Source organism: Gavia stellata, chromosome 23, assembly GCF_030936135.1.
Source record: "Gavia stellata isolate bGavSte3 chromosome 23, bGavSte3.hap2, whole genome shotgun sequence".
NCBI lineage: Eukaryota > Metazoa > Chordata > Aves > Gaviiformes > Gaviidae > Gavia > Gavia stellata.
In genome coordinates, this window is record NC_082616.1 from 11,023,680 (window position 1) to 11,167,858 (window position 144,179).

General features: G+C 39.7%; 3 protein-coding genes across 7 annotated transcripts in view; all 3 read left to right on the forward strand.

Moving 5' to 3' along the window:
- The first annotated feature begins 24,238 nt into the window (after positions 1–24,238).
- EFEMP1 (EGF containing fibulin extracellular matrix protein 1) lies at positions 24,239–73,094 on the forward strand. Of its 2 annotated transcripts, XM_059828538.1 has the most exons (12): positions 24,246–24,268; positions 24,631–24,720; positions 24,850–24,937; positions 27,891–27,939; positions 28,118–28,378; positions 60,185–60,307; positions 63,923–64,042; positions 66,370–66,489; positions 67,911–68,030; positions 69,465–69,588; positions 69,711–69,906; positions 71,879–73,094. In XM_059828538.1, exons 3-12 carry the CDS (start codon positions 24,857–24,859, stop codon positions 72,035–72,037), a joined length of 1,353 nt encoding a protein of 450 aa, XP_059684521.1. In that variant the 5' UTR covers positions 24,246–24,268; positions 24,631–24,720; positions 24,850–24,856; the 3' UTR covers positions 72,038–73,094. The 2 variants fall into 2 exon arrangements, with proteins under 2 accessions (XP_059684522.1, XP_059684521.1); XM_059828539.1 differs by lacking the exon at positions 24,631–24,720 and having other exon boundaries at positions 24,239–24,268.
- A 24,505-nt stretch (positions 73,095–97,599) lies between these two features.
- Positions 97,600–118,202, forward strand: PNPT1 (polyribonucleotide nucleotidyltransferase 1). Its single transcript, XM_059828511.1, has 29 exons — positions 97,600–97,784; positions 98,504–98,564; positions 98,879–98,953; positions 99,806–99,911; positions 100,895–100,944; positions 101,390–101,453; positions 101,540–101,587; positions 102,342–102,455; positions 102,714–102,900; positions 103,390–103,441; positions 103,767–103,824; positions 103,980–104,076; positions 104,173–104,275; positions 105,523–105,593; positions 107,090–107,126; positions 107,888–107,954; positions 108,055–108,144; positions 109,021–109,074; positions 109,180–109,286; positions 109,968–110,039; positions 110,137–110,200; positions 111,837–111,920; positions 112,400–112,483; positions 114,486–114,592; positions 114,676–114,731; positions 115,302–115,380; positions 115,810–115,857; positions 116,221–116,379; positions 117,163–118,202. The coding sequence occupies exons 1-28, from the start codon at positions 97,600–97,602 to the stop codon at positions 116,374–116,376; spliced, it is 2,376 nt and encodes a 791-aa protein (XP_059684494.1). The 3' UTR covers positions 116,377–116,379; positions 117,163–118,202.
- Positions 118,203–122,565: 4,363 nt separating this feature from the next.
- The window catches only part of PPP4R3B (protein phosphatase 4 regulatory subunit 3B), a 23,169-nt gene continuing 1,555 nt past the window's right edge, over positions 122,566–144,179 (forward strand). Inside the window, exons 1-14 of one of the 4 annotated variants that reach the window (XM_059828482.1) lie at positions 122,566–122,714; positions 123,850–123,905; positions 129,963–130,061; positions 131,664–132,284; positions 135,748–135,825; positions 136,627–136,743; positions 137,892–138,008; positions 138,371–138,502; positions 138,938–139,040; positions 140,134–140,175; positions 140,851–141,009; positions 141,722–141,891; positions 143,048–143,187; positions 143,653–143,837. In XM_059828482.1, the coding sequence (XP_059684465.1) occupies positions 122,573–122,714; positions 123,850–123,905; positions 129,963–130,061; positions 131,664–132,284; positions 135,748–135,825; positions 136,627–136,743; positions 137,892–138,008; positions 138,371–138,502; positions 138,938–139,040; positions 140,134–140,175; positions 140,851–141,009; positions 141,722–141,891; positions 143,048–143,187; positions 143,653–143,837 (2,161 nt within the window). In that variant the 5' untranslated portion in view covers positions 122,566–122,572. The remainder of the gene's footprint in view (positions 122,715–123,849; positions 123,906–129,962; positions 130,062–131,663; positions 132,285–135,747; positions 135,826–136,626; positions 136,744–137,891; positions 138,009–138,370; positions 138,503–138,937; positions 139,041–140,133; positions 140,176–140,850; positions 141,010–141,721; positions 141,892–143,047; positions 143,188–143,652; positions 143,838–144,179) is intronic. The other 3 variants (XM_059828483.1, XM_059828485.1, XM_059828484.1) reach the window with 3 other exon arrangements.

Consider the following 144,179-nt stretch of genomic DNA (forward strand, 5'->3'; position numbering starts at 1 on the left):
ATGTGTGAGAAATAGGATAGCAATATTAAGTCTGTAGTTCTCATTGCCAAAATGCTGCATACAGAAAGCCCATACACGCTGGCATAAAGTTATAGTTTCTCATTAATTTCACAACTCAAACACTTACTGAATTTGCAGACTCGCCCTGCTGCAAGCCTACATCATTTCCTGCATTTTTAAGAAGCAGAACACTTGCTGACTAACTTGTGTTAAACTATTCAACCAACAATTTTGAATAAAGCAAAACTTGTATAAGGTGTATAATGCTCTCTAGCAGTGCTACCTAGAGTGATTCTTGATAATATTTATTCTTAGTCATTCTTAGATAAAAGAGAGCTATAAATTTCCTAAAATACTGAGTGGTGCAATTAAGCAGTTTTCTTTTCTTCTTAGTACACTGGCCTTGTTAAGCCTCAACATTTGAAGTTTAAAATTAAAAAAAAAAAAAAGACATTAAATGGGTACACTGCAACTGAAAAAAATAGGATGTAACCAAAACCACTGCAGAGTTTTTGATGTCGCAGATACTGCATCAGGAACTGATTGGATAATAATCAGTCACCATCAGTTCCTAATGCATTGCCTTCAGCATCTAAACAAGCATCTATGAGCTTCTAACATGAATAGCTGCAATATTGTAATGTTTACATATTTGCTAAATGTCCACCCACCAAAAACTTGACAGATCTCTCTCAAAAACATAGTATTACCTTCAGAGGGAAATCTAAAGGTATTAGTGCTGCTCAGTGGGACACCTCACTCCCTCCTAGATTAAGGCAGTGCAATTAGAACTGGATTGGGAGAAAAAATTGGCGGAAAAGAGGTGCCTTGCCTGAGGTGGTTACCTCAACAATGTATTTCTCATTTTAAAAGATTTGCAAGACATACCTAAAATATAAAGATAGTGATAATGACAATAGTCACTTATATTGTACCTTATCTCAAAGTATTGCAAAATTATTTACAATCTGTTTTCTATTATTACAATATATGCACAAAAATATGCATATGTACATATCTATGAGACCAAATGAAAAAGTAGAGCGAGAGGAATCTTTTCTTCGTTGATGAAACAGAAGCCATGCTGAACTGGAAGACAGCAAAGGACAGTATATAGCATTAATGCACAACAATTCACTCGGGAACTGAATGAAGCATATCCAATTTTAATAGCGTATGACATCTGGGTAAGTAGAAGGCCACTTATAAAATATTAATTTGACAGATCTTTGTGGATCTTTGGGTTCTTGCACCTCCAAAAGTTATTTCAGCCTTGATTTAGACCTCACCTGAAGAACACAGCCCTCACCAACACAATTTCTATTAATAGCACAATTTCTCAACTGAGCGTTGGCTCAGAGCAAAGCATCTGGACCCTCCAGTACATCCGTGGATACGTTGGAGGTCTCATATCTCTATTCTGAGCATATCGCATCCCACATGAATTTGTGATCACCAATCTACAGCAGAAATCTGGATAAACTGAAGCAGGAAGATGTACACCAGGATATCAAAACTATCAGTGAACTTACTTGGATTAATTGCTCAGAAAGATAACCTGGCAAATCTTATCTGCACTCTGACAGAAAGAACATCACCTCCACAGTTCTCTGAGGGGAAAGTGGATGGCTAAGAACTTAATTATGATATAACAGAGTCAACTGACATTGTTTTATTCATTATTCTTATTCAAACCTGAAGCTCAAAAACTTTAAATACAACCTCTTGGCTGTCTCCTCATGAGTTTTACTCATTTCTTCTACATAGAGATTAGTCTGGCCACAAACTTTGAATAAGAACAGGGATCTGGAACTCATCTCCATCCCACAAATTGTAGGCATTTTTTTAACCAAAGGTGTGTTTAATTATGTTACGCTGGTAGGAAGCAAAATCTATATTCAAATCCTCAGTCCAGAATCCATGTATTCAGAGATGAGACGTGCTGGCACAGGTCCACAGGTTAAATCCTTAGAGGGAACCATTCCACTGAGAAAGAAATTTGCATAGCACAAAAGCAGTCGAAAGGCGCTGCTATACATGCAGAGACACGGAGCGCCTTCTAAAAGGCAGGAAACATGGCTTGTGGCAAGAGTAATTTTAGGAGTGAGACAAGAAGCCTGAGTAAGCAGATGTTCTCTGCAAGGTCAGAAAGGTAAGTGCCAGTTTCACAACGCTGCAGTTTATGCAGTGACACAGAACTTATTCCAGCCCCTCTGGGGAATCAACACTACCTGTGCTGGTTTATCTGTGATCAGATTAAAGTGCGACCTACAACCTCCTCCCGTCACGCAGATCCCAGATTCCTGCACATGGAGATCCACGCTGTCTCCAGCTGGCACTAAGGTCCTGAGGCAACAGTCTGAAGGAAACCAAAGTAGTTTCTTAGCCCTTGCTTTTCCGTTCCTGGGAAAATATTTCAAGCCTACCAAGACGTAGAAACACTAGTCTTTCACTGATTTTTTCCCTATTGGCGATCTTTTTTTAAACACTTGTATTCAGGGGGAAATACACCAAACATTTTTATTTATTACTTTATTTATATTGACCTTTTCTAGTGCCAAAAACATATCCAGCACACCACGCATGAGTGAACGGCATAGTTCCACAGGTCAAACATGCACAAAAAGTGAGGAGTAACTGCTGCAGAAAGGAGCTAGCAATAAAAGGATAAAATAATTAATAGTAATAATTAATAGTTATATATGTATTAAATATTTAGGAGAGGAGAGGATAGAGGAGAGAGTAAATGGGTCCCATTCATTATGCTTATTGATTCCACACGCTCATACCTATTTCTGCAGGAGATACACTAACCCAGGCAGCTGGCAATGTGTGGACAAGGGAGCAGAAGTGATCCTATACCACACATATATGGAGAATTACATGACAGATACTGGTCTAGGTGGTGTGGCAATTTTAGCCAGCTTCCCCCACGTCCACACACCAAAGATCACAGATTTATTAAAGTAAAAAAGAATCAAGCTCTCTACAGTTAGCACTGGCTGGTGCCACTCACACTCTGACCTCATCACATGCAGTTACAATCCTCTCTTCCCAAAGCCCAAGTCTCCCATTTAGACAGAGCCCATGCCAACCCTAACCAATAAGCGTGCATCCTTCTCAGAAATTACTACAGCCATAAAGCATACAGCTAGTTCTCTTAGTTCTATAGGAGCCATTTTACTTTCCTTTGGTCTATCTTTAACAAAACTTTTTTTTAAATGAGCACTAACCTTAAGTTTTGCTAAATGTGAATGCACTCCATGAACTTAACAACTTTGTGGCCATATAGCCACGAAGGAGGGAATGAGGGAGAGAGAGAGAGAGAGAAAGAGAGAGAGAGAGCTCTTACAACAAAAGCTGCAAAACTTATTACTACTTTTAGGTTTTATTTTCATTTACTAGACTTCAAGGTGACTATATCCCTTGACAGTAGTTCTGAAGTGCTCTGCAACCCAGTGCTTTTCAGCCTGTTAGATATATCAAGTTACCTGTGCAGTGCAACATGCAGTTATTCATACCCCTAGACTTCCCAGTACTGGGGAGTGGGACTGGCAGATCTGCGCCTCTGCTTTGGACCCAGTTAACCACCAAGGAATTAGCATGGTATTATAGGTATCATCAGATCCCCATCAGCCTAAACAGATATGCTGTAAGAGAGCAAATGGGTGGGAAGACTGAAGGGAGCTGATGTCATTGAGCTCACACTGTAATCTAATTCTAGATTGTTTAGGCCTCGCATCTCTCATCCTCTTCTTCTCTTCCTGTTTCTAGGAAAGAAAATAGCCTCCACCCTGCTAATGATCCCTCAGGGGACACAGCGTCAAGAGGCAACGCTTGCTGCAGCGGAGAAAAGCCACGGCTGCTGTTGCAGCACACAGCATCAGGCTAAGAGCAGCCTACAGATATCAACTAATCTAAGTGGGTGAGGAAGGAAGCCTCCCCCCATGGGAACTCAGCTGATTTAGGGAGGGAGGGGAACAGCTTTTCAGTGAAAACAAACCACTGAGCTTCTCAGAACCCCAATAATGTCTATGCATTCTCCAGAGAGGATTTGTAGAAAGACAGGAACACGCACACTCAAACAGAAAGATGCATAGTTGGAAACATCATTTGAACACGACATTTCACAGTGAAAACATAGGGCAGAGGGCTTCAGAAGGTCTCGCTCTGCATCCCCACCAGCAGGCAGCAATGGGTCCCTCTCGCTTTGCTTTTTCTTAACTGCTTTTCCTCCCTCCTCCCCGCTGAATGCTTATGCCAGCTTCTGCGCTCCCTCACTGAAGCCACTGGAAACAGGTAAGGAGGCAAAAAGGGACCATTTACTCTTCTTCCGTGATTTTTTTTTTTTCTCCTCTTTCACACTTCTGTCCCAGTTCAGCTACTGTCTAATCAGCCTGCAGTGACAGCCACAAAAAAATGGCATTAACTGTATTTCTCCTCACTTACCTTTTTTCTCACTGCCAAGAGAGTATCCAGTAATGCTTGCCCCGGGAAACCTTTGTCATCTCAGAGGGAAAGCTACCTTTCCATTACTTGCTCCCACTCCCTGATTCAGCCTCTGCCAGAGGACAGTGTGCAAATATGATGCTTCACCAGGTTCGTTAACCACAGAGCACCACATTCATTTATGACAGGTATGACCTGGGAGAAAAATGAAGAGGGAAGAAGGAGGAAGCATTTGATAAGCCAGTAATTAAATACTAACGTATCGAATCTCCCACTCTGCTCTCGCTGCTTTTGAAAGCAATAAAATCCAGACTGGTACTTCCTAGGAATCTCTATACATACAAAAAATTATCTGAGGCAGGTGTTCCCTACAATAAAAATTATCGTAATGGTGTCAGATGAAAGATCCATCTAATTCGCCTGGCAGTAACTAAAACAAGGTGCAAGAACAAGGTAAACACAGTGGTACTTTCCCAAATGCTCTTCCAGGCTCGAACAATTTGTGGCTCATGAATTCCCCGAGACATACGTTTCCATGCATTTAGTATCCCTAACAAATATATTTTTCATGAACCTGTCCTGTATCCCCTTGAACCCACGTAAGCTGCAGCATCCATAATACCTAAGGCAAGGAGTTCCACAGTACAGTTCTACTACACATAGTAATGAAGAATCACTTCTTTTTGTACCTCTGCTCAGTAGAGGTTCCTTCAAGCTTTACCTTGTTTGAAAATCTGGCAGTTGAATATGCATATGAAAAACAGTGGTTGTTCCTAAAAAATTGTGTAAATGTTACCACACTATTCCACAATTCCTGCTGGAAAGGGGAGAAAGAACAAAGAAACAAAAAAACTTCTGCCCAAGCATTCTGGCAAGTAGAAAAATGTTTCAAATGACAGGCCCCCCTCTCTCCTGACTGCATACTTGGAGATGTTTAGATGCCGTATTTATTCCATCAGGCTCACGAAATAAGTTACACCCAAGAAATGTGCTCCAGAGATGCCCATTTCAGACAGTAGGGTAATGAGTAACTAGCACGGAGGTCTATGGTCTCCCCAGTTTTGGTTAACCCACCTCCCACTTGGACCGTATCTCAGCATAGGCAGGGAAGGCGCACAAAGCTGTCCACCCTTTTGGATGACTCTACAGTCCTGATGGAGCAACAGCCTGGGGCACACGCTGCAGTTAGCCACCCACACACATAGGTTAATGCACTTTTTGATGATTCATAAACCCAGATCTAACAACAGAATCAAGCTTTTTGTTCATTATTTTGGAATGAAACATCAGCTAACATTTTTTACAGATGACTGTCAAGGCAAAATCATGGACTGAAGAGTCCTGCTTATCTACAATGATTTGCAGCTACACCCTTTAAGGCAAAGCCATGTCTATTAAAAGAAATAAAGAAAATCCCAGAATCACAATCTTGGAACATTCAGCTGTGTACTGTACTCCGCGCAGTCCATTATGTCTAGATTTTGCAGGGATCCTCTGTACAGCAAATGCTATTACTGTGCCACATAATCCCTACTCACTGTGGACTAGTTAAGGATGGATTTGTATAGTCTTAACTGCAAATTCTTCTGCTTTTGGGTGTTCTTGCTGAGTCTTTAATAACATAGCTTTGAAGTTTAATTACTCTCTTAACAGTTGCAACCATTATACTTGAGATATATACAAGATGAGTAACAAGCTTGTAAAGTAGGAGTTAACTTTAATCAAAGAGGGAAAACATGAGGCAAGTTTTATTCATCAATAGCTTTGAGAAAATTAACATCAGTGTCATGCACATCAAGTCCAATTTTCAAATCACTGGAGATCTGCCCTCTCGCTCCTTTCCAGCAAATTCTATTCAATCACTAATTATGAGAGGAAGAGTTGCCAATCAAAGCGGCCGGGGGCGGGGGGGCAAGAAGATTCACAAGTGCCAGTTAACTTTACTACTAATATAATGGAAAAAACATGTGCAGAGCAGCCACCCAGAAGATGACTGCCCACAACATTTTGAAGAAAGAGTTACATCAGGAAAGAAGATGGCTGCAGAAGATTACGTTGGCACACGGTTCAACTAATCTAATGCACAGAGCTAGAATGAGAGAGACTACGGACCCAGAAAAACTGCTCTGACATAAAGATATATTGCCACATTCACTCTTTTAGAGAAAGGGAAAAGATTAACAACCTATGTCAGCTAACAGAGGACAGATCTTTATAAGGGAAGCATTTCCAGAATATTTTATATGATCAATCATTTTCTTTGACCTCCCTACAATACTGCGATACCCTCAGAGCTACACTGCTCCTATTTGCAAACAGAACACAAAGTAAGACACTGGAAACACAGATCCAATTAGCAATCTCCTTTTCTATCTTTACTGTTGTTTGCCTGATGACATGGATACAGTTTTAGGCAATAATGCACATAGAAAAATGTGTGTATGTGGAAGTTCGTAACTCCAATAGCCCCTTTGCACAGTTGGCAAGGTGAAACATAAACACATTGTGGCATATGCTTCATGTAGTCAGCAATAAATACAAAACTATACGTTTAGACTCCAGTCCTGCAACTGTGTTTTCTCAGGCACCCACCTATATTCAGAAAGCATCATTTGCATACTAAGCACATATTAGCAAACAGGACCACAGGATTTATTTTCTCTACAATATTTAGTAAGATAAAGGAAATAAATTTTTATAACTTAGGACACGAATTTTTCTTAGGCACAGTAGGTGCTGACAGATGGAGAGAGACACACATCACAGCTTTTTTTTGTGTTAAGTAGCGGGTTCAGGAATGTTATTCCATGTCACAGAAGGGATGGTTACTGGCTCAAAAGCCTTGGCCTCTGGAAGGTTTTTTCCCAGATATAAATAATATTCTGTTTTGATCGATTTTTCTTACTCCGTCTATGAACTTCTTTTTTTCTCCTGCCATTTTCCAATCTATTCTGGCAGCCATATTATCTCTATCTATGTAACATATTCTGCTGGTTCACATCAATTTATATTATATATGAACAGTTATGTATATAACTACACACATAAAAAACAATGTTGAAAGAATGTTAAAATTGCAAAGTCCAGACTCCAAATGTCATGAAGTGGCAAGATTCAAGTTGCACATTTTTACACACTTAGGAAAAAAGTTGTTTCTACCTCTTAACAGTATCTACAGACTATGAAGGGAAAAGATGTCAAGATTATGTTGGAACCTTTGATCCAAACTGTCATTGTAATACAATGCACGCTGCCCGTAAGAGAAGTTCAGCATCTTTGTATTTCTTTTGCTAGCAATTCTTCAAATGTCAGCTATGATAAGAAAACTGGAGTATTACTTCTTCCTAAATGCAATACACAATTGATAAGGAACTTCTAAATTCTGTGAGACAAAACATTGGGGTAACACATGTTTTTATCCAATTTACCCTAACTTTATAAAACTAAAAATCCCCCTCTTTGCCATCTAAATACAGTATGTCTGGTCTCTCACCAAAGGAGAACTTTCTGACAAAAGCTACAAACTTTTGTCATCTAAGTCTTTCTGTAGAAAACTCACAGAATTCATATTCTCATTCATTGATAACTTGACTTTTATGTTTCCAATCTTCCTCCACTTCAAGACATTGTAGAGAGGTTTCCAAACTTGCCAGTTGAGAGGCAGAATTTATTACCTCCACGAATCATTAATTTTGGGCTCCAATAAAAGTACAAGGTCATTTAATGATGTGATAAATTATATCCCATCCCTGAAGTTTGAGGATCATGAGAGTAGCAGCTCCTCTGCTAAATCAACAGGAGGGACAGTCTCAAAAACATTCTGCCCAGAGACCACCCGGTTTACAAGCTCTGCTGAGAAACCATCAGCACTGCAAATTCTCCAAGTTCTGCTTATGCACTGTGCTGGCTGAGACTGTAACCACCAAAAACTCCAGCTGTTTGTGCCAAAGTCCTTTACGTAGATACACAATTGGAACTTGTAAATTACATGTAGAAACAGCTAAGGCTCATGAAACTCCAAAACATTTCTAGTTTGACCAGTGTGGCCAGCAGGGTTGTAATTTCTGTGAAACCAGTATCTGGGGTTCTTGGAATTTACCAGCCCTTCTGGCAAAGCAGTCACATCTTGTAACTTCCATGCGGGCAGGAATGAGGTTCAAGGCACTTACAAGCTCCCCAGGGCAGCTGGAGGAACTTGCAAATTCAGTTAGACAGATACCTAGTGTTTGTGGAAGTTTGCCAAGCCTTTTCAGAAAACAAATCACAGCTCATGACGCTTACAGTTTTTTCACTGTTGGAACTAACAGTAAGGTCCGCTGCAGAGGTTGTGCTCCCCACTGAACGCCTGAACGAGAACATGTCTTTGCTGGGAATCTAAGTTATATTCTTGGCTGTGTATCTCCAGGACAATATGAACTTCCCTAGAGATTCAACGGCTGCATCTTCTATCATATGCCTGAAGGATACTGTAAATGTTGTTCTCATGCAAATTAACCTCCACAGGTAGTCTGGTGAAGATATAATCTGTATCAAGTATCTCACACAAAATAAAACAGGCACCAGAGGAGCCAATAACTACTTCAGGTTCCAGCCTCAGAGTAGTTCTGGAAGGCTTGATGAAAGGTGAAGACGTTCCTAAGCACAAAGCAGTTGTTTGCTCCTCTGGTGGCTGTTCTCTTGTTTGAGACATCCCAAACAATCTTCTTAACTACCATCAATGAGAAGCTCTGAACTGCAGTAACAGAGGGGGAACACTGATCCCTGGGGAGGCAAGTGGGTATGGGAGATGGGACAGATGGGAAAAGCATGGAAAACAACACCTACTCCTAGACATGTTGCGTGGTGAGATGGGGAACAAAATATCCCACATGAAGGGACAGATGTAACAAAATATTATCAAATTATTATTTCACCATTGCTTCAAATGAAGCATACATACTAGCTTCCACTGTCATGTGCTTGAGCCTAAACTTCTAAGCACAGAAGTCTGATAAGTTTTAAAGGAGTAGGCTGTTATTATAAGAATATTACATGTACATCAGTATAGTGCATATGAGTTAAGGGATATTCTACTCTCTGACCATTACCACAGAGTCTAACTGGACTTAGTTATCCCTGGAAGTTTCCATACCATGTCTGCCTCCAAGTGCCTATGAAATCACGAAGCAGCTTCTGTGGAGCATCTGCATCTCTCCACATCAAAAATCGGTGTTAGAAATTACAATCAGCTTCTTCATTCAGTCAGATTCAGGACAGGCCAAAGAATACTCTGATCAATGGAACTGAGCAAAATGTCCATTCATACATTAAAAGCAAGAGAATAGCCCTTGGAGAGGAACAGTCACAGAGATTAGCCAACATCAGCCCACCAAGGAGGAGAAGATTTTGCCTCATTTGCAGCAATTTAGAGAAGGCCAGGAGTTTCTGGAGAGAGGTCTTTGACTGTGGCCTCCAGCACCACCCTCTGACTTTTCAGTTATGCAGCTACATCAGACCTACATTAAAAGGGACTCCTCTGAGCTCTGAATCCCAGAGATAACCTGGAGCATCATTATCTTTAGTAATTCTGGTTCACAACATGTGGGAAGGGGTAGCCCCATTGAGCTACCTATTCTTTCAGCTTTCTCCAAACCTGTTTTGCGTAGCTTAGGACAGGGAAACCTCTACAGAACCCATGGAGACAAATATAGCAGATGCTACCAGCAAGGCCCTTACACAGCCGCATGTGCTCTGTGTGTGTGTGTATGCATGTATGCATGTGCTTTTCAGCACATTTCATAGGTCTGTCCATACTTCCAGGACTTCTACACCCAGAGAAATTGATTTTTGCCTTCTAAGAAGCCTTGCATTCATCAAGAGGAGAACAAAAGAGGCTGTAGGAAACATGGAGGGAGATGTACCCGATAAGCGTGGATAAAGGAAAACCTGATTCATCAACACTCCTTCGACTCTGCTTATTACACTGACTTCCCTGAGCAGAAGTCTTCCCTCTCGTTTTAATCTTTTGAAGACTCTGCACAGGCAGTAAGCATTGATTAAAACTGTTTGTGATCAATATTATCTTCACGTCTCCTTTTATTCACACTGATATTAATACACACAAAGAAAACTTCTCAACAAGAGCCTTTCATAGCCTTCTCCTCTGTGCCTCGCTCTTGCCCTGCACAAGTATCCACTGTCATCTCAAAAAATACACTGGAGTAATGCAGCCACTCCCAAATTCCCTTGTGGTGTACGCTTTGTGAATCTGAAACAGTCTGTTATTCCCAGAACCTGAACCTTAAGAAAAATCATTGCATTTAGGATTCCTTGTCTTGCCAGGTTCAGATTTTCTCCTGAATTCATCTTACCCAACTTTCTGTTCAACAAAACTGAAACAGAAACCACATTTTGCACCGAAGATGAAGATACAGCAGCAGCTTCAGAAAATACCATACCAGGACAGAAAAGTTTAACTCTCACTAACCAGTCTAGCTCTTCCTACCGTCACATGGAAAGACATCTTTGTAGTCAGTACAGAAACTCGCATGCTTTTCCAAATTACTGTATCATAGAGGGTTAGTTAATTGCTTTGACAAGGCAACAAATGAAGCCTCACAAAGGACATAATGTTTGTCTGTAACAGCTTGCTGCATCACTTATATAACGTACTCTGATTCTTTTCTCTTTCATGCAATTTTAAAGAAGTAAATTGACTTAAGGGGGGCAGGGGGTAGTTATTACCACAGTTTAAAGGAGAGGAAAATTAGTTTAATTGCATATATTATGTTAGAATATGCTGGCACTCTCCGTAAAGACATTATCTTCCTTTTTAAGGTGAGTCTGTTCAGAGGATTTGTAGTTTTGGCTCATTTCATCCATGAAGGTTCCTTTCTTCATGACCCAGAGCAGAAGACTATGCAAACTAGAAGTGAAGAGGATTAAGATGGCATTCAAGAAAGAGTTCTTTCATCTAGCAGAGAATAACCTTGGACAAAGCCATCAATTTCAACAGTTCCAGACTAGGACAAGTTCAGCTACGAAGCTACACCCCAGTTTCACAGATGATGTCTCTTCCCAAAATGAGCTGAAGCAAATGTCCAAATTCAAACTTCTTTAATACACTGAGAATTTTTGGAAAAAGCTCTGGATATAAAGTCTGTGGGGCTCTTCTGTACATCATATGGTATGAGAATTGTGAAAGACAGCCTCCCCAGCGGGCACTACGCCTGTGCTCTATGTCTAATATTCCATCTTCTCCACTGCTGGTCTGACACTTGAACTGTAACTATAGAACCCCTTCAAAAATATCTGCAGATTTTTGTTTGCCTTCCAGTAAACGTTCCGCTCCTCACGCCGGGGGAGCGCGGAGGCAAACACACCTCCCGCTGCCGCGGGGCCGCTAGAGGGCAGCGCTACGGGGCCACGTCTTTCTCATTGGCTCGCCGAGGACTCAATTCCATGGCATTCCCACGCAATGGATCCCCAACACACAACTTCGGCTCACGACTCTTACAAAAGCCATCTTTGTTTTAAAGCAAAACACAGTGGTTACCATGTAATTCGCCAGTTTATCGTGCCTTTATCTTTCAGAGGTGTGCAGTATCCCTGTGTGCAGATTTCAGAAGGAACTATGCTGAGTTGACTTTTTAATGGAGAGCACCACTGAGGAAACATCTCTTTATTTTGCCAGGGTGCTGTTTGTTTCCATGGCGCATTCCCAATCTCATAGGCTTATGGTATTTTCTGCTGCTTGTAACTCCATATGCTTTAAACAGCAACAATAGCAATTTATTGAAAACCATGTTTTTAAAGGTCAGCATTCTTTTAATGTGCACGTTTACGTAAAACCACAAATCTATGTTAAGCGTTTTTCACCAGAAAAGAACTGGCTGGTTCAAATTTCCTCTTCTTTTTTTCTTTTTTTCCCCCCCCCTGCTATCAGCTCCCCTATCATCTGCATAAATGTCCACCAATGTTAGACCATGCCCTCAAATCAACATCTGCATTTAGATTTGCTTGTTTGTACGTTCTCCCCTTTAAGGCTCACTCATCAGCCAACAAATGATTGCTGTCAATCAGATCACAGGAGCTCTGCCACGTGGGGAGCGCAGTCCCCCATACCTCATACTCAGCTGTGTTCCTTATACGAGCTTCGGGGGATGTCAGGCTCCACAGTAACTTCGCATGTTGCTTGAAGCGAAGTCCGATTTCCATGGGGCTCTAGCCGCCGATCTGCATGGGCATAAATCAAAAGCATCCTTCAAATAAGCCCCACAGAGTTTTTGCCATCCCATGCTTTTCTTTTTAAATGACTAAACAGACAATGCATCATGTTACCACATCTCCCATTCCCTTTAACTGAGAAGTTCCCCTAATTTTGGGCCCTTAGTTCTCAGAAAACTCAGCCAGGAGCTGCAAGGATTACTGGGGCTTCAAAGCCAGCTGCCAGTATTATGGCACCGTAACCAAGGGAAGCGTGGATTGAATTTCTAGCCTCATTCAGGGACTTAGTCCCTCTTCTGACCCCATCCACAGCACACCTCACACTGTTGCATGGCACTTGGTGCAAGGGAAAAGGGAAATTTTTCTGGGACTACCATATTAAATTACTATGAGAACACCTCACTAATAATAATAATAATAATGTTGTACAAGTTCCTTTTCCTGTTAGAAGCCCTACAAGTAAAGCCATACAACTGAATACTTGTACTGGCTATCTTCCAACCACGAATGGAAAAACACACTGACACGAAAGTGTATTTTAAAAGACACCAGAGGGGTCACTTCCAGATTAGGCCAGATTGAATTTTCCTCACATTTTGTGAAACTCTTCAGGAGATTTGTTGTGGCATTCCACAGTTCTCCAGGCAAAAAAGCAAAACATACTGTATAGAGCTTGCAGATGCAAGAGCTGAAAACTTCTTTTTAGAAAATACCAACCTACAATAACAAATCTTTTTGCTATTCACAAGAGAATCATTGAGTATTGCAAAACTTGATAATTACTGATTCATGACAGATTTAGGAAAAACATCAGCTTAAGTAATCAGGTCAGGGCACTGCTGTTGACCACAGCGTTGGCAACAGAAACAGTTTCTTTCTTCATATCTTTCATCAAAGTTTAACATTTCACAGTATTTAGCTTTTAGCACTTCATTGGTCCAGACCAGTAAACAACTGATAGTTTGAGAACTAGAAGTTAAATTGTGAGCAAACATCTCTATTTAGTGTTATCTTGTAATTCACTTACACCGTTCATGTACTTTTAAATTCAAGTTAGTAAAACTACTGAGGATCCCTAATAGTTGTAAAAAAATTATTACTGCTGTTAATAAATTCACAAGATGATTAATCCCATACATGGCCTGTCACAAAAGGTATGCTGTGTCAGATATTGCCAACTGGGAATAAAGATTTCATTCAGATCTCAAGGTGGACAAAAAACAAACCTACTTTTTTGTGAAGGAAATGTATGTGATCTTCATTTCCTCCTGGAAAATTAAGGCGGAAAAGTCACGAGCTTTTCTCTAATAAAGATTACTGCAAACAAATCCATTCCCCTTTCTTCCATGCCTCCATGATATTCTGTGCCTGACACTGGGAAATCATTCCGAAAAGGCAGCAGCGCAGTGAAAGGAGGTCTTCTGACTCCAAATGAAGTATTGTAGTAGCTCCCATTTCCCTTCCTCAGATGCACACTTAAAAAAACCCAACCCCCTAAAACTGAGAAACTGGTAATCCACCCCAAGTAAATATTTGTTCTGCTGTAGAGAAGATACTATCCTTACCACTTCACCTAACTATGCTAAACGTGACTTACACAACAAAGTGTGTTCTCGCAATTTAAACCCAGCCCACAGGGGCCAGCTTTTAAACATCACAACTTGTTACACTTCAGGCCTGCATCACAGATACATTTCCTGCATTACAGAAGGCTTTTTCTAAATAATGACAGCCACGTTGGAGATGAAAACGGAAGTTAATTGGATGAAGTGTGTCAAGAATCTGGAGTAATTCCACCCAAAGCAATGCCTTCTGCCACAGCCATAAGCTGTGATTTTCTACACAGAAGTATTTTTTATACACGTTTGTTCTAAAATGAATGTTATGTGTCAGTTAACTTTGAATCATTATTAGCTCTAAAGGAATGTTGTAAAACCACTCAACCTTCTACCTTCAGAGAAACAAAATTATATATCCTCTTACAAAATTTCCTGCTAATTAAAGAAGAAAGGAAAATCGTTGGTGGAAGGCAGGAAGCTATAGGAAGAATAGCTGGTAACACTGTTTTATGGTCGTCTTAGAATTGTCATTAGAAAGTCTTCACCCATTCATAGGATTATTTTATATTTTTTCAAGAAAACTTCTCATATTCATATAGTTCTACTCATAAAATTTAGGTGCTGTCATCACAAAACCACCACTAAAACAGACAGAATTAAATGTTATCTTTGCAGACTTTTTCACTGAACAGACTGTATTAAGCACAAAGAACTCCCCTCTTTGTAAGACATGCCCCTGTAGATGAGATTGGGACACAGTGGCAGAGGAATCTTGAGTACTTGGATGATGACTGTCAGCGTTCAGAGTACATTGCCTGTTAGTCTGAACACCACCCCCCCAGAGTTTTCACTGATCTTGTGATATACATGCAAGTTAACACACACACACACACACTCACACACGCCAGTTACGTTCTATTTCCACACAGGGTGAGAGCAGATTCTGGATTAATGCTAAGTGCAGTAATTATTTCAGTTTACTGAAAACAGTCTTAAGCAATGACTCCACTGAAGGACATCGCGGTCCAGTAGTCACGTTTTTCTCTCTTTTTGCTTTTGGCTAATCTTCTTTTGAATCAGCATAACAAAGGGGCCTAAAGAAAAGCATGGGAAAAACAAGGAAAGGTCCTTCTTAATAACTGCAGTGCCACAGTCTTAATGCCACAGTCACCTCCATTATTTTTGTGCCCTCCCCTTTAAAGCAGCAAGGAATTTACCAGCTAACAGCAACTACAAGACCTGTCCCCAAAAGCCATTAGGCACAGTTACTCACAAAACTGTAACAGGCTCCTAACCCACTGCAGTTGGACCACACGAGTTTTAATGCATCTCCAGTGCAAGGGAGAGAAAGAATCTGACCCTTGGTCCTAAAGCAACGCGTGCCAAAAAAGCTATTTTACAATCACACAATCAAAAAATCTACTTCAACAGGCTTAATGCATTCATCTTCAGGATGACCTGTTTCCTAGTGTCCACAGCTTACTTAGAGATCCCAGTCAGGAGCTCCAGTAACATTCAGAGATTTGTATATTAAATGCCTTCCTGACAGATTTAGAAATTCCAGGTACTTAATAACGGAGACAGATAATTAATAACTCGGCCACAATTTGCTGACAAGATTTGAGATTTGAGAAAAGCACAGGCAAGCTCAATCAATTATGCTTTTCCTGCTCTACTGTTTTCTCGCAGAGGTTGAATTTATACAGTAAAAGTCTGTTCTCTCGTAGAGATACACATTTGAAAAATGAATGATGAACAAGAGCATAAATGACCAAAGCCTAAAATTCTGACACATTTTAATGATTGCCTCTAGCAGTGAAAATTTCTGCAACCACAGTTCACTGTTTAAAATGCTGTCAAACATTACAGTGAGAAAAGCACATTTTTTCAAGAGTAAGGGAGCTGGAAAGCAAAAACCTTTCCTACATAAAATGGGATAAAAGGTAATAAATAAAGAGTCTGGAAGTAAGTACTGAGTAGGATCCAGGTAAATACATTCCCCTCCTCGGCACTGATGCAAGTGATTTTTTCCACATGCCCCCTTCTCTTTTTGTTACTATTTTACAAATGCATGGAAAGACACCATGACAGACTGGTGCTCCAGCTGTAACTTGGTCTGCGCACAGAGTCCAGTGCTTTTCTTAAAGCATGTACCTCTCCTTTATCGTAGGTACACCGAATTCATGTTCCACAAACCACTTTAACCAGCTTTAAGGAGCCTTCTGCAGGACATGGAAGCACAGCGTACCCAACGCTCCCTGGCTAACACAGTTGTGAGAAGAACTAATCCACATGCGGGAACCTCTCTGAGTGTGCTCCGCAGAGTCACCTGACAGCCCTGGGAGCTACCAGGCCGCCTCGGAGGCAGGGGGCAATACCTCAGGCGTTGTTCTCCAGCCTCCAAAGACGGACACTTTAATATCTTAATCTCCAGAACTGTATTTACGACCTGCAGCTGTGGTGCCAAAGAGGCCCACAGCCCCTTACACACTGAGGCTATTGTTGGCAAAACAGAGCTCTGAGGTTTCTTGAGTGACATAAGCAAGTTAACTGAACTACACTGGGCTGCTCTGGATGGGGGTGGAGAGGGGTATTTGTTTTTCTTTGTATCAATCAGTTTATTTTGGGCCTTTATCACTTTTGGTATTAGCAGTCTTCTAAATTTCAATAGCCCTTAAAGCATGGTAAGGCGTGAATGAGCAGGAATTAATTTCTCAGGGCTTCGGGCTTGCTGGGAACGAGCGCCTGAACTGATTAATAAAAAAAGAATTCCCATGTTACACATAATTTAAAATGAGTATATATTGTAAATTATGTGTTAGTTTATTACACAGACAAAATGTTTGGTATTTTTCTGCAGCCACTTAAAAGGGATACCCTCAATGACCTAAAGCAGTGGTGCTCCCTCTGTCTCACCCCCAGAACTGAGTTTTTTCCTGATGTGCTTAAACTCCTACAGAGCATATTTTGAGAGCACATAGGGATATGGACTTTTCTGTGCCAGCTTTCAGCTCTATCATCTTCCATCCTTTTCCAGAATTCTGATGCCTTTCAACTGCATGTATCTGCAAAGAGGGGTGAGAGGATAACCCCTTTAATCTCACAAAAAGGAAAATCCCCACTGTTATTTTTCTTCTGCTTTCTGTATGACAGCATACAGACTAGCACTAAGTAAGTTTAATATTCTAGGGAATTAAAATGCTCTGATATATATCCTTTAGTATTAACGTGTAGATATTCACCAGAAAAGTTGTGTCTCCAGACAATAATTAACAGGTTAACTGGGCGGGTTGTTTGCCAAGTTCACCCCCACAGAATATAAATAAGAAATGCTGCTGCTTTTCCAATATTAATAACTTTTTCTCAAAAGGGAAAGAAAAGGGAAAAGGGAAAAGGGAAAAGGGAAAAGGGAAAAGGGAAAAGGGAAAAGGGAAAAGGGAAGGAAACTCAGAGAGTTCAGCAGATGCTTATGAAATGAACTTACTGTTTAACATATCTACTGATCCTGATGTTTATGAATTCTAAAAGCAGAACAGTCATTAGGAAGAGCTCTGCCCCACAAATCTGTTCTTCTAAGGTCCTCTTCCACTGGAGCATTTCTGAGATGTCTCATTTTTGTTGTGCTGAAAGATCACAACACTGTCACGCTCCATCCTAGGTCCGTGAGGTTCTGCAGAAAGCATTAGGTTAAGGTTTTCAAATAATGATGTCTGCCTTGAAGGTGTTCAGCACTTTCTGAAAATCAGGAATTCTCTATGTCTTCTTGACTGAGGACGAAAAAGGTTGAATTATTCCAAATAATTCAAAAAAATCTGGAGCTAAATACATTACTGGAAAACTGCACAAATTAAAAATAGGGCATATTAACAGCTTGAATAGCCTGCTGAAGTTGATCTGCCAATTAGAAATCCATGCTAGTCATACATACGTATTCTATTCCAACCAGCTCACATTTACCTTTCTCAGAAATGAAAAAGACTATAGGACAAAAAGAGCCACCTACTGCTCAGAGGAAGGGGAAATGGATTTCCTACATGGAGGGAAGATAAAGAAAGGACACGGTTTTTACTCATCCACACTCATTTTTCTCTCTGAAACATGAACGTTGTAGTAGATGAAGTTCTGCCTGATTCTATTTTCAGTTGAGTCAATGGCAAGGTGCCCACGCCAGGCCCTGTCACTGCTGGCTGAAGTCAACCTCACAGATAAGCATCCAAACTCCACCAACTTTGAAATGGATCTGGGTATCTAAGACAATTAACTGTCTTTGGAAATCCTCGATACGCAAGCGAACGCATTCGCCCCACTTCCCTGCGCAAGCATCACCTATTTTCTTCATTTCACAGACAGAGAGTGTACCAAGAAATAGATTAAATGATTTGCACAAAGCTTCACGAGAAGCCAAAACTAGAGATGAAAACTGTCTCCAACATATTCTGGGTAAATCTGGATCCAAATTCTGGCATTTCTATTTGGCCTCTTCACCAGAGCAAGGAACTGCACTGACATAGTTTAATCAGAAGAAAACTATATATTCCAGCTAGTATTTTGAATATCAGGAAGGTTGCCTATTCCTCAGATGGGTTTTAGTTCTGTGAAAAGGTTCTAGACAGTTCTCATTTCAAACAAACTGGTTGAAACGTAGTACAGCATCAGACTTAAACGCCTGTATGCAGCAATGCTGGTTTTCCAGAAAAAGAAAAGAAGGAATTAGGAGTCCAGGGTTACAAAAGCCACGTATCTACATTGATACATGTTTCCCGGTCTGCTGTTTCTCTTATCTGGCATGAGAAAAAGAGAAGGAAAATCACTGGTAGAAAGAGCAATGGAAAATAGCTGCTACACAGAATAAAATGATTGAATGAGTTAGAAATACTTATACAAGCAACAGATAGGAAGACTGTTCAAATTCCAGATACATTTGCTTAGCAAAATAAAATCTTCACAGCAATAGTGGTGCAATTTAAGTTAAGGCCCGAATTTGTCACACCTGAAATTCTTACCACATTAAATACTCTTTACCTGTATGGTTAATCCATAAAAACAGACATTCTGGGATTGTGAGTAAACTTTTGTTAAGTTGAAGCTCAAAGTTATGCCCTTGAAAACACTGAGAAAGTACCTGTAAACCATATTCTCTCATTTTTCAAAGGGAAGCCTGAAATTAACATCACACCTAAGTATCAACAGGAGTCATTTACAGTCATGAAAAATACTAATTACGTAAGACACAAGAGAATCATAGAATCATAGGATCGTTTAGGTTGTAAAACACCTTTAAGATCAAGTCCAACCGTTAACCCAACACTGCTAAGTCCACCGAAGAGGTGGTGAACGACACATGGAAAGTAAAATAGACTCATCCTTCACCCACACTATCACATCCTCCTTTCATGTGTTGTTTTCAGCTGTATCAGAAAACTACTCACACTTCCAAAGCCCTTCAATTCTCTAATTTATTACGGCTGTACAACTGCACCAATGAAAAAGACCGACAGCCTCTGGGGAGACGCCTTTCTCATTCAGTCGCGCTCTCTCACTCACATTTTCTTTTACTGTCAAAGGACTCTGGTGAGAATACAATTACCACATTCTCTGGGCATTCAAATTTGGGCTGGAGTTTACAGAAACATACAAAATGTAAGATCACATCCCTATAAACTGCAGAAGAAAAGAGAATTGCATGCTTGATACATTACATGCAAACCACATGCTTGATCTTTAGTAGAAGTTAAAATAAAAAATGGCAACATTATACTTCAATATCTTCAGAGCATTGTTTGATATTTAGAAATGAAATCACAGGTTAGTCTAAATTAGCCAAAGGCCTCAGCACAACAAAACTCATGCAAGATCTCTCGCACAGGAGATAATTTTAGGAAAATAAAGGCTGAAATTCTAGGCTACTAGATTTTCTAATCCAACTCTCATGCTTTTTCCCTCACCAAATTGCAAGAATTACGGGGCAGGAGTTTTCTCTAACTATGTGTTTGTATCATCTGTCACCTATGTACTTTACTGTAATACAAAGCAGCAAACAAGTAATAACAATAAATATGTATAATTTTAATGAGAGGCTTAAGAAGAAGAAAGTATGTTCTCTGTCCTTTGCTACTGACATTTTGGTCCTTGTTAACTTTTTGTAATTTCAACATCTATGGTCAGAAACTGATGTGACACATTTTTACCTCTCACTGTTAGCTTTCTCTGAAAAGTGAGAGCAATTTGCTAACACAGTTCTTCTTTCAAATTAAGTTTACAGTAAAGTAACATCTCATGCCACATGCAATATGCTCACGACACCTCCCTTGAAGATAAATAAACTTGTAAAATCTTACCTCAAATAAAAGTTCAACATTTGTCATATTTAATCGGCAATAAAGTCAGACATATAATTCTTCACAATTTATCCTTCACCAACACTATGTCATTTCCAAGTTGAAATGTGGAAAAAATTTTGACATTTGCAGGCAGTGTGGCAGAAAGGCAGCCTGCCATGTTATCAAAATAATTTATGTTCTAAAATTCCTGTGAGTCCAACATGAAAATAACATCTCCACCATTCCAGCTCTTAGTTTAGACAACTCCAGTGTTACCTGATATGAGATGCTCGAGAAAAGAAATCATCTTAAATTGACACTGATAGTCCCCTGAGCTGACAAATACAAGTTGCTTAAATTCGCTGTGTGCTTGATTTTCTGTTCTAGTGAGCTATGTTTGAAACAGGAAAAGGGGTCAGATCTGGGAGTAGAAGAGATTAAACTGCAATTTTGTTTTCCTCATTTTCGGGCTAGCCTCTAGTATCAATCTCAGCCTGCTCTAAATTATGTCCAGCTGTCTCTCACCCCCAGGGACAATTCTAGCAGCCAGAATTAGCTGGAGTGTGGTGACATTCTGACCACACACAGTCTTCCTTCAGCCTACCTATCCTTGGGTTTTTGAGGACAAGGGGGGGTGGCAACAAGTCCTGCCAGGAAGAAAAAATGTCAACGTTTAAGTCATAAACACGTTTGAGTTAAAGAATGTATGAAAACTCTGGGTTTTAAAGAGAGCAAAAAACTGAGATGTGACAAAGAGTTCACTGAAGCAGTAGGGAATAGAGCGCACCATTTTCAGAAGGAGCCAACAGTAAATAATTAGGGACCAGCCTCACGGGGCTGCTTCGATAGGAAGCACTGTCAGCGACTGTTGTAAGGGGTTGGCCTCAGCAATGCCATGTTGTATGCTCAGCAAGAAAGAATGGATGGTTTGACCGCTTCTTACATGACATCTTCAGACATTTCAGATATGTAAATAAGCTGTTCTACTGCTGAGCAGCTCAGTCACATACCTCACACACTCCTCAACGTTTCCAAGGGTCTAAATCCTGATATCCTACATCAGGCAAATTTCCAGTTGCCTCAGTAGGAAATATCTGAACTATAAAATCATGAACTGAGTCTACCACCTCCATTTAAAGGATCAAGAAGTGTCCTTGGCAGAATATGGTATTTCAGCAAATCTATAACACTGTCTGAAGCCGAATATAGGATCTATGCTCGGCTGGCGTTCATACATCCTCCAAAATGATGTTTCTCCTGTTCTCTGCTTTGCTTTTTCTAGAGCGAAAACAACCAACTGCAGTTCTGTGATACAGGCAGTGTTTCTCTAGGCAGTAGATTAAGACAAAACTTTTTTAAATTTTGACTCAATCCAGAATCCAACAAGTTAAATTCAGTTCTTATTGCCTGGCAGATATGACAATGCATTCAAAGCTCACTAAGTGTTGTTGCTGGTAGATATAAGTAATTGATGTTATATTTTGCATTAATTAGATTATTAGAAATGTCCGTACTGCTTTCTGTAAGCATGAAACAGTAAAATTTCAGCATCTATTAGGGGCCACGTCACAAATATGAATCTAGTTTACACTAACAGGAATCAACAGCTTAGAGCCAATCTAACACTTTGAAGCTGTATTTCTGAAAAATTACATATAGGCTTTAAGGAAATCTTTTATGTAGCGGGAGAGTAGGTGTCAAAAGATAGCTTTTTAAATAGCCCAGCATATGAAAGTACATGCAAAATGTCCTAGAAGTGTAATCAACCTACATTTTCTCTATTATACCATGTTGGTGCTTTTTTACTTTAATTACCAGTCAGGTGTGTGGACTGCAAGTCCTACATTTTTAGGAGTCCCACTTACCTGTAAGCACTGAAACTGCAATGAGAGAGGAAAAATCCTGTCTTCTCTCATAACTACCTGAAAAAAAAAAAGATAGGCAACATACTGTTACAGCTAAAAGTATTCTGAAAACACCAGCTTGGCTGTTTCTAAAACAGGTAAGAAAAAAAGCGATTTGGTTCAGAGACAAAATTAATGTGCGCTATATAGCCATCCAAAAAAGAACTGATGTTTTACGTAAGATCAAATATAATTTAATGTTAAGAATTTAAGGGATTGTATAGGAAAGCTATTCTCTAGGCCAGCAGTGCCAGAGGTCTGCAACCTAGTATGACATTTTTTCAGGAGATCTCAAGTTCTCCAGGCCCTTCATGGTCAACATCTGGGAAGTAAAAACTTTTTTTAAAAGTGAAGACTTCGTGTTCAACCGGAGGAATAGAGTAGAGCTGTACTACTATGGGGCACAGTGCCCCCAGAAGCAAAACTGGGGATCTAAATAAAGATCCAGCTTATCCCTCTGTAGAGGGATAAGAGTTCCCTGGCACGCTGCTCCTCACGATAACCATGCCACCTACGAGAGCCTCTAAATCTCTGTAACGCCTCCTCATCCTCCCTTCAGTCCAGTAACTTTCCCACTGGGTAGGGAAATAATGACATTTCATATACAAAAGAAGCTCTTAACAGTAACGATTGCTGAACTTACATGGTGTCTAAAGGAGCAGGCATTCCCCTGTGAAGGACTCCTCGTGGTTTTTATTTACCGAATTCAGAATGGGCAGGAAAACACAGCAGTCTTGCTATTTTATATTTCAAATAGCTTGCCTACCCAGACAAGCACTCCATACTATTGCTTGCAAAGTCACCATTCAGCTTAAATTTAAAAAAATATGTACACATAGCCTTTCAAAAACGTGCTCCAAGGAGCAAGCCCAGCATCCACCGTGAGCCAGTTCGTCAAAAGCTCCGGTACGGAGATGGCGAAGCTCGTTTGTCAGGGAGCCAGACGGCCCCCACACCTCAGTGCTCCTGGGATCACAGCCCGACTTCGTACCGTAGGGCAAACCATACCATATGCTACGCTATATACAGTAGGGTTACTACAGGCCTACTATGATCTATGCAAGGTCAATTAGCAAGTCCCGCGCCGCTTCCCTCCTTCCCACCTCTGCCTCACGGGGCTCCTTCGTTAGTCGCCAGGACTCGAAGCCTGACGTGCGCGGCCCATGACAGCCCCCAGACTGACGGCCGCCCTGCACTTGGATGGAGATACCAACTGCCACAGCCCCGGCCGCCCTCGCTGGGGCACCCAACTGCGCCCGGCGACGCGCCACAGCCGTGCCGGGCGTGAGGGAACGGGTCTTGCGGGGTACGGCAGCCCTCCCCTCGCAGCTTCCCCGGGCAGGGATGGCGGGAGGCACCGCCGCCCCTTCCCCGCAAGACGCCTGCGGTGGCTGTGCCCACGGCGGTGCCCGCGGCTCCCCTCAGGACGCCGCCCGGGGGCTCGCCGCCCCCTTCCCTCACAGACCCAACATGGCGGCGGGGCCCCGCACCTGCCCCGCCTCGGGGCGCGGCGGGCGGGCGGGCACAGGGAGCGGCGAAGGGCCGTGCCCCGCCCCGCCCCGCCGAAGGGCTGCGGCCGCCGCGGGGTCGGTAGGGGGCGTCCGGGGGCTCCGGTAGGAGCCGGGACCGTTTCTACTTAGCTGAGGGCCCGCGGGGGGGGGCGAGGAGAGCGAGCGGGCGCCGGCACCGCAGCGGAGCCAGCGGACGGACGGACGGACGGGGCCGAGCCCGAGCCCGAGCCCGAGCCCGAGCCCGAGCCCGAGCCCGAGCCGCCGCGGTACCGCGCCGCCGGGAGCAGCAAGCGCCGCCGCCCGCACCGGCCCCGCCGCAGGTAGGAGCGGGCAGCGCGGGGCGGCTGCGTGCCCCGCTGCCCCTCGGGGCGGGGGGGCCGCTCCCCGGGGCGGCTTTGCGGGGCAGGGCAGGGCAGGGCGGCCCCGGGCCGAGCCCAGCAGGTGCCCGGCGCTGCCTTCTGCCCGCGGGGAGGCGGGTGCCGCGGCGCCTCCCTCCCGGGTCTCCCCTGCGGCCGCCCGCCCTTCTGGCGGCCGGTGAGCTTTTACCGAGCAGTCGCCTTGCCGCCCCAAAGCGCGCGGTGGCAGGGCGTCGCGCTGCCTGCCCCTCGCCCGGCGCCGCTCCCGCTCCCGCGTGGCAGCAAGTGCCGTGTCATTTTACGCCCCGTTATTATCCCCCCCTCAGCCGGGTAGAACACAACGGACTGGACGCGCGGCCAAACCTCGCCCTCTTCTTGCGGCAGAAAAGGGGCAGCGTCCCGGGCGCTTCACCCAGGTAGGGGCTGGGCGGGCGCCCTGCGCTGGCAGCCGCGGCGGGAGCCGGTCCCGGAGGTGCTGCCTGCCTCCTCCGGCGAGGGAGAGCGCTGAAAATACTCCCGCTCTATTTGTTTTTCTTTCTTTCAAGGTTCACGATGTTGACAGCTATGTTCTTGGCCGCTCTCATTCTTATTACAGTACATTCGCAGGAAACTGAGGAAACCATAACATACACGGTAAGGTTTAATAGAGTTCGAGATAATTACTGCTTTGCAGGGATTCTTTTCTAAATGACCCTTAAGAAAAACCAAATTTCTTGCCAATGTATAGCACGCAACACAAAGTTCTCCGAGTTTGAACGTTAACCATAAAATAAGCTGCTTCTGCACTGAAACGGTGGTTTAAAGTTGAAGTTGACGAAATTGAGCAAAACGGGTTACAACTGCCTCTTCTGAAAAGCTTATCTGTGTACTCAGCTTGATGAACTGAACAAAATGACGAGGTTTTAATATTTCTTTTAATCCATTTTCATAAAGACAGGGTCCCTAGGACCTTCATTTGAAATACATGGAATTTGACAGATAATTAGGTCAAACATTCTTTTGTGTTTTTCTTTTGGATATTTCAAGCTGTTTTTAACAAAATGTAAGTACTTCAAAATTCAGTGTTCGTAATGAAGCGTCTAAGTCCTGGAGCGATCACAGGACTTAGTTTCTGAGCTGGTTTTGAGCGGTGGTTTTGCATGGCTTGATACAATTGTACAAGAATACTGGAAACGGGTTCTGCTTGTAACCAAGTGATAGGGTAAGAGATTTAAAGGCCTTTTTGTAAGGCTTTTTTTTTTTTAATCTGCTTGTATTCAGTCTTTGGCTTGCATAATGCATGTCATAGAAGGAGTGGCAATTACATCGGCTTGGGCTGGGGAAAAACCCACATTTTCACATCTGATTACAGTTGTAATCCCTGCAACTTGCTTCATATGGGTGGACCTCTGAATATGTGTACAGACATTAGCGCAATGCCACACAAGCAGAAAATTCTGCACACATGCAAAAAGTTAGAGAACCACAGCCAAAGACTGAGATTGTGTCTTATACAAGTAATCCCACTGAAGTCAGTGGGATGGCTCAAGCAAGTAAATATTGCAGAGTTGGACCTTGTCGTAGAAGATGGGGCTCAAAGAAGCCTCAAGTGAGCATCAGGAAGTCAGTCATAAAATACTTTAACGCTGGGCTTTAGAAGCAATAGATTTTTGAAGGTTGAGAGTACTTCTATTCAGAGGCTTCTGTGATTTTTTTTTTTTTTTAAGTCCCTCTATGTCAGTGGAAACTGAAGATCTAAGTACCTTTTGAAAATCTAGACTAACATAGGGATCCCACCCCCTACCTCTTCCACATGTATTACATGTTCTTCTTAAAAAATGAAGTAGCATTTTCTGATAAGCCTACATAGCTCTGTTTATATCAATGGAAAATTTCTAGCATGCATATATGACTCAGGTTCCTATACTCCATTTTCGAAGAGGTCTTAGCATTTAGGTGCTTCAGTGATCATTAGACTCTAATTGTGTAAAACTACTTAATAACAAAAATCAGCTTTTGGAAATTTTACTCTTAGGATGCTACGGTTTCTCACGTGTACATTGTATTCATTTAGGGCCAAATCCTTTTCTATTGTAAAAGTTCCTTCAGCTGCAGTAATAGATGCACTTGGCCCCTTATAGTTAAGTAGACAGTACTTCTGTTGTGCATTAACAGGAATTGGGTGATTCAGTAAACGCATGAATTAGCTGTTTTCCTTTGGGTTTGCGTTTTCATAGCTACAGTAACGTTGATGTTGTCAACTCAGCATGCAGGCATTCCTTTAGAGATTGAGAATTGTAAGACAGCTTGCTGTCCACTTACCCCTTTGGAAGAAAAAGCCTCCAAAGTTGCAACTCGCTGCTACATTTGGCAGATCGCTGGTGTCACCTGCAAATGAAGGAAATATTTTCAATCCTAATGCTGAGTCAGTGTCCGTTAGTAACAAGTTCCTCAAAATAACTTGAGGCTAGTGCATAGAACAAGTGGATCTTGGCATCAGAAGGTCAAATTTGTCACCTGCATAGTTCCTCTGCAGCAGAGAAGTTGCAACAAGATTTAGCTTGCTTGACTGTGACTAATTACATTAGCCGACTCAATTCTTTTTTTCTATAGGGCCATTAAAGTAATATCCTAAGCAGCATAGGATGCATGTGCACCTACATAGTACAACTCAGTTGTCTCATTGATACTTTAAATGTGTCTGCTGCAGTTGGGAGCATTGTGATACTCTGCTAATTGGTTCCTGGGACTGTCATCTGTGATTAAAATTACTGGACTCCAGACAATTTAATGCTTTTGGGCAGGGAAATAATGAAGATGCCTACCTAACTGCAGAGCAGAATATTTAAAATTCTTCCTGAAGTTACTAGTCTGCGTTGATATGAATAGTTGCTGAGTATAGTCTTGTTTGAATTTTGCAAAGTCTTATATAAATAAGTAGTCCCGCTGTTATGAACTCTGACCATTTATTGTATGTCTCACAATATAAATTGTTCTTCCTAGAATGCAGTTCCTGGAGTCATGTGAATAAAAAGCATGTGAATGAATTTCCAGCTGTCATGGGATCCTTCCCCATTGCTGGAGTGCTAATGGGAGAGAGGATGAGGTACAGGGAGATAGAGGCTCATCAGTCCCTCTGGGAAACGGCCCCAGGAATGAAGGATGTTCACCTTCACAGGATCAAAATTCAGGAAAAACTTGCTTCTTTTTCATAAGAAGATTTTCCTACTGGTCAGCTGGGTCAGTCCAGAGGTTCATTTATTCCAGGATTCAGCCAATGACAGATGCTTTAAAACAGCGTATAGGAACAAGGCAAGGAGAAAGTGATGCTTTTCTCACTTTGCTCCCCAGCCCAAATAAAACCTACGTACTCATAACAAATGGTATCTTAGGAACTTCCTGAGATAGAGGCTGTCTCTGTATATACTTCTTGTTGTTCTTGCACAGCAATGCTGTACCAATAGCCATTTTTCTAGCTTACCAAGGTATGCAAACACTGCATTTCCCTTAGTGTCAAACTTTGAGTTCATTGAAATATGCTTGATTATTTTTCCAAAATAAAGAATCCTTAGTAGCCTCATTTTTATTTTTTTTTTTTTCTCTTTAGCAATGCACAGATGGCTATGAATGGGATCCTGTTAGGCAACGGTGCAAAGGTACAGTAAATAATTTTCAAAGACACACTTGCCGTTGGTATTGTTTAAGTATTATCATTACACACCCTTGTTTTGGACAAGGAGGTGTGCTTGCATGTCTCGTTGTGTTATTTGTATTAATGGCTGTTGCAGAAGGTTCGACTGTTAAAAGCATGACTTGTGTTGTTGCTAACCACAGATATTGATGAATGTGAAATAGTCCCAGATGCATGTAAAGGTGGGATGAAATGTGTTAACCACTATGGAGGATACCTCTGTCTACCTAGAACAGCACAAATTATTGTAAATGAGCGAGAAGAAGCAGCAGCTGAATCCACTAGTGGTCGAAACAACGTCATTCGACGGACTCCAGCTGATCCTCACCGTGCCCCTCCAAACCCAACTCATCAAATTCAGTGTGCAGCTGGGTATGAGCAAAGTGATCACAATGTGTGCCAAGGTAAGCAAGCTGCCGTATGTTTTATTTCAGTATAATTGGAGCGTGTGTGATAACAAATCTAACGCCTGGAAAATGACAGCCTATAACTCTTGCATTCAATAGCATATATTGTTGCACCATTAAACCAGACACGTACATACTTCTTTAAGATACATAAATAAAATACATGCATGTTGTTACTGTTCAAGGTAACAGAACTTGCAATTTGTTGCAGCCTTACAATCTGTTCCATCTATTGCAGGCTAGCAAGTAGAATTAATTCTGTTGTCTGTAGATCCTCAAAAAAACCCCAACCTTAATGCAAGTAAGCAACTTCAGTCAGATGTTTTGTGTTGTATTAAGTATGTCCAGGACAGGCAGTGCTTTGAAAAAAGTAGGCAATGTAGCAAGTCATATTATAGATGATTTCTGAAGATTTTGCAAAACTACGTATTTTTCAGTAAGAGAATGCTGAGTGGAACGAAAAATAACCATCATATGAACTTTTGCGTAGACCACATTGTAATGCAGAAGAATACAGTATTTTTATTATGTATGAGGAATATTTCTCAAGCAGTAGGAACCAAACATCTGAACAGCTTGTCCTCTTCTGATCTCTATGGAAGTAGTTCTACGCAGACCCTGCCAGCTTACTTCCAGTCATAGTCTAGCCAGTCTCTGAAACTATGGCAATGAAGAGCTTTCATCTGAGTGTACATACACCACACACGGTGCCAAAATTCTCAGGGTATTAGCAATGTTAATTGTATGCATTCAGGAACCAGACTCACAAGCACTACTGTAAACTAAGGCCGTTTCATTTATTATTTTATATAAATAGTTTACTCTTATACTTGCTGAAGTAACAAATGTTTCGTCCACTGTTTTGTTTTCTTTCATAAAAATATATTCTACTCCTTGCTCATGAACTTGGTTTTCAAGCATGTTAGTGGGATACCCATGCAAACAGAGGGCAAAACTTGACCCCATGGTTCATCTTTTCCACTTTGTGGCCCATAACAGTATAATCATATAAAATAGTACTTGAGTGACTATAATCAGGGCAAGCTGTAATACACAGTGGTAGTTCCTTTCTCCCTGGTATTCATGTATACAGAACATTATTTATCACTAGTAAGTAAATTCCCTGTCATTCTGAAGCATAGTAATCATCATGGAAGCTGGATAAGTTATTTTTGTAGACAAAGCCTCAGAGTTTCATTTCTGGCTTATCTGCTAATGTTCAACATCTCTGTCACTCTAATTCAAGAACATCAAGTAAAGAACCTACCGCAGGAGGTCAGTACTGTGATCCCCTTAACCCTGAGCGTTCATTTAGGGTTATCAAGGGAAAAGCAATGCCAAGGATGGCAAATGTTTTTTTCCTTAGTTTAACTTGGCGAAGTAGCAGCAGAACCAGGAACAGAATACCAGACTCCTGTGTTTGATCCGGCACTCCGTCCTTCAGGTGATGCTGTGGTACTGTGGCTGGCACTCATCTTTGGTGAATTGCAATAAACTGCTTCAACTTTAGCATGTAACAACATTTTTGTTTGATTAAAAAATGCAAGTAATGCTAGAAAATTTCCAAACGTGAACATCCCTTTTGCTACAATGGCTTTAGGTGTATAAATCGGGGATAGCATAGGAAAGTTTAACACTGTCTAGTACCAATACCTTATATTCCAAATAAAGGTTGAGAGTTAGGGTTAACTTGGAGACTGACAGCTGGTTGAGGTTTTTGTTTTGTTGAGGAGAAGATTAGTGGTGATCCATTGCTGCTATTTTACTCCATGCTCTGGCTTCCTGAAACTTGCAACTAAATATTTATATTCAATTCACAAATCTTTGGTTAATTTGTAACAACTAACTGTTGTTGTAGTACCAGAACTTTTTAACTAGCAGACACACAAGCCATGGTGAAATCTTGGGTTTGACTGAATCAGAGTTTTGCTACTAATTTCCTCATGCCAAAATTTCAATCTAACTGCAGAAAGCATGGAAATATTAGTGTTTAAAAGCTGAAATGTATTGTACTGAATGAATTCCAGCTGGAAAAAGGGTAGTGGACAGTGTGCTTGAAAGAAAGGATAAAAGACTTTTGGAGCACTTAAAGCATGCATTCAACTTCATGATTCTTCATGCTTTTCACTGCTGAAAATATCTTATAAAAGATAATCTTGATCAGCAATGGTCCCACTGTGGATTTATTTAATTATGGTTAAAAGACTTTGCTATGATAACTGCTGGAGGCTCCTAGGGAGTGTAACTTACACATATAGTCACACTTAAGCTTGTTTTATTGTTTAGTAAATCAAATATGAAGTCCAGCTCCTTCTAATTGTTTGCAGATGTATGACATTTTCCTTCCAGTCCAGCAGCACTAAGTATTTTATAACCAATGTGAAAGTGTGGAGACCTCTGTTTAAAACAATAACATGCTCTGAGGAGCTGTATTACTGACATCATACCAGAGTATGAGGGGCCTTCTGTTTTAAAACAAATGTCCACTCCCTTTTTAAACATTGAATAGTGAGGGTATGATAGGCCGAACACACTCATATTCGTTTCTGTGCTTGGAATAAACACGCATAAATGACACTAGTCCTGTTGGACTTCAGGAGGCTTCAGTGATGTGCTGAGCTTCATCGTTAGGTAAAGCATGGTGCAGTGTGGCCAGATCCTATTTCTATTGACAGGAACGAGAAACATTCAGAGAGGCGCATGATTCTCTGCACTTCTTAATCTACCAAAATGTGGCCATGTGCCTGAGTTACAAAAGATTCTTAATACCTTCTTAACTTCTGACCTGAAGAAAACAAGTGACAACCACAATATTTATGTGTTGAGAGTTTTCTGTCTGCCATGCATGCTGGTATTTATTTGAGACCACGTAGCACATGAATAGCACAGATGGCAGCTTGATAGTGAAGCACACTGCCTTGCAGAAGACAACTCCATGGACACGACTACAGTTTCATGTGATATACATCATTTTTATAACTATTAGTCATCAGAAATATGTTCTTGGATAATTGTGTTGATGTTAGAAGTATGGGTAGCAAATATTTCCTGGGAAATTCTTAAGATACTATAGGTGAGCAGTAAGTGCCAGGAACCCCCAAAACTGATCAAAAGGTGAGGGGAGGTTATTCTGGAGGAAGGTCTCTTATGTAGAATATGTACAGAGCACTGAGTTTTGTGCTCCAACTTAAAACACTTTAACTGTATCTTAAATTCTGAGTTTATGACCTTAACTAATCTTCCCTCTCCCTGTCTCTGTGTAGTCAGTTCCCACTTCACTGTCACTTCTAAATTTGCCTTTAACTCAGAGGGCTGCTGAATTGGTCGCTAAGGTAGATTCCCATACGTGGCACCTGCCAGCACTTTCAGGAAGCCACTTAGATGTTCTGACCTGTCATTGCAAGAGCATCACTCGAATTGGGAAAAGCAAAAAAACCAGTGAGAGATATTTTTAAGCAAACTACTGAGCTAATATTCACAGACACTTCTTGCCTGATGAAAAACATAAATAGCTGTACTCTGTTGCCTCATACAAGACTGGATTGTGTTTCTACTGTATTGTTAGGCTCTCTGTGATTTGAGTCTGCTCCTATTGAAGTCAAAAGAAAATCACCCAATTAATTCAATTTTGTCAAATCTAGTCTGCAAGAAACTACTAGCTTTTCCTAGGACGTTAATGACATTTGAATGAAAAAAAGACCAAGCAAAGGTACCAAATAACCTGTAAACTTGAGAAGGGAAGAGAACTTTTTTTTGCCTTCTTATCATGCTGGCAATACAAGGAATAAAGTAAACAGACTTTTTTGCTCCTCAGCTAGATTAGCTTCCTATATTTCTCAGGTCTCCTTTGTGCTACTATGACTGTAAAATACAGGGAGGAGAAAGGTTGTAATAAAAGATATCAAAGCTTTCTTATGGAAAAGAGAGACACATTTTCCAGATAGTTCTGCCTAGGCTCAGTGGACGTTGGTTGCTTTTTTCTTCTCTGTGGGGGGAGGAAAGGAATGAACTTGATTTCTATGCTGTGGTTATTATTCCCCTGCAAAATAATTTTAGGAATCTCTTCATTGGTAGGGGTTAGGGGTTTTTTTGTTAAGTTTTCTGGTACTTTTCAAAGTAACTTATCATACTCAGTCTAGGCTTTACCTTAAGAAGTTACCTTAGCCTAAATCAGTCAAATAAGCTTAAATTCTGGATCTCTAGATTGCTCTTTTTTTTTTTTTTTAAAGGAGGGAGGGACAAGGGGGAGCAGTTCATGATGTTTTGTTTTCCATACAAAAATCACTTTCTATTTTTTTTATATATATGTATATATACCAGGGATGTGCAACTACCATATAAAGGACATAAAAATTGGGTAAGCGCAGGTGCACTCAGCCTGGCCCTTTGCAGAACCAGTTCAGGTTGGAGAGTTTGGGCGTGCCTCTGGCAGGGTGCTCTTCACTGACATTTTGGCTGGGGTGCAGACTGCACTTCTGAAATGCACCTCCTAATGAGCCACACTTAACGTGCTTTGATTTGCCTCACTGAGCTGTCTTGGAACATGCAAACCAGATCCCGTTCAGATGAAACTAAACCTGAAATGCACTGCGGGAGTGCTGCTAATACGCCACAACCACTAATGAGCATTCAGGCTCCAGGACCAGACTAGAGAGACCCTCAGAAATGCATGTACATTGGAGCCTCTGCACCAACTTCTAATCTGCTCATATGGGTCCATGCTGTTTACTAGTATAGACATAACCTAAAATACACCTATAATAGTTTCTTAGGTTGGCCCCAGAAATGTTTTGGGGAGCTTTTTGTAAAATAATGCCTGTAGTTAGAAGAGCACAGTATCCCAAGTTTTCCCACTTCTTGTATTTAAGGAGTAATGCTTTCAGGACTAGTTTGAAAAGACCCTGAGTTGTGACAAGTTTAGTTCCAGAGTTGTTCCTCTCAACAACACAAGACTTGTTTAGTTTGAGGAAAGGATGAGGAGAGAGGCTGTGGTAGGAAAAATAACATCTAGTTATCTGGTTTAGGATGTCATTAGTTCATCAAAGTGCTTACTCAGGCATAGTTCATGTGTACATATGTTTGCTGCAGTACTCCAGCAAGTGGAGAATACTTGTTGCCAGCAGTAGCCACCCTAAGAGACTGACCTGGTTACACTGCCATTTGAATACTAATTACTTGGAAAAGCCATAGGAATTTTGCAGGTCTAAGAGAATCCACAGAAGGATACAAGCTGACATTTTCACAGCTCTTTGTACTGAGTGTTCATAGACGCCAATTAATTTCTTGTACATTTGGGTACATCATGCAGAGATCATCTTTCATCAGCCCATCCTGAACCAATTGTTCAAGCTGTTAATCTGTGAAACCGCTGTGTTTTGCTGCAGAGTGCGCCTTTCTGGAGCATCTCTTTAATAGCCTTGAGGGACCAGAGGGGAGGTCACAAAAAAACATCTTGTTTTGAGGGCCCAAGGGCCTGGTTTTGGGCATTTTCAGAATTTGGCCACTCTGAATCATCTTCCCATCTGTGCTATTTGCACAGCTGTGAGTGTCATGTCAAGACCTTGGATAGATATTCTCTATTCTGTCTGACCATTTTACTGTGAACATCCATCACAAGCATAAATACTAGCAGCTGCTTTACTTCCTTTAGTTACTTACTGCTTTTCCATTATTCTGACCATTATTCTGACCCCTGCAGGAATATGCTCACTATGTTGCAGCTAAAGATTCATACCATATGCTAATCACGCTAAGCATCCTAGATTCAGGCAAGCTTCCGAAAGTTGTATTTACCTTAGCTTCTTGAATTGTGATTATGCAGGCAAGCACTAGACTTTAAGTTTAAGTAAACTCATTAGCAGTTCTCGTGGCTTCTTATTCAAGAAAAATGGGATCATACAGTAGTCGCGTCGACTGCCACACTTTTGGGTTTGATTTGTTGATTGTAAAGCCTGTTTGCTTAGTAGCTCTAAGGCAGCTAATGTTTTGACAGACAAAACATAGCAAATGTATTCAGAAGGCACGTGGCCTGAAGAAAGTCCAAACCTCCAGCCATCTGTCCTCCTTCAGAATTTCACTCTCTAAACTGGAGGTCTCTCTCATAATGCAATCAGGAATAACACCAGATAGCAAAGGGGAAGAATGTGCTTATATCTGATCCTGACTGGGCATCCCAGTATACTTGGCACCCCATTAAAAGGCACAGAGTATTTATTTATCTCTTCAAGGAATTCCCTGTATCTGTTGCAAACACTCGGACACCAGCATCCTAAAAGTCAGTAAGCCCTACAAGGAATGATAGCTGTCATCTGTTGTATTCAGTAGCATCAGATAGCATAAAACATGATTTGTGGGAGCATGGGCTGGCTTTTGCTCCCTGTTTCAATACCTGCTGTCAATGAATCACAGTCTACAGAGTTGCAGTGGTACAGAAAGTTTCCCTAGCAGTAACAGCAGTGCAAGAGCAACCTGGCAGCAACTTTTAGCACCCTTCTTGAATAATTTTATAGGGATACTATTGCCACTTTGTGGATAGATTATTTCTCCCATACTTCCATGAAGGAATTATAGCAATGTTCTCAACATGTTTGCTTTGAGCAGGTCTGCGGTTATTTCATCCCGGACTACTGCATTATAGTTCTTTAGCCTGCTGAGAAAGGTTGCGTGTTCCCTCCTTTCTCCGCTTGTTTGCTCAAGGTAATTTTCTCTCAACCAACACTTTTTTCTCTGTTTTCAAACCCAATTCCTGCATCAGATTACTTAGTATATAATGGAAATGCTCTTATCTGTGTTTTATTTCCATTTTTGAAGTTTGGGTTACCAAGTCACCTTTTCTAACCCTAGAACATCTCTAAAGGATCTCAGCATTACAGACACACGCTTTTTAAAGGTCCGAGACATTTCTTGACCATCTCCCAGTGATGGGATGCTAATTTAGCAAGCTGGAAAACTAGTTCAAGAGCTGAAGTTCAGAACTGTTATTTTCCTTATTTTGTTCTCTTTCCAAGTGATTTTTGTCATTTCTTTTTCATGCTAGCAAAGGAAGATGATAGCTGCTGTTTGTATTTGCCTTTCTGTATGTGCTGAAGTAGTCCTAAAGGAAGAACAAAGCTTCCTGCAACTACAGAAGTAGTCTCTTTGATTCTTCACTGTACCACCTAGTGATGCCTGTGTTCCTTTGCATATCCTTTACTAAGGAAAAATATCTGCTGCACTATAGCCAAGCAAACCAGCCTCTACCATTACTTGAATTAATTCTGTATGTTGTTTAGGCTTGCTATTTTGCCATTTTCCTATTGTCAAGGACAAGAACATAGTGTAATAGGACCATAGTAGTGAGACATTTTTGGTCTGGTGGAAACCACAATGAGAGTAAGTTTTGACTTCAGCTTACCAGGTTGCATCTTAAACATTCTGGATATTGTGTGGTTTAGTCAACTGTTCTTGTACAGCACTCTGTCATGGCAACCCCTTTGTCCTGTGTGTGTTAACTGAGTAAGAAGTTTTACTTTTTGTTCATGGGTTTCATATAACTTGAGCCTGGCCACCTCCTTTCATTATACTTCAAGAATATTTATTCTTATTTTCCCTCTGTGATGCTTTTTGAGCTATTTTTTCTGGACTACCATCATTTATGCATGTTCTATAATACTTCATACAAGGTTTAAGCATCCTTTCAGCTGAAGGGTTCTTGTCAAAGGGAAGTTTGCCATATACCTGTCATAAAGCTCAATTGCTTCTGTCCACAAGATCAAAAGATCTGAACTTGGCTAGTAAGATCTTATCTCTCTGTATGTGACAAGAATATATGGAATAGGTAATAAGCCATCTAAGGTTCATGGATAAAAAGCATGGTATTTCACAAAGATTATATCTCTTTTCATCTTTAATTTGCTAAGTTTTGTCTTCATAGCAGCCAGAAAGCAATAGTTTTGGAGATAAAGCTATTTGCCATAACTCAATATACAGCAAAATTTAACTTGAAAGAACATATTAAATGCACAAGAATCCTGTTTGTACCTTCTTTCATTTGCATATTAACTTTACTAAAAATACAGGAGGGATTTGCAAATTGCAAAGCTATGAAGTAGTTTAGCATACATGTAGTTTATTATAAAATACCTTTTATGCTCATTCACATTTCTGTTTTATTTGTTGATCTGAAATCATGTTAAAAGTTGGTTCTGTTGTAAGTGTAGTGAAGAAATTTATTAATTTTTGTTATGTATAATTATATGGTAAAACCTGTAGCTTTGAAGCTGAAAAAAGTTGCTAAGAAAACAACCTGTGTTACACACTCTTTTGTAAGCTACTGTGCTAAGAAAAAGTTCTTGAGGCCCAGAAATTAACTAGACCTTTTCTGGCATAATGTATCCCAATCTCTTAACTAGGCATTTTTAGAACTAGATATTCAGTAGACCCTTATCTGTTGCTGTTATTGAATACTTTAAATAAGTAACTTCATATGCCCCATATTCTATTCTGCAGTTAGAAGGTGGGGGGGTGTTTGTTGTTGTGGTTTTTGGTGGGTTGTTTTTGTTGTTGGTTGGTTGGGTTTGGGAAGTTTTTTTGGGTTTTGTTTGGTTTTTGTTTTTTTTTCTTTTTAAACAAAGCTTTCTTATTTTCACTTGTTACTGTCAAAACACTAGTTTTCAGGAGGTGGGAAAAATAATACCTGTTTGGTCAAGGATAGTGGTGATGACCATAGATGGCTAACCACAGAAATAAGTAAAAATCTTAAATAGGATGGTAAAGGATTCAGTGTATGAAGGTGTATCTCCTGGGAAGAGATGTTTACTTTGGGAAGCTCTGAATCTGTCTTTATTATTAACTCCTGATTTAAAACAATCATGCCTTTGAGTGGACATATCTAGGCATCATTTAAGCCTATTTAAAACAGATCTGAAAAGGAGAAGACATGGCTGAGCTTTCTGTTACGAGCTGAATTTAATCTGGAGTAAACTTCTATTCCAATGCATGACCCAATATGATATAAGCAAATCTGTCATTGCACTTGAGCATGTTTAGTCCATGCCTGAACAGATGTTCTACATAGTTTCCTGAGTACAAACAGAACTTGTTCAAGGATTTTTATATGCACAGGCCTGCATAGGTGGGATTTCTGTTAACAGGTAACTGGTCATAATGTGTGCAATCAAACCTCAATAGATGGTGAAAGTAACAAAGAGTACAGTGATTTTCAAGTTTCAAGCCTGAATAGCTTCAGGAATGTTTTTTGTCCATCAACACCAGTAAAATCTTCAGCCTGAGTTTTCAAAGTAATTGGTCACTGTCTACCCATTAATCTTTTATTTCAAAAAGATGGTCTTTATAAAGGAGAACTGGCCTTCTTCTGGCCTCTGAGTGAATAATCCTCTCGTGTACTTCAGTACTATTGACACCTAAATTCCACTACCAGCTGTAACTTGCACCAAAAAAAACCTTTGATAAGTCAAATTGCTGTGTAAAACTGGTGTTTATGCAAAGGTTTAGAAGTTTATTTTTCAATAATTAAAATTCACAAGAGTTAAAGTAATCCAGGAGAAAAAGATAAGACATCTTATGGGATGAAAAAATACCATGATGCCAGAAAAACAGTAATATGGACAATCAATTACTGCATATTTCTTAGCATTAATAAATTAAAAATAAATCCTTGTCAATACTGTAACAGCTGCCTGTTCTAACAGAAGTAGTTAGAATTGGAAAATGCAAGGACTTTTGACAGGTAACAATTTTCTGTGTGGTTTTAAAGAGGTAGCCAGTAAGCTAACATTTAAATAAACTTTTGTATCTTGTAGTATTTAAAGCACTTTCTCAGTAGATGAATTTGTTTTCAAGGGACTTTCTTATCACAAAGTTCTCCATATGGCTTTTATATGATAATGGTGAATCAGATAAAACAACGCATTGCCTGTCACTCTTAGTGCTAGTTAAAAGCAGTAATATTTCAACAGGCAGTGTCACAGTTAGTGCATAGTCACATCAGAAATAAGCAATGCTTTGGAGCACCCACTGATCTGCCCCCGGAGGCTGTGGAAGATACCTTAATTTATTCCTCCCAGTTGTTGTTGGAAAGTGTGCAGAATCCAAAAGTTATTCCCATTTCCCAGGGGTAAAGAAAAAACACATTCTTATCTGAAGTCATTCAGCTCGCATTTACTCTGCATCTAGATCTTCCACAGTCTTACCTGTCTTAATTTGAGGGATCATGACGGATTTTCTTTCCAGCTCACTTTCTGCATGTTACTTGAGTAGAAGAGAGGTTCGGGATGGTTGCAAGACCCTAAGTAAAGACATTGCCAACACTTCTAGGCCCAGTATATTTTACACAGCACAGAGAACACTGTGCAAGCAGATAAAAGTGACAGTCTTAAGTGAGCAACATTGTACTGGTTGAGCACCTCTTGGGCTGCTGGGCTTGCAGAAGCAGGAGAGCATTACAGCTCAAATGAGCCTGAGTTGGAAGAGAGTTGTAACTATCCTCCCAATATGGCTTGTGCACTGCAAGAGTTGGGTGCAGGAGAAAACCACCAGTTTTTCCCCATCATAAACACCATTTGACCATTATTTAAAGAATCCAGAAAATGTATTCGTAAGTTTTAATCTATTATTCAGCATGTGGCAAATTATTATTTTGGGGAGGCGGCTGCTTTTTTTTGTGTTCCAAGATAAAGTATTCCTCTATCAGCAGGCTCTATATGCCTATAAAAAGAAAAAATCTCCATTTCTAGAAGATATCTTTATGGAAAAGTTGTTTTGTTATGTATTTAAATCAAAATGTTCTCTCCGTTACGATTACACTCAAATTTCAGTATTCACCGTTAAGAGAATCTCTTCCTTACTATGTATGCAGATTTATAAGGCTCCAGGCACCTTTGAAATAAATTGAAAGCACAGCCATGTAATAAAGCCAAACCCAGAAACTAGCCAAGGAGATCCACCCAGCAACACCCTCGAACACCCTCAGCCTCTTCCCCTAAGCACAGCTTTAGAGCACTAGTCTTGATCTTGTCTCCACTTTCTCCACCCTCGTGAAAGCTTCCTGGGGGATTCCCCAGCTAGCAGAGAAGCCGGAGCTATGCGAGTGGCTGTTCGTGGTGCAGAAACAGTTCACTTGCTTGATTTTCTTACCTATCAAACAGCTCATGAGGAGTGCGGCTGTTTGCAATGCTGCTCAGCCCATTTCGAGGGGAACATTGCAAAATAAGAGCAGCTCACAGCAGGAAAAAGCAACAGTTAGGAGACAAGGAGAGATTTTAACAACTGAGAAAAGATATAAGCATGGCAAAACCATACAGAAGTAACAAAGGGGTTGGAGAATGCAGACTTGCAACTGCTGTCTCCCACTTTGAAACATAGCAATTCAAAACTTCATTTACGATAGGCGGTATAGTCAGAGGACCCCAGAGAAGGAAATGCTTCCTGAACTCACTGCTATAGGATATGAGTGATGCCAACAATTTAGGAACTTAATTAAACAAAGATCTGGACATTTTATACAGTGAGACCAGAAGTTAAAAACACCCAACTTTTGAAAGGGATAACAAACTTCATTTATATGTTTAAGGCAATCTTTAATTATTAAAGAATGTTAGGATGAGGTTAATTGTTAGAAAGTAGATTGGCAATATCTGTACCCTTCTGAGGTATCTCATGCCCAATTTGAGAAAGCATAATGGGTTAAATTTTCCTTCTTTCTGCATTTGGTGACTGCTACCTGTGGATTGAGCATAGAGCCCATTCCCTGGAGCTTTGATTAATTGGTCTGGTGGACATCAGATGTTCAGTATCATAATGGAACCATTCCCTGCCCTACAAGCTGCAGAAGGTTGAGACTTTTTTTTTTTTTAAGAGCCCAAATCAGTGTAATTCTGTTGAAAATTAAAACCATTGGGAAATTCAGACAAAAATTCTGTAATTCTCACAAAGTGATGTATAAATAATCTGATCTGAGTGTTAGCTGTCAAATGCACTTTAAAACATTTCTGTATCAAAAATAAAGCAAGTATTAATATTAGAACATTTTCATCATAGGAATCACACTTTGTTGTTGGGGGGAAAAGCATGCAATCCTGAAATTCAGTGACATCATTTTGTACTGCCACAGCTTTCAGGGGCCTTACTTAGGCTCCATTCTTCTGGACAACTTATGCATGTAGAAGGAAATCTGTGCTGCTTTGAACAGCTTAGTGGTGCATGCACTTGTGTACCTTAACAAGCACACACTTCACACAACACTGTTGCTGTGTTTAGTGTTGCATTTGGGACAAAAGCAGCAGCAACTTATATCATTCTTTGCATTTGATTCTTTGTTTTAATATCTGTTATGTCCAACCTAGCCAAAAACTGGCCTCAGCAAATTCTGGCTCGTAGATGCTGTGGGAGCCCCGGGGGCTCCATACACATGCCTCATCTGTGACCAAACAGGGGCTAAGGAGCCATTTCACAGCGCCTTGTCCTCAGGGTGGAGTCACACTCCTATGACAGCTATGATCAGTAGGCTGAAAGCAAAATATTAAAGAGACCAAAGGGACCAACTGGGATTTTCACAGACCAAATGGCCACTCAGGGGGTTCAACCAGAAAGAATTATCTTCAGTGTCTAAAAATATGAAAAATAGCAGAAAGGCGACACAAATGTTTTTTTAATTTGGCCATAACATTCCAAGCGGGACAGCCATGGGATCTGCCTGGATCAGCTCAAGAACGTCTTTGCAGAACACCGCAGAAGCTCACGCAACCCACCAACTAACACGCACTCCGGCTTTATGGCATAAAGTTACAGAACCGTCTCTGTCACACAAATTCAGAGTCAAGACAGCATTACTGTCCCATTGGGATGCAATTGGGATGGGCTGGGTAGACAACAGCCCTTAAAGACAGAAATGATAATATGCACGTTTTTCCATTCCTATCATTTGTCCTTAATTTGAAAAATTAAATACTTATGTCCCATTGTTAACTATTCTTAGCACTAATTTCACAATTTAGCCCAGTGATGACCAAATGGCTTCCTTACAGGTTTTTTTCTCTCAGTTCACAGCTGTCCTGAATTTATTTAGTTTGGTGCTTAGGTTGCATAAAAAAAGTTTTGTGACTCAGCCTCCATAAATGTTTTAATCAGAAACCTCACTTGACTCAACTACTGCCTGAAGAACACTATCTGTAAAAAGTCAGAAGAAAGAAAGGTAGTACGGTTCACCATTCTGGTTAATAGCTTGGAGTGTATTTAGAGCATCATAGAACAATTCAGGTGAGAAGGGATCTCAGGAGGTCTCTAGTCCAACATCCTGCTTAAAGCAGAGCCAGCTCTGAGATCAGACCAGGTTCATCAGACGCTCGGACTAGGGAGGTTTATCCAGGCAGGCCTTGAAAGCCCCTGTGGATGGAGAGTGCACAACCTTTCTGGGCAACCTGATCCACTTTGACTGCCCTAATGGTGAAAAAGGTTTTTTCCTTACATCCAGTCAGAACCCCTCCTTTCAACTCACCCTAGATTGTTACAGGCAGACAAAAGAGATGTGCTAAAGACACAGACTCTTTTTTTTTTTTTCCTTCCCCCCTTCATTTTTCAGACTCATTCGCACTGGTCCCTCAGTTTTACTTATCAAACTATTTAGAATTATTTAATATTTCATTTGCCTGTAGCACAGAGAGGGTACCAGTAACCAGTGAAGGTTCCTCCTGGAAGGCACTGTATACACAGATGCAGCAAAAGTGCTCACCTGAGAAAGCCTTCCATCTTCATACTTTTAAACATTTGGCTTGCATGCCTTCTTTATTTTCTTCAACAAAATTAAAAAAAAAAATATACCTTCTTGGGTTTTACCTACCACTAAGACTATTTCCTACTGTACTTTTCAGAACTGAAATTTTTATTAAACTGCGCTGTATTTATGGGAAAGACTGTTTTGTTTTCTTACAAAGGCTGAAGGTGAGGAGGTGCTTTCCAATAAGGGAAAGTAACACAATTCTGGGGCAGCCCTGAGTAGCACATTTTCATGGAAAGCAGACTAGCTAGTGAGAAGCTGAATGTCATTCCCAGCCTCCCGTGGCCCAACTCTTGCTACAAGTGAATCTCTGCTGCTTTTTCAGCTTCAGATTGTCAAAAAAAAAAAATATCAACGTGTATCCACAAACCAGGGAAAAAATGCAAAGTTTCACTGATCAGTGTCTATGCTACTTAGCATGCAAAGCTCTGAATAAACAAAGATTTATTCATAGCTAGCGCCCACCAAGCATCTTAAAGTACTCAAAGTATATCAAGACTGGTTTTAATAAGCAAAACCACTGCTTATACTTTGAGGTGTCATATTAAGACACATTTAGTTGCGTTCCAGCATTTAAAGCACATGTTTGGACCCCAGCAATTTCACTGACATCTTTGCACATGCCTAAATTTACACAATTACTTAATGCTGTCCTGAATAGGAATGCTGTCCTGAATTAGTCCTTCACTATGTTGCTAAGAACTTTTATTTTAAAAACCATCACTAAAAAACTTGCCAGAGCAAGCCTGCAATACCAAGTGCAGACCGAGCCTATTCACAGGTGGGTAGGAAATGCTAGGAATAGGCTTGATCTGAAGGAACAGTGCTGTTTACTCAGCTTGTAGTTACATTGCTGGGACACAGTTTTCAGATAATTCTGCTGAGTATCCCAGCTTGTCTCACATCTAGCAGTGCTGTCCCTTTTAGATACTCTTCACGTCATTTTTGTGACTATTTAATTCTTTATTCTCTCTTCTTCTTTTCTTTACTTAAACTGGCAACAAAAGTGCCAAAAACTGACTGAAAACAGCAATTCACGCTGTGATCCTGGATAAATTACTATACAATTAGCAACATTGCAATGTGAGTTTCAAAATGTTAATGAAATAAAGCTGCTCCTTTAGGAAATTAGATACTTTACAGTTTATGATTTATGGTGACTCTAAATAGGATTGTGAACAGTTTACAGTGCCAGATGAAAAAAATATTATCACTTCATGCCACTTCTATAGGAACTGATGCCTGGCTTGACTAAAATAATCATCTCCTCAGTATCCTCTCTGTAAAATCTTATCCCTTCTAGAAATTGAATTGCAAAATTGTTATGATCTGAAAATTAGATACATTTTCTTCACTATGAGGAGCAGAATGATGCAGCGGACATGACTGGTTTGGGACAGAATGACACGTAGCTGTATGGTCACAGAAAGTTCTTTCCATGAACTTCTCAGATTCATTTTCTGGCTCGAGAGGTTTTGCTCTCTACTACTGGACATTTTGGGCAAGCACACGTGCATGTAATAAGTGTGAAGCCTTATGCAGTAAATAAAAATTACTGCACAAATAAGAGTAATAATAAATCAAGCCCAAGAGTTTTAGGTCAATACGCAGAATTAACCTATTTACTGAATGTTCCGTAGATAAGAGATCATTGTTCTTTGCTTTGAAAATATTTCTGTTTTTAATATGTATTCAGCCACTACTTATCTATTATGCTTTGCTTCCTTTTTATTTTCCTTTCATTGAAAATCAGACCTAACTCCTTAAAAATCATTTGGACTTGATCCTAAAACACACTGAACACTTCCCAGTCCTTTTGGAAATAATAGGATACAAGAACATTCATCACTTAGTTTTTATTTCTCTGAGGTGTTTTTGAAACTTTGAAATCAGTTCAGAAGATCCTATCTTGTTATTATCTGAGACACCATATTTCTTTTCTTTCATATTGATCCTTTTGCCTGTCCATGAAATGTCTTAGGCATGTAACAGTCTGTTAGATCCTAAAAAAGCTTAGATACAGATCTAGCTACAGAGGATGTTCAGCTAACTGCTAAAAACCAATCTTGTCATTGGTCTTCCACCAGTGTTTTGCATGTTTATTGCATCTGATTAATTAAAACCGGTTTCTAAATCAATGGAGTTGGTTAGGTGCTATATAAGAAAGTTTTCAAGCTACTTAAGCCTATATGTTTACAGTCTGTTAAAAAACCTCCCCTCCTCTTCAGTAGTCCCTGTCTGGAAATCTTGTATTTTGCAAAAGCTTTTAAAAAAAAAAAAACTTTTCAGGCCACAAATTTCATTACCTACCAGACTGGTTCTTGCTATCCTTTGAAATCCTCCACTCTCTCCTCTCCTAGACTGTAGGTTGTTTGAAAGTAGCACTGTCTTTGGGTTCAGAGTTTGCATATCAGCAGAACAGTGGAATCCTTATCCATGATGAGGGCTCCAGTAAGCTAAAGCACAGAGAAATACAAGTACCATGTTAGACCTCCCAAGCTTACACGATAAATTTGAAGTTGATTAGCCTGGGAGAAGGCTTAACGTTGCAAACAGTGGCTTGGGTTATTCAAGCTAACAAAAATCATAGTAGCATAAATAATAATAGGATTGGTAAAATTATCAAAAAACTTATTTTAAAACACTTTAGCTTTGGAATTTTAAGCAATTCTCCCCCTTGTCCTATTGGTAAGAAGGTAACATGCTTGTAGATGTTTACTTTTCCTCCACTATAAATAGACCATCTCACTAATACTTGTTTTGCCTTTTAATTCTATTCTTTGGTCTTGGTGATAATTGCTTTGATATAATTAGTCTCCCCTAGATTCATCTTCTGTCAGTTCATCTCTTGCCTCATCAGTTATTGGAAAATAGCACTTCATGAAGAAAGAGCCACTAGTCGGTTTTTTTGCCATCCAGCAGATGAATGAGCATGGCATGGGCTTTCCCCCTGAAGTGCACAGCTGCAAAGCCAAGTGGACAATCAATCATACTGGAATTAAATCCACCTGGAAGGCATTTGAGGCAGCAAGACATCTATGAAAACCTTGAGTGTGATTGACAGCTTTTTCCAATAGCTTGATGGAAGTCTAAATTGAGAAATCTCTTCTCCCATCCTGCAAGAATTTATGAGCAAAATTTATTTTGACCAACCAATACTGGCCTGTATTCAACAGCATATGAGGCCCTTATGTTCCCCTGTAGGCTTGTGCTCATTAGTTAACCTCTGCAGTGGTCATGGAAAGGATAGATTAGATTTTAATCAAACATTTATGACTTAGAGCTAGAGACAACCAGGCAATGAAACAGTTATGCTGAGCAATGTACTGGTAATGTTCTGGGCATCCCTCAGAAATGCCGAGATGCAGACCGGCTACATATCCTTGGCAATTAGCTCGTTCACTCAATTTGCAAGAAAATCAAAATCTGGGACCGCATGCCTTTTGAGGAGGGAATGGAATAGACCGAAAACCAAGTAAAATACCTTCTGGAAAAAAGATGAAGATAAGGAAGGGCCTCAATGCTACCGTTTCAGGAAGGATGGCTAAAGCTTCCCAACTCATCTTTCTTCCTGGAGCCAGGAGCAAGAGAAACATCTTATACCACGAAGTATTAAAAAACTTGTCCAGTGAATCTGTCAGGGCCTGTTCCTTCCCTTCCCCATGTTAGCTACAAAGCTGATTCCTATTTATTCCTGCAGGTCTCTGGAGGCAAAAAGCCTTGTTTGCATGGGCATCTGTACTAACGATTGTCCCACAGTAGATCTCCTTCTACATGCATACTAGGCTCCATGCTGCTGGTGCTTTTCAATGCCTGCCAGCGACCCAGAGCCCAAAGGCTTGCCTGACATTGAGCAAGTGCTAATACCCCTTTGAGGGCTGAAATGGTTAATTCCTCAATGTCTATGGCTATACTGCCTAGCTAACATCAACATGTTCTGGGGAGCGCCCACACTTTGTCACAGCCACAAATAGTCTCAAAAACAACAATTTTCTTTAATTTGGTTGTAAACTACTCTTTCAGGAATTTCATCAACTTGCACGGAGTAGAAGGGATTGTCAGAGGAGCTGCTTGTGCTTTCATGACCATCTTGCAAAAGCTGGTCTTCTCACCAAACTGTTTTGACAAAGCATGTTTCTCTCCTGGTGCTCACTTACCTGTGTTCTGTACATTTTAAGATCGTCTTGAGACTTGCACAGTGCTGTATCTATTTTAGATTGTTTTTATTGGCAACTAGCATATACTACCATGCACCCACGTGAACAAAATTACAGAGCCCAGACAACTTTTGTACAGAGTTCCTTTGGCCACAGCTTCTCTGTGGGTTTCATTTGGCAGAAGTGATATCAAGCAGAAGTCTTTCCCTCAGCTTCTGATGTAAACTAAAATACACCTTATAAATAGAAAATACAGGCACTGAGAGCAGTGCCTTTGGGCAAACAGCCACCTTTGGGCTATGGGAAAAATTCAGTTAGATATGATTCATAAATATAATGAATAGGGTGCCATAAACTCGCTTTGCTCTTCACAAACAAAGGCACATTCTCTGCCTTGAAAAATTAGAAGGGGAGAACCCAGAGGAATAGGGAAAGAAAAACAGGAGGAAAGTAAAAGTGGGAGATTTAAGGGGGAGAAAGAAAAACGTGGGCTTGAGTTGTCAGAGTGGAAAGTGTAATTTTGAAGACCCTCAAACAATGCATGGAGTAAAACAAGGGGCTTTGTTAGGTGCTGAATCCCTCTGCATCTCGCTTCTGATGAGCTCCAGCTTTAATTTTGCAAAATTTTAAGTGTAATAAGTTTCAAAAAGAAGTTAGTTTGTTCTTTAAGCTCTAGTTTAGTTGAAGGCTCCTATTGATTACAGCTGGAGCTGGATCAAGCTTGTGCTGACTCTGTTCTCCTGGCAGACTCTCATTTGTAAATACCTTTCATCTCATCCAGCAGTGATAATGATGTGCTTAGATGATGTGGCAGCAATTATTTAGCTGCTGTGTTAGGTTTTCTACTTTATGCTAGCCAAATAGCCTCGAGTCAGACCATAGAAAGGGATGCTTACATTTTCATTAAATCTTATGATTTCTTCCGAAGAAATTGTAACAGCTCTATTGTAGTTTAAGTAGTAATTTCTTTCTTCACTCTCACTGACAAATTTGGAAGCAAAGGGCCCTATTCCACCATATTTACCAAGTTTAAACATGTTACAAATAACCTTGTTATCTGATAGCACACCCCAAAGGAAAACCCCTCAAAACTTCCATTTTCCCAGGTTTCTGAGCATCCTGTCTACTAACCAGAGACGGAGCAGAAAAAAGGGGGCGGTGTAGGCCTTGGTTACTCTCTGAATGGATTTACACACTTGCTTAATACCATGTAAATACTGGAAAATAAAGCATGGATCTTGTCAAACTTAAGAACTGAGCAAATAAGGAGCGTTAGAAACAGCACTAATAGCAAATAGAGCTGAAGTATCTACTGCCAAGTCAGTGAGAGATCCCACGTCCTGCCTGGCAATCAGTCTAAATACATCCTTTCTCCCACTTCATGTGACCTTTTCAGGCCAGCAATGTTGTGTGTTAGCTTAATATTTTAAAACTGGAACTTTACTGGTATTTGGCCTATTTTTTTCTATTTATTTTCTAAACAAATGATAGCCACTCCCTTCTCAAACTAACCTTTTAAGCCTCGCCAGAAGTCTGTGAAGATCACAAGCTATAAAAAAAAATTTAAAATAATCACATGCTCAGGCAAACAAAAGCAGGTTGCTGCATTTCACCATCCCAACAGCCCTGCAAGCAGACTTCAGGAGTAGTCTACTTACTCCAGGAAACACCGGCGAAATCTCATTTTCAGTGAAAAGTGCCAGGATTATGGTAGCACAGCATCTATTCTGAGGCAAACTCATGTAAATTCCCGGCCAAAGACCAGAAGAAAAAAAAGAGAGAAAAGCTGTCCCAATTGCTACTCCTACTTGATTGCTTAAAGGCAGCTGGGGAGTCACATCCTTAGCCTGAGAGCAGAGTTGATCACAGTTTTAAGGCAAAGTAATTTTGGAAGAAAAAATAGCTCTCTCTTCCCAAGGAAACTTCTGTTTTTTTAAAATGTTAGTTTTTATTTATTACTGGCTCATTGAAAGAACAAAGTATTTTTGGTGTCTTTTCTTTTTTGTTCCCAAACACAGGAAAAAAAATGTGGCTAAACCCCAGAAAAATCTTAGTTTGGGGCCAAAAATAATAATAATTTTCAGTTTTAAGATTTTTTTTGTCAGGTTTTTGAAAGAACAACAAATACTTCCCAAGCACCACTCCAACTTACAATCTGCAGTAGACTGCACACCCTCAGCTTACTTCAGTCACCCTTGTTGTCCATCCTCCCTTTGCCCACAGCCCTCCATAGCCTCCCTTGGGCTCATGTCTTGCTCTCGCCAAGTCCCGGGCACACGCAACCACAGCAGGACACATTCTCCTGCACTGCACAGGGTACATTGTACCACCTCAGCACTTGCTATTTAGGCATCCTTCTATCAGCTCCGTTTATACTTTGAATCAGAAAAACAGTGGCAAAATAGCAGGTACTTACCAGCTCTCCAGTCAAAACGTGAGCATCGAAAACACCTTGGTGATCTAACCAGGTCACACTGCCAGTCCTGAATTATAATGAAGTGTGTAATAAACACTTTTTCTGTAAGTGAAAAGCAGCTACATTAGTAGGGCTCTTATGTATGTGCCTTGCTTTTTTCCCCATTCTTTTCTTTAGGCTCACTTAGTCACCTCTATCATGATACATCTTTTTAACTTTGATGTTCATTTTTCTTCCTTCATAAATATTCATGCTGCTTTTTTTTTTCTTTTACCTTCAAAGAATAGGTTTCTTTTTCCCTGGTGCCTCTGCCTCTCTCTTTTGATCCTGCCTGGCTTTGCCTTTTGTATCTATTCTATTTCAAACGAAGAATTTTTAAAACTTCAATTTTAAGCCCCCTTCATGTTAAGAATTACATGGAGAATTGGATTTTCCACTTCAGCTGGCTCTCCATTTGAACTTGTGAATTCTTCAGGCAACACAAACAAAAATCTGCAAGACACTGTTCCTGATGGTTTTGTTAGATCAGTACCATGTAACACTGCTTGTTTGTAGCATAGTCAAATCAATATTGCCACAGGAATCTTAACTTTTGCACATCCATTTCACTTCTTCACTTGAACTGTGCAACCTGAACATTGTGTTTTTCTATCCCAGCTCTTCCAGTCCCCTCCCATCCCTGGAGTATATTTTGGACCAAATCAACTGATGTGTCTTTTTTAAGTACTATTTCCATAATCTGCTTTTATTGTTCTATCATTCAAAAGTTGTAGAAGGCGTGAAAGTGAATTTCTTTTAACCATTTCATTTTTTATTTCACAAGAAGGTAAAATACAGACCAGTGCCCACCCATTATACTTTGAAAGTAAGTAAGCAAGTTTTAGATACATTTCTTCAAATCAGGGCATCTGTGGGTACATACAGCAACACGCTACAAGTATCACATAGCCATGTAGGAAAAATTCATAACTAAATAATGTCTTCAAAGGCATTTCTGAAGTTGGAACAGCATCAGGAATCTGCTTATTTACGTAGGGAGCTGCAGAGATTGCAGCATATTGGTACTGCCAACAGATACGATGATTAGTGCGAAAAACAATATCATCATTTAGATAAGCCTTCTCCTTCTGATAGCTGCTATTAAACTCGACTTGAACTTAAATGTTCTCAGCTTGGGAACTACAATTATAATTCCTAAAACAGCTCATTCAGCCTGCAAAGGCTGAAGGAGAATAAGATTTTATTGATAAAATTGGTCCCTTATATGAAATATTTTAAGTCCCTTGTATCTTAAGGTCCTTTGTTTCCTAAGTTAGTAAGTGTGCACTGTGAGCTATGCATTCACTACTAAAAAAAAAAATCAGGCTATTGTATTTCAGGCTAGGGTTGGATATCACACAGTTCAAGCTCAGTGTATCCGTTTGCTTGGTGTGTTCGTTTTGTTCAGTGGGTAACTAGCTGCCTTTACTGTCAGAAGGACATGCAGCTCATGGTAGTGCCACACAGGCAGACCAGGTTTTCACCAGGCTGCATCCCCCATTGCAGAACCTTTGCCAGCAACTCCCACATGGAGATGCCTCCCTCACCGTAAGAAGACACTGGGGCTCCTCACAAGAGGAACAGTCTGATTAGGACTAAAACAGTTGAAGACATGCCAGCATACAAGAAAAGCAAGATTTTTTTGCAGGAACTGTTTTCTGTGTTGTCTCAGAATAAAAGTTGATTTTTAAAGTGTGCTCTGAAGCACACTTTTTGGGTAGAAGTTTGTGTTTTCCTTTGCAGGGACTCAGCAGCTGCCAGTATAAGTGCTGTGAAAAGGCTTGCAAAGATTTAATGAGTGATTCTTGAACTTCCTAATTAAAAACCACAAAGAGCTTTCAAGGCCTTTATTCCCCTAATATTACAGGTTGTAGCAGTAATATTTTGTTCAGTCAAGCCTAGCTAAAGGAAAATGCTTATGAGGTTTCCAAGGAGAGAAATAAACAAAATGGAAATGAATAGGGAACTTGGAACTTTTAAGTGTACGTAATTAAGAAAAAATACATCCTTCAGATAATTCTGGAAACTATTAGGAGATATTCATAATTCATAACCAGTTGTTTGGTTTTCTTTCAAGCAAGGGGGCAGCTTTACATCAAACACTGACTAGCTTTTCCATTAACTTAAATAAACAAAATAGTATGCTTCAAGTTAAGTGAACATCTTTTTCCTCTTTTTCTTTTTTAATAACTGGGTGAATTAGAAATAAGAACAAGACATTTACTTTCAAATAGGAAATTAGTTTGCATGCTATTTCTTCATGTTAAAAATACTTTGGAACACTCACAAAAACAATGTTAAGCTGAATTTATGGAAATGTTCCATATCAGTTTTGAAGATGATATGCCAGATGTCGGGGAGAACTCTTTCATCTGCAATAATGGAATAGTTTAATCCACCCTTGTTGTTTTTGAGTATAGTCCAAGCGTATTGGTCATCATGGGTGGGTGATCCTCACTTAGGCAGGCATGAACCAAAAAGCACAAGTTGTTAGACCTCTAGCATAAAGTCACAAGAAAGCAACAGCAGGAAATACTCTACTGAAAGTAAAAATAAGCTATTGCAATGTAAATCAAAAAGTTTACCATTATGACAGCTCACATTTTGAAGCACTCAGACTTGCAGATACATTGCACTGAACTATTGGATGGTAACTTGAAAGCAAGTATGGCTCCATTTACGGCCCCAGCAGAAATAAAGCCAAAAATACAAATTTTCAGTTGGTATATATCAATCAAAATGGAATATTTTTCTTTTTGATGAGCAGGAAGACTAATAGTTAACAGTGTGGCCTTCTATTGGGAAAAAAGTACTCTTCCTTTTGAGAAACTTTAAACACAAAGACGTATATATTAATATCCCTGTTCTTGTTTTAAGAATACACGTTGAAGTAACATTGGGTAGAAAATACTATTGTTAAATGTCTTTTGGGAATAGTTTTCATGGCCTTGTATCAGACTAACATTGTGGTTATATTAGCCATACCGCTTTTGTTTGTAAGAATTATTTTAATCACTGTATTACTTGAAGAGTGTTTTGCATGCCACATTCATTTAATTCACTGTGGTGATTCTGTGATAACGAAGTATATCTTTATCAGAATACATTCCTACAAGCTGCATTGAACCATGGTTTGCACTGGTAGGGGCCTAGAAAAGTACAGAGCGCAACACAGAAGAAGTTGCAATACAGCATTAGGCTTTTTGACTTGCCACACCATTTCCAGCACGGACAGCTACTGGGCAGAAGACACAGGAGCAGAATACATGTTTGGGCGCTGATTCAGGTTAAGCATCCTTACCTTGTCGCCATTGAAATGCTGTTCTGAATGTAAAGATTATAAGTATTGTCTTATATTAAGATACAGGCTAGAAAAAAGCATGTTCAGTTGCATATGGCATCTCGGTCTTCAAAGTCAAAAAATCTCAGAATTAAAAGCCATTTACCTTTTGCAGTGTAATTTATAGACTGCATGGCATACGCTAGAGAAGGAAGGTAGCTTCACAGATGGAGGCAAAGCAGAGGAGAAAGGAAGTAATGCATGAATTCAAAGCCTCATTTTTTTTCCTTTTCAGCTGCCTGCCACTCCCAAACATGTGGGAGACGTTCTAGTGCTGAAAGCCATGGCTCACTCCTTTATTTAACTATTCTATCTGATAAGTCAATTCAGTTTGGACATACCAAAGACAATACATAATTGTGACAAAGTACTGCAGTCCAGACTTGATTATTACAGCTTGATCCCTTGTTAAGTCTGTTGAGTAAATAGAAGAAGGATGCTTTTCCTGTACCTTCATCTTCATGAAGTCACTGTGGTTGGGTAACTTTCCCAAATTCACGGTAGTTGCTAACACTTTTGCAGTCCAAATACAGAAATCACGCAAGGAACTACAAGTTGCACTGCATTCGATTTTTTGTACATTTTCTACATTAATGCTTTATATTACTTCTATTTTGTTGTGCCACAATGTCCAGGAGTACTAAAAGACAGAACTACTGGGAGCTTGCTTTGCTGTACTCTCAAATGTGAGAGGGGAACTGTTTCGGCACACCAAAAGAAGTCGTGCCGTTTTTCATGAAAATCTCATTAATTTAAACTTTCTACCTCACATGTTTGCGTAAATGTAGGTCTTGGCTCTTACATATATTTTTCCTGTGCAAACAAGTATTTGTGCAGGTTACCTTTGCTCAACTGTGAAAACTTGTTACCAGGGCAATCAGTCCAATATACTTAACATGAAAGGGCCAAAGGAAAATTTAAAAGGGAAAGAGAAAAACCAGCAATAAAGAGGGAGTTTATGGGCTGCTACAGAGCTGTACGGAATTATAGACGCTACCTCATGACACTACTGGATAGTGACTCCACTGTTAGAGTGCAGGTTTCTATATTAACAGGTTTTGCCACTCCAGAAGTGAGAAATTTCTCCAAATATTTAGTCTTTTGGTACCTACTGACCTGATGTTATGTAACAGATTTTCTGCTGGTATTTACCACCGCAGAGCGCAGCCTCCCAACACCAATGAGTTAAAAGTTGTCTGGGCATCCAGCCCAGATGAATAACATCCCAAATGTTGAAGGAAGTAGCAAGGGAAATAGAAAAGCCTTTGACAGAAATTGTTGATAGCTTGCTAAGGCTGGGGAGGGAACCAGGGAATTTGGAGGTTGCTAATGTTGTTCCTATGTGTAAGAAAGGATCAGGGAGGATCCAGGAAACGACATAGCAGTGAGCTTGGCTTCAGTTGCAAGAACAATATAAGAAACATAAATAAGAGAAAGAATACTTAATTTGGTAAAATAAAGTAAGCCCATACTCATGGAAGAACTACAGTGGTCTAATTTCTTCAAGTATTTTACCTTCAGCTGGTTATTTCTGAAAAATACTAATATAAAATATCTTACAGACAGAAGGAAAGCTAATGAAGTGGACAGAAAGTGAAAGGTTTTACAGAATCCTGAAGTTAAGTAATTTGTCCATGATACCTGCAGTACCATGCAGATCATTGTATGTCTGACAGACTCACTGGTGCCATTGCTTACGTGGGAAGCAGTGTTTTCAGTTCAGATGGATCTATTAGAAAAATAGATCAAGTCATTTTCTGGTCTCACTCACACTGAGAACTCAAAAAATTTAAACTGATTAACTAAAATATTTATCGTTTACATTCAAAACAAATGGAGAACAGCTTCAGTAGAGTCAATGACAAGCGCAACACTGACATCGGTGGAATCATTCTCAGTTTAGATTTGTATAAACCATTCAGAAGCTGGTCCATTGGCACTGCTCAGTGGGGGCAGAAGTAAGAACTTGAATCCCATAAGGCCATTTCAAGAGCCCTCTTTTTGATGTAGTGGAATATTCTCCTTACAAGATTGCTACAGACCAGAATAAGGAAAGCAACCCACAAACATTTCGTGACTTGTTTTGAACAGATGAATATATACGCAAACAAGAAGAGCATGAAGATGCTGTAGTAAAGTGCAATATGTTGAGAGACAGCAGCAAAAAGCTGAGCACTTCAATCCCAGGAGTAAGACATACTTGAGTTAGCCAAGTATGTTCTCCAGCTCTAAGCACAACATACAGGTATGAGCTAGAGGAGAAAAGGTTTGAGTGGCTTAAATAAGGTGAAGGATAGATGTGGATTGCATTTTTTTCTGCAAAATTTTGAAGCACTGGTAAAATGCATCTTGTGAATTTATGTACTTCTCATAATGATACGAAGAAAATTACAGAGATTAAGTTGTTGCATAAGTGAGCAAGCAGCATGAGTCAGGGGGTTTGGGAAAAATGAGTCACAGCGTGAAGGGAACAGAGCCAGGTTTGTAGCTCAGAAAGAGAGACTAGGAAAGAATTTTATGGATGTAGATAAGAGCCTAACAGAATGGATTGCAGTAGAGAAGTAGAAAAACTAACTAGCTCTAAACCAGGGAACCGTACACTAGATTTAGAGAAAGCTATAGCTAAAAAGCAGGTCAGGCAAAATTTTTGTACACAACTGGTGGTTGAAATATAGAGCAGGCTGCCAAAGTCAGCAATGGAAGGACATAATTGTGTAAATCACTTCAAGAGGGAGTACGGGTACATTTTTGGAAAATGAGGGAATCGCTGGGTACGGCTATTAGTGAGGCTCATGGAATTAAAATTATGAAATGCAAGTTGATTTATATTTTGAAGGAATACAGGAGCAAGCTTCTGCTGCCCTCCATGGTTCTCACGTTTCTGTAGCACCCTACAAACTTCAAACAGTAGCCTATGCAAATCAGAGTGTTATCTTAACCTGAAGGTAGTTATCAATATGAAAGTCTTCTAAAATGAACTTTCTAGAATAGCCCTGGAGATTACTGCAAAAGGCGGTATTTATATTAGGATGAGTCATCAGAGCCTGATGGCCATACTTACCATAGTACAGTTGAGGACTTCCATAAACATTTCTGAAAGAGCAGTGTGGCTTACATGTAATTTAATTGAGAGACCAGTGTCCTTAATTGTAATGTTCCTCCCCCCACTCCTCTATTGACTCTGACTCTTTACATCAATTTAAGGTTTTCATATAGCAGTAATCATTGCAACTTGATAGAGGACCATCCCACCTAACCAATTTGGGGAATAGAAAGGTTTGAGCAAGCCCAAGCCTCCAGGAAAAACAGAATATAAGATTCATATAATTAAAGACTGTCATGATGCTTAATGGATCTGAATTCAGACTGTTCAGAGAACCTGAATTCTGTGTTTTTCAGTCCCCCAAGTACTTGGCTTTGAAAATGTCACATCCCTTCAGTGTATATTCTGGATGTAGCACCTATAAACACATATGAAAATTCAAATATGCAAATCAAGCACATTTTACAAATTTTGTAAAATTTTTATAACTAAAGTACAAATAAATCCCATAATAAGATTGCTTTTGAGTGGCCTGTTGAAAGACTACATAACTATCAGAGTTCAGTTATTACAATGATCAAGACACTGAAGGTAACCTGGCTCCATTTTCAAGTAAGATCAATCAGCTAAAGGATTGTTAGACACCCAGGCTATTTCAAAGGAAATTTTCCAACTACCCAGGCTGTAACTGTCCAGAGAATGACTGTCTGGGAATAACAATCTGAGCAACATCTTAGATCAGACTGAGATACACAGTGAGTTTAAGAATTAATCTATATTTCACAGGTCACATGCATCAATGATCAAATACCATTCAAGTTGTTTAACGATTTACTACAAATTTACAGCTCTTGTTTATCTGTAGTGAACAGCACAGCCTTTTAAGATGTTAGCTGAGATTAGAAAATACAGAGAAACAAAGAAAGGGTAATGTTAAAAAATTTTCATCACTGGTTACCAATGTAATTTAAATTGCCAACTTAAGTGAAGAAGTGTAAGTGTAACATCTAGAAATGAAATTTAAACAAAGTTGATGAAGAATGCATTGAGGGTGTTTTCAGGTATAGCTTACAAGATACTTGCTTAAGGTAGAAGCTTCAGCTATGGCATCAGTTGCTGAAACATGTATTGAAACAAACTTTATCATGATGACACTAAATTTGGAAAAGAGGATGCAGAGGAACGATGCTTAAGAATGAGCTTGTAAAAGCCCATGATTTTCTTTCTAGATCTGTTTCTTATACTGCACTCATCACTGTGGTATCTTGAGTGCTTTCCAGTAGTGCATTAAGCAACATGACAAACATCTGTCACATGTTTGTTCTCTCACCCTCTCCCCAGAGAGACAAGTGTGTGCAGTGGAGTGTCTTGATCTAATTTTTTTTAATTATTACAAATATACATGCACGTAACACACATTATTAAACATTCATGCTAGAGAGAAAAGGTCAGACAAATTTATCTTGCTCTTAGGATTAAAGCTGGTGAGCTCTGTGATGTTCCCATGGGAGTTTCTATCGTACCCTTGCCGCAGATAGCCAATCAGTCTAGTCACGGGTATCTGCAGTAGGCAGAAATCAAAAGTATGGATTCCCAATACCCTCATTTACTGTTCACACTTAAGTCCAGGGATTTTGTCAAGAAAGATCAAATGGAATGAGATGGTAGGATTTAGGGAAAAACCCATGCTTTGTATAACCACCATCTCATCCCAATATTACTGCATTTGATAGACTAAAAGCAGGATTGATGCAGCTTCCAGATCACTGTCACAGAATCAGAGGGCACTGTGCAAGTTATGAAAAACAAGCTAGAATCTAATGGATTGGAAAAGTCTGATTTAAACTGGAAAAAGGTCTTAGAGTAATGGAGTGAAGACCTGGGAGTTACTGATTTCCAGAGGTGGCATAACTGAAAACAATCTGGAAGCTTCAGATCAGTCAGACCCTAAACAACTGCAGCTAGACAGTCTGCTCATTCAAAAACCATGAACAAACACCTAAGTGGTAATCCCAGATCAATATTGGCAGTGCCAGAGTAAGATTATACTATTTCATATGGGGAGAGAAGCGTGTGCATGTGTATTGGTAGATAGCTCTACCTCTGCTACATCAGAGAAAAATGGAACTGATCTGCCTCATCCCAAGGAGACCTCCAGCATCGATGTTGCTTCCTTCCTATGACTTCCACTCCTCTATTGCTCCAAGAACTCTCAGGACAGTTAGAAAAAAGTGTTTCTCTAATGAAGGATGATTCAGGTCACAGAGTGCCAAGAAGCTTAAGACTTCTCTTTGGGCCTCACTTACCAAAAGCATAGATGCAGGGATCTGTGCAGCAACATCACATTGCAAAATCCAGCAGTGCTTCTTTCTGTACTCCACAAGGGCTGGGCTGCTTCTGGTATCACACCAATACAGTTCACATTTGGCACCACTTTCAGCACTGAAATCTTCCACTCACTTCCTCACCCTTGTATCAGTCACAACAGTAGACATATTTAATTATTGCAATACTAGAAATTTCGGAACTGAATGTTCCAGCACTGAAACCTTTCTAGCATAGCTGCCTGTTGTTCTCCTCCCACAATATTTTCCTTGAAGCACTTAAAGTTGATCTTCAGGCCATCAGCCTTCCTCTAACATTACCGATTTCTTTACACAGATGTGAGTACAACTGCTCCAAGCATGGCAACCTACTGCCCTTCCCCAGTGAAGGTTAGAGGCTGCTCTCCTGCCCACCTTCACTTCCCACCTTAAGCAGTTCAGTAAAGATGTAAAGTCCACAAAAAAAAAAAGAGGATTGGAGTTTTCAAAGAACTCCCATCAATACCTCATTCCATGAATCTGTTTCCCTAGCTTGCCTAGGGACTCACATCTCAACAAAAGCGATCCAGCAAAGACAGTCAAAATAGCAAAAAGTAGCATGACAACGCAGAGTAACAACACTGATAAAGCTTTTCTGAAGTCCACCAAAAATATGCCACACACTGATACGCATTTTCATAGCATGTAGAAGACAGGCAGGACATACAGTCACAGCAAATGTGCAACCCAGTTCAGGATCCTAACTTGAGTAGGAAGCTTAGGGGACCACTAAAGGGTTCCTTGAAACAAGTCTCAAGAAAAGGTTGTTCTTATAAACACAGGTCCTCCAAGAGTTTCCAAATGAGGAGGCAGTTAGCAGTCAAACACGACTTCTGAATAAAACTGAATTTACCATTGGGAAAAATCAAAGACCCTGAGTGCACAAGTCAATCTAGTTTGCTTCATGTTAGCTGGGGTAGTTTATTATTCCAGAAATTAAGCTAAATGGAAATCAAGCCACCAATGCAAAGGGCAACATAAGGACTTAATGCATTTTAACTATTCCATCTTGAAAGGCAACTCATGTTAAGTTTACTCATATGTGAAGTTCCTAAAGATCAAATAACTTTCTTTGTTCCAGTACACTCTGCAACAAAAAGGATTTGAACTGCATGAGTAGTATAGCCATTTTATTTTCAACTTTTGGAGAAACTAGAAGTACATGCAAAGCTCAGTGAAGTCCCTGCAAAGACTTGCATTGAACTCCACTGTGCTTTGGCTCAAGCATTTAATGATGTGTCAGGTTGGTATGAGGCAGCCAGCTATAGTCCCTGAAAGTCTTTACACCTGAGAATGTGCTTTTCAGCTGTCAGTACAGAACAGTGCAGTCAGCAAGTCCTGCATCAACACAGCAGCTTTAGGACTGATACTATGCAGAAATGCAAAGAGCAGGCTAACCTAAAGGACTTTATTTTTCCTGTCAGATAAAGAGAAGATATATGTAAAATATTTGGACATTTGGGGAGAGGGCAAACATTGAGAATTAATTCAAACTGTTGATGGTTTATTTTTTATTGAATCTTGTGGTCAAAATTGTTTTCATTTGCTATGAGAAAGAATCCATCATTTTTTCCAAAGCACCACCCAGAATCTGCCACTGGTGATGTTCTAACGTCCCCAGTGCCTATACAAATAGAGAGGTCAGCTGAGATTTGTAAACTAGAGATCATAAGTTTTAAGGAATTTGTTTATTCAGCCTAGAGTCTCCAAATTGTGTATAATGCCAAAATTAAAAAGTCCTTTCACTGTACTGTGTCAGGTTACAATAAAAAGCTCTCCAACATTTTGGATGTTCAGATGAGAAAGCAAATTGTAATTCCATTTTAAGCAATCTATTTGTCAGCACACACAGTTTAATTATAATTAAGTACCTCCAGCAGTTATAATGAATAGGCAAAATCAAAATGTTGGGTTTATACTTGTATAAACCTGCATTTAGTGTGAACTAAAAGCTGCCTGAATTACACTGAAAAGGATCGGTCTAGTATTTGCGTTTTTAGCTGTACTGTTCAAATACAAACATACATAAATTGTTTCCAAAGACTTTAACAGACTGACTGAATTAGGGGAATTTCCATGGGAATGACAAGAGGCAGATCTCTTCCCGATGAGAAGGCCACCACGTACCAAGTTCCAAGTCCCTGTCCAAAGTATGGAGCACGGGAACCGTGCAAAAGAGATCAGAGTCTTTTTAGTATCAGCAAAACAACATATTTCTAACTCATCTCATTCTTGAGAAAGGGCTGAACTACATTTGCTGAAATTTTCCAGAGTAATTCAGCATGCAACAAACAACCAGCATGGGAAAAAAACAACACAAAAGAAAAAAGTCAAATTATTAAAATATTATAAAGTTGCAAGAAGTTTACAGAAAGTTTTATAGTGATAAGTACAAAATATTAATGGTATTTGACAAATAAAAGTATGTGATTGTTTAAAATAACCATATCTGAAAATATTTCCAAATGCAGTATATCAAAATTAAAAGCTATTAGAAATCTGGTAAAATTTTATGTCCTGCAAGTGGAATAAGCATTGAGATGACATCTTTGGAGTAGATTTGAACTTTCCTGCCTTCACTTAGAGGTAGCTTGAAGATGCATAAAGCAATTCAACAGGCCAAATATTTTAAGTAAACTTTATAACTAATATTGCATTTGCTTTTTTTATAAAGATATAGATGAATGTGCAACTGGAGCCCATAATTGTAGAGCTGACCAAGTATGTGTCAATTTAAGAGGGTCCTTCAGCTGCCAGTGTCCTCCAGGCTATCAGAAACGAGGGGACCAGTGTGTTGGTAAGTGTTGCTCTAGGCTAAATTATTTTCTTTCATTAGCTACAGTTGTGAATTTTGTATTGATTATAAATTGTATTGGTACGGGTACTGTAAAATAGCTATAGCACTTTGAAATGCAACGGAATAATCACTTTATCACAATAATTAATCACTAAAACATGGAACTAGAAACTAAGTATAATCAACACTTGGAGTTGAACTTAGAGATTAATTTTCCTAATAGTTACCATTGTGTTTATTGTTTGTATTGGGGTATTGCCCAATATGCCAGATACAATCATAAGTCTACTATAGCGGCAAACTAAAGCATGTCTTCACACTGACCTCAGTGAGACTTGACTCCAGATCTGAAGGACAAAGCACTACCTTCACATGGACCTAATCCCTGCTCTGCAGAGCCCCCTTTGCACAGTCTGTTTCAGTACTCAGTTTTATGAGTATAAATAAAAGAGATGGAAACTCTGAATGCAGGTATATGATATTTGCAACTTAAACCACTACGCTTTATTCTTTGTGCCAAAATAAACTATTCGCACCCTTGGGACTGATACAAGTATAGCATTAAATTAAATCCAAGCACAGTGTAAACACTGCATCTTTCCTATTCCATCCTCATTTGGGGCCATTATGCAAAAGTTCTATTACTCTGTTCCTGCACTCCTCCTTCAGCCTTTATTTGACACCTCTTTAGTCGTGATTTCAATGGATTAATTGCTTTTATAGGCACTCCAGCCTTAAGCCTGAGGTTTGTCAGAGATAAAAACAACTATGAAATAAGAGAATCAAATATATATACATCAGGAGGTGATATTCAAGACCACCTCTTATAAGACACAAGACTGGTTTTATGCAGCCTAGGAGAAAAGCAGTTGGATTTTGTTCCTGTCCTCAGCAGAACAGGAACAACACAACTTCACGTTTTCAACTTTCTTTGTGTTAGGGATCCTGCATTTAAAAGTGTTTAAGAATTTTTTTAATTTTTATTTTTAATCTCTCTCAAAAAGCCTTGCTAAGGCTGTAAGTAGTCACTGCCTAACAAGAGCTGCAGCAAAAAAACTGGGGAAATTTCAGTACACATCTAGACTAACTTAAATTTCTGGGTATGGCTCTTTCTTCAGGGTTCTGAGCCAAGGGCTGTAGAAATCAACCCAAAAATTCTTATCTCTTTCCCAAGAGAAGTGGATCAGGCCCTGAACTGTCAAATTGGTGTAAACACAGATGTATCTGACTTTTCTCAGTTCTCTGTGCAAGAGTAGGATGAGTAGTTTGGAATGTAGAGGAATAGTTTTGATAGGTCATTGATTTTTTTTTTTAAATATCTGAGGTTTATCTAGATTTTTTTTAGAACAGGTAAAGTATATTACTGCTATGCAATAGCACTTTTAATGTCAAGATCCATGGTACTAACTGGAAGTCTCATGGGACGCATTACAGCACTCAAAAGAGGCAGAATGATACACCCTTATATCTACATATGAATACATTTATGCATCTAAATCTATACATGAACATGTCTAGAAAGTGAAATTTCCCTTCTATTTAAGTCAAAACCAAGAACAACACCTGTGTTACATATTACACACTGACCTAAATTATAAGTACATCCCTACACTTAGTACTGTCAGCATTTCAGAATAAAGCTTGTCTTTGGGGATTTTATAACAACTTAGCCAGAAAATGTTCTTGGGGCCAGATCTTGATAGACGTTCTCCATATGGGAGGAAATGTTTCTCAATTTGAAAGAAATTTTTCCAGACTATTTTGGCTTCAAGGTAGAGGGAGAAAAGGACTTATTTCTAACAATTGATTTATTTTAATCTAAATTCACTGATCATTTCTGTCTTTCGTTGAGATTTTTTTTAATTTGCTTGTTCACATATTGCAAAATTAGTCTTTTCTGAAACACAGGGCTGCAGACAGAATGAATGGTTTTCCAGCTTTACTTCAAACAGAAGATTTGGCCGAATTGATTAGGTAACGCTTAGCCCTTAGATCTGCATGGAACTGATGTGCCTAATCCCGCAAGGAAAACTCCCACTGAATTAGAGTCAGATCCTGGAAACATTTATGTGCATAAATGCAGTGCCTAAGTAGCATAGCATTGCTCATATGTCTATATTGTATAATCAGATCTTTAAACAGCAATTTGTAAGAGCTTAGTCCTGTGAAAGTCAAGGATAGAAGAGATCTGCTGCACCTCCTAATTTATTCCATTTCTACTTCCAAATTTCTCTCTACAACAGAAGAGTTACAGCAACAATCGCTACTGTACAGATACCAGGAATTTTCCAGTGTAAGCCTTTTCATTCAGAACCATCCAAAACACTCCACTTCTAAGTTTAGCCCCAAACAATGACTGTAAATTTGACAAAGAAAGGGTTAACTTCTAAAGATTATTTTTTTACTTGATATTAAAACAAGCACTTTCCTCATTATAAAAAAAGTCTTGGCCTCTTTTTAAACACATCTATGGTGGAAACAGCTGGAGGTAGGAAACTCAAGATCTGGCATGGATATGGGAAGTGCCTTTCTTTGTTCCAGTGAAAACTGGTCTTATTTGTCTGAGCATCGAGCCTTTGAAATCTTATTGTGTACACGTACAGAACACGGCATGGATTTCTTCACCAAGCTCAAGCAGGCCACAACTAAAGACAGCTGCTGCACCTACATGCATGATCAGCATTGTGGCATAATAAAAAATGTTTCAGACAAAACCAGAGGCAGAATGCAAAGAAACCTTTTAAAATGCAGAGAGGTGAAAGAATGGGTTGTTGCACATTTTGTGTGGTTCGCAGGTGAAAATCCTGCTCCAATGCACATTAGGAATGATGACACTTGGAAAGGCAGCCTCCTCCACCTCAAAGCCAGGGCTAATCTGCAAGGGGTCTGTGGAAAGTTAATCCTGCCTGAGATAGCACCAACTTCAGCCAGTCTGGTGGCCGCCTTTGGCACCACAGAGCACAGCCAGAAGGTGCTAGTGCTGCTGTATGGAAAAGTATGGAGAAGAGGCAGGGAGGGGAACGGGAGCAATAGCCGCCCCTTTGGGGAGTGAGCCAGTTTCTGGGGGATCCCTGCAGAAGCACAACCACCTGTTTCCTTTCAGGCCCATTAATCTAGCCTCACAGTTCCCCTATACTTGCACAGAAAATTCAGACTCTTCCTAATGGAGCTGAAAAGATTTAGTACATGCTAGGTTTGCTGCACACAAATTTTTTGAAAAACAAGCTACAAGCCACATTCACGGTGTTGGTCAGTGTTATGTCTGATCATGAGAAATCTCGGTTGAAAAGCAGAGCAAAAACATTCTGGGTTTTACCTACACAAAATAAACAAGACTAAGCAGTACTGTGGAACTGAATAAAAAATAAAGTTGGAATATATATTGATCGCAGTGGCTGGAAGACAATCAGCATAAAACAGATTTTTACAAAAGTTAAAGAAAAAGTAAAATGGTATTCCTGTTAATATCCATAGAAGCAGTACCTAGCTCACATAAGCATTTTTTTCCTGCATTTAATCAAGTGCAGTTAACTTTACAGCTTCTTTGGACACAAGACAGCAGCAGTGAACTGCCATGATTCCATTTGAACTAATTTCTCTTTTTTGATAACTCAGACATCGACGAATGCACCCTGCCTCCATATTGCCACCATCGATGCGTGAACACTCCTGGTTCCTATTATTGCCAGTGCAATGCCGGGTTCCAGTTAGCATCCAACAACCACACCTGTGTAGGTAAGAACTTCTCTGCATGTACTTACACATGAGCTCACTTGGTATAGAGACAAATACTGACACATGACTCACCAGTTGAAATTTAAGTATCTTCATCCCAACTTAAAGGAAATAAATACCAACCAATAAGACATACCAGCTGCTATATTGAGAGGCTCTCCTGCAAGTGATCTGAAAAGTACAGGAGGGTTAAAGAGAAAATTGGAGCCTTATTAAAACCTGTTATTTTGTTGGCGTAGCAGGTTTTGAGGACCATTTAGTTTTGCAACTGGAAGCCTGGAGGTTTATATTAATTATTTAAGCTTAGATTTATTCTTTCAGTTCTAGTGGATCGCTTTGCATTATCATTGGCTTTTATTCCCAGTTCATGCAACAAAGGCTGGAAGTGGAAACCAGGGAAAGCAATACCATACCTCTGCAGTTAAGTGTAATTATCCTCAGCACATGATAAATGTAGTGAAAGAAAGCGTCTATGAATGTCACATTTGAATATCTAGAAAATAATGTTAAAAATAAGGAAGAGTGACCCTTTAAAAGTGATCCTCTCTTTAGAAGTAAAACACTAAGTGAAGCCTTGCCCTAAAACTTTAAGACTGCTGTTAGGTTTGAAATCATAAGTTCTGTTCCAGAAGAATTAGAGTAATAATAAAAAGGAAATATGTCTGCTGAAATTCAGAGAGGATGACCATAAAAAAAAAAAATCAAGACATGGGTGATGGAGATGGTCAGAAGTTCTTTATGGCTAAAATACATATATATAAAACCTCTATTATATACATAGAAAAATAGAAAAGTCAGTCTGGGTTTTCTTGCTTCTACCATTACTTCCAAGCATTGCCATATCTTATCAGGTACCCTGGTACACTGCATAGCTCTGAAATGACAGAGACATTTCTTGTTTTCACCAAACAATAGGATAAAAATTGCACATGGACACAACATAACCATGTGAGAAGTTGTTACTCATCTGACCCCCTCCATGGCTCAAATGCAAGGTGGATTCTTTCAGTTAAACTTACAAATCTGTATGACAGCTCCAGGCTTGCTAGGTGCATCACCAAGAAACCCCTTCTCTGACTTTTGCTGGCCTCCCAGCCTAATAAGACATACTCCCACCAGGAAAGGTGAAGTAAATCTTAAGAAAATTTGTAAATGAATGGTCACTGCATCAGGGCAGACTTTCACATCTGCAACAGTCATCTGGCAGAAGTGATAGTTGACAGCTGTACCAATTACATTTGTGTTACAACTTTTGCATATATTGAAAGTCAGTCAATATTTCTTGGAATGAAAACAAACAGAATTGTGGCTCTGGCTGGCTTATTTATTTTCCTTCTGGTAGCACTGTCACGATGTACATTCTTGGCACTATTGCCAGAAATTAAGTAAAAGGAGGAGGAAAAAGCTTTGTACTCAGTTTTCCCTTATTACCATTCATTTTCAGGACTAGGAGGTTTTTATGAATGCCTAATCTCAGTCATCTTTGTCAGTTTTTATTTGTATCTGTAAATGACTGAGTGTTGCTGACATTTAAAAGCATTTGCAAAAGCCATGAACAAGATTTTTTTTCAAATGCAGCTCTACTAATGGTTATATCTGATAAACACAAATATGAATGGAAAACATGCAGGGGAGGGATGCAAGGGAAAATACCCTAAAATCTACAGAGTGAATGACAGAGGAGCAGCAGTTAGTCAACAGCCTAGGAAAAACAAGTGTTACGGATTCCAGGAGTGATTACAGTTCTATAAACTTCCCAGTAAAAATTGCTTCTCTTCTCATACCACAGTGTTCTCACATATGTACTTAGGATGGGCACATCATGGAAAAACTCTAGCACAGAAACATACCTTCCCCCAATATGGTCTAGGCCTTAGAGCATTGCAAAACTCTACTGGCCTCAAAGGCTCATGTTATAATTGTAATGGAATTTAAAAGAACAAATTTTAAGAGTAATAAATAGCTCAAATAAATCTTAACCACTGCATGCTGAGAGGTCTTATCAGTATGTGTTCCTTATATCAATTATTTATAGAGACTTGGCATTTCATACCTGAAAAAAAGACACTGGAATGTGGAGTTTAATAGCCACACTAAACATTTTTGGAAGAATTCATCACACATTAGAATAACTCTCATTCCTGGAAAAATACTCTTTCTACATGGAACATAAAGCATAGATCTAACATGGTTCCAGTAACTGCAGACCTATATTGATACAGTCAACTGGGCTTCTGCTAAGCAATAGACTCAGACTAAGGACTAATCCACTAAATCAGCCTAATTGCCAGCTACACAAGATAAAGATCTGTTATTTTTCCTTTCAGACATAAACGAATGTGATGCCAATAACCCATGTGCACAACAGTGTTACAATATACTGGGTTCTTTCATCTGTCAGTGTAATCCAGGATTTGAGTTAAGCAGTGACAGAATCAACTGTGAAGGTAAGCAAATTTTTTGTCTTGGAAGAGCAATTTTTAATTATTTTCCCAGAAGTCTTTTGTGAACTGAGGGATATAATTCAAGTGGAGCCACACGGTGGGTGCAGTTTGTAGCCAAAACTCTTAAGATATTTATTTTTTTATGTTGCAAATGTGGTTGCTAATACACACCTTAGTAGCTGCAGCTGCATTCAGTACATGTGGATATGGGTATCTCTTTTTAATAGTAAGTGCAAAACAGGACAGACACTACTACATTTCAGATCACAGCTGGGAAGAGGTAAGGCTTCTGAATACTGATTTCCCAAACTCACTTGGATTGTGTGTGGTCTAATGCTGATGACCATTAAATGAATCGGAAAGGAATGCAAACCAAAAACAAGTGCAATTTTGTGTGTTGTTAGGCTCCTCTGAAAATAAAACCTCAAATTTTTGATTTTAAGGAAGCGACAATTGTGCTTTTGAGGTGCTTTCAAGCCTGTGTTTACAAACAGCATGTCTCCTGATGATTATACAATCAACACTTTATTTCCTCTGCCAGAATCTCCACAGGGGTCCTCTAATCTCCTTTTGGACACATGATGATCTCACCCTTAAAGCCCATATCCTTTCTACCAGTCTTTGAGCCAAAGAGGTCTTTTTGGTTTACCACTGCCCTCCTAAACAAGCCAGCAGAGCTATTACAGATGCTCCCTCTCCAAGCTTCTAAACTAATCCTACTTGCAAGTGAACAGAACAGGGAGCAGCAAGTATGCAGCCTCCAAGGACAACCCTGACAAAAATCAACAACTGGGCTCAAGCCTCAGAGGTAGTAGGAGGGAGTTATGCTGTTTTCCAAGCCATTCCCTAGTTTTGATAGGTTTAATTTAATTTCTGGTTAATGGCATATACTGTTAAATTCTGTTTCACACTATGCTTCTCTAGCAAGGGACTGATGGTTACACAACGATAAAAAGCAAAAGAGAATGGTATACACTGAATATTATTTGAAGACAAAAATAGGCCTCACTCTTTCCCAAAGAGCTACTCATGAGGGCAGGGCACAAATACAAAGCCAGTATTTGTTGCCTTGCTAATCTCACATCTGTGTTTTTTGTGAAAGTAATCGCATTATGGAAGACTAAAAGTATAAATTCTTTCAAGAGTTATTTTCCCAAACCTGTTCTGAAGTCTAATTTAGCTTTTTGCTTCCTCAAATCCAAAATTCTCATTTTGGAAGATTATTGATAAAACACAAGTAGAACTAGCCCTTCTGTTTGCAACCTTGAGGTCTTAAGCAGTACATTTCAGGTTTTTCACAACTTGCTCTTTTTAGACATAATTCTTTTTTTTACCATTAGAACCAGCATTTAGCTACTATATTTAGTTCTGCAACAAGGTAGATGTTAAAAACCAGTAACTTTAAGCTCTTTTGCTCTCTGCAGACACTGATGAATGCAGAACCTCAAGTTATATATGTCAGTATCAGTGTGTCAACGAACCAGGAAAATTCTCATGTGTCTGCCCTGAAGGTTACCAGGTAGTAGGAGGCAGAACATGTCAAGGTAAGTGCTCTCATCACCATCATCTCACCATTTCAGGCAAGACTAAGAATGCTTGCTATCTAAGTGTTTATATTTCATGACAGGATTACCATTATGTTAGCAAAAGATATGTTGACAAAGCATTTGATGATTAATTGCATATCTTATATTAATTCATATTTCAATCCTTCAGCTCAAACTCTAAGTCCTTCAGATTCCTAGGACAAAATTTCGGTTTTTGCAACCCTCAGTACATGTCTAGGTAGTGAGTCTAAGTTTGAAATGTTTATCTCTGAAAAACATTAGGCCATTTTTTGCAGACACTAAACATGGCTTTATATCATGTTTCATTTTATAGAGGTTCCTAAATACAGCCACAGTAGAAATGAAAGATATGTTTCTTGTAATAACAGGGAAAAAAAAGCAAGACTTGAGCAGCTTAGATAATTTGTGTTCAGAAAATAAATGTTCTGGTCAGGTGCCACCAAATGCCAGAGTTTTAAAGTTTGTGGTTTTTTCCTCACTGGTGCTAAATGTCTCTGCATCTTATTAGAGATTATTGCAGAACAACATATTAAGTGCAAGAACCATTGCTTATGTAATCTAGAAACTGATTTAACAGCCATTATTTTTAGAAATAGATAGGTGTGCAAATTATTTCCTCATCCCTTCTGCCAATAACTCAAATTTTTTATTAATACTTTTTATAAAATTCAGATTAATTTCTTTCCCTTTTTAAAAACAGCAGCTGATACTAAACAATGTGGGGTAGTTAGTTTGACTATCTAAAAATCTGTTTGTGCCTTCCGAGAGATTACATTTGAATAAACCCTTTCTGTGACTCAATTTCAGGAGACCATATAGGTAGACAGTAGTGGGGTTTGGCACTGAGAGGATAATAGAGCATTAATACAGCACAAGTCTGACAGTCCCCCACCTCCATGCAGGGTTATTTTCCCAGGCAAAAAAGAAAGCTCTACTTTGCACAATAAACAAATTTTCATTATTCTTTTCAAAGCTATTTTAGTTAAAATGTAGCCATTAACTAAGCATTTTAGGTAGACCATGAAACTCAGACAATTAAAAATAAAAACCTGCACAAGGTAGGAAATCACAATTCTGCCTCAAAACCTTTTCCTTCCATCTACAAGATATCTTCTGGTAGAAAATCATTCTTTGCTAATTAGAAACTTTACAGCACTTGTACAGTTGCATTACATATGATTAACGTGTTATCTTCCAGTTAATTAACACTCAATAAATAAATTTATTCTATTTCTGCATAGAGAAATCCTTATAGCCAGGCCCCAGAAAAACAGGTAAAGAACACAGAAACCTGATGGGTTTCAACAGACAAGCAGGTAGCTTTTTTTGGTTGTTTTGAAGACATTGGTTTGGTTTTGTAGCCAACACATTTCCAGCTGCTTTGACACAGTCCCTTTTCCTTCCTCCTAGATATAAATGAGTGCGAGACTACTAATGAATGCAGAGAGGATGAAATTTGCTGGAACTACCACGGAGGATTTCGTTGTTACCCAAGAAATCCTTGTCAAGAGCCCTATGTCCTTACATCTGAGAAGTAAGAGAAAAATTAGTCTTTTTTTTTAGGATCATCCTCAACAGGCAACATGATCAAATACAACAGAAAGCAAGTACTATTTGTTTGCAACTATCACAGTTTCATCCATTTTTGTTTTTCAGCCGCTGCGTCTGCCCTGTTTCAAATGCCATTTGCCGAGAGCTGCCTTACTCTGTTGTGTACAAATACATGAGCATCCGTTCAGACAGAACAGTGCCCTCTGATATCTTCCAGATTCAGGCAACCACTATTTACCCTAATACAATTAACACATTCCGGATCAAGTCTGGAAACGAAAATGGAGAATTTTACCTGAGAGTGAGTATTGCTGTGAGTTGGACCCTGAGCAGGGTATAAAGACCACTGGTGCTACCAAGGTGTTATAGTGCCTTGCCATTTTGACAAACCCATCAAACGTCCCCATAAGAGTATCATAGCATCCCAAAGGTCACCAACTTTTTGATACTTCATTATTGTGTGCTTGGTTTCCAAATTTTAAAAAGCCTTTTGCTTTTCTACCTGAAAACTCTAAACTGAGAGTCAAACTTTCTTTCAAATGAATACAACACTAGTAGCAATCATGAATATTTAGCAATCCTGGGACACCCATGTCATATTCAGATGAGATACCTCTATGCTTTTCATTCTCTGTACCAACACCCCATGTATAAGTATTTAGGAGAGGATTATAGAAAGATTCCTTGTGCAATTACTTTAAATTTCTCATTTTTGCAAAAAAGTAAAGAAATCGATAATCACTTGGGATGGGGCACTGACTCCTAGAGTGCTAAGTGCAGGCCACCTTACAAAGGTTTTGTGTTGAAACATACTTAAACCTTTAGTTTCCCATAATGCTGCAACTATTTCAGAAAATTAATCATGGAAGTTCAAGTGACTTACAGTAGCAGTATTTCCTGTTGGTATAATGCATTCAAGTAGATACATATGAATGAAAGTGTCTGTAACATCTGCTTTAAGTTTTTTGGAAGAAATCTGATTTTCTTGGATGCTTGTAATATTTACAAATTCCTGGGAAATCCTTTTTGCTTCCTATGTGGCTTTACACTCAGTAAAACAGAATCAGCACCAAAAATTTAAGTCAGAAATATATTAATTGGAGGGTTTTCATTTTTATTTTTCTTCAAATCTGAATATCAGGGGGTTTTGATAGTACATCCAAAAAGTGTACCAGGATATGGCATTGCCTATTTACACCATGTTTCCCCAAGACGGAAAGAAGGAACTACTCATCTGTATCTCACTTGTTCTGGTATAACCTATAATCCAGTGCTTTTCCCTGGATTTATTACACATCAAAACACCATACCTACCCCCAACATAAGCCCCCAGTTATTTGCTTAAAAAAAAAGAACAAGATCACTCCAGCTCTACTTTGGGTTAGACTCCAATCTAGCCTTCGGACTGACTTTAAGCTAATAATTCCAACCTTCTGTTGCCACCCAACAAGAAATCACAGGCCTTAAATAAGGAAGCATGTGTTTATTCCTGCCAAGGGACTGCGGTAAACAAAGGCTTACTTAGAAGTTATTCCTATTGTTTTAGTAAAACTCTGAGCTGAGTCTCAGATACAGCGGATGGATTGGATTCATCTGCACACCCTACTCATTTGACATGCTGAGAAAATAGGGAGAGAGAGAGTTTACCCTTTTATTATCATCTGTAAATTACGAAGCTGTTTAACAAACTAGCAGCATGCCATGGGCAAGGCCCGTCAATGTTCCCCAGCAGCATGATCCCAGACTGGGAAAAGAGCTTCAGAGCAGTACAAGATGAGGATGGCAAAAGGCACACCAGTTGCAAAGATTCCCAGTGTTTATGAAGGGAGCACAACTTCTGGAGTATGAGCCATGAGACAGACTTAGAGTTTCCCTCCACTGAACAAGCTACATCACTGTTAAAGACATTAAGTCTCTTGTTTTACTTATTCTTCATATATTTTAAAAGCTGATAGAAGGGGATAAAAACAAAGACCATCCTGGGATAGATTACCACTTTTCACATCCTTAGGGAGAGTCAATATAACCAGGAACAGATTTTGCAGTGCAGTTTATTCCTCTGAGCCCTAGTCAGGTAAAGTTTTCCCTGCAGTAAGCCAGGTGTGAGATTAGTCATGGCCATTTAAAAATGTTAAAAGAATACTTGCATTGTGTATCTCTGTGCTGAGACAGAGCATTTTTACAGTGTAGTAACACACAAGCGCTCTCTTGACGCAACTAGGGGATCGTTTTAGATTTGACCGAATTAAACTTTTTTGTTGTTGTTCTTTCAGCAAACAAGCGCCGTAAGTGCAATGCTTGTACTGGTGAAATCACTATCAGGACCAAGAGAACACATTGTGGATCTGGAGATGCTAACAGTCAACAGTTTGAATTATCGTACAAGCTCGGTGTTAAGATTAACAATAATAGTGGGACCTTACGCATTTTAGTGGTTTTCAGTAACCCTTTACTGGCACTTAAAGCAGCCAAAGAATATTATCTTAAAGAAAGCACTTACTATTTTATTTATAGATTTTGCTCTCTTTTTTTTAAGATTTGATTAGTAAGTTGATATCTTTAATCCACACATTACACCTGTAATTCAAAATTAGTAGATGTGTTCCATAATATAACATGGGCATTGTCACTTTCTGTATAAAGATTTAAATCTTTTTTATTACCTTTCTTGGACTAGCTACATACTATGCTTTTGTATGAGAACTGTATGTTCATACTATCCTGTAAAACTTCACACACCCTTCCTAGCCAAATAGGTCATGCAATTAAAAGGTGATCTTCTGTGTTGTTTTTATTTTAAATTCTAATGCAGCTACACTGACAATCTCAAAAAGAAAAAAATTATATAGTATGAATGATACACAAAGTAACGGTTATCTGATAAGCTAAAATATATTTCTTCTTTTTAACTACTTTGTAACAAAAGATAACAGACAATAAAAATCTATTTCTGTAGACATTTATGTGCTATCAGTTGGTTTTTCTACTCTGGGTTGGAGGTAAAGTTACATTGTTTTGAAGTGGGTTTTTATATGCAGATTGTGTTAACCACACCACGGAATAACATTCTGCTCTCTCCAAGAAAAATAGACCATAGGAAGAAAATTTCTCTAACAATGAAAGAATCTCCAAATGGAAAAATCACCACGCAAGGCACATGCCCGTGCTTCCTCCTGAGAACACTGTTGGTAGTTACTGGTTAGAGGGATACAGCGTTTTCAGACAGAAGTTAACATGCTATTTTTCCAGAAATATGATGTTGTATACTAAGAATTGAGTGCATTTGCTTATTAAGTTATATCATATTCAGGCACTCGGTCCTATTCCTGCTCTTACAACTCAGATGTATCATGTACAGTGTTCATAAAATTTATTTCTAATTCAAGAACTAATAACATCTTTTGTAATATGTAAAATCTTATTTCTTGTTTAAAATGTAGTAGTTAATCCTGTGATGTACAAAATTTTTAATAAAGATCTCTTACCATATTGTACTTAATCTTTTTTGAGGTAGTTTATTAGCCGCATTAGAGGGCTGAATTGTCAGCCACGTCACCATGGGAGTCAGGAAAACCCCATCACGTTCTCCAGAGTCAGACTGACCCAGACCTCAGTCCATACAGCATTAGTTCATAGAAGACTAAAACACAACTCCTTTGTAGAAGGACAAACATATTACCTACTGAGTTTTAGTTTTACTGACATTAAAAAAGGAAAAATTATACCAACATACACACAATGCTAGTTAGGTTGCTGATTTATAGGAAGAAGCTTCTTTTCTACCTAAAATTCATTTTCTATCAAAAACATTTGTGAATAGCACATACATTACACATGAAAAACCTCCTGTGGTACAGACCCACAGATTCATATTTATTATGTCAATCACCCTCAGTGATTCCTTTCAGTGGTTATGCCCAAAGAAGCAACAAGCATGGCAGGAGAACTTGGCATCCAGAGGTCCCACATGGCAAGACAGCAAAAATTCGCTCCAGAATATAACTTAGAACAGGCCACAACCACTCTGGTTTAGGGTGACACATCCCCCATGCTCAGACAAATTGCAGAGCAGGACCCCATTATCCAATGATCATTCCTTCAGGCAGTCATTGTGGCTTTAAACAAATACTTTGTCTGCCAAAAGGGTCAGAGCACATGGTTGTGGCATAGGCCAAAAAAACAGTGCTGGTACTGGGTCGCATTTTCTTTGCCTGGGGCCCCAGAGCTGTGGGGTGAGACCTCAGGTAGCCTTCATCCCTCTCTGCAGGAGGAGCTCACCAATACAAACCCAGTTGCTTTGTAGAGGGATTTAATTGGCGTTTTCCACCAGAGAGTTTGGCTTGTAGGAAGCTCCTTCCTCCTCCCAGAGGGGTTCTTCCCCATTCATCATCGCTACAAATCCACTTGGTTTGAAAGACAACTCCTCATCCCACACATGTACTGAGCAAAATGCCTCCAACTTCCTCCTCCTCCTCCCTGCAATTCTTGTGGCAAGCAGCACATGCTCACCTCCATACTTAGTTTGTCAGCTCACATTTTCTACGAGCTGTGCTGGCCCTCAAGCATCCCCCTCCACCCCCAGCATCAGCACTGTTCTTTTACACTGACTTTTAACTTCCCAAATTGTGTAATAGTTTAGCATTGCCGACTCCAAGAAACAATTGATTTTGTTGTTGTTTCTATGTTTAAAATTGGCACTTTTCTCTTGATAGGTCCCCAGAGAAGGCTGAAGTGGTTTTGCCTCCTTCAGCCCTGGGACTTGCAGGGCACCAAGCTGGTCCCTGCAGTGAATTAAGCAGCCACAAATCATCCCCAACATCCTCAAGCTGCCAGGCTCTGCCCCAAGGATTTATTCTACCTTAATAGTCTGCCAATATTTACACCAGTTTCATCACCAGCACCTTTAAATCTTCCTTTTAAATCTCTTCTTATCTGACAATGACCCAAAATTGATCATTATATATAAAAATATTTATATACTTATCAAATGGCGTGAACAGCAGAGGCAGTTGCAGCTTGTACACATGCCCAAGCCATATTCAGCCCACTCATTCCTCCACGTCTCATTGTACTCATAGACTTGGCTTAACCCATTTTATTTTTGCACAAACTGTCCTGCCAACCACCCCGCTCCCCATCCGTTTGCAGTATTCGGGTCTATGTAAGACCACTTACAGCCCACGCTAGCCAAGTCAGAGGTTATCACATCGCTCAGGAGCGCAAATCCAGCCGCTTGCCATTATATCGCTACAGGTTGGTTGAGACCTAAACGCAGCTGCTGGGTGTGGGCACCGCTCTCCATGCACGACATTAATCACGGTGCTTTTATGAAGCAGGGAGCTGAAATAACAGCAGCTCCTCCAAACCAAAACACAAGCAGGCAAGCAGAGCAAGCCAGGGACTACAGCAGGGCTGTGCAGAAATTGGAAAGGGGTGGTTGGTATTGTTTTGGATAGGGGTGCGGTATGTGATCAAGCATGAGAGTGTCCGAAAGAAGCCCATAATCAAAATGAGAAGATGGTTCAGAGCCTGAACAAGGAGAACTTTTGTACACCATGCTGTGCCAGAAAACTTGCACGTTGTTAGGGGGGAAACCAGCAGGTTCACCTGATTCTCCAGGAAAGCAGGGCTTTGTATGTTCCTTGCAAAGGACACAGAGCTCCAGCAAACATGCACAAGAGTTTGAATAGCTACTTGGGTTAAAAGGGACACTGAAATCCCAAGAAATTATATCAGAACAAAGTGTTTGGTCAGCCTTCGCTATATCCTACCAGCATGACCATTATCAATAACATGCTCCAGGAAAGATCCTCATATAAATCCCTGCCACTGTTGGAGAAGAATCTAAATCAGGATCACATGCGAAGTTTAGTATCTTCTCAGAAATAGAAAACAGGAGAAAAAAGTAAAAAAGGATTTTGAGTAAACAGAACTTAAGGAAATAGAAACGCAAGTTCATTCACTTCCCTGAGACCACCTGAACACACTGCAGTGGGATTATTTTGTTTGGAAGGCTCACAAATGCAAGTTTATTGTTGAATCCCGTTTCCATGACTGCAAAGAGTTGCTTATGTTTTGAATGATCATCCATGTTTCTAACTTTATAACTCTCCTATTAAAATACAGAACAGCTGCTGCCCCAGTCAGCTGTTCGGCATATGGAGCCCACCAGGGACAAAGCCCACTGTTAACACCGAGAATTATTTTTAACGCCCTCACATTTCTAAACCTCACCATCATCTCAGCAAAATGGCACGTTTCCACACTTCCCAGCTGGGGGAACACCTGCGTAATGCAAAACTGAACTGTGCTGCATCTGGTACAAAACCCGATTTTATTTCATCTGGCCAGCAGAAAAAGTTATCGGCCCCAGTGAACAGAAACAGGGCAAAAAGTTAACTGTGGTTTATATCTGGGGAAAAGCAGATGTCTAGTTAAGATGTTTATACTGCAAATATTTCTGTATATATTAGGAGGAAAGAGAGCTGTTTAATAAAATGGAGTTGGCTTATAGTTGCCAAAGCAAATTTGAAGGACAGTACAACAGCTTTTGTCATTTTTGCATGTGAAAAAACACAGTCCGATTTTATATTGATATAGCTTATGGACATTAAAAAGATGAATTTGAGATCACTTTAAAAAAATCACTTGTTCAAAGCTTCCCATTTATTGTGTATATTTGCTCAGCGGAAAAAGCTGCAAACATTGTGTCACACCAGTACAACAAGATAGTATTAAAGGCTTCCCCAAACCTATTCTTTGGTATCTCAGAAAACATCTGGCCAAGACACAAAGCAATGCTTCCTGCAGATCAAAATACTGGACTTAGGTGAGCTCCAGGTTTTGTTTGTAAATACAGTCACACTGTGTCAGTCACATGCTGTTTCTGCTCGTGCTTGAGAGAAATTATTTCACTTTCTGATCCAGAATCCCAACAGTCCCAGAAGGGACATCAGCACTCTGCATATCTGCTCCCTCCCAGAAATACATCTGGATAATGATTTTTTTTCATTTTAATATAATATGTTTGTAATTACTACATAACCACACAGTATGTATATATTCAAAAAGGGGAAACATTCCCACTAACATGCTTCAGATCAGACCTTTGAAAAGTGAAAGGTGCAGCTGTCAGCTAAGCACTTCAGCAGCTCCTGCCCTGCAAACCCACACTCTGGCACACTTTATTGCATACCTTTAATGAAACTTTTTTTTCCTCCCCCACCCAGAAGATACCCCCTAAACTCTATGCAAAGGCATGCACCATCCCCATCCACACACCCAAACAAGCATACAGAAAGGCTTTCAAATTCAGCAGCCTGCCAGCTGGGTTGACAGAAGTAACATATTTATGCCATTAAACTCCAACCATGATCATGAAAGTTACACGGACACCTCAAGGTCTAAATCCTGCTGATGCCACTCCAGAAACATCTGAACCTGTGACCACCTCCTCTTGAGGGTCACATTTTCTTCTTGCACTTTGAGTGTTTCTGGAGCATCTATGTGCAATATATAGGAATGTTTCCTATACAGAATATATACAACAAACACCCAAGTGGGAAGTCAAAAGAGCGAAATTCTTGCAGGCGGCATGGAAACTAGGAAAACAAACAGATTTTGAAAGCTCAGAGTAAGGGCTGCAGAGGGGAAGCCAACATACCAAAACAGCAGGGTAAAAGGCATTATTAAAATCAATAAGTCATCCTCTGAGAAGCTGAGGTTGTATACGAATGAGGAAAATAAAAGTGTTCCTGAGATCTGGAAGGTCACACGTAAAAACAAACAAGGCAGGCCAAAGGAGCAACTTGTAAGTGCCTGGACTAGCAAATCAAGCCTCTTCCAATCACAGCAGAAGCAACCTCCCAGGAGGCTGATGGGGCCAAGGCATGACCCACACATTAGGGGAATGAGCAAAAGAGATAATGCCATGGCAGAAAAATGAAGTGAAACTTTCTATCATGTTCCTGGAGGAGGAATTTGGCAATACCACTGTGCCAGAGCTGTTCTTACAGGCAACATATCAAACGACCTGCCTCAAAGTAAGAAGTGGATAGAAGAGGGGGAACAACAAATTTTGCTAATGATATCCAGTTGTTCAGGTAAAGATGAGCATCCTCTGGAAAACAGGACCTTTGCAGTGCTCTGAATATTGAGCAAGAAATGCCAAATAAAGCCAACAGGGATAAATGTAAAGTGATGCACATGGGGAAAAAGTTATCCCAGCTTTATTTGAACAAAGGCCTCTGAACGGACCACCACCCCTCAGGAGGATAGCATCAAGATTATGACAGACCATTCAAAGGAAACCACAACTCCAGAAAGCAAATCCAGCATCAGGAATAACTGGGGACAGAAGCAGGGAATAAAGCTGAACATTTACACAGTTGAGTAAATCCACTGTATCTTGAACACAGCATGCAGTTTGGGTCCCATCCCCCTGACCCCTTCCTACAGCAGAATGTTGGGAATGTTAAAGCTCAGATCAGTCTGAAAATTAACTGCACAAATTCACAGAAAACCCTCCCAAGAGCCTTTAAATACATGGCTGTCCTGGACAGGAGCTCTTCCCCTGGTACGTGTGGGGGGGATTTGCATTTGCAATTTGCTATTAGCAGCTCCAAAGCTGTTACGCACCCTTGCCAGAAGCTCTACTATCAGAGTCTGTTATGACACCAAATGCCTAAAAACCAAAAATCACACCAAAAAGGGAGGTAACCTGCACAAAGTAGTTTAATGCTATGTCTATTGTTTGCATTAGTAATGTTTTTGTGTGGTTGCTGTAGTCGGTCCATAGTGAACTGCTGGCACCAGGTCTGGTGACCAGCCGTTGCACCCAGCTCAGCAGTGGCCACAAAAGCATTAAAGCAAACTCCGTGAGCAGCAAACACTTGCAAAAAATCAGCTTCAAGGGAAGAAAAATTTAACTTCTGCCCAGTTTAAAGGCACTGCCTGGGGGAAGGTAGCAGGAACCAGATCATTGCAAATAATAGTGTTTCTAGGAAAGCTGTTTCTGGACGCACTTATTAGACATGAATTGACCCTTGAAGTGATTCAAAGCCTGAGGCTGAAGTTCGCATTTGCTGCTTTCTCTTCCTGTAATGAACCAGGTTCCAGACAATTTTGCAACCCAGGGTCGATCTAAAGACTACCCCCCAATTTTTAGTAGGGCTGGTTTGTTTCATGAGAGCTTTAAGAACTGGCAAAGGTAGGTAGGCAGTGGAAAACATGAAACAACATGCCAAGCACTCACTGCAAGGCCGCCGATTTTGTACTAAAAACCAAATCACAAGGATCAAAATAGTAACATGAAACTTTAATGGGGTCAGAAGATTTCTGCCTTTGCTCTGGTATGCTGAAGAGGGAAGACCTAAATTATACAGTGAACATCTCCAATAAAGCGCTAAAATTTTATGGATGATCAAGCAGTAGTTTCTTCTAATAGATCACAAAAGGCCACAGTTTCTTCTACTTTCTGTAAACACAGAGCAGATCAAGCTGACATACGCTTATGCTTTACTGCAAGCCAGACCCATGCATCATTTTCCCCACTAGTGCTAGGAAACAGACTGAAACCACAACGAAACCTTTGAAAGAGCATCACATTTTGAGAGCCCACTCTATCTCTAAGCAAACTGGCTAGGGTTTGGCTTCCCACTTTTATCAGGAAGCTGCCGCCTCTCCAACAACCTTTTCCCCCCCCCCGCTATACAGTAGAGGCATTGCTGGCTGTTACAATTTCCATCATACCAGGTTGAAAGCTGCCCAGTTCCATCACAGCAAAACATTTCTCAAGAATATATTTCCTTGCTCAGTTTAAGAATTTTCCCCCTCATTTCTGGAGTTAGAAATTAAGAGGCCACAATGACATTCTTGTGAAGCTTCAACTTGTGCTTTGCACAAAGGCTGTTTGCATACAAGTGTAAAGAAAAGCTAGAGAGGGACCATATTCACTTCATGGCAATCAAAGATGAAAGTAAAGCTGTCCTGAAAGATTATGTACACATACATGTTACAGATGTTTGATACATACATGCAGTGCTGATATGTAAAGAAACAAGGATCCAGCCAATACCAACATCCCACTCAAATCCACCTGTGTGCAAGGTACCAAGATAATTAAAACACATCTCTAAGCTGGCAGCTTGTTGGCACAGCCTTCTCCTATCATAAAATTAGCAGTTAAGTCACTATTCATCTTGACATAATTTGATGCTTGTACCCAGGCCAAAATCCCTAAGCCAGGCTATTTTCAAATGTTAAGTCCAGTAGCTTGGTATGTCTTTCTCTTCCCTGTACTGTGGGAGATGGCATAAGGTCTAGCCAGCTTGGGAAAAAACAAAACACATTTGTAAAATTTCCAGATTCTGCTTTAGGCATCTATTACAGAGTTTCCAAGATATGCAGTCTGAGCACTGAGTGCTCAAGGCACATTTCTCAGGGGGGCGTCGAGCACCCCCAGCCCACTCTCACTCATCTTTAACCTGCCTCTTCAATGGGCTTTGGGCAGCATCCCAACATGTCCTCCACCACAGCCTTTTCTCATCTGAATTCAATCCTTCCACTTCTGTGATATTGCTGCAGGGATATTTTCCATCTCTGTATGGTAGAATATTTCTTTGCCTTTGGGCTTACCCAAATTTGCACACACACAGGCACTTGGAATCAAGGCTTTTGCTCTGATTGGTCTTGACCACCATCACCCAGGCTGAAAACACTGTGCTTCAGGGGGGGAAAATACTATCTAGATGTTTAGCAGGATCAGCCTGGCTCTGAAAATTAGACAGTGCTTTCAAGCAGTGTATGATATTTGGTGATGGGGGGTGCTTTCTCACACCACAGGCCCAAAAATCCCCCATCAGCTATGCAACCTGGGGTATTTCAATAGCTGTCCTCAGCAGACACTTCCTGAGGTTGCCTGGAGTCTCAAAAAGGATGTAAAATATTTGTAGTAATTCCCTGAACAAACCCAAGAGGCTTCCTCGAAGCAGAGTCCTCAGCTCTGTTGACTTGCGTTTTTAAAAGGTAATATAAATTCCACTTACACTGGTTTGTTTTGATGTTGAAAATTGGTCTCCATAGACATGGTTGAAATCATGCCCTGAAGCACCGAGGCTGGAGCCAACAACCACACAGCCCTTCGCCAATGCAGAGCCGAGGAGGTTTTAAAGGTGTAAATGCCATCCCGCCTGCCACAGCAGGACCAGGAGAGTGCAGAGGAGACCAGGCAGGGACAGGGCATCCCACTGCAGAGGAAAAAGCCATGGCTGTGGCTGCCCAGGTACTGGGAGACACCCATGGGGTCCCCCGCATGTTACCCCCCACTCAGAGCCCTATCCCACTGGTCTCACATTTCCTTCACCAGGCATAGACAAGGGGACAAAAAGCCCCACAGAGCCTGTAGGAAGCCCAATTTTTTTTTTTAATTATTTTTAAAACCTGATTGCCCGGCAGAAGCTCCCTCAAAGGCTGACACGCAGCTAGGACCACAGTGGTGTTTGCCAAGCAGAAATGGCAATAAAAAGAAATAAGGGTGAGACAAATAGGGGAAATATACGGAGAAACGACAAGTAGAGGTTTTTATATGGAAATTTATATCAAGGGTAACATTCCTGTTTAACACAAGCATTTTAATACTTCCGGATGCAAGCCTCAAGCCAAAATCCAGTGAGGTCTGATGCTACGATAGTGTTTAAGTTCAGGGATGCTAAACGTTTTGCAAGAGCTACGGGTTTTCTCAGTGCCAAAAACCATCCAGAACAATAACAAAAAAGCTTTTAATTCTCCCCCAAACAACCCCACCACATGAAGCAATCACAAAGCAGAAATGAGTCCTGAGGCACCAAACCGCCCAAGTTGATTTGAATGTCGGGATGCACAGACTGCTGCAAAACCTGCCCGCCCCATCCCGATCAGGGGGTGGAAGAGAAAAAAACCAAGAAATGACATATATTTGAGAAAGCATTTTTTTCATTAAACTGTTTTCTTCACCTTCCAGTTCTATCACTGCTTCTGCTGCCTGCCTCCACCACCACAGGAGCAGTGCCACAGCCCTCTCTACCACCAATCCCAGGCAGAAAGCAGCCGTCGAGGATTTCCCTGAAAGGCCAGCTCAGTTTCAAATAAAGCGCAAGATTGCTCTGCCGAGGGCGATATCAGGCCGAGATCAAACCAGGAGACGCGTTCCTCAGGTCAGCAACACAGCAAGCGTGAGCTCACACAAGTGATAAACTGTTCAGAACAACTTGTCCCAGAGACGCTGCTGCTCCTCTGCTGCTGCCAAGGCCCATTTCTGCTTGGTTTATGCACTATGCCAATTCCTCCCATATAAGATTAAGCTGCCTTGAGGCAATTTCAACTTACACATCTGATATTTTGAGCATTTTCATGCTCTGCAGCTCAGGAGCCAGCACGGCCCATGTACTGCCACTTCCCCTTTTCACCTCATGTCACCCTTGCAAAGGCAATTCATTCCCATTTAAGTGCTCACACACCTTTTCTGGGACTTCAAAACATCAAAGGGATAATTCAAGGAAATAATATTTCACTGAAGAGCAGAACTGAGCCATCAGTGCCGTACAGCTCAATTCTGCAGGGGCATCAACATGATAGCAAAGTGTATAGGACTTATTTGCTTTGATATGTCCATCACACCAAAGAATAGTTTCCCCCTTTTGAGGCTGTTTTGGGTTTATTAAATCCCATTAGTTTATTACAAGCACCAATAACATAGCCTAGAAATAAATAAATGAGCTTTTAAGCCTAAAAGCTTAGTTTCAAGACCATCCTGGGTGGCTTCAAGTTAAAAAGGCAGATACTAAATGAAAAAATTCAATAATCTAAAAAGTCTCCAAATTCCTTATTTGTTTACTTGTCCAACTACACATGAATAATTTCAGTCTAGCACAGGCCTGTTCAGGTGCCAGGTCTTGTTTGCAAGTCTGCTCTGTGAAAGGCAAATGTACAGCTGAACTTGGATGCTATGCAAGTATCAGCCAGCTATTAGCGTTAATTGCTAAACAATTATTCCAAAAATTAAAGATAAAGCTCAATGTCTGCGGTTGTTGCTGGTTACTGCTGCATGGAAAACAGTTACTAATGCACAACTAGTTGGGCTCAAATTATAAATCCAATTAAAATGGTGCATTTACCTAACCAGAACACTAACTCTGTTATAAGGAGATAAGTCTTTCTGCATTAAATCCAATTTGTGTACATTTCTGTATGCACCAACACGATGGACCAATCTAAAGGAACACTTGTGTGCACAGTAGCCATGATTACTGTGATCCAGCTCACAAAATACCAAAGAATTTTGCAGGTGCATCTCCAAAGCCATTGGTTAGACCATCCAGATGAAACAATTGTGTAACAAAGTTATAAACAAGACTATGGAAAAGCAGGGAAGGAAAGAAACTTCCTGAGGGTTTGGCATTATTCTTATTAGTGATGGCTGAATTCGTTTTGCTTCATTTCCAATGTAGTCAGATATTCAAATAAAACTTGAACACAATCCATTTGCCATGATCCAGAGATAACAAAGATTGGAGACCAGAAATCATGAAGACAGCAACAGTTATACACAGATTTTGCCTATACAATCAGTTTGTATCGTACTAGGTCTGGGATCCACGAGAAAGGCTGTTGTCTACCCATAACACGGAAGAAGTTTCCTCAAAATGCAAAAACATTTATAACTGAATCAGTGCTGGATTGGTGGAAAGAATATATTTACAAAGAAAAAATTTTACAAGAAAATTTTGCAACTGTAATCAATTCCTCCATTAAAAGAGTCTATACTCAGGTCTCTGGACCAGCAAAGCAGAAAGCACTGGCTTTACAGCAACAGGTGAGGAACAGTTTGCAAAACGTTTGCCTGTCAACCTGTACTATAACTGTAGAGATCATTAGTTTACTCACTAACATCTCTAGTATCTTTATCATGAAATAAAAAAAGATTACTGTTCCTTGCATTCGTGAAGATCTCAGAAATCAGGACATTTGCTGAATTTTTTTTAGAGGGTTGGCAGAAACAGGAACATTAGAACTCCATATTCAGCAACTCCACTTAAGTCAATCAACTGAATAAAATATCCAATAAAGCACAAAAATCTAAAGCAAACTTAATTGTGATAACCGAGTTTAATGATGTTATACAGCAAAGCTCATCACAACAAATCACAACTGAAACTTTCCTCCACAGTATTATTTAGGGCAGGTTTCACTGCACCTAACTCAGAAAATAGGAAGGAGATGCATGTTTTCATTTAGTACAGGAAAATCTGTGGGTAACAGGAGGGCTGAGGAAGTGTATCCATAACTAACTCAATTTGGAGGCACAGTTACAGTGCAAGTGTGTGCACTAATACTTCATTTTCCTTCTCTCAAACATTTGTGCTCCTAATTTTGTAACCAAGATTTGCGCATTTCCTTGAACAAGAATAAATCAGTGCAAGCCTTTGCTCTGACATTTGCTCAGCATTGAGTCCGAACCCTATCCCAGCCAAAACCAGCACAACTGGGCATGCAGGGTGCCCCAGCAACACAAGTCAGGGGACACACAGGTGGGCTCCCACCAGCCCCTGGCCCCTCTCAGGCATTTCAGGATGGAGCATGTGTCCTGCCAAGCTACAAGGATAAGGCTAGGAAGTGCCATCACCAGCTGCCTGGTCACAGAAGAGGAATCCCCTCCAGGAAGCATTAACTAACACCTGTCCAGTAAAAGGCAGGTGCTGAACAGAGACCCCAAATTGTCACAAATGCACCCTTCACAGTATTTTCATGCAATCCTCAGAAGTATATTGCCTCCTGCATGTAAGCAAGGCACAGGAGCCACTGGTGTTCAGGGCCAGCCCTGGCCAGGGATCCTGCTGCAGAGGCCAACAATCCCCAAACCTTGCAGAGTCGGCCAAGAAATTCAGTTTTATTCCAGCTCAGCTACTCAGGGCAAGAGGCTTACAACCTCGTGGAAGCTTTAAATCCTTACCAGGGTGAAAATATCAGCCCTAGCCTCAAAATTTTGTGGCATGGCAAGTCAAACTCCTTTTCAGAGCACAAAGCAAAGGGAGGAGAGGATGTTTTTGCATTGTTTTATCTGCAGAGTCTCCTTAGAAGCTGTGTGTTTGCTGGTGCCCATCAGCATCTTGCACTGTATCACTGTTATATGTAGAAATTGCTATGCAAGTACAGCTGACCACACACTATTGCCAGGCAGGCATCATAGCCTCAGCACAGTCTGCAGAAAGTAAAATAGCTCAAAAAAAAAAAAAGAGATAAAACTCATGCAACTAAGGTTTTAGAAAATGCTGATTATAGTGCATTTGAGAAACATTTTGCAGCCATGCAATTAAAGCCTATAACACAACACATACCCACAAAGGCAAGATTACAGAGGTAACCTGGATTGTTTTACATTTCCTTTTGCACACTTGGCCACAAAACCCAAAGCTCCCAGTGTCACTCCTGCAGGGAAGCTCACATGCATGCATGGGTGATGCAAGTGGGTTACGGTAACAGCCAGGCTATAAACTACACAACTGGGAGATGGGTCTACATGGCATGAGCTTTTGATAAAGCAGGATAAAGTTTTTAATAGCATACTTTTACAGTGACTCCTCTCAAAAGTAAAAGTATCAGACCAAAGCAGGTTCAGGAAGAAAATATAAGAGATTTCCAGATGACAGCTTGTTTGTCGATCATGGCAGGAACAGAAATACATCTGTTTGAGGATTTTGCAAGTAGAAACTACCCAACAACTGTTTGGAATTGGGAAAAATAGGCATAATCCTAAAGGAAAAAAATCACTGAGAGAAGATTAAGTAAAAAAGAGTACGTAACTAATATGATACACTGGATATTGCTACCCTGAGTTTGTGTGTTTATACATGCCTGTACCCCCACAATCATTTTAGTATCTTGAAAACAGCAGTAACAATTAAAAAGTCATTTAATAATAGGGTTTTTTTTCAGAACTGGGGTGTAACCTCTGAAGCCAAAGGCAGAGGCATAGAGTATCAACCACCCTGGGAATAATATGCTGAGAGTTGTTGATAAAGATCAGTCCAGTGATGCAGAGTTAAAAAAAAAAATCAGAGTGTACCACAGAGAAACTCCTCGTTTCCCTTTAGATGCTTTTGACACCCACTATACAAAGGGTTATGAATCACTTATAAAGGTTAAATTTGGGGGTTTGAAGTGTGCTTAGGACAGGGCAACACCTCAAAAAAGCTCAAGGCCAAACACGCAGTACTAAGTTAAAAGAGATAAATTAGAAGTTGAAGTTGAATCAGCTATGTTTTCAGTGTTATCAGTGTTATCAGCTATGGAGCAAATGCCTGCCACCGTGAGCTGAAGTATTCCCCCCTTCCTCTACTACTTTGACTTCTGCAGCTGCTGTTACCCTATTAAAAATTTTGTATGTTCTTCTACACATTTCAGGTCCCAAAACACTGTTGACTGGCAGATACCCTTATGACTATTAACATATATCACTATTCTCTCACTACTTTTACTAACAATGCTGGCATTTCTCAAGCTAGTTGCAACTTGTGTAAGTAACCCTATGAATTAAACGCCACATACCTAATTCCTTTGCTAACCTTTCTTTCAACAATGCAGCAATGTGCTAGTATAACTATAGTAAGCGTTGATGGGATTTATAACTGGGTCCTGACTATAAATCATATTTTTTATCAACCTTACAAACTTTTTATTGCTTTTTTTTTATCCTTCATTTTACAGGAATATGTGCTATCTCCTCTGATCAGGAAAACCTATATCAAGGTGTAGCTCTTATGTCCCCCAAAGGAAAACAGGTTTTGATCTTTTCTTCTAAGCAAAAAAAATTAACATAAACATTTAGGGATTCCAAGGAGTCATTTTGAGGAAATAAGTTTGAGTCTATCATATTTGTGTTCATGGTAAAATTTGAAAGCTCCATACAGAGGGCTTGACCCAGCCCTGCCAAAATCAACGACATCTGTCACAGCCAATGTGCTGGGAACAGATGAAAGCCATGGCACAGGTTGACAAACTGCTCGATCATTAGCTCTTAATTTAAGCTAAGACCTCCTTTATAAGGCAAGTGGGTGAGAACAACAAACAAACCTGTATCAATCACCACATCCACACAGTTCCCAACTCCTATTTATAGTTTTACTTTGAAATTAAAGAGAAAAATGCAAATAATCATGCCAAGAGGGAAAGAAGGAGTGGATACAACCCATAGGACTGTGAGCTTTAAGGCTGCTGCTTTATTTCAAGCATGCCATCCACCATACTCACAGCACTGCTACAAGTTCAGATTTTGTCAACATCCAACTTTTGACAAAATTTCAAAGACTTTTTCCTTGAGTTTCATAGACAACAAAAACTAAAAGGATTCAATGGCTAAGACGTTTTAATTATTGGCAAGTTGTAGGCAAGCGATCATCTCCTGTCTTTTTCCCCCCACCTCTGATTTTTACATAGCATCTTCCTGTCGTTCTCAGAGACTACCAGGGCCTTTCCGCATGACACTGACAACTTTGAGGCTGCCACAGCTTTGCTCTTGGTTAGAGAGGCCCTATTAATCACTGTCTTGTCTTTTTATTCTCTTACTTGAAAATGCTTTTTAAAATTAAAACACCAAGTTAAAAGAAAGCACGTCCAACATGAAAGCCTAAGTAATCTTTAAATAGCTATTTCAAAGTGTCACCTCCACAGCTAAATAATCACAACTAGCTTTTCAACAAAAGATTTGTAAAGTTCCAAATTTACCTTTTTGATTGTTTTCGTGCCCTCACCTGACACAACACAGATTAATCACACTTTGCCTTTCAATCACTCATTTTCACCCCACACTCCATTGCCAACTTGAGCCATGTGATCAATTCTTATTACTGTCTTCCTCCATCTCGTCATCTTGTTTAATTACCACCTCTCTTACTCATCCATTTGGTGTGCCAATCCCCAACATAAAGCCTTTCACCATTGTCTTGCCCCAAAACAGGCAACAGTCCCGGAAGGTGCTGCAGGACAGGGGCAGACCCTGAACCCACAGCCACACTCCCAAGCAGAGCAGTGGCCAAAGGGATTTTAATCAGTCAAATGCATCTTCTCATGACAGCAAGAGACAGCCCATGTTTCTCCCTAACAGAAATAGGAAAGCAGTAAAAGAAATACATTGGGCCTTAAAGTTATAATTCCTTTAAAATTTGTCAAAGATTTAAGGCAATAGTGAGTGCAGTCCCACTAGCTTATGGGTTACCACACAGGAAAATCCCAGACAATAAACAGTTTTGTTTTTAAAAATGCAAGAGAAATAAATTCTCTTATTTTATATGCATTTTCTTTGCATTACATGCTGGATCAGACAGCTACTTGCCCATCAGACAAGGGTCTTTGCTTTGTTTTAGAAACCAGCTTCCCAAAAGGATGCCTGCCCTCAGTCTGCCACTTCCATTTGCTCAGTTTTCAGCCCTGGGCAAGTAATTCCAGGCCTCAAGTCATTATGGACCTATTTATATTCCTCGGTATTTATCATAATTCCTGTCACAATCATTTAAAATTAGACCTTGGGCTCTTCAGAGCCAAAAGTCTGCATGGCCTCATAGGTTGGTACAGAGAGGAACCCCATGCAGTGCTCAGCCCTCAGATGGGATTTTTGGGGAGAGGTTGCCAGAGTACAAATCATTTTAACTTGGGCACCCAAAAACTGAATTGACAGTAAATGAGCACACACATCTGGAAGCTTTGTGCATTACACATGATGTTCACTTACATTTCTTTTTAAACTAACTGAAGATACAGGTCACAAAAATAATTTGTAGTATCAAAAGTGATGCTAATTCAGGTTTGAAAACAGATACCTAAAAATTATCCCATACAGGCAGAGTGCTTTTGCATTTATTTTTGTTAAACTCTGGCTGTTTTGTTAAGAATACAGCACTGAATGCTCAGAGTTCACATAAATGCCTGAAAAGGCTTAAAATCACACCTCTAGGTCCTCCTTCTTAAACCATGGGCTTAGTGGCTTTTCAGCCACTCTTTGCTCCTGTTGCACACACACAAAGGGGAGAGCATGGTCTCCTGTAAATTTTACAAAATTTACCATTTGTGTAGATTTTCCCCTTCACTTCAAATACAAAAAAAATTATTTTCTGTGCCATTCATTCATCCCTGCAAGTTAAAAATTGCCCATATTTCGTTTGATCACACTGAAGAGGCAGGCTGGGGATTTATTTCAAGGATTAGAGAGCTATGAACTAATACGTAACAAAAAACAAACTCTTGTTTTCTATTATTCCACAAATATTCAGTCTGCCTTCTGAAGTTTCAAAGCAAGTGGTGGAGGAGTTGTGTGGGCAGAAGCTGCACTCTGCGGGCATCTCCATAAAACAGCTGGAACACAGCTTGGACTGCAACAGGAGAAGTATCTCCCTTGGTCAGCTAACCAGTGCCATCGTATGGCAGAAGATTAAATAGAGAAAGATGCACGAAATAACTCATTAGGCTCTTCCTCTGTCCAGGGAGCTTGCTGCAAATGTGGGCAGGGTAGTCTCAATTTCTTCACCACGGAAAAGTCAGGGCATGATGAGACCCCTCAAGGATCTTCCAAAAAGACATGTAGCACAAGGGATCATCTGAAATGAAAATGGGATGTCTCACACGGCTTTGGAGGAAACACATTGTTATCCAGTGAACTGTTTAAAAACAGTAACTCTCATTGTAGTTGCTCATCCCTCCGGTTTTCTAGAGGCCAAAAATGACACATCCTAAGGAAAGAGAAACTTTGTTGTCAGAAGACTTAACTCTTGAAGCCTTTTAGTGAGCTCTGCAAGGCATCCTCTCAGCCAGGATTTGGGATAACAAGAGAAGGGAACTTCCAAGCACAAATAATGGCACCGCCTGAGACCTACAGGGCCACTCCTGCACTGCTTTGGTAGATGCCTCTCTATTCCCACTTGCAGGTATTTCTTTAGTAAGAGACTCTTTCCCTCAATATTGTTTTTTTAACCTCACCAGCTGCTGCCTCAGCTAAAGGGGACTGCTCTCCCAGACTCACCTACACCTAGTGGTACTCACCCAGCTTTTACAAGTTACATTTACGAATTTCCCCTCACTTGATGACATTCCTCCTTTTTCCAACCCAGATGCCCTCATTTATGACAACACAACAAATGAGGAACAAGCATTTCGGGTCCATCTATTCAACTCCTTTCCTCTGTCCAACACCACAAGCATCCCCCGGCTCCCCAGCACAAGCCCCAGCCCCAGCTTGATACCCACTTCCAAAGCATGTTTACCACTTCAAAAAAAGGCATGCACATGTATACAAACAGGATCCCTATATAGTACCTGTCCCAAACACTGACCAGAAATACTTCTGTTTCCAGGGGAGTTGGTGAAAGAGAAAGCAGCTCAAGAGAAAGTGGCATAAAACATGATGGTAACTCCTTTGAGAGTACAGATTTTGTTATAGGGAATGATTTTCCTTTAAGTAGGGGACAGAAACATGCATTAACACAATCTTGCAGCATGTGCAGATAACAATTTTAGAAGAACCTGGACTTAAAGCACCAGATTAAATGAATTGAGGTGGCTTCAACTGCCAAAGGACCTAAATCCACAACTCCCAGAAACTGTTACAGCTCTACTTCAATAACTGGCCAAGCACATTAAAGTTTCTGGAAAGAAGAATTACAAACCATGTCTTTACTTCCAAGTAATATAGAGGGTTTTCTATCAGCATATATAACAATTTCTATTAGCAGCAGAGAGGTACTCCTCATCATCCCACAGAACTGCTCTTGTGAGCTCACATTAACATGTTTTAGTCAAAGCCTGTGCATGGCTACAAAGTCCCTGCGCAGGCAAGTTTTCACTAGAGACCCTCAGTTTTAAAGACTGCTCCCACCCCATGCACCTGCTCAGCCCACTTTTAACCTGCCAGAAGACTGCAAAAGACCCTGTTGTCCAGGTTTTTTCTCCTGAAGCATAGCTTACAGCTATCTTGTTAGAGACATGTCACATCCCATACACCAGCAGGATGCCTTGGCTGAAAACAGGTTGCTGAACATAAGACCGTTTTATTCTCAACTTAATACAATCGATAGGACAACGGACAGCCCAGGTAAACATGAAGGAGTTGACTCCACTTATTCAAGTGAAAAGCCTGTCTTTGCTATATTGTTTTGTCTGCTATGTTTTCTACCACAACTGGAAAAAAATAGCAACTGTTTTCCTGAAGTCTTTCACTAATTATAGATTTCACAGCAATAAAAATCATAACTCAAATGTCTTGGAATTTTATTACTCAAAAGAAAGAAGTATGATAGACTCTATATATCTATTACACTATAGGTATGGTAGGCTGTACTGTATGCAAACATATAGGCTCTATATATATACACACACATAGTTTGATTACTGCCATATCCAAACAGCTTTCCTATAGAAAAAAAAGAAAAAAAATATTTCCTCTGGCAATCATTCAATCCTCTGTCTTGTTTACACTTTATAGGATCCTTCAGACTCAATTGAAAAAAAAATACACCCAACTCACTCCAGAAATCACAGCATCAGTTTGGGAAGAGGAGATTTGCAACTGCAAGCATTACTTATGGGTTCAAGCACTCACTTAAGAGACATATTTGGTTGTAGATACCTCTGAGTTACTCAGCAGGCCAGCAACACTTGGGAAAGTAACAAGCTTTAACTTAGTTACTTACATCCTCTGCTTGAATCTATCCTCTGTTCCCATAAACAAGGCACACACAGTGCTGCTGCATCACACCTCCTTCCCCCTCAGGGAGCAGAGCAGCACATAGCCCACAAATACCCAGGAGAAAAAGGAAGAAGGACTGGTGCTGCCCTAAAATAGAATGAGACACAGGTGCCCCACCAAGATAATGCAAGCCAGGAGTCAGATGGGTGTGGCTGGGCTTTTTTTAATGCAATCAGCCACCTTCTTACTTTTGCTCTGAAATCCCTCATTCAAATAAAAGATTACATCCACCTGCCACAGGCGGTTTGATTACTAAGTTCATCCGAATGAGTTTTCTGGAGAAAACAGGGAAATTTACTCAAGTAATCATTACAGCTAATGCAAGCTAAGGAAATCTAGCAGCATCTGAAAGCTATCACAAGATATACATCGGGGAATTAAAGTGGAGCTAAGCACAATAAGAAGAGGGGGAGAAGATCAAATAAAAGAGAAAAGAAGTTGCTTTAAAATCTCCATTTCAATGTATACTCCTAAGGCTTCTTTAGAAAGCTATCTTGCTAAAACAAGTTTACTAGTTCAAAAAACATTACTTGCTCAGGTGTGGCATATGAACAGGCTCCAAGGGCTATTTAATGCTGATCCCAGTCACATTCTATAATTGCTCTCTATAGCTTATAATGAAATCAGCAGGTTGAGGTGTCCTACCTGGTGATATGGCTGGAGCAGTAGTAGGAAACTTCACTGCAATAGTAACAGGCGCAATTTTTTACCAGTATTGTCCTTATCTGCAATGATGGCAAAAAAAAAGAGGAAAATAAATCACTGTCAGGGTAGGGGTTTTTATTCTAAGGTAAGTGCTATCTTTGTCATTCCCCATGAGTTGCTTTCTTATAGCCAGGTTTGTGCAATGGGTTCCACTTTCAAAAAAAGAAAAAAACCCAAAACCGAAAAGAAATAAAATAAGTGCATTTAACTTCATGCTAAAACTTTTTAAGGAGTTCAATTTAATCTTATACTATAAAGTAGCATATAAGCTTAAGCCCAGGAGAAAGCAGAGCTATAGAAACTGTCTAGTGGAAGAGTATATGCAAAATCATAGCTGCCTTTTGCCACAGAAGTCGGTTGTATGCTTACCATTCACTTAAAATATGTATGTATCAATTTTTTACACATGCATGTGGCCTTTTTTTTTAAAAAAAAAAAGTTCTTCTTTCTAGCAGGGGGCAGCACTTTCTTTAAATGAGATATTTATTTAGCTGCAGGATGGGGAGTGGGCTATAGATAGAATTGGGTGATCAACTACAGATGTATCCTGGCCAAAATAAATAAGGGGCTTAAGACTAAGTGGATCATAACTAATTCCCCCGTGCAACTTGGGAAACTCTAATGTAGATGAGTTTTCTGCCACTGTCCCACAAGTTGCACCAGCACACCCAGTAAGATGAAGAGGATGGGGCAGAGACACACAGGCCAAAAGGGAGTTGCTTAAGCTGCCACTGAAAGAAATGCCTGCTTTTAGTAGGCATGGGATAAACAAATTCATACAGTATAAGAAGATGGTGCAATGTCATTACAGTTATTAAAAGTCTTTATTTCAATGTGCTGCTAGAAAAGGCTCAAAAACTACTGCTGGTCTCCTATAAGCTTGACTAATGATCCAAAGCATATTAAAGCTATTGGAGTCAACTAGATATATTTACTCAATGCTTTCCACAGGTACTTATATATACACATCCAAGTTGTTTGGGTGTTTCAAAGAGCAGAAAGCACCTGGTGAATTCAGCATTTTTCTTAAGGCAGCTTCTCTGTGTAAATGTTTCCCAGGAGAAACTCGCAGGCTTTGTATGACTTGGAGACTTTGAAATGGTTATAGCAGAACTTTTTGAAGAAGCAATGCAATATTCTTTAAGAAATTTCATTTGTACATTATTATGGAGGTTAAATTTTCAAATATGGCAAAGAAATCTTTACTCTGAAATCCCATTTTACAAAAAAGAGGTACTAATGATGTGGACTCTAAAAACTCTTGGCAGGCTCAAGCTTTTTATGCCAAATAGCTGCAGGTATCCCCATTGGTCTCAATTTTTGTTGTTGTTTGTTTTGCGTTTTGTTTTTTTAAATTTCCAACTGATTCCTCTTGCTTTCAAATGGAATAACTTTGCCAGGTAAGCAGAAAGCCATAGACAGTGGGAGCAGAAAATGTACTGTGACTGCCCTTCTGAATGGGGCAAGAAATGGGGTAAATGCATGGTGGCAATCGCAGCTACTGAGACTGAAACGTAGCAAAAGGGTCTGGTGGTGGTCGGGGGGGCCGTTTTGGGGGGATGTGCCTCATATTGCAGCATGATGGGAACAACCTCCCCCACAGAAAGACCTCCAGGCTCCCTCTCTGTGGGGCTTGCTATGAGGGTAGCCTGGCTAACTTAACCTCAAGTCTACCAGGAGAGAAAAGTCTGCTTGGGTGAGCTCTGATTTCTGGGTGGAGAAAGACTTTTGAGAGGGTTTTTAGTCCTAGACATTGTTCCAAGGAGAATGCTTAAAAATTTTAAGTAGCATTTTCACCATGCCCTCAGGACTTTAGATGGATACATTTTCAATAAAATAGCAAAGAGAAATCTATCTGCACATGTGCTGTCACCAGAGTTGAGACTAGCCTTTATTTATGGTTGCTGAACATCTGTGGGTAGGGCGTTCACAGCAGAGGTCCCTTGGCTCTAGAGCTTCTTATTTCTCTTGATGAGAAAGAGTCCAAACGTGCTGGTCTTCAGAGCATGGTGCATGGACCATCCACTTGCCACACGCAGTCTTGTTTTGGGAAGACAGTAATGGGAAATACAGTCAGTGAAGTGTGATCTCCTCAGGTGAGACCTGAATGAGAGTATTTGTGGAGGTTAATTTTAGAAAGCAATCTCGTCAGCATGGTCTCCTACGTGCAGAGCACAGTGCGGTAGAGTATGAAAAAATCAACTGTCTGTGTTAAACAGGACTGGAAAAACACCTTTTCAGTATTCTTTTGCCTACTGAAATGTTGGTGGGTGGTTCATGAGCTGTAGTTTTGAAGTTCCAGTGCAAAACGGGTTTATTCCCAGTTTACTGGCATCTGCTGCGCATAAGCACAAGTTTGGAAGAAAAACATGTCTCTTATCCTAGTTCCAAACTAGATGGGGGAAACGCAAATGGGGAAAGTGACGTGTGTTTATTATTATTATAATAATTATAAATTATATTATTATAATTATTATAAATTATATTATTATAATTATTATAAATTATTAAACTGAATATGGATGTGGGTGCAAAAAAACACCAGAGGAAACATTTAATGAAGAGAGAGACAAAGTGCAAATCTTGCTGGAAAAATGAATAATATTTTTGCTTTTTCATGAGGTTAAACGTGAATTTTGTTTGCTGCCTCGTATCTTGAATTAAATCTGAATTCTTGTATCCTTCTTCTGTTACAGTGGTATGGCCATAACATGTTAGCCCATGACAGTTATGAAGCGCATACACTTAAGGCTTCTCATTTTGGTGAGTGTGGAAAAAGCTATCTAATAATTTTGGTTTAAGTCAAAAGATCTATTTTCAATGCTCATTGCTGTTTGTGAACTGTTTAACTCTTCTAATGCATGTTCAAATGGAAAAAATAACAAGGTTAATCATTATTTTTAAAAGCATCATCTGAAAAACATTTTTTAATGTTAACATTTTTGACTTTTTAACAACTATACATAATCTCAGCTATAGAATTCATTCTTTGGTACAAGTAATGTGGATTAATTACTTTATTTAAAGTGGAAGCATATACTTTGCATGGCTGCTTCTCAGAGTTTAAAAATTATGGTGTTTCTCTAAGATCTCAGAACAATGTCAGCACACAAATTATGGCTGTGTAACATTGCTGGTGACAGAAGTTAGGAGGACATAATGTCACGGTGTCTTTTACATAGAAATTATCGAGACAGTGTCAGACATCTGGAGCTAATGCGGAAGTGTTTGTTGTATGCTGGTTACTGTTGAAAGCAAGTGTTCAAGAAAAGCACTTTTCACACTAACTCTGTGTCGTTTTGTCCCTTAAGAATGGACAGTGTCTGTTTAGATCTTCACTTCTAAGTCATCCTTGCATATTCCTCTACACCTTTCTTATGCTTCTTTCTAAATTCTGCAACATCAGTCTGTTCAACCTCAACATAGATATATTGCTTTGTGTTCAGTCTCCCTGAAATGCTACCCTGCTGCCTCTTCTTTGCTTGTCACTTGTATCATGTAATTCTCTGCTTTAACTATGTTGGCTTCCCCAGTTGAATTTAAGCTTTAAAAGCCCTAAGTACGCACCTTCTGTGCTTAACAGAAGACAAGATTTGTGTTGCTCATGTCTCTTGTATTATACGAATGCTTCCAACCACTCCTTTATCACTCTTACAAAATCAAATACATTTTTATAACATTATAGAGCTTTGAACAGTTATTTGCCATGAGCTAGAGAATAGCAATTTTAATGAGTAATAATGACATAAAAAATCTTTCCAAATAATCCTCTGTTTGTCGGCAGCAAAGCAAATATGAATTCAAGCAAACATGGTGAACATTCTTGCTTTGCCACCTAATGTATTTTTGTACCAAATAAAACTGCACCAATCAATTCTGAATCTGGATAAATTTAACAGTCCTTTTGCCCAGGCCAAATCCTAAGTTTCTGGATCACTCGTTTCATTTCTCTCTTCTGTGTCTTGCCAAAAAGATAAGAAACATGTTGGCACAGAAGATAGATTATTACTCGGACTGTTCTCCCAGCCAATGAATCTGTTTTCTATAAATGCAGCTTTAACAGAAAAATCCAGGTAAGTAAACAGAAAAGACTGGTAAACAACAAGCAATATCAAAATAGCATTAGAACCAAACTAGTAATAAATGGCATTAATTTTTAATTAAATATCCTCCAAATTTAAATTGTTAACTCCAGATGACAGATGAGTTCAGGATGAAGCGTGACAGTTTATATTAATTTAATCCTGCATGGATCTCACTGTTGGGGTGATCAGATCTCCGTGATCACATTACCGTGATTCCTTTATGCTCACAGACATGAATAATAATAATTACTAACCTCTTTTGCATTATACAACTGAGCAATAATCTGTCTGAGAAATAACTTATGTACGAACAAAACCACTGTCCCGTAAGTGTAACATTCTGTTGCATTCTGAGCATGTAATAGCACAACAAATATTTTAACTGGCAAGCCTTTTTGATAAGCAATAACGACTGTTGTAACCCTCCTCTTGCACTTTGAAAAATATTTTGACATTCCTGGCTTGAAAGAGTGCTAAAGATCACTATTCTTGCCTTACCGAGGAGGAAAGCGAGGAGCGGCACGATGAAGTGACCCTTTCAGTTACTCAAGATGAGCGCGGCCTTGAAGTTTGGCATGCTCTCTTGACACTGTTGCCATGCTCCCATTGCAGACCCTGCTACAGGATCAATGGTTAATACAGCTATAAGGTTAATTCAAAAAAATATTCTGGGGGCTTAATTACAATTCTTTATTTTGGAATGTTGGGGGTGGGGGGTGGGGATTGGGGGTATTTTGGTTTGAAAACGAGAGGAGCAGAACGAGGTCTTTTGGGCAGAAGAATTCCAAATGTATGTGGTTTTCCTTTCAAGTGTGAGCTAAGCTGGCACTGACTTGTTCAGCCGTGCTCCTACAGGAAGGGCCCTGAATTTTTGACTGTGTAACATGTAATAACTTTCCCGTAACAGGCCTTGCAGCTGCTGTTGCCCAGCAGGGTTACCGGTGGCTGCCCGGCCTGGGGCAGCCGGAGAAGGCTTCACCGGTGCGAAGGTGCCACGAAGTCTCCTGAGGCGCTGAGGGCGGGAGGGCGGCGGCAGCCCTGGTGCAGCCGTCCTCTCCCTCAGCCTGGGCCCCCGTTTGGGCTGGTGTCCCCCAAATTTTAGTCTGAGCTGGCTCCAAAGCCGTCTAGTATTCAGGGGCCGCCGCGGAGCTTTTTCTGCCACTTTTTACCTCGGACTCCTCAGCCGGGCCCCGCTGAGGGCCCCGCAGCCACCGCCTTCGCGCGCTCCGCGCCGCCTGACCCTCCTCAGCCGCCGTAGCCAGCGGGGCTCCGCCAGGGGGCGTAGGGACGCGCTCGCGCTGCGGAATCGAAACTAACCCGCCGTTACGAAAGCCAATCCGCTTCGAGCTTACTGCGCGGCAGCCCGCCCCCCGCCGCCTCCTGGAGCCAATCGGGTGGCGGCTGCCGTTGGGGTTGCCCCTTCCTGCTCACCGGCGCCATGGCCGCCGCCACGAGCTGTCGCCGCGCCGCGCTTGGCGGTTTGGCCGTTGGCGGCGGGGCCGCGGCGCGATGGCGGCGGCTGCTGCTGCCGCCGGACGGCTGCGTGCTGCGGCTGCCGCCCGTCCGCAGCGCCGCGGCGGAGCACGGGCCCTGCAGGACGGTGACGGTGGAGGTGGGGGGCAGGTGAGGGGCTCTCCGCGCCCTGAGGGAGCGGGGGAGGGGGCGTTCCGGGGGCTCCCCGAGCCTGGGCTGCGGCCGTGGCTGAGGAGTGGCTTTCGGTAGCGGCGCTGGGCAGGGGGCCGGCAGACCCCACGGCCCCGGAGTCAGTGGGGAGAGCTGTCCGGGGTGGTGGGGTACACAAACGTGAGGAGAAATTGCCACTGGCATGCATACGCACTGCTCCTCGTCCGCAGCGGGTGAAGAGCAGGCGTGTTTCCTTCTCTTTCCTGTACGGAAGAGAGAATATTCTGCAGCTGTGGTGCGAAAAGGTGTTTTGAGGGCGTGCAGGCGGCTCCCCTTCTCCTGTGAGGGTACAGCGGGCGTGTACTTGCGTTTTCCAGTGGTAAGGCTCTAAAACCCCACTTGAACAGGTCGGGGATTCATCTTCCATTGTGAGCAAAACATTTTGCTGCTAAGGCCTAGGTGTCACTTTAGGTGACAGCTGATGTGGCCACAGGACTTTGCATCTAGGGGGAAGATACAGAACTTTTGAGGCAAAAGCACGTTAACAGAATTTGGTCAGTTTTGGTCTAAGAGTTTTAATTTCCATATCTAATGAGGGTGTTTATGTCGAACATGAAGTGCAGCCAGAATTCTGTACAGTAGATGTTGTAGATGAATGCAGACATTACTGGAAAATTTATTTGAATCCACTGTGATAACGTATTATTTCTTTCTAATAGAAAGATGGAACTGTCTTCCGGAAAACTTGCTAGGTTTGCTGATGGATCTGCTGTTGTTCAGGTAAAAAAAAAAAAAGAAAAGGTTAAAATTTGTGCAACTTCAAAATTTCTGGATCCAAACAGTTGTTGTTAGGATATCAGAGGCTATTAAAAGAATATAGAGCCTCAAGTGGTAATTTAATCCCTAATGATGTACAGCTGTGTTTTGTAGGAAAAAATTTTGTTTGAAAAGCAAAAATAATGGGGTGAAGCGTGGATTTATGTGGTGTTTTCTGCAAAGAATATTCTGGACTTTCAGTTTCTGAATAAGTGTAGGACTTCAGACAATATTTCGGTTGCAGGTAATGTCAGTATTTTTTTTTTTCCTTAATCCAGCTAGGTGACACAGCAGTCATGGTCACAGCAGTCAGTAAAACTAAGCCTTCTGCATCTCAGTTTATGCCATTAGTGGTAAGTACTAATGAAAAAATTAATTTTGTGATAATTAGTGGTAGCCTTAACAGTAGTAATAATTAAATAGTGGAGTTCAAGGTGCTGGGGGAGTGAGGAATGCAAGTAGCAGACTACAGACCTTGGACTTCAGAACAGCAGTCTATGATAAAATGACTAGACCTGTGGATGAGGGATGAGCAGTGGATGTTGTTGACCTTGACTTCAGCAAGACTTTCCACAAAAGCCTTGTGAGCTTTATGTGCCACGACATCCACATTCAGACATTATATTTTAGATATGTGGAAAACTGTTTGGATTATGAGGCTTGAAAGTGTTGTGGTTATTAAGGGTTAATGATTCATATTCTACCTTGAGGCTGAATAATAGTAAGTTCCTCAGGGGGTTTGTCCTGGGTGACACCCTGTTCCATACTTATATCAGTGACATGGAATTCCTGCTCATCAAGTTTGCAGATGATGCCAGACTGGGGGGGTGCAGATGATACACTTGGAAGCGGGGCTGCCATCTGGAGGGGAGGGAACAGGGGCTGGAGGAATGGGCCAAAAGGAACCTTCCGAAATTCTATAAGGACAAACGCCAAGTCCTGAACTTGGGGTGCACTAGTGCCCTGCAACAGTTCAGGCTGGGGACTGGCTGGCTGGGCAGTCCATATATGATATAGAATGGGGGTGTCCATTTGAGTGTCGGGACAGAGCCTTGGATAATGTCATCTGAATTCGGAGTTGACCTTGCTCTGAGCAGGGGATTGGATTATAGACCTTTGGAGGTGCCCCTTCTAACCTGCATGATTCTGTGGCTCTGAATCAGTAATCTGTTGTCCTTAGGAGTCCCTGGTTTGTTTTTTAAAAGGTTGACTATCGTCAGAAAGCTGCTGCAGCAGGAAGAATTCCTACAAACTATCTAAGAAGAGAGCTTGGTTCCACTGATAAAGAAATTCTTACAAGCAGAGTAATAGGTAGGCTGGAACATTTTATTTACAATGTATTTTAAATATGTTTGAGAAGATAGTAATTTATAACTGCTGTTTGCAGAATTGATTGTTTCTGCAGTAATGTCAGAAGAAAACAAACTTGTAGTTTCTTTTTTATCAGTACTGATTTTTAAAACAATATATCAACGGAGGCTGGGTGCATATTCCTTTATATTTAAGCCTGGATCTTGAGAAATCTTGTTGTCACCTTTGTTGATATTAAGTTCTAACCCTAACTGCAGAGATATTGCCTCTGCAGTTGCACATCTCTCTGGACAGGTGGAAGAGACAGCCAAGCTAAACTCTGAAATGCAAAGAGGCAGACTTACTGATTGATATATACTCATTCTCTCCCTCTTGATCCTGCTTGAAAAGTCATCTCCATCATGGCTATATCCATTCATAAATAAGATAATACCTTGAAATTTGGCATTTATATAAAACTGATGTCAAATACATCAGTGTCTTAAGACAGCAATGAAAAGAATTGGGAGAGGGAACAGTCTATAAGGCCTTGGCTGTTACACAGTCCTACACACTTCAGACTGAAATAAAATTAATAAGAAATCTATGCATCATGGAAATAATGCAATATTTTGAACATGCTTGCTTTTGTTGCTTTTTTTTTGAGGACTATGTCCCTTCATTGAAGGTATTTCTGGTGAAATACTATTTAATAAATTATTTGTATCCTAAAGCATAGAAGACTTTTTCAATGTTTTTACCTTGTGTTACCCGACGATGGGTACGCTCACACAAATATCTCTTATTTTACTCTGAGTGCTATTGAAATTTTAGAGTTGATTATATTTCATGATAAATTTCCTTCTGGGTTCTCTGCCTCTTCTCTTTTTTGTTTGTTTGGATCTTTCATTTGAACCAGTTTCTTGTGGGGTCATTACAAGATAAACTGAATACTGACTACTGAAAACCAAATACCTCTTAGATTTTGAATATTTCTTTTGCAGATAGGTCAATCAGACCACTCTTTCCAGTAGGCTACTTTTATGATACCCAGGTAGGTCATGCTCACTGTCCTTAATTATAGCTACCTTCAGAATGGAAAACTTGCGTACATCCAATGAAAATTTCACATGATATAGGCACTATTTTAAGAAAGCAGTTTTCATTAGCATCCAGGAGGGGTTTACACTTTGAAAAACAGTCTAATAGTGTAATGCTGCTTTTTAGTTTGTCATCTCCTTGTCTTAAATTGTTTTTATTACATGCTCGTTTCCAAATTTAGTTGTAGAGATAGAGGAACAAAATTTAAATATCTTCTGTACAACAAAGGAAAGAAAGGCTGATAGTATATGTTATATGATATGAAACGGTATTATACATTAGTGGGTTTTTGTAAGCTTTCTAGTTTAAATACTTGAACAAATTTTCATTTGCGGTATAAGCTTGTATAAATAAAATGTATAGGTCAAAATTATTCATTGTCTTTTATCTTATGCCAGATCCTTTGTAATCTTTTAGCAGTAGATGGTGTCAATGATCCTGATGTTCTGGCAATTAATGGAGGTAAGAGGACTGTTGAAAATTACTGCTTCTGTGTGATTTAGTATGATCCATTTTTTCTAATACAGATTTTTATCTCTTCATTCTAGCTTCTGCAGCACTTGCATTATCTGATATCCCATGGAATGGTCCTATTGGTAAGTAAATATTTTTAAATGATGGGTGATTTAAACATAATGGAAGACTTAGACCACAGTTTATGCTTTCTTTTTTAACAAGAATCTAAATCTATCCACTACAGAATCTAGTCCACTATCTTTTGTTTCAAGTATTGAAAATAATTTTACAATGGATAGGATTATTGCACTTCAAAGCATTATTTTTCCTGGACTAAATATACTTCTACAGGGGATTATAATCCAGAAACAGTATAGTACAGAGACCAATAACTTAATTTTTTTCTTTAGAGAAACATAGTCTTGAAAAGCATTGTTTAGAAAATAAGAATACTTTTTAGATAAGAATACTTAGATAAGTATATTAGATAAGAATACTTTTTCTGCAGGAACTCAAGAAGAGCTTTATGTCATTGTGAGTATTTTTTATGGGAAGAGAAATGATCTAGCCAAGAACAAATATTTAGCTGTATTTTCCTTTCACCTGCCTTTTTTTCTAGAAAACACGTGCTCAAATGACTTAAAAAACACAATGGACTAACAGCCTTGTGTATAATACTGCTTCGCATTATATGCCCTACCCATAATACTACCCAAAAGAAATTCAAGAATAGATAATTTGGCCTTACAGATTTGTTCTTTATATAGCTAACATGCTAATATTTTAAAACTAATCCATAGCTTTAATTATTGGTTTTGGAGGTATAATTTTCAAAGTAAAATGATGGCTTAAAGAACTTCCTTACTATAATAATTTTCTGGAGTTTCTTTGTAGGTGCAGTAAGGGTAGGACTGGTTGATGGAGAAACTATTATCAATCCAACTCGAAAACAGATGTCTTCTAGTGCTTTAAATTTAGTTGTTGCTGGAGCTCCTCAAAATCAAGTTGGTGAGTAGGTTAATAATTAATATCTGTTGCGTGTTTGAAAATCAAGTAGGTGCCTCTTTGCAGGTATTTTCCTAATCTTTGAAATTTGTATTTTTACACAATAGTAGGAACAAACAGTGATAGGTTAGGTAACTTTTGGTTAGGTAAATTCCATTATATTTATGCAGTTTGATGTTAATCTCTATTTCCTCAGTTGAGTTAGATTGTAATTGAACAATAAAATAGTAATTTACTTAATTTTTAACTTTCCATTGGTAGTTATGTTGGAAGCAACTGCTGAGAATATATTGCAACAAGACTTCTGTCATGCCATCAAAGTAGGGGTGAAGCATACCCAGCAAATAATTCAGGGAATACAACAACTGGTGAAAGAACGAGGTGTTGTCAAGAGAACTGTTCAGAAGTTGTTTGTTGCTCCTGAAGAGATTGTGGAATGTGCAAAGAAGTAAGTTCAGAGCAAATAATTTTGATCTCAATTCTGTTAAGGGACTCAAAATGCTTATTTAACAATTATTTAATTTGATGAGCTGTGATCAGATAGTTTGGGCTTTTTGTTTAACAAAATAACATGTTTTGAATGTTCAGAATTACTTGTTCCTAACTTTCTATGGAAAACGCGTAAGAAGGACAGGGCAAAACAAATATCATGAAAACCCAGTGCAAGTATTGTAAGTTAATATGCCGCTCTTGTGGAATGGTGACAAGAAGAGTCAGGATATGTTGGCTTGTATAAGCTTTGCTGTGGAAGTGATAACTAATTTCAGAGAGGTGGCAGGAGAACAGGCAGGAAGGACAGCTGGAGCTAGTAATGTTTATAAATGTCAGTCTGGTGCTTTCATACTGCTAAGGAAAACAAACATTTAGTCCTCAAGGAAACTAATTATATAAATGGGTTTTAAACTATTTTCAAAAATTCTTTCTTTTCTTCCAAAAGACTTGCTTTTAACAAGATCTATGCAGTGTTCACAGACTCTAGCCATGATAAAGTAAGTAATCAATTCAAACATGATATAATTATTTTTTAATTAATAACATAATGAAAATGTAGTAAGAATTAGTTTCTTTAATGTTAATAAAAACCTCTTCTCCTCATCTGCATATATATGCAATAGTAGTAATAAATTGTTCTGTAAATTCTTATCTACCAGAATATTTGTTTGCAGTACATGATTGATCTTGAATTTGTGTGACAATCCTACTCCTTATTTCTTGAGCTACACAGAATTTTAAAGCAAACAAAAGCCCAACAACCCAAACCTCTTTTGTTATTCTGCCCTGTAGAGTTAACTGGTTGCAAATCCTGTGTTCTAGATTTCTAGAGATGAAGCAATTAACAAGATAAGGCTTGAAACAGAAGAACAGCTGAAAGGTATTATTTTCTGCTTTCTTAACATTTAGAGAATGCTTAAATGAAGTTAGCACTACTTAGACTTATAGTGTGCTTTTTGTTGGCCAAGCTATTTTAGTACAAATTCTGTAAAATTCATTTTTCAACTTCAGATGCAATTTCTTTTCTATACCCAGAAAAATTTCCAGAGGCTGAGCCTTATGAAATCCTGGAATCTTTCAATGTGGTTTCAAAGGATATTTTTAGAAATCTTGTTCTGAATGAATATAGAAGGTAAGTATAACAAACTCCCACTGAATAATATTTCTGTCAACTTTTTATACACGACTGTAGTTTCATTTATCTCATAATTTCTGCTTGTAACTTTAGGTGTGACGGGAGAGATTTGACTTCCCTCAGAGATATTAAATGTGAAGTGAACATGTTTAAAATGCTTCATGGATCAGCGTTATTTCAGAGAGGTCAAACACAGGTAGTATCTTTAAACATCAGAAATTATGAATTCCTTTATCAAAGGCTGAAAGATTTGTATCTTTCATATAAATGTGAAGTTTCCTTTTTCTTCACATTCAAATAGTAATAACTAGAAAACAGTTTAGATTTAATTAAAATATATCTGAGTCCATTAAGACAGTAGACAAAGCTTGGCTCCTTGCTACATGAACAGTACAGATGTTAGGATAACATTCTGACCATACATGCCCAGAAGGAGTCTGGTAAGCATTATTACGTCTTCAGACTTTCTGAAGAATGTCTAGTAACCAAAGTTAGAAGCTGTAAGGATTCTCCCTGTTCAGTTCAGGGTGGCAGATTCGGGGCATTTTTGGTTGCTTGGGTTTTGTCTTGGTGGGAGATGGCTTGAGAAGAAAGCTTTCCAATTCAGGATGGCTTAAAGTAAAATTGCTTGTTAATAAGATAAGTCCAAAATCATATCTTTTTCATCCCTCTATACATAGATTTTTATGTTAAAGATGTTTGTCAAAACAAGCTTTTCATGTAAAATACAATCCTGTTCATTTTTAGAAAAACGGGTGACGCAGTTAATGGGTCACTGGTATGTAGGGCAGTGCTGAATTGTGCATGTCATGAGAAGTCTTTTAAAAGGAACTTCATATGTAACCTGGACTAAATAGGGAAATTGTCCAAAAAAAACCAGGTTAATGAGGTTGGTTTTTTCTCTTCTTTGCCGAAAGTGTCAGATGTTGGGTGGATTGAATTAAGATTGTACTCAAGATTTGGTCTCTTTATATTTTTATAGCTTATTTTCCTAGAAGACTGTAGGCCATTGATCTGACTTATTACAGGGTACATGGGTAGTTGCAAACAGTGATTTACTCCTCAGTGTTGTCACCTCTTACCCCACTAAAAATAACACATGCTGCAAGTCCGTGTGATAAACAGGCTTGCTCTTTTGCACAACACTGTGGCTGCATCTGGCCCTGGCTCTTAAATGAGGTAGTTCGGTTTCTTAGTGAACAAACTGTTCTAGGCTTCTACCAGGTTAAGAAGCATTAAATTAGTATTTTTAAATGTGATTGCTTGTAAGGTTGTGTAATCTTTACAGATTATGAATAAATTTGTGCGATGAAGAAAAAAAAAGTGGTAGGTGATGGCATCGTATTTGTTGATGAATCTTTTTGATTCTTCATGAACAGTAAAAGTTGTGAAAGATGGAAGTGTTTAAGAGCACTTTATTTATCCTCTGTCTTTTTATTTTAGGTTCTCTGTACAGTTACATTTGACTCTATAGAATCAAGTGTAAAATCAGATCTTATTTCAACAGCAGTGAGGTATGTATGTCTTGTGGTGTTTTGTCAGTGGTAATAAAAGAGGGTGAGCATTTAAGCGCATTTGATAAAAGTTCCTTGAACTTTAACATTATATATATATATATTCGTTAGGACTGAAAAATGTATGAAATCAGACTTTGAAGTGGCCTGTGTGAGATCTTGGCAGTTGTTTTTTATTAAGGTGACATTAATTCCATAGACACACATCTGAAATTGGAGAGTATTACAAGTAACATCCAGTCTGGTTTCAAAAGAAAGAAAATAGTGAGTTACTCTTGAATCTGTAAAACTGTTTCCATATATCAAGTCTCTTTAAATAAAACAATTGATAAAAGTTGATTCTCTCTTTGTTCCAAGTATTTATCATCACACTTGGAATTTGATATGTATTCCACTCATTTAATCTATTTCTCACAAGTTTTGAAGTTTTGCTTGATAGGTTGGATGCACATAGCCCATGAAGTGCTGTTGTTTGTCAAGTTTGGTTCAAATGGAAAAAAAAATTAAAAAGCAGATTAATTGTGTGGGGTTATTTTTTTTCCCAAACTGAATCAGCCTGTCTAAATATTCTCATTTTTTCTCAAAATAAAAATGTTCAGAGGGTGAAAACATTTGTGTTCTTTTTTAATGGAGTAAGGAAAATATAAGTTACGACGTAGCAAGCAAGTCCTTGCGCTGTTAACATTTTATTGCTGAGGGCTAACTTGTTGGGGAGGGGAAACTCCTTCCCTTTATAGCTGCAGTTTGGTCATCTCATCCCACCAGTGTGGGAGCTTTTACGTTTTAGCGTGTCAGCTTTGCTTTAGTTAATTTTTTTGGTCTAGAGGTGTTTGTCCATATTCTGTAATTTTGGTATTCTTGGAAATTAGTTTCTGTATTAAATAGTGTGTTTTAATGAGCAGTCAGTACATTGCTTCACGAATGAGAGGTTGCCTCTATACAAAACTGCGTGCAAGTCTTGACTTGACACAACTTTCTTTGTACATTAGCTTTTTTGTGTTTATTGCAAAGAGTCAAGTCTTGTGGTACTTCGGTAACTTTTTTGAGCACACTTTTTTATTTAATCAAGAGCTATTTTGTGGTTACAGAGATTTTCCATTTTCCTTCTGAGTGCTTACGTTTCTGAGTCCTTACTGCAATGTGTACAGTAAGGTGCTGATGTTCTTGAAGTTTGATTTGATTTTTTTTTTCTTTCTTCAGATACACCAATACCAGCATAAAAAACTGATAGGGCCTATTCTATTCTAAACAGCTAGGGAAACTGTTTTAACGATGATGCTTAACACATGAGGGGTTTTTTTGTAGTCTATGCTTTTTAATTTGTTTACTACATAGAAAACCTTAGGAAAAATGTGGGTGATCAGCAAACCTATTGATTTGTTGTCTTTGCTGGGTCTATTTGTAAGCATAACTGCATATAATCTTATGTATTACCTGTTGTATGTAAGACATATTTGGTTGCTCTTTTTTGACATGGTCTTGTTTTTAATTAATAGTGGAATAAAAGATAAAAACTTCATGCTGCATTATGAGGTAAGAGTTTTACTGTGTCACAGCTTTCTGCATGATTCACAGAAGGGCTTCATGTCTTGCTTTTAAAGCTGAAATTGATCACTTCCAAAGATATAAATTATCTCTAGATTTGCTAAAATTTATTGATTCAATTCATATATGAATTTATACCACAGTTTGTGAACAAAAGTGCTGATTTCCTAAAAAGCACTAGATAATTTGTTAATTGCCATTTTATACAGCCTTTTTAATATCTTAATATTAGGTTAGCTCCTTAAGAATGGGTTATTAGTGAAAGCAGGATTAACCTGCTCTCTTATTTTTAGTAAACTTTATTAATGTATTCAGCTGACATACTGCACCAGTAGTAAATAAGTGCTTTTACATCTTGGGTCTCTCTCAGCATTTGGAACTTGCCCAAAGTATTTCGTACAGGCAACAGGCATATCTTGTTCCATTATCTGTATGACAGAAACAAGATTTCTGATATGTTGTTTGACAAGTTTAATTGGACTAAGCTTGTTGTGTTGTTTTTCAACTATCTTGCAACTGCTTTATTCTCTTTTGTTCCGTGGAAGTAAAACATTTACTAAACACTACCTAAACTGGTCCTGGTTTGCAGACTAAGTTACTGAAGGAAGACATGTGGTGGTTTGATTTATTTTTTTTTTAATTTGGTTTTTGCCTTGAGATGCACCAAAACTTTGAAGAATATATGTTTTAAAATGGGGGAAAAAACCCCCACTAGTTAATTTTCTGTATATACATTTTTTACTTCATAGTTTCCTCCTTATGCAACTAATGAGATTGGCAAAGTTACTGGTATGAACAGAAGAGAACTTGGACATGGTGAGTTCAGACTAGAGAAGTCCCATGCTGTAAGTTTTAATATTTTGTCTGATTGTTTTTATTTGTGGATCACTTTGTGGCTTGGTTTTTTTTTGAACAGGTGCACTGGCAGAAAGAGCTTTGAAACCAATTATTCCCCAGGATTTCCCATTCACAATACGAGTTACTTCTGAAGTCTTGGAGTCAAATGGTATTACGTTTTTCTTATTTTTAACCTAGTGCTAGAGACTAAATTTGGTACTAAAATCCTTTGAGTTTGACAAACTTGAGTTGTAGGCATTTTAGGTAACATTTCATTTTTCACCTTCTTAATCTTGATAGCTCTACCTGAAGTACTTAAAAGAAAAAGAATGTATATGTTCATGAACAATGGACCTTTCTTTCGATCTGTATAACAGCACAGTATCAGTATGAGATGTAAACATAAATTCTAAGTTCAGTAAAACGGTATTTGGGGGGACTTTCCTGCTACAGAGTGAGGAAAATAAATCGGCATATATTGAGACCCATTCTTCAGTGTTTAATCACAGCTGGTACCCTCACTGACTTAAAGGTAGCTTCTCCTGGCTGTCTGTATTTATTTGTTCTTTCACACCTCCCCAGTTCAGGAGATAGCTATCCATTTCACCTCTCTGCAGATTCCCCTGTGTGGCAAGAAGCTCCCTGAGCTCCACCTCCTATTTCCTAGCACTGTACTGAGATTAGGTGGCTGGGAGAAGGGGTTAGTGCAGAAAGGGAAGGAGTCCCATTTGCAACTTCCTGCAAAACCCATGGATTCCTTGTCTAGAATATTTAATATTAATCGTGATGCTTGTTGAGCTTTTTTTTGGTATTGGTATCATGAAAGATTCGAACTATATTACCCATTTCTTGTTAAAAATACTTCTGCTACAGAAAATTTCTAATTGCAATTATTTATTTTATGTGTGTTGCTGCACAGTACTTTCTAGCTAGCAGCGAATTAAGTTTCAAACTGTTATTGAAGAGTATCGCTAGCAAGTTTTATTTCAAATACTTCTGTCCAATGTTTAATACTTTCTTTTTCCCCTGTATTCTAACTCTGTAGGATCCTCTTCAATGGCTTCTGCGTGTGGTGGAAGTTTGGCATTAATGGATGCAGGTACAAAATATGGGACTTATAAGGATAAACTACATATGATAATGTGTTACAGGATTTGGAAATGACCAAAGGTTATAAAAATGTATCTTTATTTGCCACTATTAGGAGTTCCAGTATCAAGTGCAGTGGCAGGTGTAGCAATAGGTCTCATTACCAAATGCAGTCTGGAAAAAGGAGATATTGAGGACTACCGTTTGCTGACAGACATCCTGGTGAGTGTTTCTAGTATTGTTGGTTTTATTGTTGTTTAATTCTGTAAAATATCCTCTATGGCCTTCTTTTGTAACATTTTACCCAGTTAATTCTGGAACATACACTACTGGAAACATTGAATAGTTCTATTGTCTCTGGTTTGTCTTCCAAACTCCTCCATTATTTCAAAAAATCTCTATGAAATGTCCAGTCATGTTTCTTATTTTTTTTGTAATTACTCAGTTATTTCTTTTAAGCTCTCATAAGCTCTCTCTTCCAATGAATTTTGTCTTTTCTCTTGGGAGAAAGAGATTAATAATTCTCGAATACTTTAATTTACTGATAAACACAATATGTTGTGTGGAGAATGAGCACTTGGCAAAGTTGCTGGGGAGGAAAAATGCACATTGTCATGCTGCTGCTGCTTCTTCCTGTGTCAGCCACTGATAGTACAAAATCAACTGTGGATCTGTTGTTCAAAAACTAGTCCATAAAAGTTCTTAATTTGTAGAGAGGGAAAGGAACAGTGTTAATCCTGAATGGCAAAGTAAGGCTGAAGGAAAAACATGCGAGTCTCAGAAGTAATTCCAAGTCTGCAGAACTACTTTGTGGCTTATTGAAACACAGAATGTACTTTTAGTATAATGAGACTTGACACTGGGATCAAGTTACTCCAATTTGCTTTCTGTTTATGCTGGTAGGGAATTGAAGATTACTATGGTGATATGGATTTCAAGATGGCAGGTACTAATAAAGGAGTAACTGCCTTGCAGGTAATGTAACATTAAATCTTCCGAAAATTAAACTCTGAGAATGTATCTAAAAACGCTTTCCTTACATATTGATGTCACTTGACTCTTTTCATATTAGGTTGATCTGAAACTGCCAGGAATACCAATAAAAATTGTAATGGAAGCTATTCAGCAAGCTACAGGTAGGACCACATTTGTATTTGTACCCATTTTAACATATTAAGTGATAAATGGTATTAAATGCTAAGTTTTATGAAACTAAATAATAAATTATTAAGTTTTTTGTTCTCATTGTGGAAAAAAGCTGCTATCTTCAAAAAAACTGGTCTGGTTTGGGTGTTGTCTCTTATACTTCGATATAGGCACTTCATACAAAATAAATAGGTTTTTGTGTCAGAGGAGAGCATTCAATCTCCAAAAAGCCAGGCCCTTCCCACCACACTTAAGTTTCATATTATTGTACGTAGTGTCAGTGAAAGTGCTGCTCCTAGAGGTTACTTTTAATAAAAAGAGAACAAAAATGGTGTGATACTAACAGTCACCAGTTTAGTACAATGGGTAACTTGTTTTGAAAAATTGCAATAAAATTAGTGGCATAGCAAAGTGGGGAGGGAGGGAACTTACAGAAAAGAGCAACATCAGGATAGAGGAATATGTTATGAAATATTTACATGCGGTATTTTGGCAAAATTTGACTTGACGCAAGTACACAATATTAGTAAGCCATGTCAGTTTATAAAATTTATACTAAATTCATATTTCTTAAAACCTTATGTGGTGAGTTGGGGGGAAAAAACGGTTTGCTCTTTGCTGTGCAATAAATCAGTAAAAAGGGTTGTTAAAAATAAGCTCCAAGATAACTTTAAAGTAACTTCAGACCAAATTATAAATGTGTCTTGAGCAGCAAGTTCTTAAAACTTAAGTAAAAGTCCATGTTATCTCAGGGAGTTCATGGTTAAGATCTAGCAGCTCGATACCCTGTGAAAAACACAGGTAGTAAAGGCTGAAGTGCAGCTTTGTGCACTGAAACTCTGGATTACTTTGCTTGGTGAAAGTTGGGAGAGGGAGGAGGCATCTGTTGCTAGTTAAAATGTTAAGTGTTACCATAACAGCAAAATGGATTTGGACTAACACACAAACATCCTATTACATTACTTTTTTTAAATAAAATCTAACAGAATATTATAAAAAGAATAGCAAACTATTTCTCATTTACCATAAATTGAGCTATATTTACTATTGAAATTTATTGCTGCCTATTGCGATGTGTACAGCTAAAACATTCTTGAGCCATATGAAAAACTGAAGCTACAAGCTTCAATAAGGATTTAACTAGTTGTAAGAGAAAATTTTCAACTTGACTGTAATAGGAAGATTTTAGTAAGAAAACCCTTATTAAGATGTAAGAAGTAGTAACTCCTGTTCAATGGTGTATCGCTTCAAGCAGCTTAGCTAAAGTTCCAGGCCAGTGTATCGTAACTTAACTAATCAGAGCTATACCCTGTTGGTCTTATCAGCATTCTGATTTATTTAAACAATACATAGAAACAGAGCTGTATGTAATGTTCTAGGTTGCATAAAATCAATAAATGTGCTGAAGGCATAGGTTTTGTATACTCAGAGCAGAATGTTGTACTGCAACAAACATGCACTACCTGAAATGTGTGCAGTTCCCGTGATAAATTTTCAAGTTAGGCAGGAGGCATATTTTATGAATAGATGTTTATCTACTTTATAACAAAAACTGCATGAACTTATTTAATCTTACACAAAACTCCTTGTTTTTCCTTCTTCCTCTTTCCCCCCCAACCCCCACAGCTGCAAAGAGGGAGATTTTACAAATTATGAATCAAACGCTGGCAAAACCCAGACCTAACAGAAAAGAAAGTGGACCGGTTGTAGGTAATGTTGTATGTTGATAAGAATATGTATCTATTAGAATTATCTTTTTGACAATAAGCTGCTGCTTAAACCAGCTTTTTTAATTAATGTTTGTTATATGTTGCTCCCCCTGCCTCTTGGGGTTATTTTTCCTCTGGGTTTTTTGAAGTGAATTTTTGTTTTTTATTGCCATGTGGGGCAGCACTGTACTATTTCACTGGACACCAGAAAACAGAATTAAACTTAAGTTATGTGAAACTCACAAAATCAGAATGGATATAGATGTCAGTATTGGTATAGCTTAAGGTAATTTACACTCATCAAAGTATTTGTAGTCTGTGTTTTCACTTCAGTTCTTAAATGTAATTACATCGATGTTCAGCAAATAATACAGGTAGCTATAGAAGATTAAAATCTAAATGAATGTGACGTATTTTTTTGTGATAGCTTTCAAGATTATTATATTTAGCATTTCAAAGTATTTTTAAATGTTCTTTCAGAAACTATCCACGTTCCATTATCAAAAAGATTAAGATTCGTTGGTCCTGGGGCCTATAATTTGAAAAAACTTCAAGCACAGACTGGTAAGACATTCTTACTTCCTGTGATAATTTATCCTTATTAGTAGTGTAGAGTTTTAATTAGTGCATCTTGGTAGCATAGGTATTACTAGCACAGCTATTGCTGAATCTTAATGCTATCTTTATGCCCTTTCAGAAACTATAAGTAGCTAAACTTAAACTTCCCAAATTGTTCAGTAGACCACCTCCATAAAACTGGCATTTGTGCTCCAGCAGCAACAACCTAGTAAGTAGATAGGAGGAACTATTAAGACAAAAGGGTACTTTTAAATTTGTGCTTTGTGCTGCAGACTGCAAAACAGTATTTGCCTTTGTTTTCAGACTTGTATGTTTAGCTGTTCCAATGCTCAGTACAAACTGAGTCTGTACTATATCTTGGTAAGAGATGCGTGTGTTTTGAAGAGCTAGGTGAAGCTCACTTTGCTACGCTTAGTTGTGTAGATTCTCTCTGTAACAAAGTGCTTGCAGTTTGTCTTGCAGCAGGAATTCCCAGAGGTTTGGTGCACATGTGATGGTGTTTTTCAGGGCTTACAGAAGAGGCAATTAAAGGTTCATCTAGGGACAGTATTGCAGATAGTGTTGAATGAAAGATGAGAAGTCAAGCAAGTCTGATCATGAATATGCTGAAGTGTAGATCAAATCTATGCAGCTTCTCTTCCTATAAACTAAAGCATTTTGCTGTGGTTAAGAGGGGACATTGAGCTCTTTCCTGCAGTGCTCATCGACTGTTTTCCTAGGATTCTGTGAATAGCTTGTATACACTTTTAACATGCTGGCATGTGTTAGAAATCCAACTATCCCATTGTAGGAGTGACCTGTGCTGGGGCTTAATCTGGTCGTAAATAGTGTGACAAAAGTTTCCTGACCTTGTTATATTTCTTGGAATAAATTAATTGTATTTGTTTACACCATGTTTTGTCCTGCCTGGCCTTAAGTGCCAAATTCAAAGTTGATACCTTTTTCACCACCGTTTCCTAAATAGGTCAATTGATGCTTTGGTTGAGATAAATGCAGACTGACAGGTCACTTGGAATTAGGCCTATAGCTTGATGTTGTGGTTGCCCTCAGAAAAGAATGAACGGAGTTTGCAAAGCGTTAAGTATTTCTGAGAGGCTACACTATTAAAAACCTTTGTTCAAATGACTCAAAGCAGTGAAACTAAACATAGTCCACCCTTACCATCTCTCCAACACGATGAAGGTAATACTCAACCAATAGTCAGCCGTGGTAGCAGAGGTGAGTTTCTGCTGCGATACTGTTAAATAAATCAGATGTCTTTTATGAGCACTTCTTAGTAAATTCTTTCCTTTACTGCTTAACACAGTAAAACTTGTTCGCTACTTTTAGAAAGCCAACATTTAAAAAAGGCTGATGTCTACAGTGTATCAAGTAGATGTTCTGCTTCAGCTGCTTTGGACTTGAAACTCTTCTAATGCTCTAGCTAGCTTGATTAGTGCTTCTCAGGGGATTGGGGTGGAGAAAAGGAGGAAAAATCATACTTCCCTTTGGTTGCAAGCCTCTGCAGTCTGTTGGCCAGAAAACTAGTCTAGAGGTGCTAAGAACTTCACCATGCAATCTTACTGTGTTCTGACTCTGAAACACTTTAATTTTCATCAGCTATTAATGAAAGCTGTAGTTTTATTAAAAATCTCTTACGGAATTCATTTGTAGAAGCTGTGATTTATTCATAAAACCAAAATTATTTCAATATTTTTTTCCTGTCATAAAAGGATTATTATAATTTGCAAATGTGAATGGTCCCATACGGAGCACAAGTTTGTCCAGGTATTTGGCAAGCGTACCTGTAACACGGTTTCCATTCAGTTGCATGTAAAGCTGTCCAATGCCTAATCTGAAGAAGAATATTTGAAATTATTAGGACTCTTAGGTCTTAATGAGTCTGTGCAAAATAATTTTGCTCTATGCATGTCTTAATGTAAATTTTCTGCTTGCTGAAACAGTAGCAATGTTCACCTAAATCCTCTCGTTAAATTCTATATCCAAGGCGTAACTGTAAGTCAGCTGGATGAAGAGACGTATTCTGTGTTTGCCCCCACACCCAGTGCTATGCATGAAGCAAGAGAATTTATCCGTGAAATCTGCAAAGATGATGTAAGGACAGACTTTTGTTAGCTTTTTCAATTTGCATTTTGTGAATTTGTGTCTTACTGTTTTCTTTCTCCCCCCCTCTGCAGCAGGAAGTTAATTTGGAATTTGGTGCAGTTTATACAGCCACGATAACTGAAATAAGGTATGAAAAGTGCTCTGGAGTTGAAGTAGAAGTTAGTTTTACATAGCTATGTTCCTGATACCTGAAGATGATGTAAAATAACAGATTTTTAAAGGATGCCAAAGTTATGCTGGTAACATCATTCCTGATATTTTCTGTTGAAAATATTACTCTGTTTCTTAATAAGGATGTTTATTTTTGCTGCTTGTTTAGTTATTAGAATGTGTCTATAAATTGTAAAACTTAAGGCCTTTTTTAATCTTTGTGTCTGAGAGAGACGGTAGGAATTTGCTTTTTACTTTTTTGCAAGACAAAAATTGGATTGAAATTACATGCACTTTTCAGACATACTTATTACTGAAATACACTGTCTTGAAATAAGCAATTTCCATTCACTTTCAATTAAGGAAAAATGACTGGACATGTATGGTCCATGTATAACATGTTGGTATAAGATTTTTAAAAAGGGAGGAGTAAAACCTTGTTTATGAGAAGTTTATTAATGTTTGCTCTGAGGTCAATGTGCGGAGCGAAATACATACAGACTTCTATCAATGTATTTTGAAATAACCATGCTGTTTTCTGTTGCAGAGATTCTGGAGTGATGATAAAATTGTATCCAAACATGACACCAGTGTTACTTCATAATTCACAACTTGATCAAAGAAAGGTAATACATGCTTAAACAGCTATAAACTAGACACTTATATTTGTTTTTAATCAATTCTCACTAAACATAGTCTTCGTTAGCTGTAACGTGCATACTGTTGTTCTACAGTCCGTTTTTGTGTTAAAAGCTGTGTTAGATTAGCAGCACCTTCTTGTTTAACCTCTGCTTGCCCTGTACTTAAAGCTGCAAACAATCTAAATATATGGCTGCTACAGTCCTACTGTTTATGCTTTTATGCACACCAGGTTCTTTAGATCTGCAATACGCTTTTCTAGGTAACAGAAACCTGTTGTTCATAAGGTCATGTTGAGCCACTATGATTGTCTGAAGTGTAGCATGAAGAATCCCTAAAAGAAGGAACTTGTATAAGTAACCTTACAAAATTAATCACACTGAAATAATTTTTTTCTGAAAAACACTGTGTTCTAGATTAAACATCCTAGTGCCCTGGGATTAGAAGTTGGACAAGAAATTCAGGTAACTTTTGTTTTTTAACTTTACAATGCTAACAAACTGCGGTTCATATTTTAGAATTTGAATTAATTTTTTTATATTGTGCTTATGAAGAAAATATTTTGCCATACCAGATTCCCTTTCTGTGCTGGTTAAAGGCCTGATCATTTCAAATTAGATTTATTTAGTGTCATATTCTTGCTATCTAGGCCCCACATTAATTTGACAGAGCAATATAGGCTAAATGGTGCCTATTGTTTATGGCTTTTCTAGCATCAAATTGGAAAAAATACCCAAACAAAAAACCAACACACCACCATTTTAAGGAAAATGCTATTTTCAGCTCTTTAAGTTGGTCAGTCTTAAAGTGGTTTGTTTTCTTAACAGGTTAAATACTTTGGACGTGATCCGACTGATGGTAGAATGAGGCTTTCACGTAAAATTCTACAGTCACCAGCCACAACTGTGCTTAAAACCCTGACTGACAAAACCAGTATTGTCCTGGGAGGTACCGTTCCACAGTCATCTACTTCATCCCAGTGACAGGTAAGGCCATAGGAACAACTTTAAAATTACTTAGTACTGTGCTTTCTTTACAACTGTTGCAAAGAATTGTATCAATCTGGTTTTTTATATCGTACAGTTACCGTTCAGTGGTGTGCAAATACTGCTTGCCAGTTACGTTGCAGCATGTCGTAAGTTAGCAACTGGCCTTTCATGTGCTGCAGTTATAAAGACCTTGATGTTGTAAAATGGGTTCAAATGCCTTGACAGTTTCAGGCATCCTAGGCAGCCTACTTCCTCCAGAACAAACTTTATTTGCTAATCTACATCATCTGTGTAAGCATTCACTCTTCTCTACCTTGCCACCATTTTTTAAAGGAAAAAAAAAGCAGGGTAAGGGAGGAGAAGGAACAATAAGCTGCTTTCTTGAAAGTTTTGAGTCATTTAGTGGAGACTTCTCAGTCAATTAATGGAATGCTCAAAGCTCTTCCCTGGAACTAGTTTGCCAGCATGTATTTGACTGTCAATAGGCTTATGCCTAAACTTTTCCCAAAACTGTTGTGTACGGTTTTTTTTCCTTAGGAAGCTACTAGAACAGGAAGGTGTCTGATGGTAAAATCAAGAGCAGTTACACAATGAGATTGGCAAACAGAAATGCAGTGCACCAATGATAACTTAAGGCAATCCGTGGTAATCTTCTAGGAATGATTCACAACACTAGAAGAAATTAAAATTCATTAAAGAAATTATTTTTTTAAAAAATGTTTTTGAATTCCATTCCTTGATATAATTAGTTGGTTACAGAGTATTTTCTATCTTTTACAGGAAAAAAGGCGCGATAGCTCGTGGAAATACAAGCGACCTTTGCTAGAATCTGTAGATGTCTTCGCAAGAATCTGCAGGTGGATGGTAGTGAATCATATTTTTAAAATAGACACTATTTATGCTTAAAGGTGTTGTAGAACTTCAAAGTCTTCAAATTGATTAAAAACTCTTTTAAAATAACAGAAACAACCAGTGCTCTTATCTTGTGTAGCAAGGGTGAGATGAGAGTCTAAGAACGTGGAATTGTATAGACTGAAGAGCAGATTACATTTCAATGCTTAAGATTCTTTCTGCTATCATCTCAAAATAAAAATGTAAAGATGAGAAGCAAGTATTTAACAATTATTTGCTGGGAGAAGGAATTACCCTGTGTACTTGGTTGAGAGGCACACTTGGCCAAAGTTTTACTGGCTTTTCAGTGTACGAGATTGAAATGTTGAGCTAAACATAAAGACTTAGAAGTATCACCTTTAACGTGATTGACACTGTTTCAGATAAATACATCAGTAACTGTCATAGGGTTCAGACTTGCTAAAATATCTGAGCAGAAGGGGGACAAAACAAAACCTGTCTGAAACATCATTATTTATTATCTGGGTTTGTTAATTATATATTTTAAAATTCAGTATTAAAACATTAAGATTAAAATAATTGTTTTGGAATAAACAATTGATGTGATAAATCTTCCCCCTAAAACACCCTCATTAAGAATGTCAGAATTCCTGTATTGATTATGTTCCATCAGTGGGTTCACTGGTCTCTTTTAGACTTCAAAGCATTTCCCGGGGGCTTATGAGAACTGCTTGTTTTTCTACTGTGAGGTGCAGACTTTGAAAATCAAAGAGATGTCCCTTCTGATGTTCACCAATTTGTATGTAGACCTAATAAGAAAATCAGCTTCCCACCTGATGGCAGGTGGGCTCTGAACCTCCTGAAAGAAAATACGAAGCACTGGGGAGAGGAGAAATGTGAATGTATAGTAAAAATTGCTCATTCTTTTTTTTTATTCAAAGTTAAAATATTAAAGAAGAAAGAAATGACTGGCCTGCTTCTTTGTAGTTGTCTGTCTGTCTTTCATCATGTAAGACTGAAAAAGTTTTCCTTAGCAATCTTTTCCTTGAGGACTGTATTCTGTTATTTCTTAGTAAGAATTCTAGTGTCCTTGCTTACTATGACTTAATTGACTGATACCTGGTTCGTTACATATCCTGTGTAGTGTTAATGATATTATGTAGGCAAATGTTAAAAGTCCCTAAACAGAAGCTCAGATGTTTCCATTTCTTGTAACTGTTCTCAGAAATTGACCTCCCCAATCTAAGTGGTTTTCCAAGGTTTAGCTTGTTTTATCTGTAAGGCTCCTTTTTGTAGTAGAACTGATGGATGCTCTAGTTACTAAAATACTACATGAAATACTAACTTCAGAAGCTTTTTTTTTTTTCAGTTAGCACATTACCAGTAGGATGCTTGCATTTGAATTTGTGACAATCGATGATGTAGGACCCAAAAGAATCCTGTTCTTTCCTGTAAAGGTATTTTCTTGCCTGCAGTAACAGGACTATTAATGATTTGTGAGATGGGTGGTGGTCTCAGTAAATCAATTATTGGAATGCTGGGGGATTTTCTGTTTGTTAGAAGATAAAGTAGGAAAAAGACTTTTATGTTCCTGTGGCAGAACCTGTACAGTCAGCCTGACTTTCTGCACTTGTTAACAAGCTTTAGGCCCTATGGGAAGGGGCGGAAAAAAATACGCTTGGGAACTGTCTGGGAGGAGCACAAACCAGCTGCTCTTACCTGAGGAGAGAAGCTCAATGGGAGCCAAGAATTGAGTAAGTGTGTGCTAGTCTGAACCTTCCTGGAGGGAAGGCAGGCTGGCTTCAGACATCCCGGGTTCACCCGAGAGCCGTCAGTAGCGGCAGGTTGGACCGTGGCAGGAGATACTTGGCTCTCAGGTGGTATCAGCTATGATCAGAGAGCAGGTAGGTTAATAGTGCTTGAGAGAGCGAGCTCAGCCCTATTGCAGTAGCTGTTTTTTCATGTTTGAAATAGTGATTTTTGTCTGTACTGCACTAGATAATTAGCTTCTGTAATGACCCATCTTAAATGGAGCCATTGCAAGGTATTGCTTTGGAAAGTGAAGCTGGGCAGTTGCAGCATTACACCAGGTCAGGAGGGCCAGAAATGTGTTTATTTGGCAATGTGGAAGTTTTCACACAGGTGCAAAGCGTCAGGAGCTGGGGTATCTTTAAATGCCAGCAATAAATATTGCAAGTACTGTAATAAAAGCGTAAGAGCTGGCCTAATTGTACTTCTGGGATTACATGCCAGAGGGAATAATGCAGTCTCTTAATTTCACTCACAAGAAATTTTAAGTGATTTGGGAATGAGTTGTCAGTCTTGCTTCTGAAAAAAACAAAAAATATGAGAGTTCCCTGCTGCTCCATGTTGTGATGCTTGATGACTTGCTCTTGTCTGCAGCCTACCCTAACAAAAATCTTTATTTTGATGACGAACAGAGAACTCTAACAGTTACAGCTTGTTGCTTTGCGATAATGGGGAGAGATGAGCTACTGGCAGGTGCAACGCTATAATAAAAAAGTGCTACTTTGCTTTCTCTGAACTTAAGATGCAGAGATTCAGATGTATTGCTTTCCTGGTCTTGTATTTACTGTGGTTTTAAATCAGGTCTGTAAGAGCTGTTGGGGCAAGTCTTGCATATCTTCTTCAGGCAAAGCCCCCGAGAATTGACTTGCTTTTTATTGGTATAGATGACTAGATCATGCTGTGGTTTCTAACACCCCAGGCTGCGAAGTCCTGGATGCTGTTCTGTGCAAAAAAGAGCCCCGTGTCCGAGGGAATACAATCTAGGTGTGTTCTGGAGTGGCATTTTTCCACAGAGGTCATTGATATCATGCCTGGAGAGGTCACGGATTTATTTCATAGCTTAAACAGAGAAATAGTTTTTCATGCCAATTCTGGCTTGTGTATCTCCTACTCCTGTAGCTGTTCACCGTGATAGATAAGAATTTGCTCCAGAATTCTTTTGTGGTTTCTTGCTATTCTGCATATCTGGAGAAGTACTGCATTTAATCTTGAGTAGGAGAAGTCATACTTAGTTTTTTTTATGCATTTGGTTTGAAGAGCTAAAGAAAGTCTGTAGAAGTCTTGCAGAGGGGAGAGGGAGTTTGCAAGTGGCAGATGTCCTGAAGCAGCAATATGCTGTGGCCATTGGTTTTTGTGTTTCTTTTCGTGTATTTTAGTTTTACTGAGCTTTCACTGAGGCAGAAATATGCCCAATGCGTCAAACCTTGAGGGGATCAGGCCATGTAGCGTGGAAAAGGCCACCGATACGTAGCGGGGAAGGCTTGTGTGAAACCCAACTGTAAACTGGTTAACATGACTGTCAAACCATTGATCGCTAATGTACCGTGGCCTTTTGTACAGTTACTGACCTGTGCATCATATCTTTATGGATAAACATATCCTAAAGTAAGTTCCTATACTGTATACAGCTAAAAATAAGTGTATACGATGGCAACTAAGATATGCCTCTGAGAACTATCATCTGCAAGGAAAACTCATGATTGTGTGTCTTCAACAGCTCCTGTTAAAAATTAAAATAAGAGCTTGATGGGGGTTGAACCCTAGTTCTGCAGAACCCCATTAAGGGTGCTTCTCTTAACCTTTCTTAGTGGTGTGTTGTTTTGCAGATGTTAAATAAGCAGACTGACCGGTCCTCAGATGCATAAGGCTGCCTCTTAAGGAATGTAAAAAACTTTTCAGCTGTTCAGCCACAGCAGTGCAGCTGATTGAAAACTGCACCAAGCAATGATCAGTGGCTGTCACATACTCGGTGTGCTCAAGGGTGGTAAGTCTTAGGAGGCCTGTTACAATGAATGTCAGAGCAAAAGCAGAGACTTAAATGTTACATAGGTGTAAATTTTCTAAATCTGTCTAGAGAATGGTTTTCCAATATATGGAAAGGTTGCACATAGTTACTTATAGTGGCATATTCTCTAGTGAACTTTTTGTTTCCCTTCATCTGGAACGAGATTGAACTTACACCAGAGAAATGCCAGTCTTGTAAGTAAGAGCTATACCGGTGTAGCTGCTTTTGCCATTAGGCAAGAGCTAGAAAAGCCTTGCTTTGTCTGGGAATGAGACACACCCTGGCCCGGGGAGCACTTGCCCTCCCATCTCCCTTCTCCTTCCTAGCCTGAAAGATTTTGTTCCGAGACACTTTAAGCTTCCCCTCTTCCCCAAAGTCCCCGCTGTTTCACGCAGCTTGACTTCTTGCACGCTTTTGTGTCCTTTTCCCCTGTTCCCATGCAAACATTGAAATGTAATTATGTTTTATTATTGTTCTTAGCACAGAGGAAACGTGTAGCTGGTTTTCAGTATGGAAAACTAAGATTTACAGGCTCCACAATGCCTGGCACATGGTCTGTCTTACATTGTACAGTGTTTGTAAGGACTAATTAAGCATGTTTCTCTCATTGAGAAGCTCCACAGAACAGCTTCAACCTCAGTTTAGCTTTTGAGCCTTCTGTACAGCTCTACAAAGCACGCGAACGTGTAACAAAATGCATACTATGGTACAGGCGTTAAGGTGTGCCCTGCTGTGGTAAAGGGGTCGAGTGGCTAAAAGAGATGCCACGGAATAACCTTGCTGCTATTTTGTGATGCGAGGGAAACCTTTTTCTCCAGAACTTCAACTCTAGGCCCTCCGTGTGCTGCAAGAGCTGTGTTACACAGCACAGCCTGCTCCCAAAGCTTACCCTGGCGCGGATGGGGGTCTTGCCCATCGTTTTGTGTGGTAGCGGTGGCCCCGGGCAGGCGCCTACCCCTTTCCACCGCTGTGCAGGGGGAGGCAGCTACCAGCCTTTAGGATCGACTTTAGAAGGAAAAAGAGGGGGTTTAAGCCTTGGGGTGTTTACCGGGGGAACCTGTTCACACGTCGGCTGAAGGTGGCTGCAGGCCCCCGCCGGCCCGCGCCTGCCGGAAAGCGACCCGGGGGCCGTGAGGGCGTGCGGCGGCCCCGCCCCGCCCCGCCCGCGGCCGCCGTCCTGTCGGCGGCGCGGCGGCAGCTGCCGGCCGCCGTAGCCCCTGCGAGGGGAGCCCGTGGCCGGGCTGGGAGGAAGAGAAAGGCGGCGAGAGTCGGGTTACAAGATGGCGGCGGCGCTGCGGTAGCTGCTGAGGCGGCGGAGCGGCGCCAGCGAGGGCCCGAGCCGGGGCGCGGCGTCGCTCTCTCGCCGTCGGGGAGCCATGAAAAGCGGCGCGTTAAAGGCCCCGCGGTGCCCCTGAGCGGCCCGGCGGCCCCGCTTCCTCCCCCCGCCCTCGCTCCCTCGCCCCCCGGAGGCGGAGCGGGCCCGGGCCTGGGCCAGGGGCCGGCGCGGAGGCCCGAGGCCGCACCATGTCGGACACCCGTCGGCGGGTGAAGGTCTACACCCTCAACGAGGATCGGCAATGGGACGACAGGGGCACCGGGCACGTCTCCTCCACCTACGTGGAGCGGCTCAAGGGGATGTCGCTGCTGGTGCGCGCCGAGTCGGACGGTGAGAGCGTGGCCGGGGCTGCGCGGAGGCCTAGGCCGCCCGCCGCCGCCCGCGCCCGGGCCTCCTTCCCTCGCTCCCCGCGGCACCGGCCCTTGCCGCGCAGCCCGCCCGGCTCCCGCGCCCCTCGCAGCCCCGCTCGCCAGCGCTGACACCCGCCGGGCTTGGCTGCTGGTGTCTTCCCTGCCCGCGTTTATCAGGGAAGACCCCAGAGGATTATTATTATTTTCTCCCCCCCCCCCCCCCCCCTTCTTTCCTGTAGCTGCGGCTCCGTTCAAAGTTTCCTTCCCCAGATAAGCCGCAGCGGTGTTTACCCCTGTGGCCCTAGACTTTCCCCCTCCCGGTTACCCGAGCCGGCTGCCTCTCTTTTGGCTGAATAGAGATGAAGTTGTTACATGTGACGACATCTTGTTCGCTTTTGGAGTGTTCTTCTCTTCCTCTTCTTGCTACTATAAAAAGTTGTTTGTTTGTTTCCCCTAGAAATTCACTGATTGTATTCGAGTTGTGTGGCGTTCCTCATGTTTTATTGCACTTTAAAGTCACCTTAAGGATCTCTTTTGGAGGGGGGAGAGTACACGCTGGCCACTGTGTCAGCCGACAGGTGCTAACGTGCTAAATAAACCACCTAAGACTGGTATAAATTACTCTGGAGCTGTTGCCGGGATACATACACTACTTGCATACACAAGATAAAGTCCCTGGGTTTATAGTATCTAGATGATTCACTTCTGAAGGACAGTTGAAGGAAATAAAAGCAAATGGTCCACGTGGCTTCTGTGGGCAAAAACATTTTCGTGCTGGGTAGTATGTTACCTGGTGCAAATCTGTATCGGTTTGCTCAACAGCCTTTAAACAAGCCAGTTGTCGCACCAGGTTTCAGGAGGAAAGACCGTGCTACAAGGAATTTTGGTCTAAATTAGAAGAGAAAAATAGATTTTCATATGGATATTTACGTTGAATTTTGTCTTACCCGGCTTATTTTAGGGAATTATGTTTAAAGAAGATGGTTCTCCTAGACCTTATGGAAGATATGGATTAAGTAGAGCATATGTTGGCTGGCACATGGGCGGTGGTTGTAAGATGCACGGAGATGTTTATTTTGTTAAACTCAGTAAATATCTCTTCATACCTTTTTCAGGTTCACTACTGTTAGAATCGAAGATCAATCCCAATACTGCGTATCAAAAACAGCAGGCAAGTATTACTGTTATGCTTTATTTTTTCTGATTACTGACGCTAAAGAATTGTTTTGTGCTGAAACTTAATTGCGTTTTTCAGAAGAAAAGCAAAGCGGCATGACATGCGTTTGTCAGTGATGTTTTTCATAGAGGTGAAAAACTCGCTTAGAAGCCTGTAGGTGCTATAATACTTCTCATTCTAGAAATGAAAATGTTGGTCTCCTAAAAAACCCTATTGGATTTCAGTCCTTGAAGAGAATATATTCAATTTGGATAAATACTGAACTCATTACAGGAAAAATAGTTAGAAACATACATGTGTAACTTTTGTCTCCCATCCCAGGCCGTATGAAATAATTGCCGAATTAGGAAGGCAAAACACTGGCCAGGCCTGCTACAGTGTATTTACTTCTGGAGTTCTTTTTCTGGAAATAGCACGAAGGAATTTGTCTTTGTGGGACTTCTTTCATTGTTGCTGTTTAGTCTTTGTTTTAAGCCTTGAAAACTTCTGCTATCCTGAGTAAAGTGACTAGCCATGGTGAGACTTACTTGCATGGTTGCCTTCTGCAAAACAAAGAAGTAAAACAGTTGGGAGCTATGTTAATAGGTCATTTTTGTTTAATCCACTAAAAAATGAGCTTACTAAATCTCTTCTGCTTTTATTGCTTTTTCCTTTTTCTGCATTAACTTTTGGTGTCTCTGCTGCCTACATTGTTCTCATGGTTATTACTGTGGTTTTTTTCTGTCTGTTCCTTTGTTCTGCAGTAGATTCTCTGTTCCTTTTGTTGAGTGTTCTATACTGCTCTTCATCATTATGGTATCTAGAAGAGTTTCAGCACTAGAAAACAGTAGTTTTGTTCTTCCTAAATCATGAAGAGACTAATCTGTAAGGATTTTGTTTGTTTTGATTTTTTTTTTTCCCCCCAGTGGAAAGGTGACAAGTTATGTTATGAGAATTTGAGGAAAAGAGACTTTGTTAGCTCTTAAGCACAGGTTGGCTGACTTTAGCTTAGGAGCGAGTCAGAGTCTCGGGCCTAGCTGTTCAGAAGGCTCTGTTTTCTGTGGTTTCCACTTTTCACTCATTAGATATTGGTGGTTTTAGTCAGGTGGATGACAGTCATAGGCTTTCCTTGGGCGGGCCTTGCTGAGGAAGGACGGTCTTTATGGAGCTCTGCAGGGTTCTGAAAGTCAGGAGCCTTGAACTGCTTCCTGTTTAGTAGAGGAAAGTAATACATAATGAAATACGAATGCAGATTATGTTGTTGCAAAGTTTTAAATTGCTTCCTTTTGCAGCCTGTTTTCTGAAACGTCATAAAACTGATTATTTGAAAGCCTTCTTTACTTAATTGGTAGCAAAATTTCAAGTGACTTAAGTAGCTTTTGTTGTCATTTCTCTTGTGGAAGTCTTTGTAGGTTGTAGTTTTGAAAAACTCAGACTGAAGTTTATTTTGCTTGGCTTCTATTACTGATTCTAACACTTTTGTGTCCTCGTGGCTGAAAGTGTTTGCTTCACTGTTCGCTCTTTCAAAGAAGTTTGGGTTGGTTTTGGTTTTTTTTTAAGAGGAATAATGATTGATGATTTCCAGAGACAGGTTCTAGGTGTGCCTAACCTCTGAAATAGTACAGCTTTTAGTTGACACAGCTTTGTCCTCAAGTTTTACATGCTTCCTTCTGAGTAGAGTAGAGAAAAGCAGACCTTAATGTAGCATTCCCATGCTTCTCTCACCTCTGAAAAATTGTAATATTCAAACCTGGGTGTCTCAGGAGCAGATCCTTTTTAAAAATGGTGGTAAGATTTAGGCAAAATATTTGGGTTAACCAAAGATGAAGAGAGGTGGTCTTTCCAGTGTCCCTACTTGAATGTTGAAGTTTGTTACATAGGTGGCCTGAAGACACGGGGGCTTTACGGATCTGGCCAGGCAGATGCTTGTAGCTGAATGGCAGTGTGGAGGAGAGTGCTCTTTTTCCACTTGCCAGAGTTCAACTGCAGATTTTTATTAAGGTGCTGATCACCTTGGGTTTGGGGAAAGCTGCAAGATGGTGCAGTTTGATGGAAAGGAAACACGCCCGGCCTACACATCTGTCTTCATAGAAATTACTTGAATGGACTTACAGGATAGCAGTCACTTAAATTGTGACTTGCATGCCATCATTCTGCAGAAACAAAACCACCCTGATTTTTAGTTGCTGTGCATCAGTCTGTGATTGCCAATTTTATACTGTTTGTTCTAAGTAATACTATAACTGTTGACCAACTGTAAACAGGGCAGGCCTGTTACCTGCCTTCTTGAATCGTGTTTATGGTCACTAGCTTTCGTGCAGAAGTAATTCTGTCAAGGTGTTAGGCTTGGATTGGACATAGGTGCCAGGCTGCTCAGCATACAACATAAAAGAATCTCTAATTCCATGTATGCAAAGAACATGAGAGCTTGAAGAGCTTTAGATGCCCCTGGATTTTGGGGCATAGGCTTTGAGAGTTACATATGTCCACTGGACACCCCATGTTGGCCAAAGGGCAGGGTCAGTTATGTTCTGGAGGCTCTAGCAGGAGCAGTTTAAAAAGTTGTTACCACACCCATTTGTTGTTCCACCCTCTGCTTGAGGTTACTGTTCCCTGGCAAAACTGGCACAGGAGTGAGAAATCAGATGGATCTGTTTGTGTGCTTTGTTCCTCCAGCTCAGTTAGGAGGGCGGTAATTTTCAGTTACGTGGCTGTAAGACTTTAAACTGCTACAGATATCCTTTCTGTGAACACTGCCTTCTGATGTTAACTCTCCTTTAGGTGTGATCTATCCATTTTCACATTTGAGGTGAAGAATGTGTGCAAATACTGTCTTTTGCACAGAGTTGCCATCGCTGGTGTGACAACAGAGCAATTTGCTTGAGGCAAAATTGGAGTTACTTGAAGCCAGGATTTAACGCATTTTCAGGGGTGCTGCTGAAGCCAGGCTGAGCAGTTTTCAGGGAGCTGCTTCACTCCTCTTCCATGCCAGCATGAGTATTCATGTTACTGTGTGACAGGTTAGATGTAGGAAGTGATTCAGTTGAAATACCTCTTTTTGCCGGATTAATTTTTATCGGCATGTGTTCCCCCATCTGATTCACTGCGCAGCACGCTTGTGCTGGCATAGCGTTGAGGGGCTGGTGCAGGAACAAGGAGAGGTGGAGTAGCAGACATTGTTCAAACCAATACCAACACTGAAGAGGGGTTTGAGCTACTCTCTTAGTTTAAATTGTTGTTCTGAAATAATCTCTTACTTTGTTTGTCTTTATATTGTGTTTGAGTGAATTAAGGAACACTGCTGTTGCTCGTCGACGGAGCAGCATTGCGGGTGCTAATCTAAGCAGGTGGGAGTGGTAGTCTCTCGCAGCAGCTAGGCCTGGAAGATGTCTGTCTGTGGCCTTCGTGGGTTGTCTCAGGTCATGCAGGAAGTGTATGCCAGTTGAGTAGATTTTATATTGGTATTGGACAATTATTTTCTGATGGAACTATCTTTTAGTCTTTCAGAAGTATTTTTGGAGAAACTTATGTAACTTCTGCTTTGTGTGGGCAGTACAGATTGAAAGGAGTTACCGTTCAGTAACTTGAGAATTCTCACAGAATTTTTGAGTGCAGTCTCTATGGATGCATGCAGTCATTTAAGTTACTGCACTATATCTCTTATTTGAATCATTCTGGGCTATGAATAGGACCTCTTCATGTGTGTGTCCTTCTTTGTTCACTGAGGCATCTCTGAGTCTCAGCTCACCTGGAAGTGTATTGATTTTGAGTGTCAGGGCATTATGAAGTTCACAGAATATCTCAAGATAAACATTTCAGATTTTGAGTTCTGTAACAGCCATAAAATTGTACTTAAGAATTCTTATTTTTTTAATTAATCTCTAAAAGAGAACCAGATGAGGGAGCTGATCAGACTTTTCAGAGCCTGCAGTTGACAATTACTATTTTTTCCTTGAAGCCCAGTTCAACTGCTCACTCTAAAATGGCACACTGTAAACATAGAGATTCAGCTGTCCGTGAGCCGGAGATGAGGGTGGACAGCTGTAAGCAAAAACCGTGTCAGCTGTATGAAGCTGTACCATTTGCACACGTGAATCAGAGCTCAAAAGCAGGGAGACTACCTATTAATATTTGTGATTGTAGGACAAAAGTGCAAGTGTAATATAGGGTACTGTAGTATAAACAAACAACTCACATGAACAGCATTAAAACCATAGTGCAGTGAGCTTAGTTCTTTCCAGAACGGGAAGACTTTGTTTCTTTAAAGGAATACATAAAAATGAGAAAGGGGGCGGGTGGAATTGAGCCTGTGCGAATGCTGTTGCTTTTAGCGTGGCCTGTGAGAGTTTTGGGAGAAGGAAGCTAACTATTGGTAGGCTTTTGTCAACAGTGTTGCTGTACGAAAAAGCTGTTATGCTAAGCTTTTTTTATTAAATGAAAAAAAAAGCTAAGACAAAACCCTCAAAACACGCAACTACATATATAGATATTGAGAGATTAAGATTACTGTAGAAATGACCTGAAAAATTAATGCCATATCAGCGATGCTGATTTTCATTCATGTTCCAGAGTGATAATTGTAGCAGCTGGAGAGTTGTGTTTGTTGAGGCAGACGCGTGTTTTTCGGATAGCTGTGCTGATGGAAGAGTTTACCTGCTGTCCCATGCCAGCTGCTTGTCAGCAGTCCTTTCCCAAACGTTAGTCCCCTCACGTCTGCCAGTGGAAATACTTACGAGTGCTCCCTGACCTGTGTAAGCCCAGATAACTGCATTAACAAAGGTCTGTTTAAACCATCTAAGCTAACCTGATTTTGATCGAAAACGATTAAGGAATGCTGACTGACAGTAGGTTCAGGAGTAGCAATGATCACTTGGTATTCATTATGGTTTGATCCCTCTGTCTTTGGCGGATACATGAAGGATGGTGACAATCTCATGTCATGGACTGGCCTTTTAGCAGAGTGAACACCTTACAGATAGTAATCAATCAGCTTCATCGTTTCCTGTCATTTGGTGCCCAAAGGGAACCAAGAAGTGTTTTGGGGGTAAAGACGCGAGGGGGCAATGGCAGTGTCTGTTTTTTGTTGCCCCTGAAGTTTCCTAAGGTAATCAGGTATCTGTAAGCCAGTCAGATACTTGTTTGGGTTTGGTTGCTAAGCTTAAAGATACCACTATGAATATTTTGTTTACAGTAAAAGTGATGCATAAGGTAAAGACTTACAAGCCTTGATAAGCTGTGTGGTGAATATTGACCTTTGTAAATGCGAGAAGGAAATTACTTTATTGACAATTAAGCAAGGGCTTGCTGGTGTTCAAAAAAAAAAAAAAGAGGGGCGGTAACATTTCAGGAAGTCAACAAACTTGGCAGAATGTTGAACCGTTTTGCTGGAGCTTATCAAATGTACTGCAAAGTTAGCAGAGAGCCGTTCAGTTTGAACATTTTAACATAACGATGAGTTTACTCTAGGATGCTGAACTATATTTTTGAGTGTTGAAGCACAGGCTTACGTTCCTTATGGTACAGCAGCAAGTGTCCTAATAAAACCTCATAAAAACCCCTTTTTACTCTATTCAGAAATTCCAGTGAATCTTCCAGATATACTGTGCAAGTGCACAAATTGAATTGGTAGAGGGAATAGTAACAATAGTAAACCCTTTCTGAGGAGGAAACACTGTAATCTTGGGGTTTTGTTTCTACTTTATTAAATATGAATAGAGTTAAATTGTTATATTGCAGGTTTTCTTAATCTGCTACAATGTGTGCATTCCCTTTTCAGGATTGTTGGCTCAGAAGTATGTTGCAGAAAAATGCCATTATAAGTGTTTTGGGTATGAAAAAAAGTATATTTGAATATATAATATGTAAGGTCATAAAATAGCAAAAAAGAAAGGTGATGTCCCTTATGGCACAACAGGTGATTTAATATTTCAGTGTCTTATGTTCTTTTTTGACAAGTGTAACTTTAATTAAAATTATTTCTTGTTTAGACATAGGACTTAATGGAACACAGATTAATATGCAGTGTAGACCTCTTTCAGAAACAATTTTTTTTGTTTGTTTTGTCTTAAACAGGATACCCTGATTGTGTGGTCAGAAGCAGAAAACTATGATTTAGCACTGAGTTTTCAAGAAAAAGCTGGTTGTGATGAAATTTGGGAAAAAATCTGCCAGGTACAGTTAACTTAAAATATTCTGTTTCTTCCAGATGTTTTAGTGTCTTCTGCGACTTCATGTGTTCGTGCTGTAATTTTAAAACCTACTTGTAAAATAAGCACGTATTCTTCATTATTTTCTGTGGCTTTTCTGTGCAATATCTTAAGTTGTCACTATTTAGAACACTAGTTGTTGTTCTCATAATTGAATTTCACACTTTTGAAAAATCAATGTAATGATAAGACACAGGTGCTAGGCATTTTAGGGGTTTTCTTGTTTGTTTTTATTAAAAAGGGGAATGCCAGAGTACTTTGTTTTAATTGTCCTCCCAGGCGGCCTTAGGAAGCTGGCTTGTTGGAGTGCGATGGAACTGAAAAAGCGATGTAATGCATAAGGAGCTAGATATTTCACTGTCAGAGACAAAGAGGTGGCACTGCTGTATGAGCTCAAAAATATCAGTGATACTTTTTTCATTAAGACCTAAGTCTTACTGACTGTGTCTTATGGATATTTCAATCTTCATTTTTTTATCGCAAAACAACTTAGATTTTATACTTTCAACTCTCGAAGCAACAAGTCAATGGAGTTGCCACCTATGTGTACTTAAAAGAAGAAACCCGGGCTTTCGTGTTGGAGTTTCTCACAACCTTCTCAGATTTTGAAATGGTGCAATGTTAACTAAAGAAACATAGAACTCTGATTTCCTAGCAGTTTCCTTTGAACAAACTAGGCAATTTAGATGCATTCTTCACCTTAGCATGTTTTGAGGTATGTCTTCTCAGACAGTTCTGAAGTACTATTGTTGAAAGGAACCGATCCTAGTAACCACAAGTATATGCGTCTAATAAATAGTCCAGGTTTTAAATTGGGGCTGAGCTGATGACCAGTCTGAGAGGCAGGTCTTCATGTGATCAGACAATGTAAACTGTTAGCTTTAGGCTTTTTAATCAGACTCCAAAACTCTTCCCACTTTGTCTGTTGAGACTCCTGCATAACATTGATTCTACAATGTTACGACCGACTTAACAACAGAAGGTTCTGAATTCTAGAACTGGATCGGTGAGGGCAACAAAAAGTATAGGATGTATAGGAGAAGACTGGGGAAAGGAGTTAGAGGGGGAGACAAAGCGGAAGGAAAGCGCAGAGTAGGGCGCAATTGCTTCCCGCTTTTCTTGTTCAATTTTGGTATTCGTGACATTTTCCTGCCTTTGTTCTTGGTCTTTTTGTTATGTTTCACTTAATCTTGGTGTAGCTGTGGGCTCTTACTATGAGTTTTAAGGCTTCTTACCCTTCCGTTTGAGACAACTGAAAGAAGGTTTTGTTACACCCTTCTTCTCTTTCTATATTTTGTGCTTGTCTCCAAGGTGCTTCAGACTTCTGGACTGCACAGATGCTGTTAGGGTTTGGTTTGGTTTGATTTTTTTGACAAATGTACTATTGAGGATAATAGTAGTGACTGTAGAATTTAGAGGCAGCAAACTTACTCCTCTGCGCAGCTAGACATTTTCCAGGCAACTGAAGGTATAAAAGTGCTTACGCACATGTTATTTCAGTTATTGCATTGATTATTTTCATGTGTGTTTTGAGATGAGACGGTAATTGTGCGTGCTCTCTGCTTAGGTCCAAGGTAAGGATCCTTCAGTGGAAGTCACACAGGACCTTATTGAGTCAGAAGAGGAACACATAGAAGAAATGCCTGAAACGAGTCCTTTGATTGACCTTCCTACTTGTGAACTCAACAAACTTGAAGAGATTGCTGACCTAGTTACCTCTGTTCTCTCCTCACCCATCCGTAGAGAAAAGCTAGCACTGGCCTTGGAGAATGAAGGCTATATTAAAAAACTATTACAGCTTTTCCAAGTCTGCGAGAATTTAGAGAACACCGAAGGCTTACATCATTTGTATGAAATTATTAGAGGAATTTTGTTCCTCAACAAAGCAACTCTGTTTGAGGTGATGTTTTCTGATGAGTGTATTATGGATGTTGTTGGATGCCTTGAGTATGATCCTTCTTTGGCTCAGCCAAAACGGCACAGGGAGTTCTTGACCAAAACAGCAAAATTTAAGGAGGTTATTCCTATAACAGACTCTGAACTCAGGCAAAAAATCCACCAGACTTACAGGGTACAGTATATTCAGGACATCATCTTGCCAACACCATCTGTTTTTGAAGAGAATTTTCTTTCTACCCTCACTTCCTTTATTTTCTTCAACAAAGTTGAGATTGTCAGTATGTTGCAGGTAAGTGGGTTTTAATATGGTATAGATGGATTATGTATAGATACCTCTAGCTGTAGTTTCAAAATTGATTATGGCTCTTCAACACTGTGTAAGTTAATCATATGTGCTTTCATTTGCATAATGTTTTGAATGCTTCCCCTTATTTCTGATGCCTTTTATTTTGGAGTTTGTAAATGGTAGATTTCAGGTGAGTATATCAATACTTTTTTAATGGGTTGTAAACAGATAAAGGCTCTTCTTGATTCACAAGCAACGTACACATTTTGAGCTGGTTTTGTATAGGTATTTGGGAACAAGCAACTTTCTGTATTATATATCAGGGACATTTGTGATGTCTTTATAACAAATTCTGAATCTGTGATTCAAAAGAGCATGTTCAGAACCACTCCTGTTACACTACTATTACTTTATGGTACTAATTTCAAATGTTCATGTTGTAGTAGCAGGTTAAGCAATTCATTGGGCTTTTTCTTCATACTGATATCCAAAAGTAAAAATTAATAAATAACCAACATGTTACTATGTAAAAAAAAACTTACTGCATACTTTGTAGTCAGAAGCAGGCTTAAAAGTAGTTGGGTGTGACAACCAAGCTGGACTGTGGAAGGAGCCTTGGTAAAGAGCTGTGTGTGATCTTCATGACATTTTGGGTATTTTCGGTTCATGCTTTGTTGTGCAAACTAATGGATACCAAAGTGGTTTTATTCTCTTTCTGATCCATGTCCTTAGAAAAATGGTACGTTTGTGTAGGAACAGAACGTGACAAACCTGTTGGTTTTGAGTGTGGATAGTCTCTGTGAAATAGGAAGATGTATTGAGGAGAAGAGGAGGGTAGTTAAAATTGTGGAAAGGGAGGGACACTGGAGAAATAACATTGCCGTAAGGAATATTTCAAAATAATGCAATGGAGGACTGGAAAAAAAATCAAAACTAAAGAATTTCAGAGAATTGCCTGAATAAGCTTTTGGGCTTCTTTCTTCTTTCTGTTTGAATAGCAGAAGGAAACTAAAAAGTAAATCCCACTTGCAGAATTAATGACTTTGTGTTAAATAAAGATTTCTGTGTTTATTCTTTTGCATATATTACTTTCCTAAAACTAAAAATAAATTCAGTATCATTCTCCTAAGGCCACAGTCCTGTTGGCATTTAGAGATTTTTCACTCTGTAAAGTTCGTTATTTTTCATTTAAGTTTTACTGTACTGAATATTTAATTGCGCCTTAACAGAAAACTATGATTTCCTGTTACCTCTAGTACTCTTAGAAGAAAGTTCTGAAATCCTCTGACAGTTCTTCACTGCTCTCAGTGACTGCCATCTTTGCCGTAGTAGGGAGAGTACATGGCACATAGGTTTGCTTATCTGTTTTAAAGACTGTAATTGAGACATGCATGATGATTTACAAATAACCTTGACGTATACATCATTTGACCTGCCTTGAGAATTACAAACTAAGAAGAAAGCACGCATGGAAGAGATGTTATTGATAGCATGCTTGAGGAAAATTACATGGTAGTATGGACCTCAGATTCAGGAGTGTTTTCACAGTCCCCTGATGTAAATCAGCTTTTTGTTGTGGCACAAGAACTCTAAAGCTCCTTTGGGTTTGGTGAACACATTAGAAGTCTTGTTACCCTAAATACACTGGCAAAGCTCCCTAGGAGAATGCGGTTTATAGGAGTAACAGATTGTGTTTGCTACGGCAGTAAAGCTCCTTTCTACGTGCCGCGAAGCAGTAGATCCCAGCGCTGCTGTCGATGAAAGGCAGCCACATGGGAAACTGAGCCAGCAGGCAAAGCAAACCTAGATCCCTCCTGTGCTTTAGGATATCAGGGCTACACTCTGCGGCAGCCTCATACAAGCAAGAGATCTTTCTGTTGCCAGGTGTTCTGTAGCGGGGATTTTCTAGCCTATCTATTGTTGATTGTGGTACAGTCATTTATTTTTTTAAACAGGCTTAATTAAGCTGTTAAAGCCAGCAAAGCTTAGAATAAACTACTAAGTCCATGTATGTTGCGTTCTCTCTGATGTTGATTCCGGGTATTACTTGTTTGTAAAGCACTTCTTTCCCCACGTCTTAAAATTTTGAGGAAAAAAATTATGTGAGCCTTTGGCTGGCATTCCTGTAGCTGTAAAAATTCTGTATTACGTTAGCCTAATAAAGCATATAGATTTTGGCAACAGCACACGGAAGAATAGAGAAGTAAGCACCCTCTACATTATGCAATGTAATGTTTATATATATTTATTGGAATGCTGCTGTTCATGTTTGTTCAATGCATAAGTAAAGTTGGTAGAGTTGAATCAGTACAGTGGTGCATAATTTTGTAATGCTGTAGCATAATGTTACTATTTGCTTTAAGATCTATATTGTATTTGGAAGGTAACAGAGACATTGGATTTGAGAGAATGCCAACACTATATTCTATGTGAAGGAGCACAGAGAAATCGATGTACAGAGAGGGCAGGAAAGTGCCCAAACAGTTGAGAGATGATGATGTTCCCCCTGGTTTTCTTGTACCTCTTGAGTATTAAGCAGTGGTGTAACTGAAATGCTTAACAAGAAGTGAAGTGTTGTCCTATATATACACTTAAAAATAAATACCTCTTGGTAGTGGAGGATCTGAACACAAAAAACAAATAATACTCAAAAAAGTTTCCTAGATTGGAAAAGCTGAACTTCTGCAAGTGGGGGGAGCTTGTTTTACTGAGAGTAAAGTTAATGGGGACATGGCTGCAGCAAACTCGTGATGTGTTAGTCTAGTCACCCTTGCATAGGCGGACTGAAAAAACATTTGCAATGCTGCAGGTCCGAAATAGGGTAACTGATACATGTGTGATGTTAACAGTGTAGTATGAACAGCACAAATGCAGCATGGTACAAATTGTATCTCGATTGGCAGTTTCTAGTGTAGAAGTGTATAGGCTGCCTCCCTGGAAGGTTACACGCACACCCTGGAGCAGAGACTGTTATTTTCTGTAATTTTGATGCGTGGGGGTGTGTGGCAAATTGTACAGTGAGTATGTGGGGTAGGGCAGAGCTGTAAACCACAGCGGGCGGCATGGCAGAGAAGGAAAGGAACTGACACGTTCTTTAGAGACTAGTCGTTGCGAAGGCAGTTTTAGTCATCATCACCTGTGCTCAGCTTCATGTATGGTTCTGCTCTCCTGGATCTGCTTCCACTGCACGGAATGAGTACTGAAATAATACACGGGAAATGATCCTCCTGAATGGGTACTCTTGCATTTCCCTTTTTTGTGATAAAATAATGTAGGTGTGAATAAAAAAGAAAAAAAGAACCCGTATCTACCAAGTCCACTAATGCATGGGGTTTTGTTTGTAATTAAGCATCATAGTTAAGCTTAAATTAAGTTAGACTTTCTACAGTGTGGGATCCAATGAAGAGCGATGCTTTAACTTCCAAGATGCATTGTGTAAGTCATATTCTTCTTATGTGTTATGCAGGAAGACGAGAAATTTTTGTCTGAAGTTTTTGCACAATTAACAGATGAAGCTACGGATGATGACAAACGATGTGAATTGGTAAGTCAGTGGTCTTGGTAGTTCTTTGAATGCTTTAAACTACAGAGATTAAGTAGAAACATGGAAACTGTTCTGCTAGTTCTGCAGTCACTGAGGTACTCCTGTAACTCTAGAATAATTCCCCGTGTAGCTCAGTCTTCATTTATGTACTCACTAGAAAAATACTTCTTGCAAGGTAAGCTATGATTTCTTTTTTCTAAATAATCATTTTATTGTTGAGAAAGTTCTAGCAGTAAACTGACATCCTAGACCTAAAGGTATACTTTCTTCCAAGTACTCTTCAACATACCATATCACTTACATTTGTCGTACAAACACTGCTTTTTTCACTGTACTTTACTCATTCAAAAAGATCTTTTAAGTCCTGTGACTGAGGATTACCAGTAGTCCCTTAATATATATATTACAAACATTATTTATCCTTCAATGTGTTTATCAGCTTATATTACCTTGCTAAGCATCTTTGTTCTTTCAAACAAAAGGCACGCCAGACAGGAGTATAAATCCTTCATAAGCTAGATGTGATAAAATAGCTACAAGGGTGACTGTATCTCTTTCTGAGGTGAATGTCAACCTCTTAAGTGTGTGTGTGCGTGTGTGTGTGTGTTTGGTTTTACTTTCTTCTGCTTTCCTTTGTTGATGTTGTTGAATGCTGGAGGAGAAAGGACTAGAATAATACGGTTTTCTAGGAAGGCGCATACCAGTGCCAGTACACAAACTGATACAAATTGTAACAGTTTCCTACTTTCAGAGAGTTCTCTGAATCAAATATACCTTAAATTATTTTTTCCTATATGATAGGTTAACTTTTTCAAGGAATTCTGCGCGTTTTCTCAGACGTTACAACCTCAGAACAGAGATGCGTTTTTCAAAACTTTGGCAAAGTTGGGAATTCTTCCAGCTCTTGAAATTGTAATGGTAAGTGAAAACTTAAAGCTGATTGTAATCAAAGAAAAAAAACCCCACGGCCATTTAACCAGTTTTTTACATCTGCTGAGCACCTTTGTGTGAGTTTGATTGGGCAGTTTTGCTCTGCTGAAAGTTGAAGTTTATTGCAACAATCAGAATCCAAAAGATGTCCACAGTTTTCAGAAGCAGCCTAACTTTATGGCCATTATAATTTCTACTTTGCGTGGTGGAGAAGTCTGTGGTAAATGCAGTCCTTTTGACAACATAGTGAAAAAGAGTATATTTCAATTTTACATGTGGCAGCTTGATTTTTTTTTTCCTGTTGTTGTTGGAACAGTGCCAAAGACGTATTTTTAGATAATCTTGAACTGTTAGCTTGTTGCTATCTGAAAGATCCTGTAATCCTGTCTTTTCAGAGGTATAAAGCAGATTAATCCATCTTAATCAGCAATGTGAAAACAGAGTTTTTCAGCCCTTTGGTTGAAGCAGCTGTTGCTGCCTGACCATTGCAATTCACATGTCAGTGCTGCTCTTACTCGGAAGCTATAAATTCAAGGGGTTTTTCCGTTCTGGAGTAGCAACCTGTGAACGTACCAAAGAGCATTGACTGCTATGGAAACGTAAAAGTCATACAGATGTTCAGTGATGGGATGAACCCTAATCTCATTATTCTTTTCCAGGGCTAGACCAGTTCAGATAGTTCCTGTTACATTAATATTACAGGCTTAGAAATTTTACAGTTATCAGAGAAAATCACATACCTTAAGGAAAAATTATTAATTCTTGTTGCCTGTAAATGAGTACAGAAGTTTTTGCACAAATTGATTTGTATAGTTGGTCCTTTTGTACAAAACCAATAAACCGTGGATAACAGGTACAGAGTATTTGCGTCTTAGATACTGCAGCAAGTAGCACCATACATATGTTTCCTGCCTCAATTAGGGCTATCAAATTCACAGAAATCCTTGCATTCTTTCTAAAGGACGGAAATAGCAGGGAAAAGATTTTGCTGTTTTGGTTTGTTTTTCTGTAACTGTAGTACTGCGTCTCTCTTAGAAACTTTTGTAATAAAATGTTCTCCCTGTTCTTTGCAGCTTTACTTGGTAATGAGTACCCAACTTTATTTACTCTAAGAAATGGATTTCTTTTTTTCTTAGGGAATGGATGATCTGCAAGTTAGATCTGCTGCTACAGATATATTTTCTTATCTAGTAGAATTTAGTCCATCCATGGTCCGAGAATTTGTAATGCAAGAGGCCCAGCAGAGTGATGATGTAAGTAAAAGTGTTTTGGAGATTGGTGAATATACTAGTTTTAGAGCAAACAGAAAAAAAAGCCAGCAAAACAAACCTCTCCAGCATTTGGAATACAGTTAGCCCAAAAATGTAGATGATAGAAACATAGGAAAAAATAGATTTAAGATATAAAAATTTCTGAGCATGTTGGTGTTCCATGTGTTCACAGGAATAAAATCGTAGCTCTGCCGAACAGTGATTTTAGGTGAGGAGGGTTGTGCTTGACTCTGGTCTCCACATGCAGTTCTTCCAGTTTTTCAGTTTCACTTAGTTTTTACTGGGGAGCCACTACTGAAACTGTCTCTAATTATTTTCTGGTTTGATTGGGGTTTTTTTTGCAGGATATCCTCCTCATCAATGTGGTCATTGAGCAGATGATCTGCGATACTGATCCTGAACTTGGGGGAGCTGTTCAGTTGATGGGGCTCTTGCGTACTCTGATAGATCCGGAGAATATGTTGGCCACAGCTAATGTAAGAAAATACAAAGGGGTAAAGACACTTTACTGTCTCAGCAAAATTAAAAGCCTGATATTTATTGCTGTTATCATGGTCGGAGGATAAAAAAAGATATTTTTATTCTTTTTTGACAATGTTGTGTGTATTGTGTGGTATTGTGCAAGTGGTTATTAAACTAAGCAGTCCCGTGCTTCAGTGAAGTAGTGTATTTGCATCCACGGTGGGGGGTTCTTGGTGAAGCTAGGTTGGTTTCATGTGTCTCAGATCGTTTCCCAAAATAAAGAAATATATCTTGAGTGAAGACAAAGTTGCAGGACCAACCAAAAAGATACAGGCAGACCTGAGGGAGTTGATAGAATTATTTGTAGGCTGTCTTTTATGTTGCTACTCGTTCTTACTGAAAAGGAAGTATAGAAATGCGAGTATTTAATAAAGTTATATTTGTTTTAGAAAACGGAAAAAAGTGAGTTTCTCAATTTCTTCTACAACCATTGTATGCATGTTCTTACTGCACCGCTTCTGGCTAATACATCAGAAGATAAATGTGAAAAAGGTAATGTTAATTTTTTTTTTTTCCCCTTTAAGTCTTGTAATGTTTTCAAGTGACTTGCAGTCCTGGTAACAGCAATAAGCCTGTGATGCGAGCTGGGAATACGCTTGCTGAAAACTCTTATTCCTGCAGCGACAGGGTTCTGTGGACAGAAGGGTTAACAGCCCTTTATTGCAGCTTTGAATGATAATGTATCTTTATGCTCTGTTTTGTAAAATATGTATCTGCTTGGTGTGTATTGTTAATCGTATACTAGTTCTACCAGTGTAATTTTAAAGAGTATTTGCTGTAAAGCAGAGAGTGTCTATAGTTCATAGTTACTTTTAGAAAAAAGTTTACAAAAACACTGTGACATTTATTAGTGGTTACGTGATTCCAGGCCCAGGTGTGCTCAGGTGATCAGCTCCGCAGACTAGTTTTTGCTTGGCTGTAGTATGGAAATGCTGAAAGAAATCTGTTCAAAGAAATACAATTTGGAGCTCCTTTATCTTGTTTCTTTTTTTATTTTTCCTGGTAATAGTAAATGAATTGGAAATCTCTGTTTGGCACACACAAATAACACTCAGTAGTTTGTCTCTAGTGCTTTACAAACAGAAATTTAACATCGTTACAACCTCTTGAGTCAGACTTTTTTCCGAGTGCTCTTTCAAGAAGTTAAATCAAACCAATACGTATTTGGTAAAAAACATATCTTTCATCTTACCCATCTTCTCATATTAAGTGTTAAGTCAAAAAGTAAATGTTTAATGCATTTTATACGGAAATAAAACTTGCAGAATATCTGTAGTACTCATTTTATAATATTATTTGAAAAATGGAGAGTAGGCACTTTCTTTTAGTCTAGGTAGGAATAATATTCCTAAGTATTAGATTACGTATTTTGCCCTAGTTGAATTTGAAACTTTGTAATGTAAATTGAATATAGAAATCTCACCTGGCATGCATTCCTGCTGTGTTCCCTATAGCTTACAGACGCTTTTGATTTGATGAAAAGTTTGAACAGCTGGTAGAACTGATTGTTTATCCCCATCTTTTAAATATTTACAGTGCTTTGAAAACCTTTTTGTCATTTTCATTTTCAATTTCTATTTATCAGACGCAGTAGTTGGGTCCACTAAGAGTAATACAATTTGTCCCGGTAAGTTTTACTTGACCTTGAGTTTTGAAACTTGTATGCTGTGTATGGTGTTTTTATTTAAAAAAAAAAAAGTAGTTAGATATGTCTGTATTTTATTTTTTTAAAATACTTTTTATTGAAGTAGATGTAGGTGCTTTGCTTCACTTGAGACGAGAGGAAGCTGAAGGAACATTTTCATCTGCTTTTGAGTTACTGGGTTTCACTTGGTTTTTTGCCCTAGTCTACTTGCCCCTGAAAGTTTAAGTCAATATTAGCAGAAGAGGTACTAAAGAGACACGGCTGAACTTTTACAGTTTGGATTTTTATCTGTGCAGGCTTCTTTTTTGAGCATTATGAAAAGACATTCCTAATTAGGTTCACAAGAATACAGGTCTGACTGGCTTTCTTCTTTTAACTACATACCGTTAATCTGGACTGCCGTAACCGGTAACTCGCTGATCCTGGCAGAAGTCCTGCTGCCAGTTCCGGGTGATTTTTGTGGCTGGTGGGAGGGAAGCCGAATTTGTGTGTGTGGTTTTGTTCTGACCCAATGTCCCACTTCCTAAAGCAATCCAGTGTGCCACTGAAAACATGGCAGGAATTGTAATGGCAGCTGAGCTTGGTGATGATTTGGTGCATGACAGTACTTTTGGTGGGTTTTTTTAGTATAACTTACGGCATTAATTTTTCTCATAGATAATTATCAAACGGCACAACTACTTGCCTTAATTTTGGAGCTGCTTACTTTTTGTGTGGAACACCACACATATCACATCAAGAATTACATTATGAACAAAGACTTGCTAAGAAGAGTACTGGTCTTGATGAATTCAAAACACACATTTCTGGCCTTGTGTGAGTATGGAGCTGTTGTGATTTCCTTCTTCAAGGCTTTGTATGTACTGTGTGGAGTGTGTATGAGTAAAAATGTATACTAAAATTGAAAATTCATGTTTAATTTCTTTTTTATTACTGACTAGCTGTTAAGCAATTTTGGAAAAAAGGTAGCAGATGTCTGTTAATGTAGACTAGTGCAGTTTATGGTGGGAGAAGAATTGTTGTATCTTTTGAAGTCCACAGTGATCCTTTCAAGTCTTTCTGACAGTAAGGATCATTTGTGATCAGCTGTCTTATCTCATTTGAATGGAAATACTGTCATTTCTTAATAATGTCATAAATCTAGCGCACCTTGTGGAGAGGGAATGAAATTTTGTGAACCATGGTGTTTAAAGAACAGGGGCTGGTTCTGGGAGGTGCACACAGTGAAGCACAGGAATGAGCTAATAATTTAACTTCACCTGTGCTAAAGTTTATTGCCGCTGTATTTCAAGAAGAAATTAATGGACCCTGATCGCATTCAAATACCCAGGAAAGTCAAAGAATGAAAGAAAGTTACCTGTCAGCAAACGTTTCTTCTGAACTTTTTCTGAAAGTGCTTTTTAATGCTCTTGGGTTGGGGGCGCATCTTCCTCTCAGTAACGTCAGGTTCTTTCAGCTCTTTCCAAGAGAAGCAGATTGGAGCCCTGGCCTGTAGTTATTAAATTCTTGAATTTCTTTCTTCATACAGGTGCTCTTCGCTTTATGAGGAGGATAATTGGCCTAAAAGATGAATTTTACAACCGTTATATCACCAAGGGAAACCTGTTTGAACCAGTTATAAATGCTCTGTTGGATAATGGAACTAGGTACAATCTGCTCAACTCTGCAGTGATTGAGCTGTTTGAGTTCATCAGAGTGGTGAGTTGAACAGCTTCTTCAGCTCTTACACATGTGTGGCATCTCAGGTAGAAATACAGAATGCAAATCTTTCACATGAAACAGTGTGTTACTACTAAAAATCCCGTAGATAAATACCCGAATAGAAAGGAGCCAGTAAGCTGCTTCACCGCTTGTTTTACTTGCTCGTCCCTTCAGAGAGTATGTGTCGGCCCTATTTACGTATAAGTCTGTGTAAGAGATCGTATCCTATAGATGAAATTCTTTTAAGTGGTTGACAGTGTTTCTGGACTAGTTTCTGGACTAAACTTCCAAGTGAGGAATTAAGTGAAATGTTAATATGTGAGTAAATCTGGGTATTATTGGGTGGGTCTAAATGAGACTAATTTGACTATACGTTTGAATGATGATTGTCCTTTAAAATCCTACACACGTGTTTTCTTAGACAGTGCCAGCTTTGAATCGGCAGCTTTTCCACCGGCAGTGTTTGTGGGAACAATGTGTATGTGGACAGGACAGACAGGACAAGCAGGAGCGCCCAGTTTGTTGTGTTGCTGGGGTGGAAAACAGGGACTCGCAACAGCTCCTGAGCTACTCGCTGCCGGTGCCTTGATGTGTGTGGGAGTCTTCTCAGGGAGTCTTTGTGGTCTGCGAAAATGAAGGGCAGCTTTTAGTCGTAGGGTATCGTAGCTGCTGTCGTTTCCAGCAATAAGAAAATGCATTGTGTCTCCAGGCGACTTTTGCCAGCGTGGTACGCGAGTTAAGCTTTGCCTGATAGGGTGAGGCTTGTTAGAGGGTGACTGACCAAAAGGCGCCTCATCCCATGTCTGCTGCGGTAGTTGCTGAGGGCCAGAAAGAGCTAAAACTTGTGGGGAAAAACTCCTGGCTTTCTCAGGAAGGCTTCATCCTAGATAGCAAGCATCATGGTTTAATCAAACGATGACAAACAGAATTGGGACAGCACCGAGTATATTGTCTATTTATATGGGAAATTTAATAATCATTTCTAGATTTTCAGCTTTTTTATTAAAGAAAAACCTGATGACTTCATATTTGTTCTTTACAATAATATTTTGACTCTGGACAATGAGTCAGTTAATTTTAAAACTAAACTCCAGTTTTCTGAACTTCTGCATGTTAATATTTGAGACTGAAACCCTGTTTTGTCCTTATGCAGGAAGATATTAAGTCCCTTATTGCACATATAGTCGAAAACTTTTATAATGCACTTGAATCTATCGAATATGTTCAGACATTCAAGGGACTGAAGACAAAATATGAGCAAGAAAAAGACCGACAAACCCAGAAACTGAACAGGTATGACCCAGTTTATGTATTCTGAGACTTCTGTTGAATGGCATTATGTAGTCTCTTCTTCCTGCTGGTTGGTTTTTTCTCTCCTAGAGGGCAGAAAAAGCAGAAGGGAGTGGGGACTGGGGTTGCTTTTCATTCCTGATGAAAACTTCTTCAATTCGAGTAAACCCGCACCTGGCTTTCCTTGCAGCCTGCTGTAGTACAGTCCGTATTTGTCCCTATTTTAAATGTTACATTCCAAAAACTCTCAGCTTCTGAAGAGCAGAATCTTCTTCTGTCATTCAGAGTTAGGATTCAGTCTGCCTTACTGTCAGCTGGGGTTTTGGTGAAGAGTACGGTGACGGACGGAGCTGGGCTGCCTCCTCAAACGCACTGAATTCACTCTAAAGCGTCAGAAGCCATTTCTCATTCTGGCTGAGTCCAAAACAGCAGGCAAAGCTTGAATCACTTGTCGTGTGTCTCTTACAGTGTTCCATCTATATTGCGTAGCAATAGATTTCGCAGAGATGCCAGAGCCTTAGAGGAGGATGAAGAAATGTGGTTTAATGAAGATGAGGAGGAAGAAGGTGAAGCTGTTGTACCTCCGGTTGAGAAGTCAAAACAGGAGGATGATTTTCCAGATAGCTATGAAAAATTCATGGAAACTAAAAAAGGTATTTACTCAATTTCAGCTTGTCAGCCCTGGAAGGGCTCTGTGGCAGATCCGTGGAGTGTCACGTAAACAAACCAGTTGCCTGTGCTCTGTATCGTAAGCAGGAGTAAGGGTATTCCATGTCACTAAGTAATGAATTCCTACTGTGTCTTTGCAAGCTAGTTCAGGATTAAAGTAACAAGTTAAATTGCTCCAAGTCTGCATCTAGTTTTAAATGCCATTCAAAAGCAAAACTTTGTGTGTACTTTTGTGTGCTGAGTGAGCAAGGTCCCCGTGCCCACAGCCTCTGTGCCATGCTCAGCTTGAATGCTGGCATGCTTTGGATGAGGTCGGTAGGTGAGCT

Excerpts from the sequence above, each read along its gene's own strand:
- EFEMP1 (XM_059828539.1), top strand. The coding sequence starts at position 24,857 with ATGTTGACAGCTATGTTCTTGGCCGCTCTCATTCTTATTACAGTACAT. Across the intron at positions 64,043-66,369 it reads CAACAACCACACCTGTGTAG|ACATAAACGAATGTGATGCC; the intron begins GTAAGAACTTCT and ends TTTTCCTTTCAG. Across the intron at positions 68,031-69,464 it reads AGGAGGCAGAACATGTCAAG|ATATAAATGAGTGCGAGACT; the intron begins GTAAGTGCTCTC and ends CCTTCCTCCTAG.
- PNPT1 (XM_059828511.1), top strand. The coding sequence starts at position 97,600 with ATGGCCGCCGCCACGAGCTGTCGCCGCGCCGCGCTTGGCGGTTTGGCC. Across the intron at positions 99,912-100,894 it reads TCTTACAAGCAGAGTAATAG|ATAGGTCAATCAGACCACTC; the intron begins GTAGGCTGGAAC and ends TTTCTTTTGCAG. Across the intron at positions 101,588-102,341 it reads CCCATGGAATGGTCCTATTG|GTGCAGTAAGGGTAGGACTG; the intron begins GTAAGTAAATAT and ends GTTTCTTTGTAG.